We start from the raw sequence: 144,179 nt of genomic DNA on the forward strand, positions 1-144,179 counted from the left end.
ATTTTAAAATCAGCCGGAGTCAGGAATTCAGGTTAGGGGAAAATATTCAATCTTTATTCTCAGTTGAGATGAAGAAAGATCAGAGGTAGAAGGGAATTGGCAATAGCAATGTATGCAGCTGAGTCAAGAAGCTAGCCAGGCCAGAAGCCACGAGACCAGCAGCCACCAGAACAGAACCCAGCCAGCCATCTCTCTCTCCTTCCCTTCCTGCCCCTCTGCCTCCGCCCACCAAAATCGTCATTTTCTATACAACACATCAGGACTTGCACAGAGAGTGGGCAAGGGCCATTCTTTCTCCAAGCATATATATTAAAAGAGACTATTTAGCCTCAAGTGCTTGGGACCTCAGTGCATCAACTCAAGCCCCAGCTCATTACATAAAATGAGCTATTGTAGGTAGAAAGAAAGGTGATTATTTGTGGACTATATGTGTCTTCAGTTCTAAAATCCTTCTACACTAAACAAAAGAGCCTAAAAGTGTTGATACCCCCAAGATATATTGGCTCTGAACAATCTCACAAAACATCAGTAACATTTCTTAGCTCCTTTCCAAAAAGAAAAAGCTGTAGCAACAGAAAATGACAGTCCTAGCACATAATAATATTAACTTGGTGAAGAAATGAATGGCTGTTTTATGGGCAAAGAAGCTACAATAGTGAAAAGGTAGATTAGGTAATAGTACCCACAAACACTCCAGGATCATAGCAAGAACTCTTCAAGAGATGGGACCCATTAGGTTTTGGGACCTCTTATTTTCTCTAGATCAGTGTGAGTTATTTTTAACTCAATAACAAAATATAGCTTGACCATCTATTCAGCCTATGGCCTACCAGTTGGTCAGATGACAATCAACCAGAAATCTATTAAATAGCATTAATTAGGACAGAATGCCAAACTAAACAACAATGGAAAACATAATACTAGTCTCATTTGTGACACTCCTGACCCCAATACTGGAGATGTACAATATATTACAGGCTAGTAGAGATAGAAATTTTTTTTTTTTTGATGGGAAATTTTGTTTTGCTTTTCTTGCATTTTTTTTTTTTTAACCTGGAACCTATTTAAAAATTTTTAAATGTGCCTATTAAATTTTTGTTGTATAATTATTTCAATATGATTGGTTTGTGCATTTCAAAATATTCAAGAGAAAAAAAGGGTTTACCAGACTGACAGAAGGGTCTATGGGTTAAGAACACCTTATTTTATACCAACTAAGATAGCCCATGGCAAATGAGAAATCTACTAATAAATGATTCTTTCTTTATAAAACTGGTTCCAGAAATATGCCATGGTCAATCTTACCCATGCTCAAGATAGCCCTATGTAGAAAGGGCACCATCACTACTTCTTACTGAAATATTGCTTGAATACTGGATAATACTCAACTGTCATTTTCTCCATAAGGCTTTCACATATTATTAAAAGTTTAATCCATTTTGCTGTTCTCTGAACTCTTAGAGAACTTACTATTTGCACAACAAATTTTTGTACCCAATTACATAGAACTTAAAGGGACCTCAAAGATTTTCCAGTCTATTTTATAATAAATAGGATTCTTCTGTACAATATTGTACAAATGAGTCATCTAATATATATGTGAAACTTTCAGTAATGGAGAATCCACCATCTCCTGAGGCAGCCTTTTCTCCTCTTTGTCAGTTGCATTAGGAAATGTTTCATGCTGTTAAAACCATATCTGTCTTTCTGGAGTTTCTAGCTATTATTCCTAATTTATACATTCTATAGGTTAAGCAGGATAAGTCTAATCCCTCTTCCATCCTTAAAAATACATGAAGATAGCTATCTTCCCCACCTCTCTCTCTCTTTCTCCTCTTTGCCAAAGATCTCTTATTTCCTTCAATTAATACTCATGTGGCATACTTAAGGACCTTCACCATTATAGTTGCATTTTTGCTATTTAATTGCTTTCTTATTACAAACCCTACCTCCTAGTTGGATTGTAACTAAACATGGGAACTATATCTTACTTATATTCCTATATGTCTCTCATTTCCCATCATAGTTCTGGATAGATAAGAGATATGAAAAATGCTTATTTAATTGAGTTGTAAACATCTGTCCCTAAAAAAGGACAATTCTGGGAAACTTATGTGTGGTGAGCATGTTTGTTTTATACAGGGCAAAGTGCAGATTGTTTGAAGTGACATGTGCCCATGTGAAACCCCTTTCTGGGTTTAAAAAAGTTTTAATCTCAGAGTTTGGATCTTAGCCTGGCCCACATGTGTTGCTTTCCCTCTTTTTACATGTGGCCCAAAGTCCTTGATTTGACCTTGTGGGAATCTGACCCAGCATCTGCAGGGAATATGTAAATCATGGGATTATGGGGGAGGGAGATAGTTATAGGAGGAGGGGAACCAAATAATGTGTAGAAAACTTTATTTTGAATTCCCTGAATTCAGGATGATTTCTGAGAAGTGGTAAAAGGTGACTTGTCCAGGAGGGGCTCCATGACCCCAATAAAGGCATAGGTTTTGTTGTTGCTATTTTAATGTCAGTGGAACACTGTCATTCTGACAGGAAGTGGGGGAAAGAACAGGGTCATTCACTCCCAGTGCCATCTCTGATGGTCATCAACTTGTTTTCACTTGAGTTTTGAGGAGAGAGAGCCTCTTCTTATAAGGTTGGAACCAGAACTAAAGGATTTCTGGATTGTACTCCATTGCCATTGTAATCCAGTCTTACTCTTTTAAAAAAAAGTTTTATTTTTAATTTATGAAATAAAACAAGCATTTCCAAAATATAGTATAATAATAAAAAAGATGATTGCACATGAGATTTCAAATTTATTATGTACAACTTGCCATTCCTTTTAAATATAATAAAATTATCATGTAAATTTCTATTTTCCTTTTTTTCTTCTTTCCTCCTCTCTCCCTTAGTCCTAGAGTTAGCTACTATTAGACATAATTATACACACATGCACAGACATACATAAATATAAACATATATTCTATATATACACACATACAAACATATATGTGTGGAAATATAAACATACACATATACATAATTCTATACATAGTTCTAGTTATCATTTTTTTCTCTGAATGCAGACAGCATCTGACTCTGAAATGCTACAATTTTGTGATTCTGGAATTCTAATGTCTTGATTTCCACAAAATGTTTTCCTTGAAAAAGTTGTGTACAAATCTCATCTTTCTCTCCTTTCCTCCATCCTGCTTCTCTCTATCTCTCCTCACTCTCTCTCTGCCTAATTGAACTCTATTTAAAAAGCACTGAGATGATTGCTATTTAAAGGAACCCATTTTCTTTTCTTTTTAAAAAAAGAATCAGAAATACAGTGGAAAGAGTATTGACTTTGGCATCAGAAAACCTGGGTTTGAATCCACTGGGCTTGACCACTCTTGTTTTTGAGCAATTTCTTCATGTGAAGAATTTCACAGAAGTTTTCTTCCATATCTAAATCTATGGCTCTACAATTTTTTTTTTTGGTAAAATGAATGACCCCTCTTTAATTCATATTTACAGAATAATAACAAAAGCCTTTGAGGCAGTTGGGCAATGCAGTGGATTCCAGGCTCTGTGCCTGGAATTTGGGTGTCAAATTGGAGTCACATTCAGACACTGGCTGTATGATCCTGGGCAAATAAAAAAACATTTTTTTCCTGTATTCAATATATATAGATTTAGACTCAAAAAATTTCTAATCCTAATTTCTCAGTTTACAGAAGATATTCTTGCCTCAGGACACAGAGGTAGTAAATATAAAAGAAAAGGATCATAGCATTCAGAGGTCTCTGATTAGAATGACTTTAGAGGTTTTTTTATTTTAACATTCTCATTTGATAGATGAAAAAATGAAATCTTACTAGGAAAAACGATTCCTGAGGTCACACAGATAGCAAATGACAGAGATGAGAGATAGATCCACATCTTCAGACTCCACATCTGAACTTCATTCCTTAGTATCCTAGTGTCTCTATCTAATTCTGAATCCAGGACTTTTTTTTTTAAACACCCAAGACTACCTGCCTAAATTCTACAAAGGATGGGAAAGAGCACAGAGGTAAGGATAATTGGAAGTAAAACACATTTTCTTCCTTAGAACGTTTGAAGTCTTGGTCTTAGAAAGGATGACCAAAAAGATGAAAGTTTAACTTTAGGGCATCTATGAACAAGAGCTACTTAAAATCAAGGGCTTCTTGGTGGGAGCTGGGGAATTCTGGGAAATTCTGGGTAGCTACAGCTGTCAGAAATGCTTGTTCTCACTTAATCTTATTTAAGAAAAAAAATCCCAAGAAATCCAAATGCCCCGTTAGGGCCCCATGGGGATGTTTTCACTGTGAACACAAAGAGAAATGCTGTCATTGTTACTGGAATGGCAGTTCCTCATTTATTATTTTTGGATTTACTGCCTGCTTTGCACTGGTGATGTAGATCCACTTATTCATCTGCAAGCAAATAAAGATTCCTACTGTCTTCTTCTTCAAGCTGTTCCAAGCTGTGCCATCTTTTCTGGGGCAATTAGGCCCAGAGAGCATCTTCTTTGGACTCTCAATTCGATTGTGAAAGGAGACGACATAATACATTTTTGTGTCTGGCTGCTCTATAGAAAATGTTTCTTCCTGTTATTACAAGGTTTGGCCCCACAGTTCACAGGGATTCCTAAGTACTCTTCCCCACCAAAAAAAAAAAAAAGGTATCAACTCCTATTTACTGTAATTTTAGCCATTTGAGAAGCAGTGTGAACAACACGTGATGGCATCATTGCAGATATAAACAAACATACACAAACATTCACATATTTGTATACTACAATCATTTTGAAGTTCTATAGGCATCATAAAATCAAGATTTAGATATGGAAGATAACTAAGATGTTATCTAGTCCAATGGTATGAAACAACTAGGAAATGGGGCTTGTAATCCCATCCCTACAAGGAGCATAGTTCTATATTTTACTGTATTTTCATTTTAAAAGTATTTCTCAAATATATTTTTATATGGTTCAGACTATATGTTTGATAACCTTCAGATGAAAAAACTAAAAAAGGTTAAAGTAATCTTTCCAAAGTTATATATATAGTGATTGAGCCAAGATTTGAACTGAAGTCCTCTTATTCCAAATTCAGTGCCCTTCTATTATGCCACTCTGCCCTATCCATACACCTCTTCTATATTTTTATATTTTTTTTCAGGTAAGTCATTTAACCTGTGATTACCTCCATTTTCAACTATAGAATGGAGATAACAGTACTTACTTCCCAGTGTTATTGTGAGGATCAAATGACATGGTGTTTGTAAAGAGCTTAGCATAATACCTGGCAAATAGGGCTTTAAATGTTTCTTTCCTTTCACCCCTGCCTTCCTCTCTCTCTCCTTCGATTTTCCTTTCTTCTTTCCTTCCTCCCTGCCTTCCTCTTTCCCTCCCTCCCTGCTTCCCTCCTTCCCTCCCTCCCTACCGAACTCCTTTCCTTCCCTTCCTACCTCTCTCTTTCCCTACCTCTCTCTTTTTTCCCTTCTTCCCCCCTCCTTTGCTCTCTTCTTTCCTACATCCCTCCCTTTCTCCTCTTTTTCTCCCTTCCTCCCTCTCTTCCCTTCTTTCCTCTCTTTCTCCCTCCCTCTCTCTCTACTTTCTCTCTCCCTTTCTCCTCCCCTTCCTCCTTTCTTCTCTCCTCCCTTTCCTCCTTTCTTCTCTCCTCCCCTCCTCCTTCCCTCCTTCTGTCTCTTCCTCTGTTCTTCCCTTTCTCTCTTCCTCCTCTCTCCCTTCTTTTCTGCCTCCCTCCCTTCTTCCCTCTCTCCCTCCTTCCCTCTCTCCCTTCCTTCCTTCTTTCCTTCCTCCTCCCTTCTTTTCTCCTTCTCTCCCTCCCTGTCTTCCCTGCCTCTTCCTTCCTTCCTTTCTTCCTTCCTTCCTTCCCTCCCTCCCACTTTCTTTATAATGATGCTATGAGTCCTAGAATGCAAAAATGACTGCCTTCCCTCATTTCCAAAATATATAGAGAATTGACTCTAATTTATAAAAAATCAAGCCATTCTCCAATTGATAAATGGTCAAAGGATATGAACGGACAATTCTCAGATGAAGAAATTGAAACTATTTCTAGCCATATGAAAAGATGCTCCAAGTCATTATTAATCAGAGAAATGCAAATTAAGACAACTCTGAGATACCATACATACCTGTCAGACTGGCTAGAATGACAGGGAAAGATAATGAGGAATGTTGGAAGGGATGTGGGAAAACAGGGACACTAAGATAATACATTGTTGGTGGAACTGTGAATACATCCAACCATTCTGGAGAGCAATTTGAACTATGCTCAAAAAATTATCAAACTGTGCATACCCTTTGATCCAGCAGCGTCTCTACTGGGCTTATATCCCAAAGAGATCATAAAGAAGGTGAAGGGACTGGTATGTGCACGAATGTTTGTGGCAGCCCTCTTTGTAGTGGCCAGAAACTGGAAACTGAGTAGATGCCCCTCAATTGGAGGATGGCTGAATAAATTGTGGTATATGAATATTATGGAATATTATTGTTCTGTAAGAAATGACCAGCAGGATGATTTCAGAAAGGCCTGGAGAGACTTACACAAACTGATGCTGAGTGAAACAAGCAGGGCCAGGAGATCATTATATACTTCAACAACAATACTATATGATGACCAATTCTGATGGACCTGGCCATCCTCAGCAATGAGATCAACCAAATCATTTCCAATGGAGCAGTAATGAACTGAACCAGCTACGTCCAGTGAAAGAACTCTGGGAGATGACTAAGAACCATTACATTGAATTCCCAATTCCTATATTTTTGCTCACCTGCATTTTGGATTTCCTTCACAGGCTAATTGTACACTATTTCAGAGTCCGATTCTTTTTTGTACAGCAAAATAACGGTTTGGTCATGTATACTTATTGTGTATCTAATTTATATTTTAATATATTTAACATCTACTGGTCATCCTGCCATCTGGGGGAGGTGCGGGGGGAAGGAGGGGAAAATTGGAACAAGAGGTTTGGCAATTGTCAATGTTGTAAAGTTACCCATACATATAACCTGAAATAAAAGGCTATTAAATAAAAAAAAAAAAATGATTGCCTTCCCCCAACTTTTATAGATGTGGGAATTAAGGCTCATGAAAGTTAAACACTTGCCCAGGGTCTCATAGCTCTTAAGTGGTAGATGTGAGATTCTTTGTCACATCACAACTACTTCCACATGGGGCATATCACAAACTTCTCTTCTTGTTCATTTGCTAAAAGGTCAGGTTAATTCTCATGCTGATGAGAGTACACAGAATGAGGCATCCAAGCCACTCACAGCCCTACTGAAAACCAATGACTTCACCTAAGGACAATACCCCTGGGGGCTCAGCTTAAATAACCTCCTTGAACATGGCTACAGAATGTGCTTTTCCTGTTCATTTAGATGAAGGCAACCAGGATAATTGCAACACTTCTCACCTGGAGACTGGCAAGAGAAATGAACAGAACAAAAAAATCTTATTAACAGAAGAACTTCTGTCTCAGCAGGTAAAATAGTCTGGACTGAGAAAGAAGTAGAAGTTACCTGAGTTATATTTTCTACTTAGCTAGGAATTAGCAAGTGTCAACTATATCCCAAGGACTGCTAGATAGTTTCTCTGAATTTTAATTTTAAGCAGTTTTGAATTGAATTTTCCAAGTCCCTTCTAATCTTGAGATTCTGTGAAATAATAATTCATATTTATATGATGCTTCACATTTTAAACATTACCCTCACAATCTTATGATATAAGTAGTTGAACCTCAATTTTCCAGATGAGGAAACTGAGTCTCAGAGAAATTAAGTGACTTTTTCTGAGTCGCATAAACAGTGAACATTGAAATCAGAATTACAAAGATAATAGAAACCTATTCAATGTCCATTTCCTGATTTCAAGTCCACCATTCTCCCATTGCTACATAACATACTCTTCTGAACATTTTGAGCAGGATGGCATTTTTAGTACATTCCTGATATGCGGTTATTGCATTTTGTTGTTGTCATTTTTCAGTTCTGTTTTGCTCTCCATGACCCTATTTAGTGTTTTCTTGGCAGAGATACTGAAGAAGTTTGCCATTTCAATCTCTAGTTCATTTTACAGATGAGGAAACTGAGGCAAACAGGGTTAAGTGAATTATCCAGGGATATATAGCTAATAAATGTCTTGAGACTATGTTTGAACTCACTAAGATGAGTCTTTCTGGTTCTAAGTCAAGTATTTAATTTATTGCCACCTAGATATTTTTATTATATCTAGACCTTACTTTAAAGTTTTAATGAATTAGCAATGTCATCTATTTGATTATTCCTTCAGATGATTCAGAATGCCCATATTTACCTGCTTAACCTCCACAGAAATTTTACTCAATCTTCTGGGACCTTCCTATACTGCAGTTCTCAAATTTCCTAGATACCCAGAGAACACACAACATTGTCCACTGGGTTATTCCTCACCCTCATGATCACATAATGACTAGATAACTATTATCTTTCTCCTGGTAAACATATTCCCCCTGTAATCCTTCATGCAACATCCATTAAATATTTCTCTTTTGGTAATATATTAACATTGCCCAGGGTCTTATAGCTAATAAGTGGAAAATATGAGATTCTCTATCACCTCATATCTATCTATTTTCACATGCAGCTTGCTATAGCCCACCATGCACCTCTCCATTGCCTTTTGAGTGACCCTCAGTTTTAATTCCTTGAAAACTGTGTTATTCTCTGATTTAAAATTATATAGCATCACAAAAAATATTTATATTAAAAGATTGGATATTTTGTTGTTCTTTTTCTCATGGGCTTTCCCTTTTGTTCTGATTTTTCTTCCCAACATGATTCACATGGAAATATGTAAAAAAAATTGTGTATTTATATTATGTATATATTATATATATGTGTTATATAAAATATATGCAATCTATATCAGCTTGCTTGCTTTCTTGGGAAGGGGGAAAAAACAAGCTAAAAATTTTACAAAAATGAATGTTGAAAACTATATTTACTTGTAATTGAAAAAATACCATTAAAATAAAAAAATTTTAATAAAAAGATGGATATTTATTCCATGGATAAGCAAAATATCAGTAAAATGCCTTGCAAACCACTTCAGTATCTTTGCCAAGAAAACCCCAGTTAGGGTAACTAGGAGTCAGACACGACTGAAATGACTGAACAACACAACAGTAAGCTTCACAAGTTGGTTCTATAAAGTATCCATTCAATGTTATATAATATCAGTGTCTAGACAATAAGTCTTTATCCATTTGTTTTTTTCCTGCATGGATAATTAGATTGAACACTTTTGAGTAATTTTGGATTTCTTTAAATGGTCACAGAAATGTTCTGAAAATTTATGCAATCAAAATATAATCTGCAAACAAGAGCGTCTAAAGGACCTTGCCATCTATAGGAAATTCCATTTCAGTTTACACTTTGTGTAGCAAAGCTATTTTGGAGCCTGAATCTTTTTGGTTCTTATTTCACTTAACATTAATAATCAGATAGTTATCTCTTGCACCTTTTAAGGAATTAAAAAATATTTATTTTATTCTGAACTCAAAACAAGCATATATCATAGTAAAACAGGAGAAAATGATGATTGCACATGAAATTGCCGATTTGTTATATACAACTTGCTACTCCTTTTAAATATATAATAAAGTTATCATGTAACTTTATTTTTCTTTTTTTCCCCATCCTACCTTAGAGATTCTACCATTAGATATAAATGTGTATGTATGTGAAATCATTCTATATCATTTTGACATATGATTTTGCTCTAGAAAACAAAATTATTTTCTAAAATAGTCAATAAACAGGAAGTATGATGAGATCAATATTTTCTATATCTGCTACAAAGTATTTGCAGAAGCCTGCCTTTTTCCTTCTCATAAAGGATACCCTAAATATGCATTTAAAGTAGTCTTCCAAATATTTTATAAAAAGGGAGGTTGAGAATTAAAATAGATATATTAACTTATTCTTATATATATATACACACATATACATGAATGTGTGTGTGTGTGTGTGTGTGTGTGTGTGTGTGTGTGTGTATACACCTAGAGATTGCTGAAGCAATTGGGATTAAGTGACTTACCCGGGGTCACACAGCTAGGGTGTGTTAAATGGAGACTGGATTTGAATTCGAGTCCTCCTGACTTCAGGTCCAGTGCGCTATCCACTGTACCATCTACCTGTCCTAGCATTACTCTGATGTTTTAAAAAATACATGACATCATCCATGGGAACACTTTCTTTACCCAAGATAGACCTTGCAACCTTTAATAAATGGTTTTCATTTCTACAACCAAGGAAATTCATGACCAGACAAATGAGACTGACTCTACTGATGGATAGCTAACTAGGTTACTGATTGCTATAATAGGCATACAGTTAATTAATAATGTGACACTCATATCTTTCCCCACATAATAGGATTGGCTATAGCTGGCATTTTTGATATAATGTTCAAGAGTCTAGTGTTACCTCTATGTTATGATAAAACATCAGAGTATGACCCAAGTAAAAGAAACATGTAAATGTAATTTACAAATTGTCTAATGATTTTCATTAATATGTACAATTCTTTCTCTTTTCTGGTGACAAAGAATTGTAAAACAGTTTATGCCCATGTCCCAAGAAATGGCTAAACAAATTTGTTTTGTGATATTTTACTGAGTTGTAAGAAATGGAAAATATGATGAATATAGAATGAATGGAAAGTTTTACATGGATTGATGCAAAGTGAAATAAGCAGAACCAGGAAAATAATATAAATAATGACTACACTAATATAAAGGGAAAGGACAATATCCAAACCAAGTATAACAAAATAGCAAAGAATAAGCATGAACCCAGCTTTTGTCAGTCTTTCTATTCTGAGCCCATCTTTCATTGTTAGGTTCTCCTAGTTTTGTTTTTTGGAACCAAATAGAACAAGTCTAGTTCCTATTTTCCATGACATTCCTTAATAGATTATAGAAAAATGGAAAAATCTCCCTTTAATTTTCTTTCTCAAGACTAGACATCCCCAGTTCTTTCCAATACTCTTCTTGTGACATGAAATCCAACTCCTTCAACATCCTGACCAACTTCCTTTGAACATGGTCCAGTGAGCCTTTCCCAATCATAGTCCCTAAAACTGTATCTAGATTTTTCCTGACTAGGGCAAAGAACCTATCACCTCCCTTTTTCCAGACATTATAACTCTCAAGATAGCATCAGTACATTTATTTGGCATGTCTTTCTATTGACTCATTTTGAGTTCGTTGCCATTTAAAACTCCTAGATTTCCCCCAGTGAGAACATTTATCTCTGATGATGACTTAAAAAAAAAAAAAAAAAACTTGATTGTAAAATATCAATCCCAATTAAATTTTATTTAATTAGACCTTGTCTATTATCCTAGACTATTGAGATGAATACTTAACATGTTAACTAGTTCTCCCACTTTGATTTCATCTAAAAATCTTGAAAATTTTTACCTAGGTCACTGATAAAAAAGAAAAAAATTGAATTACATAAGACAGAAAGCAGAACCCTGCATTGTTTCCATAGAACTATCTCTCCAAATCAACACACTCCCCTTTATTACTACTTTTTTGACTTATTGGTTCACTAACTTAAAAACCCTTTGAGGTTACTTCTATATTATCTTATCTTGTCCATAGTGATAGGAAAAAAGATTTTATCAATTTTTAAAAAAAACATCTGGATAACTATTCTGTAGCATTCTTCCTATCATAAGAAACATAATCCTTTCTAAAAAAGAATGAAGTTAACTTTGAAATGGATTGTTCTAAAAGTCATGATCCTTGATATTTATTATATGAACATATATGTGTATTAAATGTGTCTATCTATCTATATCTGTATGTCTACATCTATAATTATGTCTTCAGTCTAATATATACTAGAAAGGTTTCATACATATGTTAAAATATTTATAATACTATTTTATTAGTAGTAGCAAATAACAAAATGTATTCATATTAATTATAAGTTAATTATAGTCAAGTTGTGGCATTATTTAATGTATTATTACCCTGCTATAAGTGAATATTAATACTATAAATATAAAGAAGCATGCAAGATTTATATAAACTGTTGCAAAATAAGTAAGAAGAAACAGGAAAACAATCTATAATTCTATAGAATTACAACAATGTAAATAAAAAACAAAAACACCAACACAATTAAAACTGAATACTGTGAAATTATAATGAGTAGGCTTTATCTCAAGGAAGAAAAAAGACAATTCCTTCTGCTTAAGTTTTAACAGAGGCGAATGACTATTATTATGAAACCACATAAAATGTTAGATTTTTATAATGTGATAATTTTACTTAACTCTTTCATTTCCCATTTCTTAATTTGTTATAAGGGATTATTCTCTAGAGCAGGGGTCCTCAAACTTTTTAAATAGGGGGCCAGTTCACTGTCCCTCAGACTGTTGGAGGGCCGGACTATAGTAAAAACAAAAACTTTGTTTTGTGGGCCTTTAAATAAAGAAACTTCATAGCCCTGGGTGAAGGGGTAAACGTCCTCAGCTGCTGCATCTGGCCCGCGGGCCATAGTTTGAGGACCCCTGCTCTAGGGAGATAGTAGTTATACACAGAAAAATAAACTGGATATAAAAGTCAATAAAATTGTTTTTAGAAAATTAATATAAATCAAAATCATTCTAATTTTTTTTTCAGAAATCAAAGTTAAGCTCACTAGCTGACACTATTCTCTTTCATTAAAAAAAATCAGGACATTTATTCTTTTCCAGTGCCTATGACACAAATCCCATTTCCCATGATCTTGAGAAGTTCAAATCTCTTAGCTTTTTTGAATTTCATTTTCCTCATTTGGTAAGATAAAAGGGACAGAAAATCAGCCCATCAATTAATTAGATGGCCTTTAAGATTTTTCCAAGTCTAAGCCTATGATAATCTGTTCCTATTCAGAAACAGTCCAAGACTCTAGACCCCTGGAAAAAAGTCAGACACATATGTTCTCCCTGTTCAATAGGTTGGTATGCTAGGGAACAGATAAACAACCAACCATGTTAGAGGTACTTCCCCTTAATTAACTCTAAGAATACAAATACAAACTATTTGGAAGCTAACTTGGGCCCTGTTCTTACTCTGTGGACAATCCAAATCAAAAGGTGCTAGTCTAATGAAATCTACCAGCCTTGATAACAAGTCTTAATCCTTAACTGAGCCTGATAATACACCTGAATGTGCTACAATAACTTTAAAATACCATGCAGTTGTGAGGGACATGTCGCTGTTCACAACTTTAGTGCTGATCCATTCGGTCATCCTCAGCTCCATCATAACCATAGGATTCAGTGCTAGCAAGAGATCTTAAATTCTCTATGGTTTTCCATTGTTTCTAAATATCTGAGCCCCTCTTTTTCTGTTCAAATTTCTCTTTCATGGTAATTTATAACACATCTCATCTTTATCAATAATAATATCAAAACTTATTTTCATCAACTATTTATCTTTCCATTATTCTCTTCCTCCCTCCTTCCAATTTTGCTTATTCTGATATGTGGTGTTCTATGAAACTCAGTGATATATGAGAAAATATTGATGCTATAGTTATCTTACCACTGGGATATATTAATATTATGGTGTGCACAATAATGTTGTTTAAGAGGATTAATTGAATTCTAATCAAGTTACACTTTAAACATGTTAGCAAAATTTTAAATTAAACTCGGTGGAGAATTCTTTAGTTAAGTAAATGATCATTTTATGATTTTTAAAAATAATTCTTTTGAATAAAGTGAGGGAAATTTCATTAAATTGATTCTTCCCTTCTTTGTATAATATTTTTGGGGAAAGTTGGAGAAAAACATTTCCTTAAAAGTTTTGATTATATAAATTTCTCATTGTATGTTTGTGTCTTTTAAATCTAAATCTTTCCTATTAGTAGTAAATTTGTACTTAATTATCTCTGCATTTTTAATTGTTTCACACTAATAGACTCATAACAGTATAGGGATAGTACTATAATTCCTTTACAGTTACCATTTTCATGCTATATAACTTTTACACAAAATTGGAATTATGTGACAAAGGTCCATTCTGACATTTGTCACATATTATCTCCTATTTTCTGTAAGCATAGATTAGTTTAAAACTATTAAAATTATTGTTTCATGTTAACATACATAGAGACTGAAAAGGTCTTCAGTGAACTTCAGAATTTTTATCAATAACAAAATTACATTTAGTCAGATTGTTGGGTTAGAAAGACAATGCAAACTTTCTCATTGTGTTCCACCTCAATGTTTTCTAATTCTATTGTTATGGGAAGTGGCAAAGGTGTAGATTTGTGGACATGGAGAGAGATTGAAGGAAGGATTATAGTTGGAGAGAGGCAGTGTATCTATTGTGACTTTGGGTGTCTAGGTATCTGCTCTTTTGTTTATCAGTCTGCTTTGACTTTTAGGGGGAAATGACCAAGAGAACAGATGATGTGTTTGTTCTCTTTCAGAGTTCCTTGTGTGCCTGTGCTGAAGTTGATGTATTGCTTCAGAAAGGTTAGTATCATTCAAAAGTGATATATAATGTGTTTTTTTCCTCTCTTCAGCTTAAAGCTATAAACCTTGGAACATGTCCAATAGGAACTTGGATTGAGGTCTCTTAAAAATCTTAGCAAGCGTAGCTAACAATATTTCAAAGACTCATAGAATCTTTGAGTTGTAAAGGATCATAGAATTTAATCTTCACTCAAAACAAAAATTACCTCTAAAACATTTCTATGTGAATTTTAAGGAATTTGTTGTATCATGAGGCAGATCATAGTATAGAAAATAAAGAATTGTAGTGTTATATCTTGATGGAGACACTGGGGAACTTAGAAGAACAAAGATGATAGTTTTAATATAGGAGCCAAGCCAGTCAGTACACAGCCAGTCCTGGGATCTTTGAGAATATCTAAGAATGATATTTTGGAAATAGCACCAAAATTTGTTCTCTTCACAATCAGAATATCCCCAAAGATGTTCTGTTTGGTCAAGCCCAGATGGTTCTGTTTGGACACTACAAAGATAGAAATTATTCTGCTACTGTTAGAAATCTGCCTTCTTAGATATATAATGCAGCAATATTGCTTTTATACTTAGCCCTAGAACATTATAAAGTGATCTTAATGAAATTCATAGTAATTCAAAGAAATTGGTTTAAATATTCACATAGGAAAATAAAGTAGATAAAAGCAAAAATAGTCCAGATTGTCACATAGAGCTGATGACCAATATTTTGAATAATTACAATTGTCAACACAAATGGTTAATGAACTGGAGCAAAAATCTTTAGTATCAAAAGAATATTAGATTAGACAAAATTTTGCAAATTGTAGTGCTCTTGGTGATCACAAAGTAATTTATGCTGTAGAAGCTCACCTCTTTAATACTAACATTCTCTTTTCATCTCTCAAATCTCTTCTTCAATGATGAAGTTTGTCCAGGAGTTTGGCATAAAATAAGAGAATCTCAAAAGGAAAAAAAAATAAGAAACCCAAAAGTCTATTAAAAAATATGGTTAAGCATCAGTATTTGTGCTTTGATACCAGTCTTAGGGTAAACTATAACCTGTATGAGAACTGTCATAAAAGATATCAAGGCTATATATCATTAGAAAAGCAGGAATAACAATAATGTATAAAGAATGAGAAATTAAATACTAATGACTCAAAAGCAAGATTATTGTCTCAAAAGAAAGAAAGAAGGAAAGGAGGAAGAAAGAAAAGAGGGAAGAAAAAGAAAGAAGGAAAGAAAGACATATATACAGACAGAAAAAGGACAAGAAATATATTGGATGAGAAGCTATAAAGGGAATCTACACAATGATATCATAATATTAAGTATCTAAGGATAAATTATGTAAATTTAGGTATACCTTGAATCCTATATTGTTTCAGTTTTGCCAGAGAAATATTTTTGATTTTCTCTTAATCTCCTTTAAGAAGTTTTCATATAAATAATCAATGAAGCTTGAATTGAAGCATCATAAGGAGTAGTAAAAGGACATGTGCAAACAGAAGATGAATAAAATAATGAAATTCCTTTTATTTATTCTCAATGTAATTTTCTGGAAATGTAAAAGGATTGATGACATTGTTCTTTTTTGGATTAAAAAAAATGAAATTGACAAAGAAATTAAATGATTTTTACCACTGTTGTGGCAAACTAATAGGGGGAAAAAAAGTTTGACTCATTTATCCCCAGGATGCCCATCAAACTGTGTAAAAATGAGTAATATGTCAGAGAACAGAATATCTTGTCTTTGTCTTAAGATTTGATACCCATCTTTACAAGGCTGTCATAACCTGAAAACTGGGCGAGGGGAAGAATTTTTTTCTTGTCCAGTGATTTTTTTAAAGTCACTTTCCTGATGATGGCCCCATATGCCAGATTGACTTGATCTCACTTTTCTTTCTGCTTTTTTAAAAAGTAGATTTTATCAACAGCTTTTATTGTTGTATTTCTCTGTTCTTATCCTTCTCCATCAGCCTTCCCTTGCAACAAAAAAAAATTTAAGAAGAAAAAAATTCAGCAAAGCCAATTAAGATACTGAAAAATGTTGACATCATATGCTATGTTTCTATTCCCAACTTCCCTTATCCATACATCTTTGCAAAAGAGTGGATAGGTTTTTACTTATCTTCTCATGTCTCTTCTTTTGGGCCAAGTATAGCTACTATAATTTCACAACATTAATTTTATTTTGCCTTAGTATGGCTGTTATTCTTTCCATTTATATTGTCATGATCTTGGGTATAATGTTTTCCTGGTTCTGCTTATAACACTTTGCATCAATTTATATGTCTTTCTATGCTTCTCCATATTCATCACATGTTATTTCTTATAGATCAGTAATATTCTATTATATTTATGTACCACATTGTCCATTTCTCAATCTATGGGCATGATTTTCAATTCTTTGTCACCACAAAAAGTGCATCAATATTTTGTTGTATATGGAGTCTTTATTTTTCTGACCTCAGTTTATAAGGAAAAATATTTGTCTTGTCTAACATTTCTGCATAACACTACACACACACACACACACACACACAAACACACACACATACACACCCCTCTGTCATGAGGAATATAAAAATGGGAATGCTCAGAGAATCAGGAAAGGAAAGGAGGAGAAGAGGATAGAGAAAAAGGGAAAAGGAGAAGAGAGAAGAAATAGAGAAAAGAGAAGGAAAGAGGGAAAGAAAAAAGGAAAAGCAAAAGGGACACAAAAGGAGAGAATGGCCAACCAATAGCTAATTTAACAATTCCTGATTAGACAGCTTGCTACCATACTGGAAAAAGCATTGACTTAAGCGTTCAAGCACCAGGGTTTAACACACTGCATGTATGACTGTTTAGGCCTCAGTTTCCTCATCTGTAAAATGAGAAATCTGGGCTAGATAGCCTCTTATTTTTTATATTTCTTACTTCCAGATCTAGGATTCTATGATTAAACACAGCTTACTATGAGAAAGACATAAAAAATTAAAGTTTCTTCCTTTAAGACTACCTTCTACTGAAGTAATATAATATATATATATAGCAAATAAAAAAGTAAGAAGTCATTTTTAGAGGAAGAAAGTACTAAAAATAATTGCAGGAGCAGGAAATGCCTATGGAGATTATTGCCCTTTTGCTGTGTTTTGAAAGAGCCCAGGACTCTAAAATCTGGGAGGAAAGGCCTTCCAGACTTGAAGGATAACTTATGCAAAGGCATGGAGGCAAGGGAGGTAATGTCACCAATGAATAACAGCTAGCAAGTCAATTTGGCTGGAATGGGGAATACATGAAAGGGAATAATATGAAGTAAGAATGGAATGGTAAGAGGAAGGCAGACTCTAGAAGGCTTTAAAGGTAAGGTTGATTGAGGTAAGAGAAAGAAAGAAGGATCAGAAAGGAAAGAAAGGAGGGAAGAAAAAGATTAAAAGAAAGGAGAGAAGACAGGGTGGGAAGAAAGAATGGGAAAGAGAAAGGAGTAGGTTGGGAAAGGCAATTCAGTGGACAAGGACAGCTTTAAGGTCTATGTGCTAGGAGAACAGGATAAAAAAAAAAAAAAAAAACACTTCCAATGACCTGTGAGAACCATATTTGTTTCCCCTAGTTAGTTACTTAATTCCTGCTGTGTGTCACAGGTGAAATGCTGGCTTCTATTAAACTTATTAGTATCACATACAGGCCTTTCTCCTTATATTCCACTTGGGAAATATTGAAGAAAGAAGAATTCTTGTTAAAACTTTTCCCTGTTTTGTAGCAATATTTTTTATCACAAAGTTCACTCAGTCCCAGATTGAGAAGAAGCGTCCTTTAGGTTTTTGCTTTTGCAATAGCCCTTGTCACTGCTGGGCACAATCACCTGGCTGGTGTTGCTGGCTGTCTAAGCACCCATGGCTCTTACTGGAAACCTCAGCAGGATAACCAAAGCATCTATTCCTGACAGTTACTTGCTAGGAGACTTTAGTGAAGGGGAGAAAGAAGGGGGAAGGGAAACTGTTGTTTTTATGCAAGGCTCAGTATATGTATTCCTCCAGGTTGTTGGCTAGAGACAGCATCTGAAAAGCCTGGCTGAGCCAAACTTCAATCATACCCAGTAAATGTTTACATCAAAAAAAATCCTGGTCACTGTATTCCACTCAGCACTGGGTGCCAGTAGCCTTTGGCAATGTCTTTGATTGGAAAGAGAATCCAGATTCCAGATTGGGGTGGAGTAAAGAACAACATGTGTTGCAAACTTAAAGAGTCTAGAAGCAAAGGCACAAGGTACAACACTTTTACCCTTTCAGGGTAGGGACATGTCCCTACTCCCAGTCGTACATGGGATTTTAAATGCTTAGCAAGGATTCTTAATACCCTAGATCATAACTGTTATAGAGCTTTGACTTGTCTTATAGATTCAGTTCAATACAACGAGCATTTATTAGGCACATGCTATATTCAAGATATTTTTATAGGTACTAGGTATATATTGGTAAGAGTAACATTGTTTCTGTTTTCAAAGAGCTTATAGTTAAGTCTTGGCTTCAAGTGCAATCAGAGAGAAATTATTTAACCTTTATAAACTTTAGTTTCCTCATAAATAAAATATATTTATAGGATCATTGGAAAGTAAGTTTTGTAAATCTTAAAATGCTACATAAATGCATATTAGTAGTAGTAGAAACAGTTATAATTCTATTCAGAGTAATAGAAGATATATGAAACTACACGAGTAACTATAATACAAATTGAAAATGAATTGGAGAACCCTCATAGAATAGCCTGAATGTTAAGAAAGACTTTATGGATGAAGCTGAGTTTTTAAAAAGTAAAAAATTTGACTTTTTAAAAAAGTTATTTTTAACACTTTAATTTTTTTTTGAGTTCCAAATTCTCTCCCTACTCCATACTCCTTCTTCTCCACTTTTTAAGAAGACAGGTAAGATGCTATATGAAATAATGCAAAACATATTTCCATATTAGTCATTTTCCAAGAAAAAAGGAAGAAAAATAAAGTAAAAGTATTCTTCAATTTGCACTCAGAGTTCATCAGTTCTCTCTTTGGAGGTAAAAACCATTTTTCATTATGTTCTTGTTCAGTCATTTCAGTCCTGTCTGACTCTTGGGATTTTTTTTTGGCAAAGAAACCACTGGTTGTTGTTGTTTTTTAATTTCCCTTTCCAAATGAGAAAACTAAGGCAAACAGGATTAAGTGACTTACCTAGCTAGGGTTACATAGCTACCATCTGTCTGAGGCCAGATTTAAGCTCAGAAAGATGTCTTTCTCACTCAAGGCTTAACACTCTATCCACAATGTCATCTGATTGCCCATTTTTTCATCATGAGTCCTTTGTAATTGTCTTGGATCACTGTATTGAATAGAATAGTTAAATATTTCATAGTTGATTATTATTACAATATTTCTGTTACCATGTAATCTGGTTCTGCTCATTTCACTCTACATCAATTCATATAGGCCTTACCAGATTTTTTTTTCCTGAAACCATTCTGCTCATTACTATTCTATCATAATCATATACCATAACTTGTCTAGCCATTCCTCAATTGATGGGCCTTCTTCCCTCTTTTAGCCAATTCAGATGAGAATGAGGTTTAAGCATTACTTGCTCCTCCATTTTTCCCTCCAACTATAAAAAGTTGTCTTTAGGTGACTCTTATAAAAGATAATTTCCCTATTCTTCCTTTCTCTTTCCTCTCTTCAACTGAGTTGTTGTCTCTCTTTTGCTGTTTTGGTTCCTACAAGGAAGCATTCTAAAAGACAGAGATGTGGACAAAATCTGCCACAGGCATTTGGGTATGGTATGTTAATACACAAGAGGTAACAGAGAGTAGAGTGCAATAAGCAAATACCTTGGCTAGAATATGGAATATGTAAAGGAAAGTAGCATAAAATAAAATAAATATTCAGACATATAAAAGCAAAATATAATATAATATAAAAGCATATATATATAATATTTATTTGCAATATAAAAGCAAAAGACATCAGTAAAAAATGTAAGCTTAAGTAAAAAGACTAAACTAGATTAGAAAGAGTAAAACAATAGAATAAAAGATAGAGTTAAATTAAAACTATATTGTAAATAGAGGACTTGATTCTAGACAAAAGAATTTATATTTTATATTGCAATATAATAGAGAACCACTAAATTTTTTTTTAAGGAGAATTATGTTTAAGATCTTTTTGTCTTTTTATATATTTCTATAATTGGAAGAGACCCAAGGATTCCTGAAAACTGGTAATGACTTTACATCAATCAAATAATACTTTAAAGAGATGGGTGATCATTCTATTGATTAGTAGTGGATCATAAGTATGTTGCTACTTTACTTGGACTAGTTGACCAATGTCATTTCATAAAATAATGAAATTAGAGTTAGAAGGGTTCTTAGACATTTTCTATTTACCAAGGAAGAAACAGAAGCCTAAAGATCAAGTAACTTGCTCAACTTTATGTCTGTGGTCAGTAATAGAACTGGAATTTGAAGCCATGACTTCTGACTTTAAAAATCCTTTGTTCTTTCCACTGCTTAAAGGAGTATCCCATGTAAACTTTTCACCTTTAGTTTTCAAATACTGTAGACATCTATGCCTCTCAAATAAGAAAAGTAAGGTTTTTAATGGAGATGGAGAGAACTAGTTAAACCAGTTATTGATGACTCAAATATTTCATAGAGTTTTTGATAAAAATAACATCACATAGTTGAATCATCTTAGAAAATCTTCATCAATTTTGAAAACACCCAAAACATTCAAAAATAGTATGAGTATTAATATTATCAAGAAAACAAACTTTAGGTATAATAAAAACAAGGTAGAAATGTTGGGAAGCCTTAAAGGGGAGGGGAAAAGGGTAGAGGGAGAGATATAATATTATCCTGCTTTCTAACTTCCTCTTCCAAAGCACCAATCTCTTAGATCTCTTTCTGCTTGAACATTCAAGTAATTTTATGAACTTAATGGAGCTGTTAATGTCACTAATACTGAACAAAACAAAGTAATTAAAGGGGAAAAACAACCATAGGTCACTTTGCTGCTAATACAATTCACCATCCAAACCACTTGAAGGCCTGACCATGTATTGATATGGCCATGTTTTACTGCCACCTAAAGGTTATAATATATATAGCAGGGGTCAGATTTGGGGCAAAAACTGGACTTATCACAGAATAGTAGAACCATTTAAAACTGGAAAGGACCTTTAAGAAAATCTATTCTAAATCCCTTTAAGATTAATAAGCTGACTTCTAGTCAGACTGCACTAATTCTGGAAGACACCTTATATAGTATGTAGCCCAACCCTATAATTTTAAAAATGAGCAAATTAAGGTGTAAAGAGGTAAAGGAATTTACCAAAGATCAGTAAGTGGCAAAGCTAGGATTTGGACTTATGTATGCTGACTACAAGGCTAGCTATCTTTCTAAAACACCTTATTAATAATCAGTCAGACAGTACTTAGTATATAATAGGTATTTTCTACTTCACTTGAGGTTATGAAGGACAGAAGTATTAAACATGGTCTCTACTATCTTGAATATTATACTCTCAATGAAAGAAATAAAATTTGATAAAGAGTAGAATACTGCGTCAAATATAAAAGATGAAATTTATAAGGATGAATATAAAATATTATACTTCAAAGAACTAAGTTCATAAATTTAAGATTGGGGAGATGTGGCTAGAATTACAGAATTATGGATTCAGCAAAGCAAGTGTTCTGAAAATTCATCTAGTCCAACTCACTCATTTGACAGATGAGGAAACTACGGTCCACAAAGGTAAAGAAACTAGCCAAAGGTCACAAATGTAGCAAGTGGTAGATAAAAGATTAGAATTCAGATCTGACAGCAGAGCTAAGATTTAATCCCAACCTAGAGAACAGGTCATATAAAAATGATTTGAAGAAATGAATATGGGAGCTGAATATGAAAGCTCATGTCATTAGAAAAAAGTAGAAGAGAATGAGATACCCTTGGGGAAGCTAGATGGTGCAGTAAATTAGAGTGATGGGTTTAAAGACTCATTTTCATGAGTTCAAATATGACCTCATTCCTATACTAGCTGTGCAACCCTGGAAAAGTAACTTAACCCTATTTGCTTCAGTTTCCTCATGTTTAAGGTGAGCTGGAGAAGGAAATGGCAAACCAATCTAGTATTTTTGCCAAGGAAACCTCAAATGAGGTCACAAAGATTAGGACACGACTGAAACAATTAAACAACAACAATGGGATATCTTTCATAGGGAGAGAAATCTTAACCAAATGAGGAAAGGCATGATCACAAAAAGTAAACTAGATATTTTAGGTACTTGAGATTACCCCCCCCCCCAAAATTGTATAAATAAATAAATCATTGCAGCTAAGGTAAGAAGGGCAAGCTTTGATTGGGATTCCTTTAATCAATTATATCTGATAAAGGTCTGATATCCAAGATATACAAGAGATGAATGCAACTTTCTTTAAGACTAAAAGTCATATACCCACTGAATAAGTAGTCAAAGATTATGAATCAGGAATTCTTAAAACAATCACCAATTTATTAGAAATAATATGGAAATGTAAATCAAAACAACTCTGATGTTTACCTTCATACCCAAAAATTTGATATAAGTAAGAAATGAAAGAAATAATCAGCGCTGGAAAGCCCAGTACACTCTTGGTAGAACTGCGAATTGTTTGATCTTTCTAGGAAATATTTGGAATTATGATAAAAAGTTAATGAAATTTCTATATCCTCATGTTAATCATATATATGTCTAAGAAGATGAAAAGATAATAAACCTACCAAAATATTAATAAAAATATTTTTTTAAGGTAACAAAAACTGGAAATAAATGTGACCATTAATTAGAGAACTGTTGAACAATTTTTTTGAAGAAATAGTGGACTATATAGAGAAAATACTGTCACACATAATTATCTAAATAGTCTATGAGGTCCTTTTCAGATCTTATATTCTAGAATTCTTCAAATGACAAATATGACACAACAATTAAATATAAAATCTAGTATTATTAGTCAAATGTTGAATTGTGTGGTGGAGACTAGACAGAACTATGTAAGAAAAATGAGAAAACTTAGCTATTTCTCAGAGTTATAGGAAAAAGGGTTTATATGCCTTAAAATTCCAAATAAATACATGTGAGTGCTTTAACCTTGCCCACTGTATCCTGGGTCATTCATCGCCAGTTGTCTTGACTTTTATCTTACCAGTGGTCTTTAATAACTATGGAAGAGAGAATGAGATTGACAACTTTGCATAGCTCTGCCTCAATTAAATCCAATTAATTCACAAGTAAAGACATCACCCACCTTAGGATGTTATTAGTCTTTTAAGAATGAAAAACAAACAACAAAAACAACCCTTAACCTCTTTCAATCTCAGTTGCTTATTTGTAAAACAGTGATTACAGTTGCTTTCTGAGAGGATTGTTGTTTTATTCCAACCAAGAAAGTCATAATGCTTTGCAAACTTTACAATGCTACATGAATGAAAGTTATTGTTATTCTTCTTAAACTATAATGCTTTTCAAATTACATGGTATAAGCCTTTATAACAATTTATATAGTTGAAACTTTGTGAATGATGAATGAAAGAAACCAGTATGTATTAAGCACCTAGCTACTATAAATATTATCTCATTTGATTCTCAAAATAACCATAAGAGATAGGTTCTATAATTCATTCCTCTTTGAACAATTGGATAGACTAAGGTAGAGAGAAGTTAAATAATTTGTACAGAGTTATACAACTAATTAAGTGTCTGAAGCCAAATTTTAATTCAGACTTTCCTGACTCCAATCCCAGTGCTTAGTCCTGTACCATCTAGCTAGATTCTAGGGTCTAAAACGTCTTTAGGAAAGAAGATTTTTCTTTTTTTTCTGCTTAATAATGTTTTATTTTTTTCCAATTACATGTAAAGATAGTTTTAAACATTCATTTTTGTAAAATTTTGAGTTCTATTTTTTCTTTCCTTCCTTCCTTCCTTTCTTTCCCCTCGCTTCAAGACAACAAGCAATCTGATATAGGTTATATATGTGCAATCATTTAAAACATATTTCTATATTTATCATGTTGAAAAAAATCAGAACAAAAGGGGAAAACCATGCAAAAGGAAAAACAAAAAAGGTGAAAATAATATGCTTTGATCCACATTCAGTTTATATACTTCTTTCTCTGGATGCAGATAGCAGTTTCCATTACTCATCTATTGAAATTATCTTAGATCACTGTATTGCTAATAAGAATCGAGTCTATTATAGTTAATCATCACATAATACTATTGTTGCTGTGTACAATGTTCTCTTGGTCTGCTCACTTCATTCAGCATCAGTTCATGTAAGTCTTTCAAGGCTTTTCTGAAATCTGCCTGCTTATCATTTCTTATAGAACAATTACAGGACAGTTCCTTTATTAAAGCAATAAACTAAATTCTAGCTGTCAAGTGTTTAGAATTATTTTTGTACAGTCCTTTCAGTTATATCTGACTCTTCATGATCCCTAATTTAGGGTTTTCCTGACTAAGATACTGGAATGGTTTGCCATTTCCTTCTCCAGCTCATTTAACAGATGAGGAAACTAAGGCAAACAGGGGTTAAGTGATTTGCCCAGGGTCTAATAAATGTCTGAGGTCATTTGTACTTAGGTTCTCCAGATACCAGGATCAGCATTCCATCCATTGCATAATCTATTATCCCACACAGAATTCTACTTATTAGCAAATACCATGTCTCATGTTGAGTTATGACTGCACTAGAGTGAAGAAGCATTTACTGAGCCTCCATTTCATGTTTTTTTTTTTGGTAGAAATTCAGGGAGCATTGAGTAGACTTATTTGAGCAGAAGAGGAGTCATGTGAAATAATGACAGAAAGCTAAGCTGACACCATATTGTGGAAGAGGTGGAGGTGATTGCTCAGGTAGAGCTGTTTGCATTTTAATCTAGAAGCAGTAGAGAGCCATTGAAAGGTTCTTGAAAAGAGGACATGGTCAGACCTATGCTTCATGACAATTACTTTGGCTGTAGTATGGAGAATGGATTATAGAAGAGAGAGGCTAGAAGAGAGACTAATTAGGAGAATATGTCAATAATGCAGGCAAGTGATAAGAGACTAAAACAGGAGCATTTCAAAGATAGGGAAACTGAATCTCAAGAAGATTAAATTATCTCTTGAGGGTCACACACTGTCAGAGGCAGGCATTGATCCCATGATCTTCCCAACTAAAAGTTGAATACTTTATGCATTATATGCCAGTCTCATAATCACTACCTTCAACTTCTCCCAAAGATGGCCTTTACTCCACAACACTGGAAACTTGCTATTTCACTACCCTGTTCTTCCCAAGAGTCACTCATAACATTTCACTCAAAGTGAGAGGATTTTTCTACTCCCTGAGTTATGATGGTGCAATACTGGGCCTGGAGTCAGAAACATTCATCTTCCTGAGTTCAAATCTGAGACACTTACAGGATGTGTGACTCTGAGCAAATCACCCCTGTTTACCTCAATTTTCTCATTTGTGAAATGACTGGAAAAGATAATAATAATAAAAAAAACACTCTAGTATCTTTGTCAAGAAAACCCCAAATGGGGTCACAAAGAACCAGATTTGATGGAAAGATGGCTAAACAAGTTATGCTACTTTTTAAATAATTAGAATAAATAATACTGAGTAATTTTTTTCACCTTACAGATTTTAGTCCTGAGAGAGATCTAAAAGATCACCCTTTTCTTCCATTTTATGGATGAAAAAAGATGAGTCCTAGAGTGGTGGAATAATTTGCTGCAAATCACTAAGCAGTAGAGAAGGTATTTGAATCTAGGTCTTCTGATTCCAGATTCAGTTCTTTTCCCAGTACATCAAACTGTCTCTGTAATTTCTTGCTGTTCTGTTTCTGAGCTGTTCCTGTGGCATTTTTTCTGCTATGTTTAACTTGTTTGTTCTACTCTAAACTGGTCATTCTCTTGCTAAGTATCCCATTAGTTCAGAATAATATAGAATGGAACCTCTTTGAGGGGCAGGAACCATTTCATTTTTGTCTTTGGATTCCAAGCTCTTAGCATAGTTAGGAACAAGGTGGCATGGACTTGATAAAGGCTTGTTTGATTGATAGCAAGAGTAAGATTCTGAATCACTTAATTTGAAGTAGTCTCACTTTGTGATTATTTTGCTTCAATAAATATAAATTTTATGGGCAAATTCTGCTAATGGCAAGAAAGGATGTTCCCTTTATTGTCTTTGACTATGACTAAATAGTTATGTTGAATATGTTCATTCTCAGTGATTCAAAGTATAGCTGAAGAAGAAATCTCAAGGGCACCATTGAGTAGTTTTAGTCATACCTGAATCTTCATGTCCCCCTTTTGGATTTTCTTGGTCAAGATACTGGAGTAATTTGCCATTTCCTCCTCCAGCTCATTTTACAGCTAAGGAAACTGAGGCAAGCAGGGTCACATAACTAGTAATATCTAAAGTGATATTTGAACTCAGGTCTTCCTGACTCTGGGTCCAACACTCTATCCATTGGACTATGTAGCTGCCAAAAGAATACCTTATTTACTTTAACACCTAGCTATCTTATATACCTTACTACCCATGTAATCTTTAAGAAAGCAATTAACTTTTCTAGGTCTCAGTTTCTTCATCTATAAAATGGAGAGGGAGGAGAATGTAGAAGAGAATAAATGATTTCTGAGGTCCCTTCCATCTCTATATCCATAATTCTATGATTCTATCAGAACCTTTAAGGTTTCATAGTAGAGAAAGGGCCTCAGAGGCCTTGGGTTCTTGGAAGCAGAAAAGGAGAAGCCAGTGTGGGAAAACACAGAAGAGAAAAGTAATTTTCCAGAGGCTCAGCTTTGATTATCTTCAACCATGCAAATGTACAATAAAACAGAGTTGTGCTGAAATCTCAAGATCTTATGGCATTAGATCAAGAAAGAGTGTAAGATTCTGTATTTAGAGCTGGCTATCCCATTTAACCCATTCATTTTACATAAGAAGAAACTGAGGTCCAGGAAGAAATCACAAGATTCTAGATCTTAGATCCAGAACTGGAAGGGACTGCTGGGTCAATTAGGTACAACCCCACTCCCTCATTTTCCAGATGAGTAAATTAAGGTTAAGAGAGATATAATGGCTTGCTCAAAGTCATGTAGTTAATAAGGTACAAAACTGGGATTTCAGCCCAGGTCATAATAAGATAAAGGACAGAAATGTAATGTTAATTTTCAAATTATTTTCTTCCCAGAAAAAACAACAACCCAATATTTCTTCTAATGTGGTTCCATTGTGCTTAAAAATATTTTAAAAGTTAATCTTCCCGCAGACTAGGAATGGGAAATGATCTTGAACTCCACATGTTTCAGTAGCAGGTTCAAACTTTCATATTTATTAAGGATGGAAATACACAAAGACCAGTCTTGCCAAAGATCAAGAAACCTCCCCCAGCTAGTTAGTTGATTTTACTATGTGGCTTTGTCCAGATGGTTTGATCACTAGATGTCTCCCTCTGCTTGGGGGACACTCCAAGGACCACGGGTCAACATGTGGGAGGGCTAAAAAAACAACAATCAAAGAATGTCCTAATCTCTGGCCACATCTTTCTCAGATGTTTGTCCTCCAGAGGAAGTTTAGCACAGCCGGGATGTCAAAAAAAAGCAAAATTAAATAAAATTAAATAAAACAAAACTACTCAGGATTGGAATCAGATTTCTTTTGTTCTGGGGGAGGTTCTCATCAACAGGAATGAGCCTGTCTGGCATTCTGCACATCATGTTTGGTTTGATTCACTGATCTCATGGACACAGCATTGTTCTTCTCAAGGTCTGTTTGTATTATGTTTCTCCCTTAGTCTGGCTTGTGCAGAAATGCAGCTCCAGGGTGAACTTGAGGACTCTCAGGGGCCTTCCGGAGAGAAAATTCAGCATGCTGGGGAGTTACATTAAAGGGTTGGCTCTTTTATTCAAAGATTCTGGGACTGATCCTACTGAACTTCCCATGTTTCTGAATACTAAGTCTTGGAAAGGACTATGATGTTATTAGGAATATCACATGTCCTTACTCAGTTCCCTCCAACCTTGGACACATTTCATCCATTGCTATGGACAACATTTTTGGGATGAGCTCCTTGGCATTTAGTTAAATTGGCCGGTACATGGTGGCTGGTGCTGGGTCCATTGGACCCCATGCTTGATGCTTTGCCTATTTGATAAGGCCTTCTCATTGCTGGTATATAGTCTCTGAGAGTCCATACCAGAAAGCCCACCTTATTAGATATGGTTGAAGTTTATATAAGTTTGTGTAATGACTTGTCTCTATCCTGAAAGGATCTTATAACTACCTCTTCTTTAGCAAGTTCACATTGCCAATAGGATAAGATAGGATAAGGAGTGGATCAGTGATTTCATCTCTGTCAGGGATAATAGCAACAATAACAATCATTTTTATACCCCTTTAAGGTTTGCAAGCACTTGATATGTTATTTTATTTGATCCTCACAATAGCCCTCTGGGCTAAGTTTTTTAATCTCCATTTTATAGATGAGAAAACTGAGGCTGAGAGAGATTAATTAACTTGCCCAGGATTATACAGCCAATAAATACCTGAAACAGGTTTTTCTTATTCCCAGATCAAGGAATTCCCCCTATCAAGTCAGGTTGACAATCTTTTTGCGTTATAGGGTTACCTATTGAAAGGTAATATACTTTTCCCCATCTGATACAAAATATGAAAGGCAAGATTTGAACCTAACCATCATGACACACTGAATTTCAGAGGGAGATTCTGGAATAAAGTATAAAGTCCTTATGTTGTTACTTTGCATCTTTAAATGAACCACCACATGTTTCACAGTTGCATCCTGCCTTCTCCAATTTCTATGTGTAACATAGACCATTCCCACTCTGGGAATGTATTTCCTCTCCAGGAAGGTATTCCCTTCTCATCTCTGTAGGTTGAAATACACTTTCTTCAAGACCTAGCTTAATCATGACTTCTTCCATAAAATTTCAATTTTCTCCATCTAAGATGTTTCTTGCTTTCCTAAATGCTGCTAGCATACTTTGTCTAGACCTTCCCTTTGTCTTTGTATATGCTTGTCTATGAGTGCAATTTATATAACTTTGTATATAACTTGTTTCTATCCTGAAACAATTTCTTATAAGTACTACTTATTCAGCAGGTTCATATTACCAAAAAAATAAGATTGGGTAGGGAGTAGATAGTGATTTCATCTGTGTCAGTAATAATAGCAACAATAACAATCATTTTTATAGCTCTTTAAGACTTGATCATTTCAGTTGTATCTGGAGTTTTCTTGGAAAAGATATTGGAGTGGGTTTACCATTTCCTTCTCCATTGGGTTTTACAGATGAAGAAACGGAGGCAAACAGATGACTTGCCTATGGTCATACAGCTAATGAATGTTTGAAATTGAAAGCTTTGATTCCCAAAGCCCATTTGCATGGTTAAGATAACTGGTTCCACACCACCTGTATTTGTTTTTGCCTCCTCTTTCATTATTTGACAAGTGCTGAACACCTGTGTTTATCTCTTCACTCAATTGCTAAGATCAAGGAGTCTAACTGTGGTATCTCCTTCTTAACTTGCTGTCATTGGCTAATAAAAGTGCCTGGAGAGATTGATGACTTTTTTCCCCCCCTGTCTATTGAATTGAAAAAAATTTTCCCCAGCTACAACTGTTTCCAAAATCTGACAAATGTTGATTTAAATTTCCTTTTCTTAGTTCTAATCAATGCTAAGTGTAGAGGGAATAGACTCCTGTAGAGTGTGAATGAAAATTCATTTCTTTATCAAGTATTTCAAGCAGGCATACTCTGTTCCAATCAAACTGACCTAACATGTTCCCTGTACATGGCAATATATAAAATGCCGTTTCCTATCTCTGCACTTTTATACAAATGATCCCCCATTCCCAGAATATACACCCTCTTTTTTTCTGCTTGGTAGAATCCTTAGTTGTCCTTTTAAGGCACACCTCAAATGTCCCAGGTAAACAAAGTCTTTTGTGTTCTCTTTATGTTTAAAAGCTCCCTCCCTCTTGAAATTATTTTGTATTTATTTAGTAGAATCCATGCTAGGTCTTCTTAGGAGGTGTATTATTATTATTATGGAATCATAGATTTAGAGCCAGAAAAGATCTTAGAGATAATTGACTCCAAACCTCTCCTTTTATAGACTAGAAACCGAAGCCAAGAGAGATTGAGGAACAACATTCATATTAATAACCTGCATTGATATAATACTTTGGGGGTTGCAAACATTTTATATAAATATCTTATTTTATTTTTATGAGCTATTATTGCTTTTCACATTTGAGAAAACTGAGGCAGATAGAAGTCTTTACAGTGTTCAGATCTACCCAATTAGTAAGCCCAAAAATGAACTTAATCCCACCTTCCTGATTCCTGGGCCTCTATCCATTATACCATGATAAGTGCCATAAGAACAACAACTTTCATTTTTTATCTTCACACAAGCACCTGGGACATAGTATAGGTGCTCCAATGTTTGTGGAATCAAATCCTATCCTAAAATCATCCACAGACTCTACCAATCTTCCCAAATGTCAAATTCTGGTCTTATCACTACATTTTAAGACCTTAGATAAGTTTAGCTATCCTTATCAACTTCTGGCATTTGTCTAACTTTCGTCCAGTCAGGTGAAGTTCCTCCCTGTCATTTATAACATATCCTACTCTCAGTCTTATCTCACATTATTCTTCATGCTTGAAATAGCACTTCCAATCACTGAATATTATTTTCTTAAGAATAGTTAACACAGGTCTTTACTCTCTATCTGCCAAAATATCTCCTGGTATTATTCATACCTCCATAATAAATCATTTTCTAACTAATCTGAATATTTCACAAATGAATGCCTATTTTTTACTTTATGAAAATTATTTCCTTTTTAAAAAAAAGCATGACTGTAAATGTGAGGTTACTCATTACTATCAGCTTGTAGTATCTAAGTAATTTGCATACTAGTTGTGCTTAATTTGACCTTTCCATTTCTAACTATTGGCATATTTAATTAAGTAACATCACTGTCTTTATTAGGATACATTATCACATAAAAATAGTGTTTTCTGAGTTTGAGGTGATAAATTTGCACTCTTTAATTTTCAACATTAGCTTTCCCTTTTTGTTGTTATGCCCTTAATAGAAGACTGAACAATCAATCAAACAAATGAATCATTAACTTGGACATGAGATATCAACAGTGGCACCATTTACTAGTTTGCCGATCAAGAGGCATTAGCTCATAACATATGTACTGGATTTTTTGGCCACATGTAATTGTTCTTGAATCTCCCACAGAGTAGAAAACCAAATTTCTCTCTCTGTTCAATATAAATGGTAATAATGATGGTAAAAATATGTTGTAGTGTCAGAATTAGAGAGTGTCTAAAATGGATAAAACAGAGAAAATATAATTAGATAATTTTGGAAAGACATTACTTTAGCTCAGGACTGAAGCACCAAGGTAGTGGTTGCTATTTATTTGTTTCTTATATTTGAGCATTTTGAATTAGTTTCCCTCTTAAGGAAGTAACCATTGAAAATAAATGGGGAAAAGATAGCATCAATGAGGGAAAAGCCAGATGGCAATGCTCTTCCTAAATGCTTTAAGCAACTATTGCCAGTTTTTAAGTCATGATAGTTATTTATTATCTTCTTGGGGAAAATTGAGATCTTGTCCAAATCCACTTGTGTCTCCCTCTAGGAAATGAGCTGTTGATGGGTGAGCCCTGGGAAATCTATTATAACCTTACAGAACATGTTTCCCATGCTTTTTGATTGAGTGGCAAATCCTTTGGGGTGGCAGGAGGAAGATATTTCCTTTTAAGTTATCCTCCAATCTCCACAATTCTGTACCATGGACCCCTTTGGGGCAGTATAGTGAGGCTTCTGAACCCCTTCTTAAAATGTCTTTAAATGCATAAAATAAAATACACAGTCTCATAAAAGAAATATAATTATATTGAAATATAGTTATCAGAATAAGTTGTTGTTTTTTTTAAGCTCAGGAACTACCAAGTTAAGAATTTCTGTTCTAGCTATTCTTTAAGAGAAGTTATTTTTCATTCATCAGATCTATCAGAGCTGTAAATAGGAATTTCTGCATCTGGCTCATAACAAGCTGCATAATACCCTTCCCTCAGTTGGAGAGTAAAAACTCTGCCCTATGATAAAAAGTAAGAAATAACAGGATACTTGTGCTCTTGGGACCTCACCCTGCCATTGGGGAGCTTATTATTTTTAGCTTATTATCCTTGACTACCAAGTGCTTGAGTTCTATGTTGAAGGTATGGAAATGCTATCAGATATTTCTAAATTTAGTAACATGGGCCACAATCCTGATCACCCTGCTCTGCTTATACCTCTGATTCTTTCTTCTCTTTATACCTGCTAAAATGGAGAATGAAATCAATTTCAAGATGTCCCATGGATATCTTCCGATAAGCCCTAAATGTTGGGGCATATCAGTAGAAACACAGCACTGGGATTCCAAGCTGGTAACCTTTGTGTTCTCCGGGCTCTCAGAAATTTCATTTCTCTTTTCCTGAGTGTTTTCATATATTTTCCTGGGTTGTTCTCCTGACCCCTTGCCTGCTTCTCTTGTCTCATTTTAAAAGTGTCTTGCACATAGTGGGTACTCAGTAAATATTTTGAAAATTTTAATTTGATTTGACTTGATATATTAAGTTCCACTAGTTTGTCTTCTATTTACTGTTTTCTTTCTCCCAGGATCAGTATTGCTGCTGCTTATTCCTGTGACCCTACCCTTTAGCTGGGAACCTCAGCGGTCAGCATGTAGACACAAAGCCAACACAAATAAACCCAAGATGTTAGAAGACTTAATGAGTGACTTTTCTTATTTATTCAGCATTTGTACAGTGCTCAGGACTGAGGGCTAATACAGGCGTTCAGGTTCTATTAAAGAGTAACCAACTTCTATGATGAGGATACCCAGGGAACATATGGAAACAATCCAAATCTTACTGAAATGTAAGGATACACATATTCTGCATAGTAAGTGCTTAATAAATACTTGATTGATTAGTTAGTTGGTTGTTTCCTTGTGTTCATAGTGCACATAGGCCAGCAGAGGAGATGTCTGGAACAAAAAGGCCTTTCTAACCACCCTCTCAAATCCCAATAACATCCTGGAGGTGGCTGCCTACTCATTGATCCCATTCCCATAAGGTCTTCCTTGCCTAGGGCCAGTAGACCAATGCAATATAAATATTATGCATTCAAAACCCAACCTATTTACTGGTTTTTTTTTTTTTAGGCTCCCTCTTTTTTGGGTATGTGTAGAGAGGAGGGAAGTAACCCTGTTTCCTCACGAGGAAATAATGAGGAATTTAATGTAGCAGGCATTAACAGATTTTTTTAGGAGAAAAACAGTATGGGTTCTTAAATGGTTTATTGGTGAGTCATCTGTGAACCAGCAATATACTCTATTTATGGAACAACTTGTGTCCACGGAGAAAATTAATTATAGACTCTTTTTCTTAAATGAGACATTAAAAATAATTTATTTTTTTTATTATAATAACTTTTTATTGACAGAATCCATGCCAGGATAATTTTTTACAACATTATCCCTTGAACCCACTTCTGTTCTGATTTTTCCCCTCTCTCCCTCCACCCCCTCCCCTAGATGGCAAGCAGTCCTATATATGTTGAATATGTCGCAGTATATCCTAGATAACAATATATGTGTACAGAACCAAACAGTTCTCTTATTGCACAGGAAGAATTGGATTCAGAAGGCAAAAATAACCTGGGAAGAAAAACAAAAATGAAAACAGTTTACATTCATAAAAATAATTTTTAAAATTTAAAATATTTGTTCACTTGGATTCAGATAACTATTTTTAACCTCAATGCATTTTATACTAAAATGTGTGCATTTATTAAGTAACTACTACATGCAAGATGCTACAGATAAAACAGGAAGAAATAAAATATTCCTCCTCCTTGAGGAGCTTACATTCTCCTGGGATATTATGACATATATGCAGATAATACCTAGCATTTATATAATACTACAAAATTGGGAAAATGTTTTACATGCAGTATTTCTTTTGAGCCTTATGACAATCCCCAAATGGTCATTTTATTATAGTTGTGTTTTTATTCCCATTTTACAGATGGGACATCTGAGGTTTAGAAGTGAAGAGATTTGCTCAATATCACACTACTAGTAAATGTCAGAGGTGGAGTAAGAACCAAGGCCCACCTGACGCCAAGCTGAGTCCTCAATGTCATGTTGTCTTTTATGTGATTTGAGGTCCCCTTTTACCCAAGGAATCTGAATAAGGGTCTAGCTCTAAAAGGTTTAATTGTTCTTTTTGGTTTGCTGTCCCACCTGGGAATTTAGCTCTAAAGAAATCTCTAAAGGCCTACTCTCCCTAAGGGTCCTTTGCTAAATGTCTTCCATAGTGCTGTTTGTAACTCTTATGAATAAAGTAATTTTAATTCTAGGTTATTTGAGATAATTAAAAAAAAAAAAACCTATGGAGACACATATTCAAAATGGAAATTGAATTCAAAAAGGGGAGGAGAAATAGTATATTCAGATCCCCCAAAGAAATATTAAAGACAAAAATTAATTACAAAACTAGTAGACCTCCATTATTTAGGTTCCTTTCTCTCTTGACTCTCCCAAGCTACTTGAATAATATGAGAGTAATGACTGCTCAAAAATTGTTCATTTGCCTACCAAATAAAGTTTGGACTTCTTAGCTTGACATTCAAGACCCTTCACAAGTTGGCTCCAATTTACATTTCAAAGCTTTATGAGCTCCAGTCTCTAGTCAAATTAAATTACCCATCATTCCCTCAACATGCCTTGTGCCTATCTGTCTCTAGTCCATTCCTTCTGCCATTCCTTGGAATACCTATTCCTCTCTCACTTTTGCATATAAAAATCCTTCATATCCTTCAAGGCTCAGCACACAGCATACCCCTTTCTCTGACCGTGAGGAGTGATCTCTCCCAACTCTCAACTTCTATAGACTTGTTCATACTACTCACAAGGCCTTTAATCACTGCCTCATATTAACTGAATACTTTCATTAATGGGACCTTGGGAACCAAATTTCCTTTAATAAAGCCATGGCTGGTGAAGGAGTAGAGTATAAAATCATTCTACTCTCTTTAAAGTTGTCAGTAGCACTGATGACTGTGGAGGAATTACTGAGAATGGTCTTAGACACAGGCTAACTAAGGTAGATAAGATACTTCATTTTATATATTAGATAATTGTGGAAGTCACTACAACTTTGGGGCATAGGAAATTCATTAATAATGGGGTAGTTAGATAGTACAATGGATAAACTGCTCATCTTCCTGAGTTCAAATCCAACCTTCAGCATGTAGTAGCTGTGGGACCCTGAGCAAATCACTTAGCCCCATTTGTCTCAGTTTCCTCATCTGTAAAAGAAGCTGGAGAAGGAAATGGCAAACTACTCCAGTATCTTTGCCAAAAAAAAAAATCCAAAATAGGGTCATGAAGAGTCAGATTTGACTGAAATGACTAAACTACAACAAAAACTCATTAGGAAAGGGTTTTAGAGGTGCTGTGCTAGGGAGAATGTGATTCTTCATTGTTTCTATCAGAGGACTCTGCAGAAAGAGGAAGAGACTTTTATTAAAGAAGTTAAGCAGGTTTGGCCCAAGATTCTTTGAGAACAAAGAATTTGCCTGATATACTTGTTCTTGGCACATTTAGAATTTTTTTTTTCTCATCAGGTTCCCGTCATAAGTCCCATTAATCAGAGGTGCAGCAGATAGGTGCAAATAAAGTGAGAAGTGAGGTCTAAGGAAGGTCTTTTGGCTGTAAAGAAGGGGAGAATACTTGCCTGGAATGGAGGTGTTCCTTATTGCCCCAAAGTAGTTCAGGTTTTCCCCCTCAGTTCATTTCCTTTTCCCAAGTTCAAAAACCTGCTCTAGCTCTGGGCTACTTCCTCTTTTCAAAAATGATATTGATTCTAAGGGGAGGGAAAAGACTCACAGAGAATTCTTTCTCCCTTCCTTCTCGAAGGGGTGTGTCCTGGTCCTGTCTGCCTGAAACTACATATTAATGCTTCAGGAGCTACAGATAACCCAGCAAGATTATGTGTGCCAGGTAGTTAGTTACATAGTTTAGATCTTTATTATTTTTTTTTTAAATTTCCACTAGAAAAGTATAAGTTGCAACTGCACAAGAGTTATGTTGGAAGCAAGGTTCCCTTTGACTACTTACTGAAAAGAGGCACCCAGAGGTAAGCTAAACCATGCCCAATTGACCCTTTGGTCTCTTGTCCTATGGCAGAGATAGCATCTTATTTAGCATTGTATGTTCCTCTAGTGTTTAGTACAGTGTCTTGTACGTGTTGGGTACTCAACAAATGTTTATTTGATTTGTTGAATGAGTGAGAAAAATGAAGAAGGAAGTTATATTAAACAATCCTGACTCTCTTGGGCTTGGTAGGGGTAGAGCTCAGAAGTGAAAATGTAGTTCTTCTTAGTGAAATTAAAGAATGAAGATACAGGAAATTATTGATGTAAGTCTGAAAAAGAAAAGTAAGAAGATGGAATATGGAGATCAGGGCAAACCTTTATAGCTGGACATAGGCAAACCTTTCTAATGGGCTGTCCTAAATCTGGTTCTTGATCCCCAACTTCTAACCTCGATGAATCTGGTTTAACTTTTACATTTTATGAATGAAGAAATTAGCCCAGAATTGAATATTCAGTTACTAAATGTCAGAGCCAGGATTTAAAGGTAGCTTTTCAGACTCCAAATCCATCATTTTTCCTCACTACGTCTTCTAGGATAATATTTTGATTACATCATGTTATAATATACTATATTATACTATATATATATATATATATACTATATTACATTGTATTATATTAATTGTGTTAAATATACATATATATTTATATATGTTGCTATTAATCTCCTGTTGGGAACACAATATGTAACTTTGCTTTACCTCTGGTAAACCTTTTGGTAGGTAGATCTATGTGTGAGGTCTGGTAGACCTTTTCATCTCTCCTTGAATCACCATCATTTTCTCACAAGAAGAGAAAAGGTCTACTTGCTTAGCTCAGGCATTTGGCTGGGAAACCCATCCATAGCTCTCCAGCAATCTCCTGCTATTGAACCTGAAGTTAAGAAGGCCTTAGTTCAAATATAACTTCATACACTTGCTAGTAATGTGATCCTGGGCAAATCTCTGTTTCAGTTTTTTAAGCTGTAAAATAGAGCTAATAGTAATATCTGTCTCCTAGGATTCTTAGGAGAAAATGACTAAATATTTATAAAGGATTTTCAAAACTTTAAAGTATTAAATAAATGCTATAATTAGCTATTTTATTATTAATCCAGTTGCCTTGGGAGAAGTACTTTCCATAGCAGAAGTTCCTTATGCTTATGAGATCATAGGATTCTGTATGTGTGTAAATATATACATTTTGTTGTTCAGTCCTTTCACTTGTATCTGACTCTTTGTGATAGAATTTGAGGTTTTCTTGGCAAACATATTGGAGTGCTTGGACATTTCTTTCTCCAGTTTTTTTTAGTAGATGAGGAAACTGAGGCAAATAGGGTTAAGTGACTTACCTAGGGTCACACAGCTAATAAGTGTCTAAATCCAGATTTGAACTAAGGAAAATGAGTCTTCTTGACTCCATTTTCAGTGCTCTATCCACTGCTCCATTTAGGTGGCCACATTTATTTATTTTTTGATTTTTTTATTATAGCTTTTTATTTACAAGTTATATGCATGGGTAATTTTTCAGTATTGACAATTGCAAAACCTTTTGTTCCAATTTTTCCCCTCCTTCCCCCTACCCTCTCCCCCAGATGGCAGGTAGACCAATACATGTTAAATATGTTAAGGTATATATTAAATACAATATATATATATACATGTCCATACAGTTATTTTGCTGCACAAGAAGAATCAGACTTTGAAATAGTGTATAATTAGCCAAGGAAATCAAACATGCAGGCAGACAAAAATAGAGGGATTGGGAATTCTATGTAATGGTTCATAGTCATCTCCCAGAATTCTTTCACTGGATGCAGCTTGTTCTCTTCATTATTGAACAAATGAAACTGATTTGTTTCATCTCATTGTTGAAGAGAGCTATGTCCATCAGAATTGATCATCATATAGTCTTGTTGTTGCTGTGTATAATGATCTCCTGGTCCTGCTCATTTCACTCAACATCAGTTCATGTAAGTCTCTCCAGGCCTCTCTTGTGTTTATCCTGCTGGTCATTTCTTACAGAATAATAATATTCCACAACATTCACATACCATAATTTATTCAGCCATTCTCCAATTGATGGGCATCTGATCAATTTCCAGTTTATGGCTACTATAAAAAGAGCTGCCACACACATTCTTGAGGTGGCCAGATTTATATGTATGGGCATACTCTTTTGGTATGTATACTTATATTTTTAATAAATTATTTAGACAAATCCTATGATTTCATTAGTATAGAGAACTTTAGGTCAGTAAGCTTCTTTAATTGATATAAATCAGCACCTTCTCTGAAGTTTAAGTCTCAAAGTTGATTTGCTCACTCAAACAACTAGTATTCATCAGAAGCATCACTTGAACTCAGTTCCTTGACTTTACTCACTACACTAAGGCTAATCTTTCTGCCAAGGTTAATCTTTCTTATTGTTCCCTTGATCCCATTTTCTCTTCTCTGCTCTGGGACTCATTCTTCATTCGCATCTTCTTTTCCCTTCCTTTTCCATTGGTTCTTTCTCCTCTGTCTACTGAGGTTTCCTCTAGTCCCCCTAATCTTCCTTTGTTTGTTGTTGTTGTTGTTGTTGTTTTTTTGGTATTCCTATAAGCCACATGTTCCTTTTCCTTTTACTTACAGATTTCTTAAAAGCATAATTTATATTCTTTCACTATTAATTTGTTCCTCAACCTATATTTATCATTTCTGAAATTGTCACCTCAATGGTAACCAGTGGCACATTCTCCCTCAGACCTCCAGTTGTTTTGATATCCATGGGCCTTTTCTGAACTTTTACCTTTTACCTTCCTTGATTTCTCTGTAGTATTAGAATGTGAGATGAACCCCTATAATCTCTCCTTCCTTGACACTGTGTTATCTATCTTTTCTCCTGCTTTTCTAATATTTCTTAATTTTTCCCCTCCCATTTTTTTAATACTAGAATTTTCCCAAGATCCTTTCTTCTTTTCTCTACATTTTTCTTCCTAGGCAATCTCATGCACACTATTCCAATTCGACATCTTAATCCCAGACTTCTCTCTATAAAGATTCAGGCTTAAATTTATTTTTTTTAAACAGTATTTTATTTTTCCAAATACATGCGAGATAGTTTTCAACATTCACTTTTGCAAACTTTGTGTTCCAGTTTTTTTCTCTCTTTCCTTCCTTCCCACTTCCTCAGGACAGCAAGAAATCCAATATATGTTAAACATGTGCAATTCTTCTAAACACATTTCCATATTTGTTATGTTGTGCAAGATCAAAAGGGAAAATAATACAAGAAATAAAAGTAAAACAAGCAAACAAATAATAATAATTATAAAGGTGACAATACTGTGCTTTGATTCACATTCAGTCTACATAGCTCTCTCTCTGGATGTCTATTGGAATTGCCTTGAATCACCTTATTGTTGAGAAGAGCCAAGTCCATCACAGTTGATCATCACATAATCTCGTAGAATGTTGGTTCTGCTCACTTCATTTTGCATCAGTTCATATAAATCTTTCCAGGCTTTTCTGAAATTAGCTTGCTCATCATTTCTTATAGAACAATTATATTCCATTACATTCATGTACCATAACTTATTTAGCCATTCCCCAGCTGATGGGCATCCAATCATTTTCAGTTCCTTGTCACTAAAAGAAGAATTGCTTGTAAATGTTGTAATGTTGTAAACATTTTTCAGGCTTGAATTTCCAACTGCCACTTACATGATTGACTGATTTTCCCAGGGTCATACAGCTAGGATACATTTGAGGTCATGTCTGAACTCAGGTCTATCTGACTCCAGGTTCAGTACCCTATTCAATGTGCTCCATGGTCATCCACAATATGAACAATGACAATAATAATAATAATAGTATTACATAGTGCTTTAAGGTTTACATAGTACTTGATATATATTATCTCTCATTTGATCTTCACAAGAGCTCTAGGATTTTGGTGCTATTATTATTTCTGTCTCAATTTCTTTCTCTGTAAAATGGGGATCTTAATGTCACCACTTTCTAGGGTTGTTGTGAGGATCAAATGAGATAATGATTATACAGCACTTAGCACTTTTCCTGGCACATAATAAACACCATATAAATGTTACTCAATCTCATTTTTAATTGTGTTCAGCTTTTCGTGATCCCATTTGGGATTTATTAGGTCTTTTATTGTTCAATCTTTTTTTTTTTTTTTTGGACTCTTTGTGAGATTTCCTTGGCATAGATATTGGAGTGGTCTACCATTTCCTTTACCTTTCATTTTGCAGATGATGAAATTGAGGCAAACAAGGTTAAGTGACTTGCCCTGAATCACATAGCTAGGAAATGTCTCAGGCCAATTTTGATCTCAGGAAGATAAGTCTTCTTATCTCTAGGTCTGGGATCCTATCCACTATGCCATCTAGTTCCATAAAAATGTTAGTTCTTATTATTACTGATTATAAATGTATTAATTGATGTGAGGGAATTAGTGTGAAACTTTGCTGATTTCAGGGTATAACTTAGAAGTTGCTTTGGGTCCATTATATCATTAATTTATTTGTCAGCAGATTATAGATATATAGCTGGAAAGGACAGAAGAAGTCATCTAGTCCAACTCTCTTATTGTACAGATAAGTGGAGGTGGAATGGAGATGGAACTCTTGCCTAGGGTCACACAAGTAATAGGGAATTCAATCCATATCCTCTGACCCCAGAACTAGCACTCTGCCTTTCTCATAAAATTTGATTGCAGAAAAGAAAATGCGGTTGTATGAATCACAGAATATTAAAGTTGGGAGATGGGTTAGAGACCACTTTGGCTAAATGCCTTATATTTTTAATATATTATTTAGCTCAGTCCTGTGATTTCATTAGGTAAACAGGATAAAGCCTGGGGAGTGTATCTTGCCCAAGGTCATAGAATCATAAGTAGCAGAGGGAGGAATGCTAATGAGGGCTTCATTTCAAGTTTTCTGTTCTTTCCCTTAAAGTGTACTGAACTTTCTAATTGTCTGGATTATGGATAAGCAAACAGAATTTACTGTAAATATGAGATATGCTTACCCCTACAGGTATCTTTTGCTTAATGGAATTAGTGTTTGCCAGAAAGTGGACTTGTACAAAGCAGATCTTATCTTCCCCTCTGCCTTTTTTTTCCCCCAGAAATGACTACTTTTTTTTTTTGCACTTAATAGTATTTTATTTTATTCTTCCAATTATATGTAAAGATAGTTTTCAACATTTATTTTTCTGAGATTTTGCGTTCCAAGTTTTTCTCTTTCTCTCTTCCTTCCCTAAGATAGCAAGCAATCCAATCTTGTTAAACATATTTCCATATTAGCCTTGTTTGAGAGATAACTCATAACAAAAGGAAAACACTACCAGAAACAAAAATTAAATCTAAAAAGGTAAAAATAGTATGTTTCAATCTGCATTCAGACTTCATAGTTCTTTCTCTAGATATGGGTGACATTTTCCATCATGAGTGTTTTTGGATTGTCTTAGATCATTGTATTGCTGAGAAGAGCAAAGTCTATCAAAGTTGATTATCTGCACATTGCTGCCACTACTCTGTACAATGTTCTCCTGGTTCTGCTCACTTCACTCAGCATCAGTTCATGTAAGTCTTTCTACTTTTTTTCTTAAATCCATCTGCTCATTATTTTTATAGCACAATAATACATTTATATTCTACATTCATTTCTACTACCATTACATTCATATACCACAACTTGTGATTTATTTTTGTTTGTGTCCTAGTCAATGTTATGGTAGTAGGGACTTTCCTATGTGACATTGTAGAAAGATGCCTGCAGTTTAGAATTCTTGGTTTGAGTCCTGATCTAAATATTAGCTTTGTGACCATAACAAAAATAATTTCTCTCTTCTGGACCTTAATTTCCTTTTCTGTAAAATGCAGAGGTTACAACAACTGACCTCTTAGGTTTTTCCTAGTTCAAAATCCAGATGTTTATGAATTTTTGGACAACAGATTAGAAAGTGGGCTAATTGTATAGGGGAACACAGCTTTGTGATAAATTTCTTGATTGTAAACTGTATGCATAAAAATGTATATCTCTATGTGGGTAACTAGGTGATACTGTGAATAGAGTATTGGGCTTGGAATCAAAAAGACTGACCTCCTTGAGTTCAAATCTGGCCTCAGACACTGGTTATGTAACCTATATGTGATCTAGTTATGTGATCACTTTCCACTGTTTGACTCAGTTTTCTCATGTGTTAAATGGACTGGAAAAGGAGATGGCAAATCACTCCAGTGTCTTTGCCAGAAAAACCCCAAGTGGACTTACAAAGAGTCAAACATAACTGAAAACAACTGAACAGCAGTGGTTCTCGGTCTCTATCTATGTCTCTATGTATCAATCATATATCTTTTTACATTGCTGACTCAATAACATGGGAAAGACTATCTTTTTTTTTAGTTTATTTATTTTTAATTCACATTGTTTTATGAATTATGTTGGAAGAAAAAAATCAGAGCAAAAGGGAAAAATCATGGGAAAGATTAAAAAAAAACAGAAAAAAGAAGTGAACTTAGCAAGGCAATTTTTTTATAGAAGAAAGAACAGACAATATGGCAGATCTGTGAGGTTAATATACACTGGACTTAGTAGTACTGAAATCAGTAGCTACTAGTATGGAATAAGTTGACAGAGAGTTTCTTAAAAGCTTAGGTTTGTACTTTATCAGCAGAAGACATAGATATTCATAAAGTATAAAGAGTCTTTTAAAGCTCAATTTGATAGTGGATATTGAACAAGAAAGCTCTTAGACCAGTACAAAAATAAAACAAAAAATGTGGTTCCTATTTGAATATATCTGATAGTAAAGATCATTTTATAAAAGAAACATAGTCTAAAAGTTTCTTGAGGGCAGCAACTGTGTCTTGTAGGTGTTTGTATTTTTGGCACATAGCATGATGCCTTATACACAGTGGTCACTTAATAAATGCTTGCCAAACTGCTAAACTAATCATACAACAGGATGATATCATTGACCCTTCACTAACAAGACACATACTTTTGCTTTACCAGTTGTGATGATGAGTTTGTGCTGATTCCAGGGGTCCTCAAACTAAGGCCGTGGGCCAGATGTGGCAGCTGAGGACGATTATCCCACTCACCCAGGGCTATGAAATTTCTTTATTTAAGGGCCCACAAAGCAAAATTTTTGTTTTTACTATAGTCCGGCTCTCCAACAATCTGAGGGACAGTGAACTGGCCCCCTATTTAAAAAGTCTGAGGACCCTTGATCTACACAATTCTGCCTGGTCCTCTTAATGGTATTGGCAGATGTCCTCAAGACAATTTGTTGACTGAGGAGGAGATGGTTCATGCTTATGATCCTGGTCATCAGGGAGGGTGAGATTGGTGAGTCTCAAGCCAAGGAGTTCTGACCTGCAGTAGGTGACTATGTAGATTGAGTGGCCAAACTATTTGGTATTAATTAAACCTTGGGGTTCTTGGGGGCTATTAGGTTGCCTAAAAAAAAAAAAGCTGTCCAGATCAAAAATGACATAGGCCAAATCTCTAATGACAATAAATAGTGAAAATGGCCTCATGAGTTAGCTTTGCACTCCATCTTAGGTGAGATGAAAATCTGATCTTTAAAAAGAAAAAAAAATGATGGAGTGCCCTGCATGTAGTACCACTCCATAACTGATTAATGAATGAATGAAGATTCATAGTAGCCAGGGAGTTTAAGTGACTAAAACAGAGATAAAACTCATTTAAGTCTGATGATAAAACATCTGTTAATGCACCTGGTAGCTTAAGGGGAGCTCTGAAAATGGTTCTTTCATTCCCTTTCCAGTTTTAATTTGGTAAGAGTTACGGCAGCATTCTAAGGATGAATAGTTGACTATCAGACTACAGGGATAGAGTGGAGAAAGGAGGCATATACAGGTTGATTGAAACAAAGACCTTGAGATAATTGGAAAGAAATCAAACAACCCCTGGTTATTATGAAATAGTTGGAAATACTCAATATTGGAACCTTTGTAGATATACAGTAATTTAGGGCTATATAGTCTGAAAACTACATACATCAAAGGAAATGTGATATGAGAAATTCTGTATTGTCCCTGGAGAGAGGAACTGGATAGTAAATGTATATTGTCCCTGTTCTTATGCTTAAAATGAGTCATCTAGGTCAATAAAGTTCTGTTCATCTTTGAAAGGTTCCATTCCTATGATATGTCATCCTAACTTTCTATCAGATCTAGTAAAGAAAGGCCAGGAGTGGAACATATGATGGTGAGGGTTACAAAGTCAATAGAGTCAGGAGTGTATAATCTCTGATTTGAAAGCATAATTTTTCTTTGAGAAGAAGTGGTAATTGGCTTCTAAGGGCTTGGATGGGTGTCAAACCTATGACTGTGCTTATATTAACACTATCTTCTAATCAACTGAAATGATTATAGGACCTCAGAAGAGACATCAGAAGCCATCTAATTAACTTACTTATTTTTACAGAAGAGAATAGGCCCATGCAGTTCAGTCTAGACACACACACACACACACACACACACACACACACACACACACTTATTCACTCACTCTTACATTTATAAATTTATATAATTACTATATTTATCTACAATGAGCCATTCCATCTATCTGCCCATCACCTTTTCTAATGTACCTTTCACCATTATAACTTCGATACTTTTGTTAGAAAAACAATTCAAAAGGAAGATCAAGTTCTCTGGACTTTGCTCTGACTAAACAAAATCAAATGGGAAAAATGAGAAATAAGCGTGACTTAAAGTTTCTAGGAGTGTCATGTCCTTGTTGCTAAGCTGAAGGCTTGGCTGGGAACAAAAGGCTTGGCATCTTTGCTGAAATGCTATTAATTCTCATTTAAGGGAATCTGCTGTTACTCCAGGCCATACCAAACCACAAGTGAGAAGACAAAAATCTCTGGTAACAGAGGTCTGGAATGAAGCCAGTCTTTAAGTACTGAAGCCAGATTTTTTTTTTTCAAAACTAAATTGGGCTGGGCTTGTCATATGCAGGGGATGAACACCAAGAGGATGCTAGAGCAATTGCTGGGTTGAGAAGGAAGAGGAAATTTTTCTTAAATCAATCAGCAATCATTTATTAAGTACCTACCATTGTGCTGGTGTTAAGCATTGTGCTAGATGTTAAGGAAAGGAATTTTAAAATAAAATAAAAACTGTCTCTACCCTAGAAGATTTATGTCCTATTAGGGAAACAACAGGTACCAACATATAGGATAAATATGTAGTTTGTGTATGTATGTGCATAAAATATGTATCTGGAAAGATTTCATGTAGACTCTGAGCATCTTATGGCTTGCTTCCCAATGATTAGAGGAAGGGCTAGAAAGAGGGAGAGAATTTGTGATTCAAAATCGAAAAGTGAATGTTAATAAATAAAACAATACACATAATTTAGACTATGTGGCTTGAGAGGAGCTTCGAAAGAAACAATTGTATAAAGATCTGAAGTCAGTAGCTAGGAGGTAATAAGACAACAGAGAGAAAGGTTAATGAGATCAGAGTCTTGCTCTTTGTTCTGAGAAACAAGGTAGATCATCAGACTAGAAGGCAGGTTCACAAATGGGCCCTTCAAGTTAATGTCTTCATTTAAATCAATGATGGAATAAACTAGAAAGAGAATCGAGATTAAAGGAATGCTTTGCAAATTATTGATTTTAAGTTTTTATTAATATCTTTTGTGTATCACTTATATTTCCCATTGTCTCACTTTTCGTATCATCTTTCAGAGCCATTTCTTTAAGAAAATTACTGAAAATAAAGAATTTGAGTATATGTACTTGAATACATATACGCATACACTGTATGTAAGTATATATACATTTCTCTCTCCAAATATAACACACACACTCACACACATATATATTTAATATACACTTTTTGTTATTGAATTGTTTGTCGTGTTTGACTCTTCATGACTCCATTTAGGTTTTTCTTAGCAAAGATACTTGAGTAATTTGATACTTCCTTCTCTGCCTCATTTTGCAGATAAAAAATTACTGAGGAAAACAAGATTAAACGACTTACTAAGGATCACACAGTAAATGTCTGAGGCTAGATTTGAACTCAGAGAGATGAGTTTTTCTGACTCCAGGTCTGGCATTCTTATCTATTGCTCCACCTAGCTGCTTCCCCCACACACACACTCACACACATATATGTATGCATATTTATGTATAGCACATATATACATATATTATATGTATACTCATATGTTATATACATACAACTATGAGTATATATATGAATATGAGCATTTTGCTAATATCTACTAAAGCTTAAGTGTAAATACTCAGATAGTAGGGATTATTTCATTTTTTCTTTCAATAATTCATCTTGAGCATATATTAAATATGTACTATGCCAAATGCTGTGCTAAATGCAAGGGATATAAAATCAAAACTAATCATTTTGTCTATTTAACACAGTATCTGACACATAGGCAGATGCGATAAATTTTTGTTGATTGATTAATTAGTTGATTTACAAATTAATAAATTTGTCCATATTTTAGAGAATATAGTGAATAAAGAGAAGGACTTAGATTCAGGAAGATTTGAATTCAGGATCTGCTTCTGATGCATAAGTAATGATAGGCAAACTACTCAACCTCACAATGGAAGAAATTCTAAAACAATGTTAGAAACCTATTGCTGATTAAATTGGTGGAGGGAGTTTTTAAACCTGTAGTCTGCTATATCAAGGGTTTCAAACTCAGATATAAAGGAGACCACTTAACTCCACATAAGCCCTACAGGCTACATATTGACTTAAAAAACCATACAAGTTGACAGATTTCTTTTTATTGTTATTATTAATATATCAGTGTGTTAAAATCATATAGGAATTAGATGTTAAATCAGGTTCAGGTCACACTGAGAGGTGTTGTGGGCTGTATGCAGGCCATGGGCCACATGTTTGACAGCCTCTGCCCTAATAAAATCATAATAAAATGATCTATTTATACTACTTCCTTACTATCTGCCATTTTTGATGCTTTTATTCAAAGAAGGAATGAGAAATTTATTGGTTTCCTTAGGTAAATTTTGAAAATCTTACGACATTAGCAATTGCCTAGTGGAGCCTTCATCTTAATAGATCTTTTTACAAACTAAATACCTTTGCAATGATGGGGAGAACAATTTTTCAAAATTAAGATATGGACTTTAAAAAGTAGTGTTAGAAAACATCCCATCATTGTCCCCTCTGTCATGATGAGCACTTTGCCTAACCTTTACCCCAATTTTACATCTGTTCTTGAACTAGGAGTCTTTTTATTTTTATTTTTCTCAAGTTATAAAGAATTGGGCAACTGACTTGGGTCTGCTTTCTGAAGAAGGCCAGCTTAAATACAAAGAGGTTCATCTCCAGTATACTGCTTACTTGATGATGAAATCTTTGGCCATAGCAACCCATGAAACAAACAATAAAACCAATACCAAATGGCCCTTGATCCAGTGTAACCCCCTTCCACTTCTCTAGTAATGGTTCCAGAGTAACAAAGAGAGAATCAGAGAGTGCTAGGAATCATATGTTTTTTACACTATCTATAAATCATTTAACTTTTGGTATTCTGATGGTACCCAGATCCTTGTCCAGTGACCAATATGTAGAGATACTTACAGAGAAACTGTCTCATATCAGAATTGACATTCTGGCTACATATGTAACTAGGAGAACAAAGTTACAATTAAATGTAAGGATTCCTTGCACATTTTCCTTGGAGAAATTAAAATAGTTGGCACTTTCATCATATGTCTAAAACATCATTTCAGAAGACTGGGTTATTCTCTGTCACAATGCTCTTGGTAAACATTTACCAAAAGATCACCAAGTAAATGATCGTTGTTTATGTACCAATTTCTGTTCCAAGAGATTAGAAAATTATTTAAAACCACTTGCCAAAACCTTTCAAATTAAATTAAAATATACTTTAATAGTTGCTGAATTCAACATAAAGGTGTACATGGAGGATGAGACAGGAAAATATATAGAAAATTATGTCTCAGGATTAAGAAAGAAAAAGTCCAGAAATATATAGTCTATAAAGAAGTTCCATGCCTCTATTTATCATGTATACTTTGTCCAAGAAGAGGATTAGGAGGTTCTGAGGGGTGGAGATCCCTGAGTAATACCACAAAAATGAAACTGATATTATCTTAACAAGCAGGAGGAAGTAACTGGTTACTAATGTCAGAATCGTTTCTAAGTAGCTGTGAAAGTACAATACAACTGGTTGATATTTTAGGATAAAAATTAAAACTAACCACTGTTTGAGGTGATATAGGATTGGCCACACTATAGAAAGAAGAAAAACATTAGAGAAACTAAGAAATTCATAGAAGACAGAACTCAAGAAAGAATCCAGAAATTAAACTCATGTTTTCAAATTCCTATTCATAAATGTACCAAATATAGTTAAGAAGTGAGGTAAACCAGAAATCCTAATTCAAAGAGCAACATTTGATTTCACAAATATCACTACTAATTCATGGCATGAGACCTATTATTGTAATATACTTCTGGAAGAGTCAAGGTTTGGAAGAGAGAGAATTCAGGTCTAAGTTACCACAATCCTAGCACAATAACAAGACATGATAATAGTGATAGTTGTCCAGTCATCTGTCTTCTAAATCTTCCTCTTTGCCAAGAACACAGCAGCTAATATTTTCTTAATTTGCCTTAGTAACAATTTAATTTCTCAAAAAACTGAATCAATAAGGGGAAATTCTCTTTTGCACTTTATTCTCACCAAGGAGAAATTGTCTCAGTGAAAATGACACAAAAGTTGGAGGGAAACTATCACTTAATCTAAATCTAAATTTGTGATATAAATTTTTTTTTATTAAAACTTTAAAAAAAAATTTCAGTTCCAAGTTCTTTCTCTTGGAGAGAAGCAAGAAAAGCAATAGCCATTATACGTATGAAGTCATGCAAAACACATTTCTGCATTAGTCATGTTAAAAAAACAAACAAACCAGGGAAATAAAAGGGGAACTATACTTTGTTCTGCAGTCTCCATTCTGAGATTGTCAGTTTTCTATTTAGATGGGAAAGATTTTGCATCACGAATCCTTTGGATTTGGGTAGATTACTGTGTTGACCAAAGTTATCAAATCTTTTGTAGTTGATCATCTTTACCATATTGTTTTTATTTGGTAGATTGTTCTCTGGATGCTGCTGACTTCACTTTGCATCGGTTTTTCCCAGATTTTTCTTAAACCACGTCTTCATCTTTTCTTACAACACAGTAGTATTCCATGTGAGAGTGATTCCATGACATGAAGATGGATAGAATCAGGGATAGAGCCTAATTTGCACAATGGATTTTGAAAATTTCTTCAAGTACCAGTTATGTTGTCTTCGATAGGAAGCCTTTTCCATTACCTTTTAATTTTAGTTCCTGCTTCTCTTGATTTCTTTTTTATGCTATATATAGTTTCTCTGTACAAGGAATGTTGTCTTCCACCATTAGATTATGAGCTCTTTGAGGGCCGGAACTCTCTTTTGCCTTTCTTTGTTATCTCTAGCTCTTAGCACAGTGCCTAGCATATATAGGCGCCTCTTTACTAATAAGTACAAGATAGAAGTAGCACTATTTTGGAAAAAATATCTGGGAATTTTTTAGCCAGCTTTGCTACTTATTATCTGTGTGACCTTGGATAAGTAATATCCTTATGGATCTCAAATTTTTCATCTGCAAAATGAGATAATTGGTCCAGATCATTTCCAAGATCCCTTCCTGCTCCATATCTATGATCTTATTAAAAAAAAAAAAGAGGAAGCAGGTGTCAAAAGCAAATATTTTCGGCACATTTGTGTAAGAAAAAAACCGATAAGTTGATAATTAAGAAATATTGTATCATAGAAATATAATCATAAATACCCATGAATTTAATCTATAGGATTAAATTCCCATGATTAAATTATGAGAATAATCAAGAAATTAATTTAAATTAAATTATTATTCTTTTAAAAAGTATTCTGAATAGGGTAAGTGGGGAGTGTGAGCAATCCAAACTGAGGATCATTCTGTGATAAAGTGACTAATGTTGATATAAATAAGCAAAGCAACATTGGCCATAAATGCTTTCAGGGAAGGTTATAGAGACAATAGAGAGTCCCTCTCCAAACCCTGAGAAGCAAATCCTAGTGATTGTTCATAGCAAGCTGAAGGATAAGAATTATCAGAAAATTAATTTATCCATATGAATTCAAGGAAATGAGAGAGTCTCTACTATGGTTAATCCTTTAGACCAAGGTTTCTGCCAGTACAGCTGGAGAACATTCCACAGAGAGCCCACAGCTGGTCCAGAGAATAATACTATGTAAATACTCAGCATCCTGATTACAGGAGCTGATGTAGCCTATCACGGAGAGGGAAACAGTTGGTGGATTCCGAGAATATGTAATAAACAGGCCCAGGTGTTCTTAAGCTTTAGTGTGAATGTGTCATGAATCCCTTTGGCAGATAGGAGTCAATTAATAATAATAATAATCTTATTATTCTCAGAATAATAGCTTTAAATGCATAGAATAAAATATATAGGAATATGAAGGAAACAAATTATATTGAAATATAGTAAGTTAACAAAGCATTTTTTAAAAACCAAGTTCAGATATCCAGGTTAAGAACTCCCTTGATTAGAATCAGAAAAGATGCCTAAGGGGATTGTATTTGTTAAGAATATGTATGTGTTACAGGTAAAAATTTTCCCTGCTTCTCCATTTGCTCTTGAAATTAGTTCAATGGATGAAATAGTAACTGCCTTCAAGGGCAACAAGAAAGGTGGGCAGCCCCTTTGTATAACTCTCTATTTTTTTCGTTCTCCATTCAGTGCTAGTCAAGAAAATCAAAGCCACAGTCAAAGCAATGGCAGAAATGATTTTTTTATAAAGAAATTTTAGAGAAAAATCTCAATTGAGCAGAGCAGGGGGGGGGGGGAAACTATATGAAGCTTTGATCTCTCACTTAGAACCAGTGAGTCATAGCAAGCAGATTTTTCATTTGGGGCAACAACTTTGGAATTTGATTCAAAAGACAGTGAATGATAAAATGAATAGTGCATTGGGATTGGAAACAGTACAACATGGGTTTGAATCCTATAACAGACACTATGAGACCCTGATCAAGTCACTTCACTTTGTGCCTTAGCTTCCTCAATTACAAGAAGTTATTAATAATGCTTTTCTCACAGGGTTGTTGTAGAGATCAAATGATAATAAGAAATTCTCCTCTACATAAATAAGCTCTACATAAATGTCAGCTATTGGGGGGAAGAACCAAGATGGGGTAGTAAAGACAAGAACCCCCAGCGCTCTCCTCCAAATCCCTCCAAATACATTTAAATAATGATTCTAAACAAATTCTCGAGTGGCAAAAACCATTTTTTCCATCCCAATTTTCCACCCTAAGACAACTTAGAAGGTCATCAGAAAAGGTCTGTTGTACCAAGGTCAGTGTAGAGTGTAAACCTTGGCAGGTCTTGTAGCAACTAATTAGTGGCAATAGTTGTGATTTCTAGACCTCTTGGCTCACAAATGGTAAGATAATTAATTAGTCAATGGATTGGAAACATATTTACAGGAATCCCTTGCTTGCACCAGGAACATGACTGTTGTATTGCCTATACTTGATTCTGGGTCATAATCCTGGTTCTTAATCCAAGTATGAGAAGGAGCACTAAAATATAAAAACTTGTAGCCACAGGATTCATCATAAAAAGCCTTTGTGGTTGCTCACAAACAAGTGCACAGTACAGGAGAATAGTAAACACATATCTTCCTAAATCATACTATCTTGGAAGAAGCAAAATCTTATAGGTCCCTAGAATTACCTTTGAAAACAGTTACAGAAAAAAGCCTGAAGCTTGGAACAATGCTACCTTCCCTATAGAGGCAGAGTCACATTTTACCATAGCATTAAAAGTCAAGAAATTGGTTGAGCAATTTGAGCAAATGAGCAAATAACAGGAAAAAAAAAAAAAAAAACTCTGACCATAGAAAGTTACTATGGTGACAAGGAAGATTGAAAGACATTAAGAAGAAGATAACAAAGTCAAAGCTCCTGCATTCAAAGCCTTAAAGGAAAATGTGAATTGTTCTCAAGTCATGGAAGAACTCAAAAAGGATTTTAAAAAGTCAAGTAATAGAGGTTGAAGAAAAATTGGGCAAAGAAATGAAAACGATACAAGAAAATCATGATAAAAGAGTCAACAGCTTGTTAAAAGAGACATAAAAAACACTGAACAAAATAACAATTTAAGAACGGAATAGTTCAAATATTGGAAGTAGCACATAAATACAATGAAGAGAAAAGGGCCCTGAAAAGCAGAATTGGTCAAATGGAAAAATATATATAAAAATTCACTGAAGAGAAAAACTCTTTTAAAATTTTTTTCTTATTTATTAATTATTTTCCCCACTTGCATTTAAAACAATTTTTACATTTTTTTTTTTACTGAAGCAATTAGAGTTAAATGACTTGCTCAGGGTCATATAGCAAGGAAGTGTTAAGTGTCTAAGGCCAGATTTGAACTCAGATCTTCCTGACTTAAGGGTTGGTGCTCTATCCACTGCACCATTTAGCTGCCCCCAATTTTTACATTTTTTAAACTTCTGAGTTCCAGATTCTCTTCTTTATCCTCACCCCTAGCCCCAATTAAGAAACTACATGTGAAATTATGCAAAAACATTTCCATACAAGTCATTCTGTGACATAAAATAGGTCTCTTATCCCAACTTAAAAAGCTCTCAAGATAAATAAAGTTTAAAAAAGAGAGACTATTGTTCCATCTGTATTCAGACACAACCAGCTTCTTCTTTGGGTATGGATAGGATTTTTCATCATAAGTCCTTCAGAGTAGTCGTGCCTCATTGTACTGCTGAGAATAACAAAATCATTTACAGCTAGTCATCCTAGAACATTGCTATTACTTTGTATACAATACATTTCATGTATTGCTTGAGTTCATGGAGGACTTTCCAGATTTTTTTCCAAGAGCATTTTGCTCATCGCTTCCCATAGAACAACAATATTCCATGACAATCATGTACCACAAGTTATTCAGCTATTCCTCAATTGATGGGCATCGCCTCAATTTCCAATTCTTTGCCCTGAGAAGAGAGCTGATACAAACATTTTGATTCATTTAAGATCTTTTTTTCCTATTATTCTCCCTTTTAAAACCACTTAGTAATGGTATTGTTTGGTAAAAGCATATGTATGAATTTATAACCCTTGAGAATAGATTATATCTTTTGATAATTTATCAATTGGGACATGGCTCTTATTTTTATGAATCTGACTCAGTTCTCTCTGTGTTTGAGAAATAAAACCTTATCAGAGAAACTTTCTTTAAAATTCTTTGAGAAGAACTCTTAAAAAGTAGAATTGACCAAATGGAAAAAGTTAAAGGATATGAAGAGACAAATTTCATATGAAGAAATTAAAACAATTTCTAGTCATATGAAAAATGCTCTAAATCACTATTGATCAGAGAAATACAAATTAAGACAACTCTGAGATACCACTACATATCTCTCAGATTGGTTAAGATGACAGAAAAAGATGTTAAATGTTGGAGGGGATATGGAAAACTGGGAAACTAATACATTGTTGGTGGAGTTGTGAACTGATTCAATCATTCTGGAGAGCAATTTGGAACTGTGCCCAAAGAGCAATCAAACTGTGCATACCCTTTGATCCAGCAGTGTCTCTACTAGGTCTGTATCCCAAAGAGATAATAAAAAAAGGGAAAAGGGCCCACATGTGCAGAAATGTTTGTAGTAGCCTTTTTGTAGTGTCCAGGAACTGGAAACTGAGTGGATACCCATCAGTTGGAAAATGACTGAATAATTTATGGTACATGAATGTTATAGAATATTACTGTTCTATAAGACACAATCAGCAGGATGATTTCAAAAAGGCCTAGAGGGACTTATACAAACTGATGCCAAGTGAAATGAGCAGAACTAGGAGATCATTGTACAAAGAAATAATAAGATTATGTGATGATCAACTCTGATGGAAGTTGCTCTTTTCAACAGTGAGGTGATTCAAGCCAGTTTTAATAGACTTGTGATAGAGAACTCTATCTGCATCTAGAAAGAGAGGGACCATGAGGACTGAATGTGGATCATAACATAGTATTTTCACCTTTTTATTGTTATTTGCTTCCTTTTTTTCTTTCTTTTTTCCCTTATTAATCTGATTTTTCTTGTGCAGCATGATAAATGTGGAAATACATATTGAAGAATTGCACGTTTAACATATATTGGATTATTTGAAGTCTAGGCGAGGGAGAAAAATTTGGAGTTAATGTTGAAAACTAGTTTTGCATATATTTTGAAAGTAAAAAGCTATTATTTTTTAAAAAGTTTAAATTGAGCAAATGGTAGCTAGTAACTTTATAAGACATCAAGAAATAATCAAACAAAACCAAAAAAATGAGAAAAAATAGAAGAAAATGTGAGATCTCATTAGAAAAAAAAAAAACTGACCTGGAAAATAAAGCCAAAAGAAATAATTTAAGAATTACTGGACTATCTGAAAGTTATGATTTTAAAAAGAGTTTAGACATCTTTCAAAAAATTATCAAAAAAATTACCCTGATATTCTAGAACCAGGGAATAAAATAGAAATTGAAATCACCTCCCTAAAGAGACCACAAAATGAACTTTCAAGAACAGTAGTCAGATCCCAGACCTCCCTAGGTATATAATGTAGCTCGACAGTCAGGACAACACTAGATTTAGCAACTTCTACATTAAAAGATTTGAATGCTTGAGATATTATATTCCAGAGGGCAAAAGAGCTACAATTACAATAAAGAATTGCTTACTCAGAAAAAAAGAGCATAATCCTTCAGAGCAGAAGTGGGCATTCAATAAAAATTCTGATGAAAAGACCAGAACTGAATGAAAAATTTAATTTTCAAATACAAGATGCAAAAGAAGTATAAAAAGATACATAGGAAAGAGAAATCATAATGGATTAGATAAGATTAAACCATTTATATTCCTACCTATGATAATGATATTTATAATTACTAAAAAAACTTTCTAATTATCAAGGCAGTTAGAGGTAGTACTTATAGATAGAAAACTTGGATCTACAGTGAATGTGATAGTATGATTATGTTTAAAAATTAAGCAATGAGAGGAAAGAATGCATTGAGAGAAGTGGAAAGGGAAAAATAGAATGGGATAAATTACCTGACCTAAGAGAGACCTGAAAAAGATTTTCCAGGGGAAGGGAAAATGGGAATTTTCCTCTCATCAGAATTGGCTCAGAGGGAATAATATACTCACAAATTTGGGGATAAAAATCTATCATATCATACAGGAAAGTAGGAAGAGAAGAGAATGGGAGAAGAGGCAGGGAAGCTAATAGAAAGCAGGGAAGTTAGGGGAAGGAAAAGTTAGGAACAAAACACTTTTGAGAATAGACCGGATAAAAAGAGAGACCATGTAGGATAAATGAGAGGCACTAAGATGGAGAGAAACACTAATTGGTAGTCATCATAAAAAAAAAGTTTTTATGGTGAGTTTTCTATAAATTACAATTTCTCAAACAAATAGCCACCAAGTCAAATTTATAGAAAAACAAATAATCAATTATCAATAAGAACATGCAGGTTTCAGACAGAATAATCAAAGCTATCTATAATTATATGACTGTTGATTAGAAAAACTGAAGTTAAAATAATTCTGGGCTACCATCTCACATGTATCAGTTTGGCTAATATGACAGAAAAGGAAAAAGGCAAATGTTGGAGGGGATGTGGGAAAATTAAAATACTAATGTACTATTGGTGAAATTCAATCATTTTAGAGAGGAATTTGGAACTATGTCCAAAGAGTTATAAAACCATGCAACTTCTTTGACCAAGCAGTAGCACTATTAGGTCTATAATCCAAAAAGGTAAAAACACCATAAAAACACAAAGGAAAAGAACTTATGTGTACAAAAATATTGACAGTAGCTCTTTTAGTAGTTGCAAAAAATTGGGGAATGGCTGAACAGGTTGTTGTATATGATTGTGGTGAATACTATTGTGCTTTAAGAAATAATGAGCATGTATATGAATGTTATGGAATATTATTGTTCTGTAAGAAATGACCAGTAGGATGAATACAGAGAGGTTTGGAGAGACTTACATGAACTGATGCTAAGTGAAATGAGAAGAACCAGGAGATCATTATATACTTCCACAACAATACTTGTATGAGGATGTATTCTGATGGAAGTGGATTTCTTTCACAAAGAGAAGATCTAACTCAGTTTCAATTGATCAAGGATGGACAGAAGCAGCTACACCCAAAGAAAGAAGACTAGGAAATGAATGTAAACCATTTGCATTTTTGTTTTTCTTCCCGGGTTATTTTTACCTTCTGAATCAAATTCTTTGATTCAGAACTGTTCGGTTCTGTACACATATATTGTATCTAGGATATACTGTGATATATTTAACATGTATAGGACTGCTTGCCATCTGGGGGAGGGGGTAGACAGAGGGAGGAGGAAAGTCGGAACAGAAGTGAGTGCAAGGGATAATGTTGTAAAAAATTACCCAGGCATGAGTTCTGTCAATAAAAACTTATAATTATGAAAAAAAAAGAATGAGCAAGATGCTCTCAGAAAGACCTGGAAAGACTTAACATGGATTGATCCAAAGTGAAATGAGTAGAATCAGGAGTACATTGCACACAGTAATAGTAATATTATATAATGATCTACTATGAATAACTTAGCTATTCTCAGGATTACAATGATCCAAGACAGTTCTGTAGGATTTATGATAAAAAGTGTTGTCTATCTCCAGAGAAAGAACAGGTAGAGACAATTCAGAGCCAAGATACTTTTTCCCCTTTTAAAAATTTTTTTCTTGTTTTTTTGTTGTTGTTTGTGTTTTCTTTCACAGAATAACTTACATGAATTTTTGTGTTTTGTATGACTACAAATGTATAACATATGTTGAGTTGCTTTCCTTTTTCAACAAGAGGGGAAGGGAACAGGGAGATAAATTGGAACTCAGAATTTGGGTGAAAAAAATGTTAAAATTATTTCCACATGTAATTAGGAAAATAAAATATTAAATAGGAAAATGTCAGCTATCATCAGCATTAATATTGCCATTATTATTGTTATTATTATTTCCTAGGACTAATCATGCTACATGTGTCACTGTCTAGCAAAGCATGGAATTACTATGACAGGAAGGAACTTCTTGCTTCTAATTTCTAGGAATAACCTTGCCCTGATAAGAGGCACTATTTGCTTTAAACTAATTAATTTTATAGTTAGGTAGTCCTGGGTTGGTGGGGAGACCATTAATGGTCATTGGTTTTTAAAATCTACAGGGATATAAAAGATCATTTAATCTAACTTTTTATTTTATAATTTTTATCTTTTTCTTTTACTCTTACCTTCATCAAGATGAGGATAGGAAGAGATAACTATTCTTTCACACTTGACCTTATCCTTATAAAATAAATTTTACATTTGACTTTGCTCTAGGTTTTCATTTAAATTATATTCAAACAAACCTACTGTGCCCGTCTATAAGATCATATGATTCAAAAATTACAGGAGATCTTTTATTTAATGAAGAAATTGATATCAAGAGAATTTTCCCCAAGATACACAGTTGTCAAAATTTGAACTCAGGTTATCCAGTGATATTTGCACTGTGTCAGACTTTTTTTGAGGAGGTTAGAGAAGCTAAGAATGGAATTTTGCTATTAATCTCATGAATTATGGATAATTTATTGTAGTTAGTAAAGCCTCAAAGAAGTAGATTTTCAAGGTTGGTTGGCTCATTTCTTTGTATTATTTATATAATGAAATTAATGAAGCTAAATGATCCAGTGCTTTGGTATTTTAATTTTATCTTCCCTGGGATAATTAAAAAAAAAAACCCTTTCTGTGTAATAAAAAGAGCAGGATGATCAATATTCCTAATCATAAAGAAAAGAGAATCATTTTTTAAAGCTAAGAGCCGGTACATGTACTAAGAAGACTGAAGAGTGGTCTCTTTTTAAGACCACAAAATCACTAAAATCCATTTCTTTCTGCAAAGAAGATTTTAAAGCAGTGCTCCTTTTGGTTAGTATAGAATATAAGTAGATATTTTATCAAGCTATTAGGGGAAATTTGATCAGTGTAGAAATCTCAGTTTACATTGGGCTCAGTAGTGCCCAAGTTTTTTACATAACCCAATAAAAATTATCTTTTGGGCTCAAACCAGATAGTGAGTTGCCTTATCCTTGTAATCTAACTCCAAGCTTCATGCCTTGCTATCTGCTATTTATATTCAGTCTAGGGTACAAAAGAAAAAAGTGAAGATGAAATTTTGGGAGTTCTATTTGGTTACCCTTCTGACTTTGGCTATGGGATCTGAAGACCTGCTGGAGGTGAGTCTATTTACTCTGTCTACTATCCTTTATCACTTCTAATATCTCTCATCTCAACTCTTCCTGGGATTCTTTAAAAGTCAAGAAACTTAAGTTTGGAGCAATTGAACTGGAAGCCACAATACCTCTGTAATAATAGTCCTGGTTCTGATATCAATAAAAAAGTGATTGAATTTCCTGGACTTCAATTTCTTGGTGGTTGAACAGTGGTAATAGTGAGTCAAAGCTCTTACATCTGTGGGGAGGGGAAGAGGATCTCCATGAAGTGACAAAAAGAACTAATAAAGCTCAGGATCAGCTTTGGATCCTGGAAGAGGTCTTTTACTTTCCTTGAGATGACATAGTTTCAGTTGTATTGCCAGGAAACCACCATTTTCATCTGGACCTGAGCTCATGGCTTTAAAGCTGGAAAGGACCTTGGAAATAATTTCCCCTTTTCACAAATTTAAAAATGTGGTCTTTGAATTTAAAGTAATTTCCCCCAAATCTCATAAGCAGTAAACAGCAGCTCGCATTTAAATCCTGGTCCCATGTCTTCAAATCCCATGTTCTTAGAGGCAACTAGGTACTACAGTAAATAGATCATTGAAGTTGGATTTAGAAAGACCTGAGTTCAAAACCTGCCTCATATATCTACTATACCTGTGCAAGTCCTCTGACCATTCTGATGCCCTTATCTGCAAAATGGGGATAATAATATTATAGTTAATTATAAGTAATATTAAAGACTTGTGATTAATATCAATTAGATGATATTAGGTAATGAGAATTACTTTGTATTATTAGTAATTATTGTAATGATTAATTAATAACATTGCATATTTCAGTTGTCATGAGAAAGAAATAGAGAACAAACCTTGTTTCTAAAATACAAACCTTAAAGCATATATAAATTTTCCATGATATGATATGCCTCTGTATAAAAATCAAATCAAGATGCTCTTTGTACCATCTAGAGACCAAGTATACTTCACTCTGCTGAGAAATTGCTGCAAAGGCATGTCTCTGAAGTACAAAATCCTTTCATTTAGTTTTCATTTAGATCTGTTTTCTCCCATAATTCTCCCATAAAGGTCTGGAGGGCCTTTTTCCTGCTTTGTTTATCAATGTCATTTATTTGGAGCCAGCATCTGAAGTCCCGGGCAGCTCAAGACTATATTCCTACAATGCTATGATCTTGGACTGTAAATCAGTAAAGATATAATATTATTTTGTTCACAAAAGAACAGAGTTCTTCAGCAGGTCTCTGCTTTTGTGGAGAGATTCAGAAGCAGGTACTGAGTTGGTTAGCCAGCTCCTGCTACTGCTGTTATTTTTGTATGTTCTTTGTTCTCCAAGAAGACCAAGACATTAGGAAAGTGATGCTATGACATGCAAATGAATTGGATTAGGGAAAGAGGTCAGCAGCTACTCTTGAGTTGTGGCATTTCTTTTGATACTGCTTTTGTTGAGGATTTGAATTTATAATTTCATTTGAGCTCTAGCTCAGAAAATGTAGCAAATTAATTTAAAACACAAATTTTAAAAACTTCTCTTGCTTCCCTTTCAGAGAAACAAGAGTCTCAAAACAAAAAAGGACCTTCCTGTGAGCAAGGAAACACATCCAGGTGAGAGTTTTCAGGTCCCACAGTTAGAGTCACAGAACCATTTTCTCATTTGGGGACAAAAACTCTGTGTGTTTATATGCTTCTGTCTGTGTGTGTGTATGTGTGTGTGTGTGTGTGTGTGTGTGTGTGTGTGTGTGTATTGCATTTCTAATCAGCCAGTTTGGAGAGGAGGTAAATGGATGATCCCTAGAACATTTCCTTAGATATCCACAGAAATGTAATGAGAGATTCTTATACAATATGTATAGGGCTATGGACTGCCACTATTGGAAGTTGTTGGTATAAAGGTGAGGTTCTTAACATAGGGTCCCTGAATTATCATTTAAAAATATATTTGATAGCTAGATTTCAATATAATTGGATTCTTTTATAATCATGTATTATATTTTATGAATTTAACATTTTGAAAAGGAGGCCATAGGCGTCATCAGACTGTCAAATTGACACAAGTAAATGTAAAAAAATCACTGTTATATGGAGCTCCCAGGTGAAGAAACTGCCTCATTCAATACACATACCCCTCTTCTCTGTGATTTAGTCTAGGATTGACTAAAGCACTGAAAGAGTGATTTACCCAGTATTCCTTAGCTAATATGTAAGAGACAAAACTTGAACCCAGGACTTTTCAACTCTAAGGCTATGTCTTACACAATGTCTTATGGCATTAGGAATTCTTTGCCCAGGGTAAAATCAGTTGGATGATGATTTAAACACCCAACAACAATTGGGCTCACTTTCATTTGGGAGTGTTACGACATGACTGCAAGTAACATGATTTTAACCAATCAATGTATATTTATTAAATAACTACTATGTACAAACAGCTAGATGGCAGAGTAGATAAAGTACTGAACCTAAAGTCAGGAAGATTCCTCTTCCTGAGTTCAAATTCAGCCTCAGACATTTCTTAGCTATGTGACTCTGGCAAGTCACTTAACCATGTTTGCTTCAGTTCTTCATCTGTAAAATGAACTGGAGAAGGAAATGGTGAACCACTTTAATATGTTTTCCAAGAAAATCTCAAATAGGATCATGAAGTCAGACTTGACTGTAAAATAACACAATATGTGCAAAACACTCTGACATTAAAGATATGAAGATAAAAATGCCATTAACTCTTATGTTGTACAGGAGCTTCTATAGCAGTGAAAAAAAATACTATCTGTGCTATTAATACACAGTTTCCAGCTAGCAGAGAGCCTACCTCTCATCCTTTCAAACAGATAAAATAGGCAACTCATCAGAATTACTGTACTTCATATTTCCCTTTATATCTCCCAAATACATTTTCTCCAGATTCAAGAAAGGAGGAACACTGGGAGAATGGAAATCCTAAGAAAGAGTTCCTATGGTGATAGTGCCCTGTGGATGGCATATGTGGTAGCTCAAGGGTTATAGGAATGGTGATCTGGGGTTAGTGAAGGACTTTGAGAGTTAGGGATGGCAATAAAAGACAACCCAGGATAGGAAATGCAAGTGTCCCTCCATCCTAGCCAAACTGGGCCAGCTGTACAACTCATTAATTAGTGGGTTAAGTTATCTATCTAGAAAGAATTTTTAACTCCAGGGATCCCTTATAACTTGAGGCTCTTTAATGGTGAAATGTGGAGGTTGAATGAGTAGGACATGGAGGCCCCTTCTAGTTATCAGATTCTGTGGTTCTGAGAATACTGTATCATACTAGAACATCCCTTTGTATCTATGAAATGCTCCATTCTGTTCTAGCAATTTTTCTCATCTCGACTCAAATAAGAGTAAATTTTTTATCTTACCTATTTCTTTCTTTAGGAATGAAACAGAAATATGAGCTGTTGTTTCAGGTAACCTATCAACATTCAGCTGAAAAATGGAAATTTCAGAATTTTCTAAAGGCTCTGAAGCCTCAATACTCCTGGCCAAATGGAACATTGGAAATTATCAGAAAGAAAGCTACTACATGTGAGCCAACACTCTTTTGTTCAGGATTGGTCTGGGGAATAAATCAATATGGATGTGTCAACTATTTAGAGTGGAGTAAAATTACCTGCTATTATGTAGCACAGTAAAGGTTGGAGCTATGAAGACCTGAGTTAAAATCCTGCTTTAGAAACTTAATAAATGTGTTACACTAGATAAGCCATTTATGTTCTCAGATGTTTTCTCATTTATAAAATGAGATTAGCTTTAATGGTTTCTAAGGTCACTCACAGCTCCAAATTTATTATTATACTCTGCCCTTGTCACATTTTAAGATTTACATCTTTACTTTTAGAACCTATCCTATTGTATTTGACTTCTCTGATACAGGATCTTCATATTTTATTCCAGCTTCCCCAGTAATTTCCAAATTTCCTAAGGTCCTGAGCCCTTAAAAACTCTTACTTTTCCAGGTAGTAGCCTTTGTGATTTTTTGATCATCTGGGGGTCCTGCCTCCAAGTTCTGGTTTCTCTTCCATTCTCTTCCCAATTGAAACTTAATACCTTATGTAATTAATGACTGGTAGTCAGTCAACCAATATTAGGATCTTATTATGTGCCAGTTTTAGAGGGCATCAATTCCAATCAAATGTGGAAAATGAGGACTTAGAAGAATTAAAGAGACATCCAAAATCACACAGATACTAAAATAGAGTCAGGATTTGGATTTGAATCCTCTGATTTAAATCTAGTTTTCTTTCCCCTTGACTGAATGACTAAATCCATATAAAGCATTTTTTTCTTAATGATTGAAGATATACATGTTAGACCCAATAAAAAAATTCAACTTTTCTTCTAATGTAATATTATTTGTGAGCACCATTCATAGTAGGTGCTTATTAAACATTTATTCTGGGCTAATATTGGAAGATATTTTGCATGACTTTACATGTATAATTGATATATTGCTTACCTTCTTAAGGGATGGGGGAGGAATGACTGGGAGGGAGAGAATTGGCAACTCAAATTTTTTAAGAATGAATATTAAATTATTTTCACATGTAATTGGGAATTATTTAACTAACAATAACATTTTCTTTAAAAAACACTTATTTTTTTTTAATCTCTTCCTTCTTCTATGCAGATTGTAGCATCCTGAATGGAACCTTAAGATGTGCTTGTGAGGATGGTTACCACTGGTTTCCTTACACTTGCCTGGATCCCAGGAGATGCCATCTTAAAAAGACTGGGACACATCAAAGCTGTGACTGTCAGTCAAACAATCTTCATGACAGCATCAACTTCTGTGAGAGGACAAGTAAGAGCATTGAATAACTATAGAATGCTTGGAGAGGGAAGAATGGGAAAAGCTTTCCTCTAAGCTTGACACATTTTATTTCTCACCCTACCAGTGATCCCTAAGCTACTAATATTTGGGGAATGCAATAGATTTTCAGAGTTAAGAGAGTCACAGATAGGCATCTTGGTTTCTACAAAGTATATTGGATTTAAAGTCAAAGAACATAGGTTCATACTTTAATTATACCTATTTACATGCTGGGCAAGTCATTCTGCCTTTCTGAACTTCACTTTCCTCATCTGTAAAATGAGAGGGTTGGACCCCATGATCTCTAAGGGATCTTTCAATTCTCAATTTATGACTCTATATAGATAGAGCTATACTAGCCAAGTACCTGAACCTTGTTGCTGTATCTCCTGGCATCATCACTCCCATCTCTTCCTACAGACTCTAAAAAGATGGGAGAAAGCAATGAGGAGCATGGAATGAGTGGGTTAAAAGAAAGTTTAAAAATATCAGAGCAAAGCGGAGATTAAGACTGGTGCTAAAAGTCAGAGTTGGCTGAGTTCCCTGCTTTCAGCTCAGTTCTGATTTTTGATAGAGGATGAACTAGGGGGAATATCTTGGACTTTATGTTTTGGGTGACATTATGGAGCTGCTCCATGACCAATCCAGTGAGCTCAAACTACTTTTAACTGCTACTTGCCAGAGTGGGTCAGAGAAAGTGGGAGACTCAGCTCAAGCACCAGTTTCTATATGAAGTCTTTATTAGTCTTCCTAGCTGTTAGTATAATCCTTTCCCAAAATACCTTATATTCATTTGAAAATATTTTGTAATTATTGTACACATATAACCTTTATTAGATTGTTTGCCATTTTGGGGAGGATGGAAGAGAAGGAAGGAGGGAAAAATATGGAATTCAAAATCTTATACAAGTGAGTGTCGAAAACTATCTTTAATGTAATTGGAAAAAATAAAACACTATTTAAAAATAAATAAATAATTATATATGGGCATGCTATCTTCCTTATTAGAATATAAGATTCTTGAGAACAGTAATTGATTCACTTGTTACTATCGATGTGATGCCTGGCAAATAGCAAATGCTTAATAAATGCTTGTTAATTGATTGAGCAAGCAATTAATTAATTCTGAGCTATTCACAGCCTCTCTGAGCTTGAGTTTTCTTAACCATATAATGAAAAGGTTACATCGGATCCTCACTTTGGTGCTAGAAGATTGCTGAGGGGCCATCTAGTCCAATCTCCTCATTTTATTAAATGAAGAAAATAAGATCTAAGGAAATTAAATAATGGATCTTTAATGTCCCTTCTATCTTCTAAGATTCTAAGTTCTATGATCTATATGTAGGGCAGTTATAAGACTGTACTGACTACAATGGAAGGGACAAATTGGAAAAGAGTGAAAGATGAGGTGGAAGGGGGACAGTTAAATGAGAACCTTAAATGCCAAGCATTTTGAAATTGTTCCAAGAGACCATAGGAAAGAAGTCATTATAATTGTTTTTTTAAACTTAAAGAAGTGACATAATGAAACTAGTATTTTATGAAAATTAATCTTGCAAAAATATGTAGATGTATTAGAATAAGCTAGAGACTTGGAGGTGAGAGTTGGGGCAGAGAACAAGAGCAATTAAAGATCTATTTCAGTAATTCATATACTAATTTGGGGTGAGTAGGAAGCTTCTTTAAAGGCTCCAATCCAAGCAATATGGTAAAAAAAAAAGACTATTATAGTGACAAGAGAAGTAGAAATGAAAGAGGGATACTGCTCCCCTTTCTCACTCCCTGGCCCCAATTAAATTGCAGGAATGTCTAAATAAAGCATAGGAGGGAATTTCAATTGATCTTCTTAAACCTATCCCATTTCCCAAAATTTCCCCCAGTGTGGATAAACCTTTGATTGCTTCTCTACTCCTTTGAATCCAACTTTGCTCTAAATTCTATAAAATCTAAAAGCAATCCTTTATGAATACAGCAGAGGTGTTGAATTAAATGTAACCCTCATGTCAAGATGCCTGTGCAATGGAAAGTCCAGAAAATCTTAGATCTTTCACATTTTTCTTGGCTCAAATTCACAACCAGAAACTTTGGGAAAACCCATTAGGCTGTTACAAATTCCCTAATTATCCTGTAAACTCCCCATAATGCATTGAAAAGACTTATTAAAAGAAAAATCAACAAACCATTTCTGCTCATTTAACCAGGTTCAAATAGTCAGAGCTGAAAAAACCTTAGTGACCACTGATTCCAGTACCTACATGAATAAGAATTAATGCCAATACAAAAGACCTGATAAATAGTCATATAACCTTTGACCAAAGATCTCTAATGAGGAAGAATCCACTACCCTACTGGACATAGATTTAGATTGGATGAATAACTTATGGATAGTTCTGTTAGGAAGTCTTTCTTTGTATCAAACTAATTTGTCTCAATGTAAATTCTGTGTTGCTTCCAGTTTTGATATCTCAAGGCAAGAAAACTAAGCTATTTTCTCTCAGATTCGATGGCCCTTCATTTGAATACTTGAAGTCAGCCATTAAGCTTCCCTATTTTTAAGGTTTTTTTTTCTTTTCTGTCTCTATTTCCTTTAAAAAAATTCTTATATAGCATCATTTCAAAGTCCCTTACCACCATGTTGTCATTTTCTGAACATTTTCCAGCTTGTTGATGATTTTTTCCTAAAATGTGGCATCTTTAAAAGAATACAATATTGCAAAGGGCAAAAGAGAGGAAGATTATCCCCTTCTTTATTTCTGGACCCATTGCTTTTCTTAATACAACTTAAGAGGATATTAGTTAATTTAGTAACATCACACTCTTGAGTCACATTGAGCTTCTAGGCCACAAAAATCCTTTGACCTTTTCAAATGATCTAGCTATGTCTTTCCCATCTTTAACTTGAAGAGTTTATTTTTTTTTAACTAAAGTGTACATTTTATCACTATTAAACTTTATCTTTTAGATTTAGTGCAACATTCAAGGCTCTTGAGATATTTTGTTGAATTTTGATATGTTTTTTGTTGTTTATAAATGTGATTGTCTTTATCCTCTTCACTGATATAAAGGACAAAGAGCACGAGACCAAATACAACCTCATAAAACCCTACTAGAAATTCTCTTCTGTAGTGACATTGAACCATTAATACTATTCTTTGGATCTTGCCATTGAATCAGCTCCATATATACCTATTCTCATGTAGCCCACATCTTTTCATGTTGTCCTCAAGAATAGCATACTAGTCAAATGCTTTCCTAAATTTTAGGTAAATTTTATCTACAGAATTTCCCTGACCTACCAAGCTAGTAACTCTTCGAAAATAGGAAATGAAATGGGTGTGACAAAATCTGATTTTAATAAAACTATTTTGTTTTTAGTGATCATTACTTCCTCTTCTAAGTATTTGCTAATTATCCTGTTCAACAATACATTTTGGAATTTTTCTTAGATCAGAGCCAATTTCACTAACCTATAATTTTCATAGACCCCATTCTTTACTTCCTCATCCTTGTTTACTTATTTTAAAATCAGATCGTTATCAGTTCTTCAATCCTACAATGCCTCTCCTGTTCTTTAGGATCTTTTAAAGATATTAAATATCTAAAAATAATAAAACAAGATTTGAACCCCAAATCTAAAGTCAGCTCTTCCCATTGTATCCTCCTAGATACTATCCTCCTGGCAAAGCAAAGAGAAGCAAAATCATAATTCAACACCTTGTTTTTTTGTTATTGTCAAACCATATATCTCAAAAAAATTTTTTTTATCATTTCTTTGATCCTCCTATTTTTCCCAGTATAATTAAAAAGCCAAAATCAAAGCACTATCTCCCTCCTCCACAAAAATCTAACCCTTTATTTTGTACTTAGTGTTCTTCACCAACTTAATTTAAAATTCTAGAGTTGAATTTTTGTTGTTATTGTTGAGATGTTTTCATTTGTGTTCAACTTTTCACAACCCCATTTGGGTTTTCTTCTTGGCAAAGACTGGAATAGTTTACCATTTCCTTCTCCAGCTCATTTTTACAGATGAGGAAACAGAGACAAAGAGGGTTAAGTGACTTGCCCAGAATCACACAGCTAGTAAGTGTCTGAGGCCAGATTTAAACTCAGTATGAAGACCAGGCTCTGCCATAGAGCTACTTACCTCTATATTCATCAACATTTATAAAATCTCATGTTTACTATGTTTGCTGTATTCTCCTTCATTAGTATGTTCCCCTCTCACAATGATGGAGTAGCATTCTGGAAATATGGCTGTGATTCTTCATTATGAAGTTGCAAATTGTGGCTTTTTATAAGTGAGAGTCTTGTAATTTTGACTTTCTGGCCAGTTAGTATTGACTAATAAATAAAGAAGAAAGTACAGCAAGAGAGAAATAAATAGTCCAGTAAGGTATTCATTGAGACAGACAAATCTTGGTAGAAACTTACAAAAAACAGACTTTACAGATATAAATCCCTATTTTTTGGATTTTTCATATTACTGTCAGAAAAGTAAAGATATTCATAGTGTCAGAATCAGAAGGGATTTGTCATGTCTCTCACACAATTCCCAACACTCATCTCAGTTTATTGTTGCTTGTCTTTCATTCTTTGTGTGTGTTTGTGTTTTATTTTTTTTGTAGTATATTTATTTTTACAACACTTGCTTTATGAATCATATTGGGAGAAAAAAAACAAAGCAAAAGGGAAAAATCATGAGAGATTTAAAAACATGAAAAAAGTAAACATAGAATTTGTTGATTTACATTCAGTCTCCTTAGGTCTTTTTCTGGATGCAGATGGCATTTTCTGTCCAAAGTCTATTGGGATTGTTTTGGATCACTGAACCAGTTAGAAGAACCAAGCCTTTCATAGTTGATCATCACACATTCTTGCTGTTACTGTGTACAATGTATTCCTGGTTCTGCGTGTTTTTCTCAGCATCAGTTCTTGTAAATCTTTCCAGACCTTTCTAGTATCAGCTTATTTATCATTTTTATAGGAGAATAATATTCCATTACCTTCATGTATCACAGCTTGTTTAGACACTCCCCAATTGATAGGCAAATACTCCTTTTCCAATTCTTTGCTACCACAAAAAGAGCTGCTACAAACATTTTTGCACATCATCCTTCATTCTTGATTGTTTCTCCAATAGGAAAATGAATAAGCTATCAAATCTATCCAAGGTTGTTATTGTGGTTCAGTTGTTTTCAGTCATGTTCAACTCTTCCCATCCTCATTTGGAGTTTCCTTGACAGAGATATTCAGTGGTTTTCCATTTCCTTCTCCAGCTTATTTTACAGATGAGGAAAGTGAGGCAAACAGGGTTATATGACTTGCCCAGCATCACATAGCAGTTAAGTGTTTGAGGCCAGTTTTGAATTCATGAAGATGAGTCTTCCTGACTTCAAATCCAGGATCTAATGTACATATCCAGTTGCCCTATCAAAGATTAACCTTCCATAAATTTCTTCAAGAGAGGCATGACAAATAAGAAGGGAAGACTAAAATCCAAAATGTTGAATTTAGAATCAGGAAGCACATCCTTAACGTTCTCTTGGTGCTCTTTAACCTCCAGCTCTGGGTTTTCTAATTTTCTTAGATCATATTGATTCAAGACTTTAAAATTCTTTTAAACTATTTCCTACCCAGGACGTCTGAGAAACTGTCAATAACCATAGTTCATAGTCATGTAATACTTAAAGATTTGTAGCGATTTCATCACAATGACCTTGTGATGTAGGCTGTGTAAATAATGTTATTCTTATTTTGGAGTTGGATGGAAGGAGTAAGCATTTATTAAATGTGTTTTATCGCATTTATGTGCTAGTTACCTTACAAACATTATCTTATTTGATCTCCTCAACAATTCTTAGAGGTAGGTGCTATAATTATTATCCCCGTTTGCAGTTGAGGAAGCTGACATTAAGAGTCTCAAAACTAGGAAGTGTCTGAGATCAAATTTGAATTCAAGTCTAACTAACTTTAGACTCAGGATTCTATCTGCTGCATCACCTAGCTGCCTCTATTCTCTTCCTCAGATGAGGAAACTGAGACTAAGTAATTTGGTCAGGACCATAAATGCCTGAAGAGAGATATGAATTCAGAACACTTTGCAATCTGCCAAGTCCTACTGAGGCTATCTCCAGAATATCTATCAAATCCACTTCCTTTTGTCTACTCATACAGTCACCAATCTTCTTCAGATCATCATCATTAACATCATTACCATCACCACCATCATCATTCTCTTCATCACCACCTCCACTACTACCATTACCATCATCACCATCACCATCATCATCATCATCATCATCATCATCATCACCACTATTCTCATCATCACCACCACCACTACTACCTCTATAACCATCATCATCACCATCATTATTTTTCTCTTCAATATAACCACCACCACCATTATTATTACCCTCATCATCATTCTCTTCTTCACCACTTCTACCACTTGCACTACTATCATCATCATCATCATTTTCTTCATCATCACTACCAACACTATCAACATCATCACCACCATCATCATCATTTTCTTTCTCACCATCTCCATTGCTAGCATTACTGTCATACTCATCATCATCATCATTGTTGTCAACATTATTCTCTTCATCACCACTTCCACCACTATCAACATCATCACTACCACCATGATCATTCTCTTCATCACCACTTTCACTACTACCAATATCATAATCATCATCATCACCACTGTTCTCTTCATCAGCTCCACCACTAATATCACCTCTACCACCATCATCATTACCACTTTCATTATTGTTCTTTTCAAAATAACCACCACCACCATCATTATTATTGCCCTCATCATCATTCTCTTCATCATCACCATCACCAAGATCAACATCATCGCCACTACTATCATAGTTCTCTTCATTATCACCACATCACATCATCATCACTAACATTTTTATCATACTTTAAGGTTTACAAAACATTTTACACAGGGTTTCTTATCATTTCTCTCAAAGACAGTTGGCTCTTTACACAGATATCCATCTCTTTGTTATCTAGTAACTGGGAGTTTCAGTGGCGAGAGCACTGGGCTTGTAATCAAGAAGATCTGAATTCAAATACAATCTCAGACATTTACAAGCTGTTTGACTCTAGATAAGTCACTTTATTTCAGTTTCTTCAACTGTCAAATAGAGACAATAGTAGAACCTGCCTCCTAAGGTTGTTATGAGGAACAAATAAGATAATATTTGTAAAAAGTACTTAGCTCAGTTCCTAACATATAGTGGATATCATACAAATATTGATTCCCTTTTCTCCCATCTCCATTTGTTTCCCTCTCTGATTTATGCTCCATACAGATGCCAATATCATCTCCCTAATATTTGCGCCTAGTCATATCACTCATGCATAGAAATCTTCAGTGGTTCTCAATTAGATTAAATATAAACTTAGCTAGTTGTTCCACAGTTAAAGTCTTCCACAATCTAAATCCTACTTATATTTCCAACCTAATTTCACATTACTATCAATAAGATATTTTATACCTCCACCAAACTAGACTGTCAGCTACTCTCTATATTGTTCCATTCCCTATGACCATATGCTTAGCTTATCATCATCCAAACTTGAAACCTACTCCCTCTTCATTTATCTTCACTTATTGAAGTGAAATTTTTCAAAGCCTTCTTGTTGCATTCGCCCTCCCTGTTCTTTATCAAACCAAAATATCCTTTTTTGGCTATAGTTCCATAATTTTTGTTATCCCCTAATATTAGAATGTAAACTCTGAGGAAAAGGACAGTCTCTCTTTTAAATAAGTATACCCAGTACCTCAAGAACTGAAGAAGACTTGAGTTCAACTTTCAACTCTTACATGTATTGCTTGGATGATCCTGTATATTAAAGTCATTTAATTTCTCAGTGCTCCCTGATGGCTCTCTAAAAATAAAAACTGCAAGGGAAGAGTTGCCTACCATTGGTATGGGGAGTTTCTCATCTAGGAGTTCCTTATATAAATAGATTCACAGATCTATTCTCTAGTTTCCTTGTTTTCTCTACTCCACTTCATGCTCCAAATGGAATTTAATTGCCTTGTAGGCAAGTTTGGAGATTTTCCTGCCTTTGCTTCTTTTATACTTACCATAGTTACATGCTATGTTTTACATAGCAGAAATGATAAATGCTCATTGAATTAGATTGAATAGGACCAAATAAACTTGAATAAATTAATGAAGTTATAATGGTAAAATTTCAAATACATGGAAATCCTGATGTGGGAGTTATTTAGTGTCTGCTTCACCAACTATGCTAAAGCCTTTGACTTTGTGGATCATAACAGTATGTGCCAAGTCTCAAAGAGATGGGAGTACCAGATCATTTTACTCATCTCCTGAAGAAACTGTATGTAGTCTAAGGAGCAACCATTAGAACTAAACATGGAACAATTGATTGGTTTAAGTTTGGAAAAAGAGTATGACAAGGCTATATTGTCACTTTATTTATTTAACTTGTATAGAGTGTTCATCATGTAAAATGCCAGGCTAGTTGAATCAAAAGCCAGAAGTAAAGTTTCCAGGAGAAATTAACCTCTTTTTGCAGACTATACCACTCTGATGGCAGAAAGTGAAGAAGAATTTAGAACCTACTTGATGATGGTGAAAGGAAAGAGTATAAAATCTGACCTGAAGCTTAACATAAACAAAAGAAAACAAAACCCTAAGATCATGGTGTGAATCTCCCAAACGTGTGAACTCCAATGAGTACTTAAATATTTCTTGATTATATGAGCTCTCTAAAGTTGTGAACACAAGCATTGTTTCTATCAGTTGTACTTAGTACCTTGTTTCAAGTTCTGGCCCATAACATCTCCTCGTAGGATCAGATCAATCATACTGAACCATGCTAAATTAGATAATTATTGTCTCTATCAACTCTAATGACTTAACAGTTTGTAAAGATTACAACACCATGGCAAGTGGTCCCATTATCTCCTGACAAATAGAAGGAGAAGAAATGGAGAAATGTCAGATTTTATATTCTTGGGTTCAAAGACCCTCGTAGATGGTAATGGAAGCCATGAAATTCAAAGATGTTTGCTCCTTGAAAGAAAAGCTATAACAAATCTGGACAATATGCTAAAAAGCAGAGATGTCATCTTGTCATCAAAGATCCATATAGTCAAACCTATGGCTTTTCCAATAGCGATGTATGGCTGTGGGAGTTGAACTATAAGTAAAGCTGAGTAATAAAGAATCAATACTTTCCAATTATGGTATGAAGGATAAGAAGTAAGATTTAATAAGCCCCTTTTGGGTAGAAGTAGTGGTTGATGATATGGAACTATGAAAGTTGGCTTGACCTTTTGGTCCTGTTTTTTCTTATCAGCATAGATCAATGAGTATGGTAGCAATGTGTTGACCTATTTGTAGACTTGCTAGGGGGTTTAATTTATGGAAAATATGCTAGAAAAGAATTTTGAGAATCCCTTGAATAGCAAAGCAATCAAATCAGACAGTACTTGAAGAAATTAATTCAGCCTTTTTGTGGGAAGTTCACATACTGAAGCTGGAACTTAAATATTTTTAACTGTAGAGTTAGTAGATGGGACTTATTGAAAAAGACCTTAATGTTCAGAAAGATTGAATGCAAAAGTAAAAGGGGACATCAGAAGATGAGATGCATAGATAGTGCCATGGAAGGAATAAACATGGACAAACTTCAGAAGATAGTAGAGGATAGAAGGACCTGTTGTGCTATGGTCCACGGAGTCACAAAGAGTCAGACATTACTGAATGACTGAACAACATTATTTTATAACATTTTCTATTTTTTAAGACTATCCCTAACTCTGTGATTTAAAATTCTAGATAAAAAACTGCCATCCGAATCAGATTGTTGAATTAGATAATATATATGAAAGCATTTTTTAAAACTGTAAAGCAACCTGGAAATCATGGTCATTATGGTTAGAATTAATTTGATTTTAGTACTGTCATCAAAATAATTTGAAATACGGCTTGCAAATGTCAGTAGGCAATGAACAAATGTTTTTAGGAAGCCTACTGCTTCATTTTTTGTGTTAACTCTAAACTCTAGTTAGTAACTTGTATATAAATTTTTATTAAAATTCTCTCTCTCTCTCTCTCTCTCTCTCTCTCTCTCTCTCTCTCTCTCAAATTTCACAGAAATTTTTGGCACTTTTAAAATTCTTGAGAAATTTGAAAAAGATCTCCTGAATTCATCATCTGCACTATACTCCAACTACACAGCGGGCATTGGAATCCAAGTAAACATTTTTCTCATTTGCCAGCAAAAATATTGGAAGGATTCTTGTTTATGTATTGTTTGGATTGAAGTCCGCTTACAATTTTGAGATTTTGTGATTGTCTGTCATTATATAATAATAGATATACATGTTCATAGAGCTCTGCCTGTACATGTTATTATATATTTTTATCTATATTTGTATCTCTCTTATATTTATATTTATGATTACATATTTATATCTATACCTAGAAGTCAGCTCTTTCATAATCATTTTTATAGGTGGGTGTTGCTGTAATTTGTTCCCCAAAAGAACCAAAATGACAATCACTATGTTAAAGTTGACTTACATTATGTCTGTGACTGATCAGACCAATGCAAATTCAGAGTGCTGTGCCACGAGTCAGACACAAATAGTCCCTATGAATATTTGGGGTGATTTCTCTAACTTTGTGCATCTCATCTTTCTTCTGAGCTAATTCAATTCTACTTTGTTCATAGAGCACAGCATTGGTAAGAACAACAGGATTCTAAATATCTTTTTGAGTATTAGGGGCAGGCCTAAGTTAGTAGCCTGTTAATTCAGATTTATTGTTGATAGAAAAAAAAATCATTGAAAAGTTAACAAAAGAAGGCTGATCTTGCCCTGATTCAGTAAGGATATACACAATATACATTCAATGGCAGCTTCTCTGGATGCAGCTCTCCCCTCATTTGAAAATATTAATGGCTCGCTTCAGCAGGGCTGGGTGACTGGCAGTGCTTGAGAAATCATTCAAGTTGTATGTGTTCTGACTCCATGTGGATGGAACTTTTTATGTCCTTAGGTGAAGGCAACGACCAATGAAATCACAGGAATAGCTTTTCCACTTTTTTTTTTTTGAGACATTTCAGTTATATTTAACTTTGTGACTTTGAGGTTTTCTTAGCAAAGATACTAGAATGATTCACCATTTTCATCTCCAGCTCATTTTACAGATGAGGAGCTGAGGCAGAGTTTAGTGACTTGCTCAATTAAGTCCCATAGTTAGTAAGAATCTGAGGTCAGATTTGAATTCAGGTCTTCCTGATTCCAGAATCAATATTTGCTCCAATGAACTACCCAGCTAACCCTTGTTGCTTTTTAGGGAAAACTAATCCTTATTATAAAGAATGGGGAAATCATGGCCAATCATAGTATTATGGATTCCTTTGGCAGTCTGGCGAAACTATTGGGCCCATTCTCAGAATAATGTTTTTAAATAATTGAGAAAAATATTAAAATTTCAAGTAGAGGTTAGTGAAAATAAAGGTCTAAGTTGACAGATCCCCTGAAATTTATCCTTGGACCCATTAAAAATCTATATTCTAGGGGCAGCTAGTTGGTACAGTAGATAGAATACCAGCTTTGAAATCAGGAGGACCTGAGTTCAAATTTAACTTTAGATACTTAACACTTCCTAGCAGTATGACTCTGGGCAAATCACTTAACCCCAACTGCTTCAGCAAATAAATAAAGTTAAAAAATTTTTAAAAATCTATATTCTAGAGATATTTTCTCTGCCCATAAATGTGGCATTCTTCAACTAATGTACTTATATTTCTGAGGCCTCAATTGAGCTCTTCCTTTTTTATGAGAATTTTTAACCTTCAGAATTTTTAATCAAAAATAATTATTTATAGGTTAAAGGTTCAAAAGAATAAACTAATTTAAATTATACTTCCCCCCACTCCTATAATATTTTAGAATCTTGGTACTTATTGTTGAAAATTAATGATTAGCAAAATACAGATAAGAAAACAAATTAAAATGCATTAGCATTTATTTAGTTTAATAGACCAGCTATGAAAGCTCTGGGGTTTTATCCATGACATGGAGGTGACCTTGAATTCTCCGGATATAAAGTGATGTAGTGTAAGTTCCAGTAGGTCCCACAAATTGGAAAGATTTCAAGTATAATCCATGTATTCAAAGTGTCAAATATTTACAAACCATCGCAGCTAAGTTTTGAAAGAGACTTATAAGATTGGTCAGAGAGTAATTACTTATTTAGCAAGGAAGTCATGGAGACTATTAATTAAGACATAGAAAGATTTAGGTATATGTTGATGCAGTATTCACACTGATGGCAACTTTACAGAACTGCAGTTGAATGAAGGTTAATCTCTGTATAGCAGACTGAATTAAGAAGAGCAGAAGGTGGTATTAGAACAGCATCTGGTCCAAGAGTCAGGAGACCAGTATTCTAGTTCTTCTTTTCTTCTGTAAGATCTCAAAACTGTTATTTAAACTTCCTGAACCTCAGTTTCCCCATTTGTAAAATGAGAGAACCAGATAAAATCATTCCCTAAGGTTCCTCCTATCTCTGAAAGTCTATGCTTTTATACAACATAATACTGTCAGGAAACTATTTATGAAGTTTTATAAGTTTTAATTAATTATTGTTTTTATAATAATGATAATGTTATTTTATTACTGAAAGAGGAAAATAAACAAAGGTTTCAAATATCCCTAATATGGAAGCAAATATGCTACAGGAAAAAAAAAAGTTTTCTCACTGCCTGTTTCTTACTATCTAGGCTATAACTTCAGTAAAAGCTTTTTTGGCCAACTGCCATGGTTTTATATTCTCTGTGCTCTCTTTTAGAGAGTAAATATAGTCATTTAATTTGTGTATCTATTTCTAAAGAAAACATACCCACATAATGTCTTTTAAATGTATGACAATGGTTTTCTTTAAAAAAAAAATCTAGTGTCCATCCCTGATATTTTATTAGCCTTTAACACAGTAAGTGCTAGATAAATATTTGTTGATTGTTCCCTTTTTACCACCCAGGTATTTGTATTTTTAAAAATGGCTGATTTTTGTCTATTTTTCATTCATTCATTTATTCATTCATTCAAAAAGCTTAATTGAATACTTACTGGAAGAACTATATAATGTAATATTTATCTTTCAAATACTATACTGAATGCCAGGAGATCAGGGTTCTTGCCCTGACTTTTCTTACTGTGTAATCTTGAACAGCACAGCTTCTTTCTCTGGGACTTAGTTTGCTTACCTAAAAATTGAGGGGATTAGACTAAACACTCCTGCAAGTTGCTTCAGTTCAAAATTTTGTGGTATTTTATGTACAAGGGGAGCTACAATGATAAATACATTTGAATGCCACTAAAGACATCTTCAAATTTTGGGGTATATTTATGGCATTGTTAAATTTTTACTTACTGTAAGATATGATTTTTTATACTTCAAGGAATTGAAGCAGGCTCCAACAAAGATAGGACCTATACATGAAATTGTAAGTGAGACTACATACAATATTTAGCCCAAACTTGGGGTTTACTATTGCACCAAAACATATACTTTGAAACTATTGATTTATAGAAAAGAACTTTTTGTGAGCTTGCTAATAGCTAGTATTAATACAGCACCTACTATGTGCTCGACATTTTACCAAAATTATTTCATTTGATCCTCACAACATCTTGGGAGGTAGATGCTACTACCAGATGCTATTATTCTTACACTTAAGGGAATTGAGGTTAACAGAATGATCTGAGGATCACATAGCTAGTAAGTATCTGAGGAAAGATTTGAGTTCACATTTTCCTGACTCAAGGTTTCTATTCACTGTACCACATAGGTACCTCAACCTATCAAATGGTAAAATTGGAATAAATTTGCAAGAATTCCAGTTCACGAATAGGATAGAGATCATGACATATGAGAGTTGTTTGAAGGAAATGAGAATGTTTAACCTAGAGAAGACTTATGGTAACTGCCTTCATATATTTGAAAGACAATTACATAAAAGGTGATTGTACTTGCCCTGTTTCTCTTCAGTGGACAGTACTAAGAACAATGAAAGGAAGTGGCCTATAGGCAAATTTCTTCTCAATATGAGGAAAAGCTTCCTTACAATTTGTTCTGTCTAAAATTACAACAGGACACTTCAGGAAGTGGTGAGTTCCTCATAAGTCTGAGAGGTTGAATGACCAAGTACTTGTCAGGAATATTGTACAAGGTCTTCTTGTCTCAGGTATGAATCAGCCCACATGGTCTCTGAGGTATTTTCTAACTTTGAGATAATGTGATTTTATACAAAAGACTAGTCCTCAGAGAAAAATTCTAGACCCTAAACTTAAGTACTGAGAAAAATTAAGAGATCCCTCATAGAAGTCTTCAGAAATCACTAGTTGAATTTTCTTCAGATTAGGATGTTTCAGGTATAAGTGATGGCAGTCAGGTTCATCCAAGTTATCTGCCACAGTCTTTTTTTAGAATTTAATTTAATATTAAATAACTAGTATCTCTTTATATTGGGAAAAGGCATTTGGCCTGAATATGTAAGAATACTCACCACCTAAACTAAACGCATCTCCCATCCTACATTGTTATTGGCTCATTCCTTCTGCAATCCTAAAATAAATAGATTTATATACATACATACACACATATATTCATACATATGAACACACATATGTATATACACATATACACATATACATACCCATATACACACATATGTATGTATGTATGTATAAAAGAGCAACTGTTATTTGGCTTGCTTGTTTAATTTTTAGATCATACCCACTGTCTTTTCAGGTCTTTCTTATTAATCTAATTAATTTCCTATTTATCTCCACTGGTTGCTCATATGTCTTTCCAAGGCAAAGGGGATGAGATCAAAGTGTTCCCTCTGTTCTCTTTCCCAGCTTAAGGAAGCCTACAAATGGGTTCCGGGTTTTGATTCTCTTCGTGTCACCCAGTTTCGGTAAGTAGCACAATAATTCCAGAAGGGTAGGCCCCTCGATTGTATAATGCAAAAATGTCTATTGCCATTCTCCAGTGATTTTACAAAACTTGGTAAGAGGTCATTCTTTCAAATATTTATTTTGTCATTTGTATATTCACCCATGTATCCATTCATCTATCCACCATGCCTTTATTCAGTGTCTGCTGTTTATAAAAGCCTGTATAAAGTGTTCAAAAGGTTTCGAAGATATATAAGAACTGAATTCTGCTATTGTGGAACTCATAGTCTTATAGAGAAGAAAAGATATACATAGCAAATATGACATGTAGAATGAAGAGTCCCATAGGAAAGGGATAGGGAAGATAAAGCATAAATTATTCATATGATCACAATATCACAGATTTAAAGTTTCAATAAATCTAGCACTATATTGTCACAGGAATTCAAGCCTAATCTCTGACCTGTAAATTGGAGAGCTAATTGCTCTAAATATTTAAGTTTACAGTCTCCTAGGGGATTTACATTTCATGCTATTTAAAGCATTATCTGTTTACTAATTAGGTGACCTTGTATAAGCAATTTAACTTTTCTATGCCTTGGTTTCCTCATCTATAAAATGAAAAGAGCTGAATTATAAGGCTATTTAGTTCACAGTAGAAAGATATTTCATCAATTTGCTATTCATCTTTACTATAGACATTGGTCTTTGGACATATTCATAAATCCCTCTCCATTTCATTCTTATCATAAGGGATTGTATTCTTTGCATTTAAAGTTCTTTCCAATCTGACTCCAGCTTACATTGTAAGACCTATAATATATTACTTCACTTGACTTACTCTGTTTTCCAGGTAAACAATATACAATTACCCACTTCTATGATTTGTACCAGTTGTCCCCTGTTTCTGGAATTTACCATCTCTTCATATATGCTGGCTCATAGAATTTCTAACTTTGTTTAAAGCTCAAATAAAGTGTTATTTCCTATAGGAAATCTCTTTTTCCTTCCCTTTTTAATAACCATCCCTGGGGAAATGATTTTAGATCTATATCTTATATTAACTTATTTGTGTATGTTACTCAGCAATAGAATGGAAGCTGTTCATTATTGAGGAGTTTTTTTTGTGTATCTCCAGTACCTGGCATATAGTAGGTGCCTTAAATGCTTATTGATTGAATTGTACCTCAAGCTAAAATACCTTAAGATAGAAGCACAGTTGAACAATCTTTGATAAATTATTAAAATAACTTTGAGAACAGTAAACAGATAAAGATATCATATACAGAAGGGAGTCTCTCCATTGGAAGTTAAGAAACTGGGGGTCTAGTGGAACTAAGTGATTTGCTATTCAACTGTAAGTTTTTTAAAAGCAGCAACTGTGTCATATTTTTGTTGTTATTGTTTAAAACTCCTACTATAACAAGGTGAAACAATGGATAGAATATTGGACATAGAATCAGGACAACCTGAGTTCAAATATAATCTCGGATACTTACTAGTGGTATGACTCTGGGCAAGTCACTTAACCCTGTTTTCCTTAGTTTCCTCATCTGAAAAATGAACTAGAGAAGGGAATAGCAAACCATTCCAATATATTTGGGTCCCAAAAAGGTAAACATGGCTGAAATGACTGAATAACAGAAACAATGACATTGTTTATATTAGTACTTTAACAAATAGTTGTTTAGATTAATTGAATTTGAATTGGCCAATATCACAGTTTGTTAATGGCAAAATTGGGACAATAAGCCACATATTCTGATGTCCAACATTTTATTTTTATTTTATTTTTTTAAATTTAATAGCCTTTTATTTACAGGTTATATGCATGGATAACTTTACAGCATTAACAATTGCCAAACCTCTTGTTCCAATTTTTCATCTCTTACCCCCCACCCCCTCCCCTAGATGGCAGGATGACCAGTAGATGTTAAATACATTAAAATATAAATTAGATACACAATAAGTATACATGACCAAAACATTATTTTGCTGTATAAAAAGAATCAGACTCTGAAATATTGTACAATTAGCTTGTGAAGGAAATCAAAAATGCAGGTGGGCATAAATATAGGGATTGGGAATTCAATGTAATGGTTTTTAGTCATCTCCCAAAGTTCTTTCTCTGGGCGTAGTTGGTTCAGTTCATTACTGCTCCATTGGAAATGATTTGGTTGATCTCGTTGTTGAGGATGACCAGGTCCATCAGAACTTGATGTCCAACATTTTAACAACTCTACCAGGTTGCCTTCAAAGATATATTAATCTGGAAGAAAGATTTCTCTGATTATAGAGTTCCTTCCTCAGGGCAGTACAGATACTAAGATAGTGTCAATAGTCACTGAACAGGAAATAAAACTGAGATAACATTATTCATCTCAGTTGGGCAATCCCAGTGACTGTAGATATTGACAGCTCATTCCTTAGGAATCTTGGCACATGGAGCAAGTTTACTGGGGTCAGACAGAGATCTAATGAGATGTCCTATCCTTTTGAGGTAGACTGAAGAAAGAGGGGAGCAGGAAAGGTGAAAAAACTAAGAAATCAGGGTATTCAAAGGAGGTAAACACTAGAATTAAGTGTCAAACCTTTGGAATCCAAAAGTGCATATAGCCAGGCTAAAATGTAATTAGGAAAAATTTAATAAAATAAACAAAATACAATAAAACAGATAACATACATTGTAAAACAGTCAATAGTGGTTTGCAGGCTCCTTATTCATGTATTTGTTGCTATTCGGTGATGTCTGCCACTTTGTAATCCATTTGGAGTTTTCTTTGCAGAGTTTATTAGAATGGTTTGTCATTTCCTTCTCCAGCTCATTTTCCTGACAAGGAAAAGCTAGAAAAGAGTCTGAGCCCAAATTTGAATTCAGGAAGATGACTCTTCCTGACTCCAAAGCCAGCATTCTATCCACTGCAGCATTATTTAGCAATCATGTATGGATTTGTGCTTCTTTTTTTTATATTTGAATTTGATGCCATTGGAAAAGATTGTGAATAAGGTACTGTATAGGATCAGACAGAGTGACTTTTGAGGAAGAAAAGGACTTGTCAGTGATGATGAAAAAAGAAGGTCTGAAAGTAGCAGTAGGGAGCAAGGAATATATCAATTGCATCTTCTGATTTCAAGCATCAGGGTATGTGAGGGCAACAGCAGCCAGCCATAGAGAGAGTCCCTTGGAACTTGGGATCCAAGGGAAGACAGGAGGACAATAGATTTCACAGAGCACCAGAAGATGCAAAGCTGAAGGAAACTTTGTTAGTCATTGAGAAGGGTTCCAAGGGATGTAATGGAAATGAAGAGTAGGGGTAAATGGGGATTGGGAAAGGTTAGGATTGAATTTTTTTATGGGCTTTGGGGTAGGGAGGACTCTTTGGAAGCAGCCAGCATGTGCTGCCTTTAAAGCCAGTCTCACCTGATGATCCCAGTACTTTGTTCACAAGGTGGAACTTACTGAGACATCCTTAAGATCCAGGAGAGGACTAAAATGACCCTTCAGTCTTGGAGAGTGACAGTTCAGGTGGAAGGAGAAGATGGCTGATAAGGCAGCCAATATTCTGCTAGAAGGAATAAAACATCTCCCCTTGGAAAACTCCTTCTCTCTAAATAGCAACACTTGCAACTAATACCTAGCTGCCTTATACTTGTTCCGTCTTGGCTTAATGCTATTCCATTTTTTCTATTTCACATTGGTCCTTTCTGTGTGATTTTTCCAGGGAAGGAAGTATTATTGTTGGATATGAAATCATCGGTTCTAGCAGCACATCTGAGCTTTTGGCTGCTGTTAAACAAGTCTCTGGGAAGGTGAAATCAAACCTTAAAAAGTGCTATATAATAGAAGAAAGCTCTTTCAGAGTGTTTGGAAAAGGTAACTATTACTCAGTCCTCTGTTTTGTAGTTTGTTTTTATATATATTGTTCATGGGAATCAAAGAGCTGGAAGGGACTTTAAAGGCTACACAGTCTCACTCATTCCTTTTATGGATACAGAAATGAAGACCTCATACAAGTTAAATGACTTGTCAAAGGTCACACATCATACCTTTGACATAAAACATATGAGCTCAATGAAACATTGGAAAATAAAAGCTTATAAGTATATAATATTTCTCATTCATTCATTCATTCATTCAACAATATATATTAAAGAACTTCCCTAGAAATGTCCAATCTGATATTCAACATTTCCCCATATGGCTAGGAGTCAGACTAAAATGTATTTGGGAAATATTTGTTAAAATAAATAAAAATACAATAAAACATAGGTAATATTAAATTTTAAAATTAAGTCAATATGTGGCCCACAGATATCCTATCCTACCTCCCCCCTCCATTTCTATTTGACATTTGTATTTGACATCATTGGCCTATGGCAAGTGTGCAATGAGGTCTTTGAGTAAGATGCTACTTTTGATTGGATTAGGATGACTGATACTTTCTATGCTCCACCGACTCATTCAGAGGCTTGCTGCTCACTGATGGAATGTTTTTCTTTCATGCAGAAGATGTATGATATCTTTGGAAGCTGTGGTTGGAATAATTACATAAGAATGACAGTGATATGGTCTCTGAGGAAACTATGTTGAGAATACTTAATTTTCCTTCTTTCCTAGGCAATGATTGAACTAAATTTGAACCCAAACAACTTAGTCTTTTTCCCAGGACCCTTTTCCTCTCAGTCTTTGTCACTTGAACTTAGACCTCTCCAACCTAGATTTGCCTTGTCTTTTCTGTCTCCACTAAAGAAAACATAGAGTTGAATGAGATCTGGGGAAGTAGTGTGGCACAGTGAAAAGAGACTTGGATCTGGAGACAGAAGCTGAGAAATCCCAGCTCTGGCACTCACTATTTGATGTTGAACACATTCTTAATTTTACTTACTAACCTCAGATTTCTCATCTGTAAAATAAGGGGATTGAACTAATTGACCTTGGAGATCTGTTCTACCTCTAAATCTGTGGGCAGCTAAGTGGTGAAGTAGATAGAACACCAAGCTTGGAGTTAGGAAGTTCTGAATTCAAATCTGGTCTCAAAAACTTATTAGCTGTGGGACCCTAAGCATCAATTAATTATATTTACCTCAGTTTCCTCATCTGTAAAATGAGCAGGAGAAGAAAATGTCAAGCCAATATTTTTGCTTTGATCTACATTCAGACTCCATAGTTCTTTCTCTGGATGTGAATGGTATTGTGCATCACAAATCTTTTAGAATTGTCTTGGATCATTCTATGGCTGAAAAGAGCTAAGTTCATCATAGTTCATCATTTAATTGGGAAAAATACTATTAAGTAAAAAAAGGAAAAAAAAACATGCCAAAAACATATAGCCAGAGCTGGCTTTGTGGTAAGTCTAGATAAGATAGTGGATAAAACTTTGAGTCTGAAGTCAGGAAGACTAATCTTTGTGAATTCAAACCTGGCCTCAAACATTTGCTAGATGTATAGCCCTGAACAAGTCACTTAAGCCCATTTGCCTCAGGTTTCTCATCTGTAAAATAAGAATTAAATGAGAAAGATAATTTTTAACATTCATTTTTATAAGATTATGAGTTTCAAATTTTTCTTTCTCCTTCTGTTTTCTTCCCTGTATCCAAGACAGCAAGCAATCTAATATAGATTATACATGTACAATCATGTTAAACATATTTCTATATTATTCAAGTAGTGAACAAAGAATCAGGACAAAAGGGAAAAACGTGAGAAAGAAAAAAAAAACAAAAGAAGTTTTTTAAAAAGGTAAAAATAGTATGCTTTGATTTACATTCAGACTCCATAGTTCTTTCTCTGGATGTGAATGGTATTGTGCATTACAAATCTTTTAGAGTTGTCTTGGATCATTGTAGAGCTGAAAAGGGCTAAGTTTATCATAGTTCATCATCACACAATCTTTGGTTCTGCTCATTTCACTCAGCATCAGTTCATGTAAGTCTTTCCAGGTTTTTCTGAAATCTACCTGCTCATCATTTCTCATAGAATAATAGTATTTCATCATATACCACAACTTGCTCAGCCATTCCCCTATTGATGGGCATTCCCTCAATTGCCAATTTTTTGCCACCATATGTATATTTTTGTACATGAACGTTGTAATGATTTCTTTTGGAAACAGACCTAGTAGTGATAAAGTTAGATCAAAGGGAATGCAGTTTTATAGCCCTTTAGTCATAGTTCCAAATTGGATCAATTCACAATTCCATCAACAATGCAATAGTGACCCAGTTTTTCCACATCCCTTTCAATATTTATCATTTTCTTTTTCTGTCATCTTAGCCAGTTTTACAGATGTGAGATGGTACCTCAGAGTTTTTTCTCTAATTTCTCTAATCAATAATGATTTAGAGCATTTTTTTTTCATATGGCTATAGAAAGCTTTAATTTCATCATCTGAAAACTGCTTATACATATCCTTTGAACATTTATCAACTGGAGAATGACATATAAATTTGACTCACTTCTTTATATATTTTAGAAATGAAGTCTTTATCAGAAACACTTGCTGTAAAAAATGTTTTCTAGCTTTCTGCTTTTTTTTCTAATTTTGGTTGCATTGGCTTTGTGCAAAATCTTTTAAATTTAATGCAGTTGAAATTATTCATTTTGTATTTCATAATGTTCTATTTCTTGTTTGGTCATGCATTCTTCCCTTCTCCAAAGATCTGAGAGGTAAACTATTCCTCGCTCTCCTACTTTGTTTATAGTATCTCCCTATATTTCTAAATCATGTAAATTTTTCAATTTTAGCTTGGTATAGAGTGTGAGGTGTTGGTCTATGCCTAGTTTCTGCCATGACTATATGGTTTTGAAAGCATGAGCAAGCTCTTAGGGGTCTTGCATGAATACAGGGACCAGACATTTTAGCACCAGTTCTCCTCCCACCCTCTCCACCCCTGATTATTTCTGTTTTTTTCCAGCTGAGTGTGACAGCATCATCTTTGGATTTGGTTCTGAGAATGATGAGTATACCCTGCCCTGCAGCGACGGCTATGTGGGAAACATCACTGCCAGATGTCACTCTTCGGGATGGCAACTGGTCAAGGAAACGTGTGTGCCCCCTCAGCTGGAGGAACTGAGGAAGGTCAAGTATTTCCACACAATGGGGTTCATCCCAGCTTTAGGTTTCAGTGAATGTGACAACTCCAGCTGTCCTTGGCAGGGGTCAAAATAATTCAGTTAATTCAAGGAACAATTTTGTACACTGCCTACCAGGTTCCCAGCACTGGATTCAGTGGCAATTGTGAAAATGGTCCTGGTCCTCAAGGAACTTGCATTCTAAGAGACAAGTAAATACATTTCAGAGTCCTACTTGGAGTGGGCTTAGAATCAAGTAACAACTTGATATAGTGTAGCAGAGAGCATAAGGACTAGAGTTAGGAAGATCTGAATTCAAATTCAACCTAAGATACCTTCAACAAACTAAGATATACACTATATGACTCAGGTGAAAACATTTGATCTCTGCTTGTCTCAGTTTATTCAACTGTAAAATGGCCATAATAATAGTATATAGGGTTATACTATGAGGATTACAAGAAACAATATTTGTAAAAAACACTTAGTATAATGACTAGCACATAGTAGGTTCTGTGTAAATACATTCCCTTTCCTTTCCCTTGCCCTTATCCATGCTTAGGGGTGGCAGCCTTAAAGTCATAGTTGGAAGATGGGACTTGGAGTTCCTGAGGTGAGGAAGTCTCAGGTAGATAGGAGATCATCAGCAAAGCAGATAATCAAAAATCCAGAATCATATACCAGCTAAAGGTCAGGGTGAACATTCAATGCTCATGGTACAGTGACAGAGTGGAAATAGCACTATGCCTGGAGCCAGGAAGATCTGGAGCCAGCCTCAGAAACTCACTGGCAGTATGACCCTAAGTAAATCACTTAGCTGCTGTCTGCCTCAGTTTCATCATTTGTACAAAGGGAATAATTTCCTATAGCTAGTAGATGGCACATAGTGGGTGTTTCTTCCCTTCCTCTTCTCCTTCATATTGTTGCCACTCTGCTATGTTGGTGTTGATCATAGTCAGGGACAGAGGGTTTCAGATAACTGCCTTTATTATAGTTGTATCTCTCTCCATGCCCAACAGAAGGTTTTGTACAAAATAAGTGTTCAATAAATGGCTGAACAAATAAATGATTGGGTTGAGGAAATACCCAAGAACCAGGAGACCAACAAAGAATTAAAGGGACAACCAAGGTTTTCTTTTTTCTTCCCTTCTACTTTAGCCCCCTTTCCTACTCCCACCCCCACTGGAAATGATAGAATCAGAAAAGGAAAAAAAAATCCTTGATTCTTGGGGGGGGGGGAGTAATTAAAGTAAATTAAAGGGACAGAGAAAATCCAACATTTAAGGCACAAGGGTTACAGAGACCTTGATAATGAGGCAAACTTTTATTTATGTGAGGTTTCTTTTATAAGTTGACTGAAGTCATTCTTGGGTGAGACCTATAGATACACTCAGAAAAAGGAGTTTACTTCCTGGACTGGAGAAGGTAGAAGGCAGGTGTAAGAAATGACCTTGACACAGTTTAATGTTCAATACTCAATGGGGAATAATGGTTACTGAAAGGGAAGAGGAAACTGAAGAGTGCAGGTTCCTTTGGGTGATTCTAAAGGGAGCACCTTCTCATACCAGCTAACCAAGAAAGCGTGACTCAATAGCCATAGAAATGGACCTTTGGGTAGGAAGCAAATTTGAGAAACCAATGAAATAAAAATAACCTGTCCCAGACCTAACACAGGACTGGAGAAATAAACAGACCCAGATAACAATTTGTTTTGCACCAATTTTCTTATCTGTGTTCCTACTAGACTATGAGCTTTCTGAGAAAAGAGACTATGTATTACCTTTTGTTTCTACTTCTATAATCTAGTTCAATCTTCTGCACATAGTAAGGGCTGAATAAGTGTTTAACAAATTGTTGTATTGAACTCAGTTGAATTGAATTAGGTTATTTAGTTCTCAACAAGAAAATCTAAAAGTGGAATGATAATAGAAATGATGTCATGTTTGTATGGTGCTTGAAAGCATAGAAAACACTGTCTTTTCAATGAAAATAATAGTGTAAGCCACTTGAAGGAAGAAACTACTCCCTAAATATATATGTATGTTTCCATCTCCTGTGACTTGTTCTTAGTAGATGATTATTAAATATTTGTTTAATGGAATTCAGTTTAATTTATTGACAGCAATCAACAAATTTCTTGGACCTTGGATGTTGAGTAAGCATTACCTTATTTTCTAAAATTTTGACTATTCTTTTCTAGAATCTCAGTGCAACTCAAGGTAATATCACTGAAGCAGCTGTATCTACTGTGATGCAAAAACTTTCCACCATCATTCAAAACAGTCCGTCCACTACAGCTGGGAGCTTAGGATCCATGGTCTCAATTCTGAAACATGTTTCGTCTCTATCATTCTCCAGCCACATCCAGTTCTCAGCCCCAACAACAAAGGTATCTGGGCTTGGGTGCTTGGCAATGCTCATCTCAAATATTCATTTAAGTGGGGACAGTTGGGAGCTATTTAACAAAGTTGTAGTAAGTTCCTAACAGAACCATAGCAAGATTAACCACTTTCTTCAATATAGGGAAAGAATTCACGATCTAAACTGATACTTGGAAATAGTTTGAACTAGCTTTAAATTGGCTGTCTATATGACACATAACAAAACTGGAGTTACTATTTCATGTTCAAGCAAGCTTGGTTAAGTTAGAAGAATACTGGGTTCAAATATTGCCTCTAACATTTACTATCTTTGCAACTTTGGACAAATTATTTACTCTCTCTGAGTTTCATTGTACTAATCCAGATGAATGCTTGAAAGATGGGAAGATGATAAAGAAATAAAAATCCATGCCTGTCCCCCCCCCCCCAAATTTACCTAAACTCTAAATCTGTACAACTTAGGTTCACTTCCCAGGATGATATCAAGGAGACTGTGGAAGGTTAAGCCTCCAGAACACTAGGTTCAAAAAAAAAAGCTAGATTAGCAATCTAACAGGCTTGAAAGGATGGGGCAATAGAAGGGTAGAAAGGAGAAGCACATAGAGATTAAAAGAGAGGACACAGAGTTTGTTGAAATCAGATATTTCAACCCAATCCTTTAAGCCCTAGGAAAACCCAAAATGTGCACAGCATGCATTCCCAGTTAGCATGGATTTTTGCTATCTTAACAGCAGTAAACATGGAAACATGAATAAATACAAAATGAAACATTAATAAAAAGATCATGAAATCAGTCTGTCTATTGTTAGTAAAATGAGTGCAATATGGGAAAAAGATTTCAAGACCCACCTTATTCAGCTATGGTCTGAATTATATGGCAGGCAGAGTTATACTGTAACCTCAATTTGATGGGTGCACATGGGTGTCTCTCTCTGTATACATGTTTCTTCTGTATATATGTCCTTTCTTTCATTATCTGCTGAATATCTCATCTCCTCCTAAGCCATGGATGCAATCCTATGAATCTGCTAATGTCAGTCACTTCAAAGTTCTTATTGCACATATTAGGGAAACTAATTTGAGTTGGTAAATTTTGTTATGAATTTTATGACCTATGCAATAGTTCTGGTTTTCTATCACATGACTCTACACATCACAATATCACTAATTTCTCTCTTAGCTGTGCCTTTTTTCTGACCAAGCATTATTGTAAGAAACAAAACTAAGACAGGGCAACCAAGGTTTTTCCCCAGGGTCCCCAATACAGACGATTGTAATAGCACTTAGTCTTTCAGTAGTCATAGAAAGAACAAAATTTAGTACTCAGTTAATAAGAATGCTTAATAAAAGTAGGAAGCTATTAGATAGCAAGTTTGAAGTGAGTTCCTCCCCTACTCTGACCTGCTCTCTCTAACTAGAGCAGTTTCCCCAAAATGGCATCAAATTGGACTCAGTTGGGAAGATGCCTTGTGCATCTTGCCCCAGGCATTATTAGTGGTGCTTGCCATGAACACAAAAATTCCTTGTCATAACTTTGGCAATTCTTAGTTCATTTTTCATGTTCTTTCAGTGGTTCTCCTTGTTCCTTCAAAATACTAATTATTTTCCCACTTTGTATTTCAGAATTTCCTAAATGTAGCTGACCACCTCCTTAATTCTACAGCCATAAGTAATTGGACAGTGTTGCTGCAGGAAGAACAGAATGCCAGCTCACAGCTGCTAAAGACATTGGAAGATATTAGCATTCTAGCTCCTTCCAAAATTATGCCTTTGATGTTTTCAGGACAATTCCTTAATTGGAATGGAACTCTAGCAACAGCAAGCCAGAAACAGGAGGGTTACAATTATAAGATAGAATTCTTTCAGGAAAACAGTTCTGTGCCTATCAGAGGGAAATTGTCAATAGGCAAAGACCAATTCCAGAAATCTCTTCCCCAAACTATCATCACTATGGCCTCGCTAACTCTGGGAAGAATATTACCCAGCACCTCAAAGAGTAATTCTATAGTCAATGGACCAGTGATATCAGCCATTATCCCAAACTATTCGTTAAGTGAACTTGTCCTGCTTTTTACCAAGATAGACTCCAACTTGAGCAAGCCATCCTGTGTGTTTTGGGATTTCAGACAATTGGAATGGAATGAAGCTGGCTGCCAACTGTGGAACGAGACTCATGACACCGTGATGTGTAGATGTACCCACCTGACCTCCTTCTCCATGCTGATGTCTCCTTCTGTCCCTCCTACCATCGTCCCTGTGGTGGAATGGATCACTTATGTTGGTCTCGGTGTCTCCATTGTCAGTTTGATCCTATGCTTGGTGATTGAGGCTATGTTCTGGAAGCAGGTCAAGAAAAACCAGACTTCCCACACCCGCCACATATGCATGGTGAATGTCGCCCTGTCCCTTTTGATAGCTGACATTTGGTTTATCATTGCAGCCGTTTCTAATACTCAGAAAAATGCCTCACAACTTTGTGTTGCTGCTGTTTTTTTCACTCACTTTTTCTACCTTTCCTTATTCTTTTGGATGCTGGCTTTGGGCGTCTTGATGGTCTATCGAATAGTTCTGGTTTTCCATCACATGACTATGCCCACCATGATGGCCATTGGCTACTCCCTTGGTTATGGTTGTCCTCTCCTTATAACCGTCGTCACCATTGCTGTCACACAACCAAGCAACAGCTACCAAAGCAGAGATGTCTGCTGGCTCAACTGGTCAGAGAATGCCAAGCCACTCTTAGCTTTTGTAGTTCCAGCCCTCACCATTGTGTTTGTGAATCTGATGGTTGTGCTGGTGGTCTTACTTAAATTACAGAGACCTATCATCGGAGAAAGGCTGAGCCGGGAAGACAAGGTCACTGCCATCCGAATGGGAAAAACAATAATCATTCTAACACCTTTGCTAGGTCTCACTTGGGGATTTGGCATAGGAACCATGGTTGACAGCCAATCTCTGGCTTGGCATGTTATATTTTCCCTGCTCAATGCATTTCAGGTGAGAATAATAAGAGTATGGTTCATATATAAGAATCTTATTATAATTATGGCTTAATAGAAACCTTAAGGTATAAAGACATGGCGGTAAGAAATATAACTTTAACTGATCACACAGTCCATATTCCTGTATCTTAAACTATCCAGAAAAGTGCTTTTTTGATTGTTTGTTTTTTTGTTTTGCTGAGGCATTTGGGGTTGTGATTTGTCCAGGAAGTGTTAAGTGTCTGAGGCCAGATTTGAACTCAGATCCTCCTGAATTTAGGGCTGTTGCTCTATCCACTGCACCATCCAGCTGCCCCGGTTGTTGTTTTTGATGGTAAAACAAACACAAACAAACAAAAACATGTAAGGCTACCTTTTGCCTTTATTCCAGAATAGGACATTCCATCACTTTCCTCACAAATCCATTTTAAAAACCCCAACATTTTCAAGAGGGTTTATATATTTAGTCTAATTTGTGCCTCCTGATGATTAAGGACACTCCTCTTGATTTGTTTGGGTTTTTTCCTTGTTGAAATAAGATTTTTTTCTTATACGACTTTTCCTTCAGCTTTATCCTTGGTAAGAATAAGGCACACAATTTGACAAGTGAGAGCTAAAGTTAAGAGATCTCCCTCATAAAACTTTGGCCCTAGAAACAAGGCAACAGAAAGGAAATCAAGAATGAATTATGGAATTTAGGGGATTGAAACTTCTGGAGTATTACATAAGATTCTTAGGCTGCCAACTAGATAGATTCTCATGGGTGTGGTATGGATGGAGTCTTGCTTAAGTTAAAGCAATTACTGAGGGAGGGCCCTAACAATTCAATTCAATAATTCAACATTCCTGTAGTGCCTATTATCTGTAAAGTATTATTTCCATCTCCAACAGTCTTCTGTCACTGAAGCTGAACCATAATTAAAAGCAGCAGTTCCTCCCTGTCTTCCTCCCTTTTCTAATATATCAGCATAAATTTGGGCGATGATTGTTGATCTTTAAAACTGTGGCTAGGACAAATGTGGTTGACAAGAAACCCAAAGGGATGGGTATGGGCCAAGGTGTATCAGTAGGATACAGGCTTGTAGAACATGGAGAAAGTAGTTGCAAGATAGTATTTCTGCATGCATTGCTTCCTGGGATGATAACATCAGGATTCTAACACTATATAATTATAAATTACTGAGTAGGTGACCACTTGAATTGATTGAAAGAACTCCTTCATCCTGGTGTTTTCTATATCAATGAAATAACACTCCCACTCAGCCCCATTTAATACTGCACTATGTTCACTATGCTAGGGCCTAAGAGAAATTATAAAGATAATATAAAGTTAAACAAGATAGGATTGGGAAGCTTACAATCTAGCAGGGAAAAATAATGTATACATAAATGATTATAATATAAGACTAATCACTACATGTGCATAAAAAGGAAAGCTAATGGTAAATATATGTAATGAATACAGAGTACTATGTGAGACTCACTCCTCTAACCAAATATAATATCTAGCCAAAAGAAGAAATTTAAGACAGACCCAAGAAAACAGAGGGAAATCAAATCTAGTAAGGTCTTTAAAAGTCTGTTTAGGAAAAGATAAACAAAGGAATTGTGGTTTATCATGTTTTGTTTTGTTTTTTTGTTTCCTAGGGATTTTTCATCTTATGTTTTGGAATGCTTTTTGATAATAAGGTATTTATAACCTTTTCCTCCTCATTTTTATTGTTTTGCCCCATGGTCATTCTATAATCATCCAAAATCACCAGCCTTTTCTAGGTCTCAAGTTCCTCATCTGGGAAGTGATAGAAATCAATTAGATGAGTTCTGGATTCTTCCCAGATTCAATAGTTCTAACATGAGACAATAGATGGTTTCTCTGAGACACAGAAGAGCCCAACAGTAACCATTGATTTCAATTTTTGTGATTGTTGATCAGTCGTTTTTTGTCATGTCCAAAGCTTTGCGACCTGATATGAGGTTTTCTTGGCAGAGATACTAGAGTGGTTTGTCATTTCCTTCCCCAGCTTATTTTACAGATGAGGGAATTGGAAGCAAATGGGGTTAAATGACTGGCCCAGGATCACACAGTTATTAAGTATTTGAGGCCATATTTGAGCTCATGAAAATTAGTCTTCCTGACTTCAGATAAGTCACCTAATCATACAGAGCTATTCATAATGCAATTTTTGAAAATGACCAAATCCAGAGATATTATACAAAATGGCTACAATAATATAAATTGAATAGGCATAAAACAAATCAAAACTAATTATAATAATCAGGTCTGGCTCTCTCAGAAGAAATAAGAATCATAGAAGCATAAATTTACAACAGGAAGAGCCTTATCTGTCTAATTCCCTCATATTACAGATGAGGAAACTGAGATTCAGAAATAGTGACTTTCTCACAGTCAAACAGTAAGTACAATAAAACAGGATTTGAAACCAGGTCTTTCTGATTCTCAATTCATTATTCCTTACCAAAACTACATCTCCCTTCTTTGCATAGATGGGAAACTATAGGTGTACAATTCTGCATAAAATGTGACACTTGATTAATTTATTAAATTATTTAGTTTCCTGAATGGCTTTTTCCCTTCCCCTTCATTTTTGTATTCTTTATATTAAGGGATGGCTCCTTGGAAGGGGAAAGGAGGGATATTTTGAAAAGAAGTGGATAATGAAATAAAAATAAAAGATATCTATAAACATTTACAAAAGATAAGAAAATGATTATCTATAAAGATCAATCTATCTTTACGTGGATAAATTTTCCATAATTCCTTAATCCCAACTCTTATATTTATAATGAAACAAATCACAGCTTCTATGGGCCTCATCTGTAAAATGTGAAAGTTGGATTAAATAGCATCCAAGATTCTTTCCATCTTTAGATCTACAACCCAAAATTTCTGTTAAAAAAACTATGAAAGTAAAGCACCTCCTAAAAAGTACAAAGATAGGTGTGTATTATATCTTAAATATTCTTTGTTGCCTTCCTAGGTTCGCCAACTTCTATTTAAGAAGCTGTTTCCAATAAGCTCATCTTCAATGCAGCCAATGAAGGTAACTTGTGAAAATGATGTCCAATTGCAGTACTTCATGGAGTATAAGAAGAACCTTTCTTATCCAATACAGGAATTGCTTCTGAAGAGGAGTACTTAGTATGAAGTCTTGAAAAGTCATAAGTTTAGCAATTATAACAACTCTTGAATCTTGAATATATATCTTGAATAAGATAACATATGTAAAGTGTTTTGCAAACCCTAAAACACTATAAAATATTATATATCTCTATTTTTATATTAATTTATACTATTTATATTTATTATATTTAATTACATTATAAATGTAAATAATTACTTTTGTTTAGATGTTCCAACTCCTCAAGATTCCCTTTGGGTTTTTCTTGGCAAAGATACTGGAATGGTTTGCTATTTCTTTCTGCAGCTCCTTTTATAGATATGGAAACTGAGGCAAATAGAGTTCAGTGACTTGCTCAGAGTCACACAGTTGCTAAGTGTTTGAGGACAGATTTGAACTCAGAAATACAAGCCTTCCTGACTCAAGTCTGGCACATAGCGACTCCATTATTAAATACTAGTTGTATTTAATTATGTTATAGTAATATAAATAAATATTTTTATTATATAAAACTGAAGCCTAGATATGTTAAGAACCTTGCTGAAGGTCACTAAAATAGTAAATAGAAGATGCAGGATTTGAATTTATGTCTTTTGAGTCTAAATCCAGTGTTCCTTCGTCTATATTTTACTGTCTCTATGGAGGTCAAGGACTATATCCATTCATCTAAAATTCAACTCAAAAATATTTTCTCAATACTATCAAAGAATTTATAGTGAGAAGGGAACTTAGCCCATTCCTCTCATTTTATAGGAAACTGAAGCTTAACTAAAGTGGTTAATTGACTTGAATAGGGTCACTTAGATAGTAAAATAAGAGGCAAAATTGGATGAACCCAAGTTGCATGTCCTTACCTTAAACCATACTACTCCTTAAGATTTAGTAAGAATTTAGGAACTCCTGTCATAACTTCCCTCATCACAACCACTTTCTCTTTTACTGAAAGGCTGTCCCTGCATTTCCACAGTTGCAGTCAGAAACTTTTCCCTCCTCTTCTAGGTAAAAGCCTAAAGGTGGTTGCATCCTCTCCAGAGATGATGTGCTTGAGAAGCCTCTCATTGCCATTTCTTGGCAATTTGGGTAAAAACACTTGCAATTACAGCATGCCTTTTTTGTCCCCAAGGATGGAATTGGAGGCTCCTGAGGCATGGGTTGTGGAAAGCCCCTTTCTCCCCTTTCTGTCTATGCTTAGTTTTCAGTATCTCCTCAGATCATCCCTGATGGAGTTGCTTTCTTTTTTTTATAGGTCGGTTAAAAAAAAAAAAAAAAGATGTCCAATTCAGAGCAGCCTGAGCCAGTTAAATCACATCCCAGAGCCTGGGGTTCACTTACTTAATCTTAATGAAGTACAAATAGATAAGTATGTAGATTGAGATGTCTTTAATTCCCTTAACAAGTGGTTTATAGGTATGTCTACACCTTTCTTTTGGAGTGTGTCCTTATCAAAGCCATAAACAATTGTTCCTTATCCTATAGTGTTACTTAGCTATTTAGGCTCCCTTAATTGAGGCCTATCAAACTTTAAAGTCAATTTATTTTATTTTTTGGTCAGGACCTATAATTTTGTTGGTAGAAGGAAATCTGTTCTATTTTTCTTTCTTTCTTTCTTTCTTTCTTTCTTTCTTTCTTTCTTTCTTTCTTTCTTTCTTTCTTTCTTTTTTTTTAAAATAATTATAACGTTTTATTGACAGAACCCATGCCAGGGTAACTTTTTACAACATTATCCCTTACACTCACTTCTGTTCCGATTTTCCCCTCCCTCCTTCCATCCCTCCCCCAGATGGCAAGCAGTTCTATACATGTTAAATATGTCACAGTATATCCTAGATACAATGTATGTGTGCAGAACCAAACAGTTCTCTTGTTGCACAGGGAGATTTGGATTCAGAAGGTAAAAATAACCCGGGAAGAAAAACAAAAATGCAAACAGTTTACATTCATTTCCCAGTGTTATTTCTTTGGGTGTAGCTGCTTCTGTGCATCATTGATCAGTTGAAACTGAGTTAGATTTTCTCTTTGTCAAAGAAATCCACTTCCATCAGAATACATCCTCATATAGTATCGTTGGAGTATATAATGATCTCTTGGTTCTGCTCATTTCACTTAGCATCAATTCATATAAGTCTCTCAAATTCTCTCTGTATTCATCCTGCTGGTCATTTCTTACAGTACAATAATATTCCATAACATTCATATACCACAATTTACACAACCATTCTTCAATTGATGGGCATCCATTCATTTTCCAGTTTCTAGCCACTACAAACAGGGGTGCCACAAACATTTTGGCACATACAGGTCCCTTTCCCTTCTTTAGTATCTCTTTGGGATATAAGCCCAGTAGTAGCACTGCTGGATCAAAGAGTATGCACAATTTGATAACTTTTGGGGCATAGTTCCAGATTGCTCTCCAGAATGGCTGGGTCCATTCACAACTCCACCAACAATGCATCAGTGTCCCAGTTTTCCTGCATCCCCTCCAACATCTATCATTATTTTTTCCTGTCATCTTAGCTAATATGACAGGTGTGTAGTGGTATCTCAGAGTTGTCTTAATTTGCATTTCTCTGATCATAGTGATTTGGAACACTCATGTGAGTGGAAATAGTTTCAATTTCATCATCTGAAAATTGTCTAGTCATATTCTTTGACTATTTATCAATTGGAGAGTAGCTTGATTTCTTATAAATTAGTCAATTCTCTATTTTGGAAATGAGGCCTTTATCAGAACCTTTAACTGTGAAAATGTTTTCTTAGTTTGTTGCTTCCCTTCTAATCTTGTTTGCATTAGTTTTGTTTGTACAAAGGCTTTTTAATTTGATGTAATCAAAATTTTCTATTTTGTGATCAATATTGGTCTCTAATTCATCTTTGGTCACAAATTTCTTCCTCCTCCACAAGTCTGAGAGATAAACTATCCTATGTTCCTCTAATTTATTTATAATCTCGTTCTTTATGCCTAAAGCATGGACCCATTTTAATCTTATTTTGGTATACGGTGTGAAGTGTGGGTTCATGCTTAATTTTTGCCATACTAATTTCTAGTTATCCCAGAAGTTTTTGTCAGATAATGAATTCTTATCCCAAAAGTTAGGATCTTTGGGTTTGTAAACACTAGATTGCTATAGTTGACTATTTTGTCTTGTGAACCTAACCTAACTTGTGGAAGTGATTCCACTGATCAACTAATCTATTTCTTAGCCAATACCAAATGGTTTTGGTGACTGCTGCTTTATAATATAGTTTTAGATCAGGTACAGCAAGGCCACCTTCATTTGATTTCTTTTTTCATTAATACCCTTGAGATTCTCGACCTTTTGTTCTTCCATATGAATTTTGTTGTTACTTTTTCTAGATCATTAAAATATTTTCTTGGAAGTCTGATTGGCATAGCACTAAAAATAAATTAGTTTAGGGAGTATTGTCATTTTTATTATATTCACTTGGCCTATCCAAGAGCACTTAATATTTTTCCAATTATTTAAATCTGACTTTATTTGTGTGGAAAGTTTTTTGTAATTTTGCTCATATAATTCCTGACTTTCCTTTGGTAGATAGACTCCCAAATATTTTATGCTATCAACAGTTATTTTGAATGGAATTTTTCTTTGTATCTCTTGCTGTTGGATTTTGTTGGTGATGTATAAAAATGCTGAGGATTTATGGGGATTTATTTTGTATCCTGCAACTTTGCTAAAGTTATGAATTATTTCTAATAGCTTTTTAGTAGAATCTCCAGGGTTCTCTAAGTATACCATCATATCATCTGCAAAAAGTGATAGTTTGGTTTCCTCATTGCCTACTTTAATTCCTTTAATCTCTCAACTCTTATTGCCTGAAATATCTCCTATTAATGCAGATTAGAAACCATTGTGTAATTTTTAGTCTTAAAGCTGGGTTTCTGAACTTTGAGTTCAAAAAACTCTTGAGAGCCTATGGGTAGATTTCATGGAATCTATGAACTTGAGGAAAAAAATTCCATCTTTATTTTTGCTATTTAATTGAAATTTGCTATTTTTCAATTCTGAAGGCAGACAATAAACATTTTTCTAAAGAGTCTTTAGGCTTTATCAGGCTACCAAAGGGGCTGTGGCACCAAAATGGTTAAGAATCCCTACTTCAGAGAAAGGCCATGGAATCTAGAGAGTTTAGATGACTTGCCTCATATTGCAAAGCCAATATGTCTCAGTTGTGTAATCTGGGCAAGTTACTAACTTTCTTGGACTCAATTTCCTCATCTGAAATATGGGAATAATAATAATACTTATTACTCATTGTTACTATGAGGTTCAAACGATATATATACATATATATATATATACACACATACATGTGTATGTATATGGACATCAAACATGTATATATGTATGTGTGTATGTACATGTTTCTGTGTCACCAACTATGTGATCTTGACTAAGTTCTTAAGTCTATCTGATCCCCAATTACATCATCTTTTAAATAAAGTGGGTATTAGAGATGATTTACAAGATTCCTTTTAGCTTGAACAAGTTCTTTGGTGGGGTAAATTGTCTTCAATCATAAATACATGTGTGTACACATATGCATACATGTGTATATATATGCACATGTAAAATATACAGCGTACATAAAACATATATATATATACACATTGTGCACATACATGATTGAGAAACATTTTTGCATCTTTCACTTTTTAAAGTTATTTGTTTTTTTTCTTTTTTGAATGTTTAAACAATAGAGCATTTGAATAAAATCAGTGTCATTCATGTTACCAAATAATTTAATACTTTCTTGTCCAGGATTAGGTGTAGATTCTTTTGGTTCTTACCTTGTATCTTCCTTTCTGAATTAATTAATTCTCATTCCCCAGGAAAGTAAGGAGATGGTCTTCACAATCCACTGTCTCCAAGGTTTTCTGATGGGTGCTGGTCCCACTTTACTTCATTTCCAACAGATTTTGTTATTACTGAAGACCAAAAATTTCTTTATAGAAACACAAGGTTCCAATTTCATTCTTTGCCAAAAGAGTGTCAGCTGAACACAATGGTTAGAAACAAACATATTTGTTTTTGGTTTGGGTTTTTTTACTCTGGCTTTGAAATTTGGCCTTGGGGAAGTTAATTAGGACTCATCTCTCCTGTCCTTGAGCCTGATTGCTAAAGTGAAAAATTTCCAGTGTTTCATATAAATCAATCAACTGTATATAAATATACATATAAATCAATTCAACTCTATGGAAACCTACATAAGTCTCTATAACTTTGTTGTTGCTTTTAGAAAAAGTTTTTAAAATTCTTATTCTGCACTTGTTAAATGACAAAACAAAAAAAATACCTCTGACATTAGACATCATTCTCAAATCTCTTATGCTATAATAGGAAGGAGCATGGTGTAACAGAAAGGGCATAGGAATAAGACATAGGGATAATAGATCCATAAATCGAGAGCTAGAAGCTACCTTAGAAGCCATCTAGTCCAACTGGAGTCCAAGCAAGGTAAGTGACTTAGTAAGGTCAGACATGTTAAAAGTGAGATAGCTGAGATTTGAACCCAGGTCTTCAACAGTCCACTATGCTTTCCATTGTACCATTCTGTGTCAAATCCTAGCATTGTCACCAACTATGTGATCTTGGATTAAGTCCCTTTATCTATCTTTTATGATTTCTTTGGGATAAAAAACCAGAGTGGCACTGATGAACCAAAAGGATGTACACAATTTTATAGCCTTTGGGAAATAATTCTGAATTGCTCTCCAAAATGGTTATATCATTTCACAACTCTACCAACAATGCATTAGTAGTCTGGTTTTCTCACAGGGGATGAGATTTTTCAAAGTAGAGTACCATTAGTAAATCAATTTGTGGGGCTTCCTTATAGAAATGAAATATGGTATAGTAGAAAGAATACAGATTTTAAAATCAAAAGACTGGTTTGAATATTACGTGTGGAATACTACTGGGGAACTTACAGGGATTACAGGAGTTTTATTTTTAAATCTCTAGTCATAATAAGGTGGATGTACAACCCTACTTAGTAAATAGTGCACTGATTATTTTATTAATAACAAATACTTAAAATTCATGTAGTGTTTGACAATTGGAGAAAAATTACAACATATAAGGTCAAGATGTTTTCATGATTTCTCTTAATTTGTTTTCATGACAATGTATTTGAAGAGGATACTTTTATCAGCTAATGACAAGTATACAGTCAGTTGACTAGTCTCAGAATTCAAAATGTTAGCTCTAAAAAGTTATCTCTAGAAAATAAAAATAAAATGTCAAAAGTATTGACAAAAGTGCTTTTAAAAAGTACAAAGGTGTCTGAAAACTGTCTTTATATTGTCAAAGTATTCTTAGAATGCAATAAAACAAGGCTTTGCTGCATCATTAATGATATCCTCTAAGGTTTTATAAAACTAAGTAATGTAGGATATACTTTAAAAATAGTCTTACTTATATGAAAACAAACCATAGGAAAGGATAATAATCCTCCCCCCCCAATCTGGTTTTTATCCTTTTTTCTTTGAAGCCTCTTTCTAATGAGTATAAAAAGGACACACTTGGGAAATTATCTTTAGGCATCTAGTGTCTTGAAAAGAAAAAAAATAATGTGCAAGAGAGATGTGGTAGAGTCATTAATTGTTACAAATATTTTGTATATGTAGAATACCATTAATATTAGTATCATTAACAAGTCCCATTTCTCCTTCCCTTCCTTTTCCTTTTTCTCCTCATCTTCCTTCAAAGAAAAAGGAATGGGAAAAAAGGAAGATAAGAAGGAAGATGATGAGGAGAGAAGAATTTGAAAGAGAAGGAAGATAAGAGAAAGAAGGAAATAGTTTTTAAAATGTTGTTTTCTTTTTCTTTTGCAGAGTACATCAGATCTAGCAATGGGACCCAAATTCCTACAGACATTTAACCCATTAAACCAAAAAGGTGAGTTCAAATAATCCCAGGGTTTTTTTTGTGACAAAGGAACGAAATTTTACATGAACTGTCCCAGAATCTCCAGAAACATAGTATTTATGTTGCAAGGACTTTAATGATCATCTTGTCTGACTTATAGTCAAAAGGAATCTCTCCATAATAAAACTGACAAGTGTCCAGAATAACAGGTGTCTAATCCTTATAAAATCAAGAGTACCACAGGTGAAGTTGAATTACTGCCTTCAACATATGATTCAGATGAATGGAGAAATAGAGGCAGAGAGAAAAAATATATATACACAGCACCACATATATGCATGAATCACATAGGTGATTATATGTATACACATACATATGTGTGCATATTGTTGCTCAGCCATTTCCAAGTCTTTGTGACCTCTTTTGGGGTTTTCTTGGAAAAGATACAAGTGTTTTGACATTTCCTTCTCCAGTTCATTTTATAAATGAGGGAGCCAAGGCAAACAGACTCGCCCAGGATCACACAAGGAAGTTTCTGAGGATGGATTTGAACTCTAAATCTTGATTTTATCCATTGTGCCACATAGATGCTTCACATGTGTGTATGTGTACATATATATATATATATATTATATATATAATTACACATATTATATAGATAGATAATAGAAATAGATATAGAAATGATGTTTTTTTTTTATGGCTGAGACAATTGGGATTAAGTGAATTACCCAGGATCACACAGTTAGGAAGTGTTAAGTGTCTAAGATCAGATTTGAACTCAGGTCCTCCTCCAGGACTTCAGGGCTGGTGCTCTAACTACTGTGCTGCCTAGCTGCCCCAAAATGATGGTTTAAAAAAAGCTTTTTGGTGCTTCTATGGATTTCCCTAAGAAATTAGAATAATATTGATATTTTGCTTTCAAAAATAAACTTATTGATATATTTTATTTTTAGAGTGCCTATGTTTTCCAATGTATCCTTTCCTATACTTCCTCCCAGATAATTATCCTTTATAATAAATAAATATTATTGGAAGCACAATTTTATAAAACTAACCAAGACATTAAAATTTTTGACACTGTATGTAATATTTTACACCCTTAGTTCCCTATCTTTATAAAAAAAAGGAGTGGGAATTCTCATGATTCTTCTAGCTTGATTATTATAATTTCACATTATAATTAAATTTAATGACCAAGCTAGAAGACTTACCTGAAATGAATGATTAGCTCCATGACTTACCTGGATATTGAAGATTCTCTTGAAATTCAAGGTTAAGATACTGATCACAAGAACGAACTCTGGCCTAAGTCTCTTCAGTTAGTATTATTGGGAAAAATTAGATTTGTGAAAAATATAAAATCCTTTTTTAAATCTAATCTGCTTGACCTCCTTTGCTGATAAAGCCAGATAAAACTATAATATCTATGGCTATAGATAAATAGGTTATAGATACCTATAAAGATATGTCTTTATACCCAAAAGGGAAGTGCCAAGTACATCAGTATCTATCATTACATGATTGAGCTGATGCCTACTGGCCAAACATTTTATTCATCCCTAGCCTTATTATTGCCCAGAGTTCACCTCCACAGCAATGGAAAAAAATATTGTTGGCTTATCCTGTGCATTTTGGTCCATTGGTTACTCATGTTTGTTTGTACTTTCTTTCAGGTACATATACACTTTCTGGTATAGAAGAGTCGACAAGCGACATTACACTTACTCAGTTTTTATCATCTGAATGATCCCGGGCTACACAAAATCAAATAAGAATCATTCTGTACAACTTAACATTTGCTGCTAAATGTCAGGAAAGAAATTGTCCTTGGGATTAGGTGACATTTATGGGATCATTGTTAGTCTTATTAGATTGTAAGGTTGGAACCAAGACAAGGGGACCACAGATGCTCTGCCAATGTCTCATTTTATCTTCAATCAGGTGGATATTGTTCCTCTCTGGAATCATAGCTAATTGAAAATCATAGCCTAAAAAAAAAGTAGATGGCATTGTGATGATATGATGGGGCAGAGGCTCATATAATTTAGTACTTCCTTTGCCTTGTCAATGTCTTTAAAAATAGAGATCCTGACTTTAAAATTAATCTCATATCACTGGGACTGGCATTAAGGAATGAAAAATAGATAAACAGATGAGTCTGTACTTATTTCCTCTTAGAAAACAATTAAGTTAAATGGCACTCCCCATCACCCACACCCACACACCATGAATATGTTAGCCCCTATTTGAACCAATTTCTATAATTGAGGGTTCATGTAGACAGACAGCCTTTTTCTGTAAGTGCCATATTTTCTTTAGAACAAAGGTAACCTGGATAGAGCATGGATTCAAATGGCACATTTTATTTTTATTTTTTATATTTTTTGCTGAGGCAATTGGGGTTAAGTGACTTGCCCAGGGTCACACAGCTAGGAAGTCTTAAGTGTCTGAGGCCACATTTCAACTCAGGTCCTCCTGACTGAGGGGCTGGTGCATATCCATTGCACCACTTAGCTTCACCCAAGTGACACATTCTAGAGCAGGAGTTCTTACTTTTTGGTTTGTGTGATGATCTCCTTGACAATCTGGTGAAATCTATGGACCCTTTCTTAGAAAAATGTTCTTAAATGTATAAAACAAAAGATATAGAATCACAAAGTAAATCAATTATATTGATTATTTTTTAAAACATCTTTTAAGTTTATAAAATACAGGTTCATAAAACACCTGGACTAGAGACATAATTTGTCTGTATCAGAATGGTGATATTTCCTTGAGATACCAATTCATTAAGAATCTAAGTCTCTGCTGATACCACAGAATGAAAGTAGTATCTATAGATATAGGACACTAGCTATAGGACATCAGCCCCCTAAAAACATACACTCTCTTTCTATCTCTCTAACTCTGTCTCTCTCTTCCTCCTTCCTTTCTTTCTTTGTCTTTGTCTTTGTCTCTCTCTGTTTCTCTGTTTCTGTCTCTCTGTATCTCTCTGTCTCTGTCTCTCTCTCTCTCTCTCTCTCTCTCTCTCTCTCTCACACACACACACACACACACACACACACACACCACTATAGAGCCTTTTCATACACTGGCACCTGCCATGGTCATATGTTTGTGGAGTTAGTTATCACAAACTCAAATAGCTCTCCTCTCTATTGAAGGACTATGTTTTCAATTCCCTAGATGTCTACCCAAAAGGCTATGGGCCTGAGCCTGCAAGACCTCCTATTGATGTTGTGATAGCCCTATAATTTATTCCTAGAAGAAACATAGCTAAATACTGAGGTTTATGGGATCAAAGACATGGAGCTGAGAGGGAACTAAATCACTTAATCTAATACCCTCATGAGGGGTTAAGTTGGACAAGTACCCAAGGTCACACAGATAATAATTAGAACAATTAAGTTTTGAGTTGCCATCTCTGTACTCTTTACCAACTATCCCCTGTTCTCAAAATGTTTGCTTTTCCTTATTTTCCCTATGAAACTTTTCAAACTATAGCTCAAGTGCCACCTTTTAAAGGACTTTTTCCTGATCTTCCCAATTGATAGTACTCTCCCACATTCCCATACCAAAATTACTTAGAATTTATTTTACATATACTTTTATTTACTCTTCCATGTGTTTTATTCCCAGCTGAATGTAAATTACTTAAGGGTAGGCGCTGTCTCATTTTTGTTTTTGTCATACAATACCACATGTACAGTAGATAATAAATGTTGAAATCATGGTATGAAAAAAATGAAAGTGAAGACTGCCCACACTACCCATGTAGCTTCTCCCTACTTGCACCATTCCCTTCTCCCCACTACTTCAAATCCACAGAGTTGTGGCCAGTCTTACATCTCATGTCAGTAGAAATCTTCTTCCTTTCTCTTTATATGTCATGTACCATAGCTAAATACTATCTTTAGCCCTAAAATAGTGGTGCATTTAGTCTTTGCACATCTTGAGTATTCCTCATCTCTGTGGTTCCAGCCACAGTAATCCTTGGATTCTATTACTAGCTCTGTCAATGAATTAGCTGAGTGACCTTAGTCAAGTTATTTTACCTTTATAGCCTGTTTCTCCTTTGAGAAAGAGGAAAAGGACCCATTTGTGCAAAAATGTTTGTAGCAGTTCTTTTTGTAGGGGCAAGGAACTGGAAATTGAGTGGATGCTCCTCAGTTGGGGAATGGCTGAATAAGTTCTGTTAGATGAATATAATGGAATATTGTTCTATAAGAAATGAACAACAGGCTGATTTCAAAAAAGTCTGGAATGACTTACATAAACTGATGCTAAGTGAAGTGAGTGGAACCATAAGAGCATTTTATACAATAACAACAGGAATATGTGATGATCAACTGTGATGGACTTGGCTGTTTTCAGCAATAAGGTAAGATTCAAAGCAATTCCAAAAGACTTGGGAGGGAAAATGACATCTGCATCCAGAAAGAAAACCATGGAGACCGAATGTGATCAAAATATAATTTCCATCTATTTGTTTTTCTTTTTCATAGTTTTTTCCCCCTTTGTCTGATTTTTCTTGTACAACATGACAAATACAGAAATATGTTCAAAAGGATTGTATATATTTAATATAAATCAGATTGCTTGCTGTCTTGAGGAGGAAAATAAAAAACTATTGGGAAAAAAGAGGTGTAGAGCTAAAAGATATCTTAACATTCAATTAACTTTTAGCATCTCATCTAACTTTTCAGATGAAGAAACTAAATCACTTACCCAAAGCTACACAAATAGAAGCAAATGGAAGGGCTGGGCATTGGGATCTGAATTAAATTAAGGTCCTTTGACTGTAATCTGGCATCCTTTTTACTGCACCATAATGCCTCTTCTGTTTCTACTTCACCATATGTAAAAGAATATATGTAGTCATTAGTTTCTACTCTACCATATGTAAAAGGATATGCAATGATTATTAAGGCCTTCGATCTTCTAAATTACAATTTTCAATTCTATGATTTGTCAAATTGTGTATACCCCCTGTCAGGCTATTGGGATTTGGTGAATAAAATCATATACTTTTTATTCATTCTTCCTATGATGTTGGAGAACAAGTGTTCTTAACTTGGGTCCCATAAACTTTTTAAAAAATATTTTGATAATGTGTTTCAAGATATTTGTTTCCTTTGTAATTCTCTGTATTTTACACATTAAAATTATTTTAATAAAGAGTGGGTTGTAATGTCCCAAAGAAGCTCATAATCCCTGAATCACCATGTAAGTCCATCAATAATGGTTCAAAGTCCTTCTGGGGGTGGATGGAGCCAATTCATAAGGAGTCTTGCTTTTTCCCTATCAGCATGAATTAGCACCAGTCCTTAGGAACAGGCTCCTTACTCCTTTCTCCTAATGTCTGACCCTGGTAAATGCAGATAAGAACCCTATAATATCTCCCAGGTTTTACTCTTCTAGGGTGCTCTGTGCTATGGGACTGGCAGTGTCATGCACATAACTCCTACCCAGTCTTCTATAGGGAAGCTGTCCTCTTCTGAAATGCCTTCTTTTAATTGTATATGAAAATCCACTAAACTTGAAAGCATTGGGGAAAAAAACAAAAAACTGGGGAACCAAACTCCAGTTGAGTCCCCCCATCCTTTTTTATCTCCCCTTAATAAAACATTCTTGATTTATTTTCTTTTTGTGTTTAATGTTTTTTCTTGTAGAGAATTTTGGTATTCTAAATCTGTTGCTATTAAAAGAGTCCATAGGCTTCACCAGATTGCCCAAGGGGTCCATAACACAAAAAGGTTAAGAAACATTGTGGGATATGTGTGTGTTATATATGTGTGTGTATGTATGCATATATATGCATATATATATATATACACATTTGTGTATATATTATATGAGAATATATATTTATATATGCACACATATCTATATAGATAGAAAATTTTTTAGTGTCCTTGCTCAATCTTTCCTAAGTTTTGACTGCTTAAGACGATCCTTATGAAGCAGCCCTTCCATGTCCATTATTTTGGCTAGCCTTCTTGAGTCTTGAGATCACAGATTTAGAGTTGGAAAGTCCCCCTGAGGTTACCTTATTCAGTTCGATCACTTTGCAGATGAGGAAACTAAGGCTGTCAGAAATTTAGGGATTTGCCTAGTCATACTAAATTGTTTACATCTTTCCTGATGGACCAGACACTTGGTATTCTTGGAATAAAGCTCTTACCAAAATCTTAGAGAGTATCAAATATTGCTGTTTTTAACTATATAAAAACTAAAAAACTTCATAACTATGAATTTCTCATAAACTGACTTAGCAATGTCTTACCCATAACCGCAGTGCTACTTTCCAGGACCTATGTACCAAAGCTGGATATTAAAGAAACTTTAGGAAGTTTGGAAAGACAACTTTCCAAAACTGTCCACCAGATACTGTTTGGGAAAGACTCATGACAGAATTCCATGTGACTTCATTTATTTATTTATTTTTTAACACTGGCTTTCATTCTTTTTGTTTCTTGTTTATTTTAATCCTCATCCCAGTAGGACAGTCATAGAAAGGGTTTGGGCCATGTGGTTTTTACTCAAATAAAACCACATCAAAGAATAGAAGGGTGGAATAAGAAGTTGCATATAGAAGTTTTCATTATGATGATACAAAAATTAATTTATAGATTTTATTGTTATAATCAATGATACCACTAAGATATTACTTTATAGAACTAGTCAAATAAAAATTGATTTGAAATAAGAAAAAAACTAGAAACTCAGGAAAAAATACATATTTGCAGATCTCAGATCATTATAAAACACTAATAATCAAGACTATGGTGCTAATTTAAAAAAATAGAAAATAAATTGTTATCAAAAGACTCCATGGAATTCAACAGGATTGGGGGGTAAACCCAGGGTGAGCTGCTGCTGTCCATTGCTTCCCCAGTTGCAAGCTAGTCCAGAACTAGTGTTACAAGCAATGCTCTTTTAGAATGAAAGAAGAATCCTTTATTCATCAATTCTCATGAGAAGCTTGTGTGCTCCCAAGTGAGGCACATACCAGATACAGAAGTGAGAACAAGCTTTGCACTGTTAGTTTGCACCTCCCATTCAAAGTTCAGATTGGTCAAATTTACAATCCCTGTTACAATTGATCTGATTTACAATTTGAGTTATAATTCTCCTTAGTGCCCTGTCATTGACACTAGCTAGATTGGGCCAATTTAGACCTGGGACCCGTTTACAGAAACTTAGTTGCTTAGGCAGTTTCTTGATTCACAAGGTGATTGGTTGGAGATATCTTTTTTTGTATGTGTGAAAATAAAAATTTTACTACAAATACTTTTAACATTTCTTCTTTTCCTCAAATGTTACCATAAATGAAGTAGAAAAATTTGAAATAACAAAAAAAAAAAAACAGAAACAATTAAAAGAGTTTGAATCAACAGGAGGAAAATTAAATCACCTATGTTGCTGTATACAGTGTTCTCTTGGTTCTACTCACTTCACTCAGCATCAGTTCATGTATTTCCAGACCTCTCTGAAATCATCCTGCTGATCATTTCTTATAGAAAAATAATATTTCATAACATTTGTGTACCATAATTTATTCAGCCAGTCTCCAACTGATAGACATATGCTCAGTTTCCAGTTTTTTGCCACTACAAAAAGGGCTGCTACAAACATGCAAGTGTGGACCCTCTTCCCTTTTTATGATCTCTTTGGCATACAGACCTAGTAGAGAGACCACTGGATCAAAGGGTATGCATAGTTTGATAGTCCTTTGATTTCCTTATTGCTCTCAAGAATGGTTGCATCAGTTCAAAACTCCACCAACAATGTATTAATATCTCAGTTTTTCCACCTCCCCTCCAACATTTATCATTATTTTTTCCTGTATTTTAGTCAATTTGAGAGGTGTGCAGTGATACCTCAAAGTTGTCTTAATTTGTATTTCTCTAATCAATAGTGATTTAGAGAATTTTTTCATATGACTAGAAATAATTTTAATTTCTTCATTTGAAAATTGACTGTTCATATCCTTTGACAATTTATCAATTGCAGGATGACTTATATTGTTATACATTTGAGTCAATTCTCTATATTTATTTATTTGTTTGTGTGCTGAGGCAATTGGGGTTAAGTGACTTGCCCAGGATCACACAGTTAGGAAGTGTAAAGTATCTGAGATCAAATTTGAACTCAGGTCCTACTAACTTCAGGGCTGGTGCTCCACCCACTGTACTACCTAGCTACCCCTAATTCTCTATATATTTTTAAAATGAGGCATTTATCAGAACCCATGGATGTAAATTGTTTTCCCCAGTTTACTGTTTTGTTTGTAAAAAACCTTTTTTAACTTAATATAATAAAAACTATCCATTTTTTATTCCATAATATACTCCAGTTCTTTGGACACAAATTCTTTCTCCACAGATCTGAAAAGTAGACTATGCTTTGTTATTCTAATGAACCCATTTCAACCTTATCTTGGTATAGATTATTAGATGTGGGCCAATGCCTAGTTTCTGCCATACTAATTTCCAATTTCCCCAGAAATTTTTGTGAAATAGTGAGTTTTTATCCTAGAAGCTAGGGTCATTGTCAGTACCAAATGGTTTTGATGACTGCTGCTTTATAATAAAAAAGACCTAAAACTATGTTGTATTGTATTGTCATTTTTATTATATTAGCTCAACCTACCCATGAGCACTTGATATTTTTCCAACTGATTAGATCTGACTTTATTTGTGAAAAGTGTTTTATAGTTGTGTTCATATAGTTCCTGACTTTATCTTGGCACATAGACTCCTGAATATTTTGTTTGTTTGTTTGTTTGTTTTTTTATTTTTTTATTTTTATTTTTTTTCCTGAATATTTTTTTATCTATAGTTATTCTAAATGGAATTTCTCTTTGTATTTATTACTGCTGGACTTTGTTGGTAACACATAAAGATGCTGATGATTTATGTGAATTTGCTTTGTATCCTGCAACTTTGCTAAAGTTGTGAATAGGGTTCTCTAAGAATACCATTATATTATACCTACTCTAATTCCTTTAATCTCTTCTTCTTTTCTTATTGCCAAAGCTAACATTTCTATTACAATATTAAATAGTAATGGTGATAGTGGGCAAACTTTTTTTTACCCCTGATCTTATTGGTATTGGTTCTAGTTGTTCCCCTTGCATATAATGCTTGCTGATGATTTTAAATAGATGCTACTGATCATTTTAAGGAAAAGTCCATTTATTCCTATACTCTCTAGTGTTTTTAATAGGAATGAGTGTTGTTTTTTATCAAATGCTTTTTCTGCATCTATTGAGATAATCAAATGTTTTTTTCTTAGTTTGGTTATTGATATAGTCAATTATACTAATAGTTTTCCTAATATTGAAGTAGCCCTGTATTCCTGGTATAAATCCTACTTGGTCATAGTGTATTATACTGAGGATGACTTTCTGTAATCTCTTTGCTAATATTTTATTTAAGATTTTTGCATCCATATTCATCAGGGAAATTGGTCTATAATTTGCTTTCTCTGTTTTCACTCCTATTAATTTAGGTATCAGCACTATATATGTGTCATAAAAGGAATTTGGTAGGAGACCTTCTTTCCCTATTTTTCCAAATAGTTTTCATAGTATTGAAATTGATTTTTCTTTAAATGTTTGGTAGAATTCACTTGTAAATCCATCTTGCCCTGGAGAATTTTTCTTAGGGAGTTGATGAATAGCTTGTTCAATTTCTTTTTCAAAAATGGAAATATTTAAAAAATGCATTCCCTCCTCTGTTAATCTGAGCAACCATATTTTCGTATTTATCCACTTCAGTTAGATTATCAGGTTTATTGGCATACAGTTGGGCAAAACAGCTTCTAATTATTTTTCTATTTTCCTCTTCATCGGTGGAAAGTTCACCATTTTCATTTTTGATACTAACAATTTCATTTTCTTCTTTCCCTTTTCTAATCAAATTAACTAAAGGTTTATCTATTTTGTTCTTTTCATAAAACCAATTTTTAATTTTGTTTATTAGTTCAATATTTTTCTTACTTTCAAGTTTATTAATCTTCTCTTTTATTTTCAGGGTTTTAAATTTGCTGTTTAATTGGGAGTTTTTAATTTATTTTTTTCCCTAACTTTTTTAGTTGCATGCCCAATTTCCCGATCTTCTCTTTCTCTATTTTGTGCAAGTAAGCATCTAGAGATATAAAATTTCCCCTAAGAACTGCTTTGGCTGCACCCCATCAATGTTGGTATGTTTTTTCATTATTGTCATTCTCTTGGATGAAATTATTAATTGTGTCTGTGATTTGTTTTACCTACTCATTCTTTAGGATTAGATTATTTAGTTTCCAATTAATTTTTGGTCTATTTTCCCTGTTTCTTTATTACTTGTAGTTTTTAATGCATCATGATCTAAAAAAAATGCATTTACTATTTCTGTCCTTCTGCATTTAATTTTGAGGGTTTTATGCCCTAATATCTGGTTGATTTTTGTGTAGATTCCATGTACCACCATGAAAAAAGTATATTCATTTCCATCTCCAATTTTTTTCAAAGGTCCATCATATTTTTCTAAAATTCTGTTTACCTCCTTCTTATTTATTTTGTGGTTCAATTTATCTAGTTCTGATAGAGCAAGATTGAGATCCCCCCATTTGTATTGTTCTTGCAGTTCTCTTAACATTTCCTCTAGGAACTTGGATGCTATACCACTTGATGTGTATATGTTTAAATTGATATTACTTCATTATCTATGATACTCTTTAGCAAGATGTAGTTTCCTTTTTTATCTCTTTTAGTTAGATTTATTTTTGCTTTTGCTTGATCTGAGATCAGGATTGCTACCTCTGATTTTTTTTTTCCTTCAGATAAAGCATAATAGATTCTGCTCCACCCTTTTACCTTTACTCTATATGTACCACTCTACTTTAAATACACTTCTTGGGAATAACATATTGTAGGATTCTGGCTTTTAATCCAGTCTACTATATGTTTCCATTTCATGGGAGAATTCATTCCAGACACATTCATAGCTAAAATTAATAACTATGTTTCCTGCCATCTTATTTCCCCCCAAGTTATATTTTTCTTTCTTGTCCCTCTTTCCCTCCTCACTAATGTTTTGCTTCTGACCACCATCTTCTTCAATATAATGTCCTTTTTTTATAGCTCCTCCCCCATTTCTTATCCCTTTCCCCTTCTACTTCTGTTCTTTCTTCTATTACATCCCCCTTCTCTTTCCTCTTTTTCCTCCTACTTCCTTATAGAGTGAGATGTTTCTATATTAAACTAAATATGTCTGATCTCTGAGTCAAATCTGATGAGATTAATGTTGATACAATGCTTATTCCCCTCCCTTCTTTCCTCAGCTGTAATAGGTCTTTTTTTGCCTCTTATGTGATATAATTTACCCCATTTTATCTCCCTTTCCCTTTTCTTCCAGGACAATTTCTTTTCTACACATAGTTTCTTTTTTATATCATCACAATAAAGTCAAATTACCCTCTAAGTGTAACCCTAACAAAAATACAGTTCTTAAAAGTTAAACATATCATCTCCTTATATAGGGGTGTAAACATTTAACCTTTAAAAGACATAGTTTTTTTTTTTTTCTTCCCTTTTTATCTTTTTTGCTTCTCTTGAGTTCTGTATTTTAAGATCAAATTTTCTGTTCAGCTCTGGTCTTTTCATCAAAACAAATGAAAATCTCCTATTTCATTGAATGTCTATCTTTTCCCCTAAAAGATAATGCTTCATTTTGTTGGATAGTTAATTCTTGGCTGCATTCCAAGTTCCTTTGCTCTTCAGAATAGTACATTCCATGCTCTTCAGTCCTTTAAAGTGGAAGCTTCCAGATCCTAATTAATGCTGATTGTGGCTCTTTGATATTTTAATTCTTTCTTTCTGGCTACTTATAGTATTTTCTCCTTGATCTGATAATTCAGAAATTTAGCTACAACATTCCTTGGAGTTTTCATTTTCAGGTCTCTTTCAGGAGATGATTGGTGGATTCTTTCAATATCTATGTTGCCCTCTGATTCTAGGATACCGGGGCAGTTTTCCTTGATGATTTCTTGAATGATGTTGTCTAGGTTCTTTATTTCATCATGGTTTTCAAATAGTCCAATAATGCTTAGATTTTTCTCTCCTTGATCTATTTTTCAGGTCAGTTGTTTTTCCTGTGAGGTAATTTACATTTTTTTCTATTTTTTTTTGGTTTTGTTAAAGTGATTATTGATGTCTCATTGAGTCATTTGCTTCCATTTGTTCAATTCTAATTTTCAGTGAATTATTTTCTTTTTTATCTCCTTTTGCATTTGGCCATTTGAACTTTTAAATGAATTTTTTCTTCATTGGATTTTATTTTTCATTTCAGAAATTCTGATTTTCAAGGAATTGTTTTCTTTTTCTATTTCACCAAAACTATTCTTTAAGGAGTGATTTTCTTCAGACAACTTCTGTATTTCCTTTTCCAGAGCTCTCATTTCCTTTTCCCATTTTTCTTCTAACTCTTTTAACATCCTTTTTGAATTCTTCCAAAAAAGCTTTGTTAGATGGAGACCAACTTATATCACTCTTTGAGGCCTCATTTGGAAATGTTTTTGCCTTTAGTTTCCTCAGGGTTTGAGGTCTGTTCTTCCCTTTCATCATAAAAGCTATGCATGGTCAGAGCTCTTTAAGGTGGTTCACAACAAACCTAAATTCTCACTTTTTGTTGTTCTCTTGCATTATGTTTTCTTACTCATTTGCTTTCTTTTTTTTAAATCTAATTTCTCTTGTACAACAAGAGAATTGTATAAATTTGCTTATACATATTGGATTTAATATATATTGTAGCATGTTTAAAATATATTGAATTGTTTGTTATTTAAGGTAGTGAGTAGGGGGAAAAAGGGGAAAATCTGAAACACAAGGCTATACAAGGGTCAATGTTGTCAAATTATCCATGCATATGTTTTAAAAATAAAAAGCTTCATAAGAAAAAATATTTGTGGATTCTGTCACTTCAAAGCCCATTCAGAAACATGAGCTGGTATTGATTTGAGGGAAGCCAGGAAGAGCTCGGATAAAGACCTATCTACTCTCCACCATTTGGCTCCACCCCCTCAAGGTATCTTAACAAAGTATTTCACCCTTCCCTTCATCCCGTTTTGACAATATCCGTGGAAACCTTTCTTTTCATACTCCTCACAATTATAAATGTAATAAATTATATTAACAAGCATCAAAAGCCATTCAACTAAGTAATCCAATATTTGATTAACCCAAGAATACAAATTACTTGGGAAAGGACTCTGTACAACAAGGATTACTAGAAAAACTGAAAAGCAATTTTGAAGAAAATGGATGAGGACTAATAACTTACACTATATACCACAACAAATTCTAAATTGATATATAGCCCAACTCATTTTACATGCCAATGAATACTTCAGTAGAATGGTCACTCCTAGAGAGTAAGAACTGTTTTCTTCATGTGTCCTCAAGAGCTTGATAATACTTATTGAATTGAACTGAATTGAATTGAACAGGGAGTAATTATGGTATAACAGGAGAGTCCTAGAACACTAAGCACTCATTCCTATCTAGGATATTAAAAAGTAAAGGGAAGAGCAAAAACAGTAATATAATGCTTAATATGTGCCAGACCCTGTGCTGAACTCACATCTCTTTTTAAAATACAAATATGATCTCATTTGAACCTCAAAACAACCCTTTGTGCTCTTATCTCAATTTACTCTAGGTACTCTTATTATTTCAGTATAGAGTTGAGGTTTAAACTGAAGCAAAAATAAAAGTCAAATAACTTGCCCAGTATCACACAGATGGTAAGAACCAGAAGCTGAATGTGAACTTGTCTTCCTGACTCCAGACTCAGCACTCTATTCACTGTACCATCAACTGCTCTAAAAGAAGTACTGGTGAAGACACACACACACAGAGCAAATAGATACTTCAGGTATATTAGAAATGAGACAAGATTTTTTTTTTAATTTCACAAAATCAAAATTATAACAGGCAATACAAAAACACAGACAAATAAAGTAATACTCCACAGAAAAGTTTAAGGCATACAGAATAAAAATAACAAGAATTATAAGTTGTTGTTCAATTGTATCTTATTCTTTGTGACACCATGAAGTTTTCGTGGGTTTTTTGGAATTTTCTAGGGTAATTGTATTGATCAGAGTAGCCAAGTCTTTCACAGGTAATCATCACTATCAAATTGCTATTACTGTATACAATATTCCCCTGATTCTGCTCACTTCACTTTGCACCTGTTAATATGTCTTCCCAGATTTTTTTTCTGAATCTATTCCCATCATCATTTCTTGTAGCCCAGATAGTATTCCATTACAGTCATATATCACAGCTTGTTCAGCCATTCCCCAATTGATGGGTATCCCTTCACTTTCCAATTTTAAATTGCTATAGATATATTCATATATATCTTTTTCTTTTTCCTTTGGTCTTTTTGGAATATAGACAAATATACATACTACTCATGAACCTAAGTAAGTAATTAACAAAGTTACAAAAAGTGATAGTATCTTAACAAATGTAGCACTTATGAATATAAAACTGCTATTAATCTTCAAGGGCTGTACAAATTGGAACGAGAAGGAAAAGACGGCATGATTTATATAATTATTGGACTAAATACAGAAAAACTAGATATTTCCCATACTATGTATTTCCCATTTTCTTATATCTTTGTGAGATAGCATCATCATTGTTATTGTTCATATCTGACTATTCATGACCTCATTTTGAAATTTTCTTGTCAAAAATATCAGAGTAGTTGCCATTTATTTCTCCAGATCATTTTATAGATGAAGAAACTGAGGAAAACAGGGTCAAGTGATTTGTCTAGAGTCAAACATCTAGGAAGCCTCTGAAGCCAGATTTAAACTCAGGAAGTTCAGTTTTCCTGACTTTCAGACCAGCATTTTATCCACAGAACCATCTCATTGCTAGAGGACAGCATCAGAATTCATGGAATCCAACCGCCTTAAAGATTTTTTAAAAATTTGAGAGTGAAATAGCTAATCCTTATAATGCTGTATTCAGAACTGTCCCTTGGTTTCTGGTACAGACCATTTCTCTTATTCACCATGCTGCCCCTGAGGAGGAAATCACAATGACAAAATATTAGATAGGAAGGGTCTTAAAGAGATCCAGAAGCTCTCACTTTCCAAATGAAGATTTTAATCTGGGGGAGTTCTGTTGTGATCCTTGGGCATTAAGGAGGTGTTAAGGATAAGAAAAGAAATTATAAAACAGCAAATGTAGAATTCACCAACATCACCAAGTTCGCTTCTTATAGCAAAATGAAAGCTAGTCTAATTCATTTTTCTTAATTGTTCTTGTCATTTTTTTGGCTGTTATCCTGATTTTTATCAACTAGAAATATACTATAGTATGTCTTTCTAATGCCATTCCATATTTTTTTGGGGTACCAATTTTGCTAGAATAGTAGGACCCAGGTTAAAAAAAATCTCCTCTGCAGAGCATCACCTTGGCATGCAGGGAAACTGAAAATATTTTCAACAAAGTTAACATTTCTAGATATGGGAGTGCCTTTGGGGGGAAATTTAATTTTTTTGGAAGTCACTTCCACAGAAGTGAATGACCATGTTTCTGAAGGGCTATGGGTAGATGCAGATTTTGGTCAATGCTGAGGATCACCCAAGTCTCAAGAAAAAATGTTCTTCACAGGAGCACAGAATCATTATTCTGTACTTACCCATCTTACACTACAGGGGGAGAACTCTACCCAAGAAATCAGAGCCTGGGTGGAAAAAGCAGCTGGTTGCTACGGGAGGACTTGGAATCTTTTTTTTAAGCAAGAAAGAATGACTAGTTTGTTAATCCTGCTAATCTAATTAGGAACAACCCAAATTGTTGCCGTTTTGCTCTTTATGATGAGAAGGATTAGGGAGTTGAGAACATAATGACTCCCCTTTCAGAATGGCAAACAGAAGGCTTGATTTACTGAGCTCTTGTCAGAGGCTGCCAGGGAGTGCCAGGAAACAATGCCCTGGAGGTTCCAAGCAAAGCAGGAATGAGACTCTTCTGTCATGAGTTTCCACCTGTCAGGAAAAAAAAACTGTTTTGTTTGATTTTAAGCTGGGCTAAAGGCATCATATATGATTGCAGCAAGTCAATTTTTCCAAACTGTGATCCAAAAAGTGATTTCAAAGATAGTCTGTCTTCAGAACCCATCGCTAGAGTTTTTGCCAAGGGCAACTTGGCCAGGGTGGGCCAGGGTTCATCAAATTAGGGCTGCTGCACTTTGGGGGGAGAACAAACCAATTTCTCAAGCCCTATTCTATGGTCTGGAGTCCTGAAATAAATCAAAAGTAGAAGATAAAACAGAAATTTAGATCCCATTTCTGGATTTTATCAAGGAAAGGACATTTTTTGCCTTTTCATACCAACTCAGTCTGTATCAAGCAAGTCTTGGGTGAAATCTTGGACCTTTATTCCTTATATCTCAGGGTTTGGAAGGCATCAAAAATAGATGTCAGAATATATGGTCCTTGAAGACAAAATCTAGAAAAATTTGTCTATCTAAAAGTATTTCACCAAAGAAGCACATTTGGCATCTGAAATTTTGTCAGTAATAAATAATTATAATATTAACAATGATAGTAGCTAGCATTTAAAGGGAAACTAGAATTCTGGATCAGATCTGGAGTCAGGAAGAATCATCTTCCTGAGATCAAAGCTGACCTCACACACTTGCTAGCTGAGAGATGCTGGGCAAGTAATTTAGCCCTATTTGCATCAGTTTCTCCATGTTTGAAATGTATAAAACTGCAGAAGAATATGGTAAACCACTCCAATATCTTTTCCAAGAAAAACCCAAATAGCATCATGAAGAATTAGACACAACTGAAAAAAACTGAACTGAATGGAATTAGAATTTATATAGCACTTTTGATTGTACATATTTAGCCTATGCCAGCTTGCTTGCTGTTTTGAGGAGAGCAGACTTGAGGGAAGGAGACGAATTTATAATACAAAGTTTTACCAAAATGAATGTTGAAAACTATTTTACATTCATTTGGGATAAATGCTATTGAAAAAAAAGAAAGAAAGTAAAGAATTTATATAGCATTTAGCATTTTAAGATCTGCAAAATGCTTTCCAAATATTATCTCATTTTATTTTCATACCTGGAAGGTAAACATAATTAATGTTCTCATTTTACTGTTGAAGAAACTGAGGCAGGCAAGTGACTTGTCCAGAGTTCACACAGTTATTAAGAATCCGAATTCATATTTGAATTCAGGTCCTTCTGATTCCAAGTTTAGCATTCACTTTGTCATCAAATGGTCAAATAAAGATTCTTATCTTTAGATTAATAATTAGATTGTGTGGTTTCCTTTTAAGATGAAAATATATTAGATGAAAAAGTATTAAACTTTTTATGAATAATATTATTCATGAATAATGAATAAACACATAGGATTTAAAGCTGAAAGGAACCATCATAGCACAACACCCTGATTTTATAGATGAACAAATTGTCCCATTTCCCTACCTGCTTCCCTTCTGAAATTACCTTCATTCTACTCTGCATATACCTTATATTTATCTAGTTATCTATGTCCTGACTGCCTTATGAGGAGGTAAACTCATTGAAGGCAGAGATTTTTTTTTCTTTTCTTTTGGGCCTTTATATCCTCAGTAATTAGTGTTAGATATGTAGTAAGTATTTATTAACTGATTGGTACAATCATGTCAGTGTGAAATTGTCATCTCTATAAAAGTTAGGACTGGTAGCAAATAAGGAAAGATTATGAATAAGGTAAGAATTAAAAAGAAGCTTTCTTGAATCCTTGATCTACTCTCAGTTCAACATAGCATGCTACTTCTGCCTAGATCAGAGGTACAAGCACCCTGCCACTCCTTCCCCCAAAAGGCTGCAGGAATCAGATTAAAATGTAAGTGGGAAATATTTTAGCAAAATAAATATTCAATCTATTGTCATTCATTTGTTTCAGTCTCTTCATAACCCCATTTGGGTCTCTAGAATGGTTTGCCACTTTTTTTTCTTTAGATCATTTTACAAATAAGGAAATTGAGACAGAGTTGCCTAGGATCGAGTAGCTAACAAGTGTCTGAGGATGAATTTGAACTCAGAAAGATGAATTTTCCTAACTCCAGGGCTGGCACTCTATCTACACATCACCTAGCTGCCCTACATTCAATAGAATTCAATAAAATAGATTCAACAGATATGGATTTAATTGAAAGATTCAATAGAACATATAGATAACATTAATGTTGTCTGAATAAATCTGAATACTGTGCTCATGAAGCTCCTAGCACTGTGATTGAGAGTCAACATAAAATGAACATATACAGAAAGCAAATCCCAATTGCCTACTGGCATCATTGGAGCTGTCAATCATGATGTCTGAAAATAGGAGGATGGTTGTAAAATGATATACAATCAGAGAGAACCTGATCCAGGAACACATTTAACCAAGACAATGTATTCTTGGTTAAATCATACTTGGAGCATTATGTTTGGTTCTTGATGCCACATTTTAGGAACTAAATCAGTGGGACTGATTTAGCATCCAGAGAAAGTTTTTACTTAGCTATTCCAGAGACCAAAGGCCATATAAGTGTAAGGTCTTGACAAACTTAGCTCCATGGGAAAAACTAACATAAAAGGGAAAAATGCTTCCTTGTCTGTAGATAGAAAGAGAAAGCAAATGATAGTCATCATGAACCTAAGTACATGGTGTTGGAAACCGACTTCTCAATCAATACCAGCTCTAGAACTATTGGGACAATATGCTAAGTATAGTTTATGCATAATGGGACTTTATTCTAAGATTGCCAACACACATGGAGATTCTCCTCACATGGACTTGTTGTGAGAGCTATGATCTCCAAGGATGTCAGGAAGTCCCATTTTTTGGAACCTGAGAAGAGTAACAGATGATAGCCAGAAGTCAATGATAAAATGGCCATCCTTCTGAAAGCTTTAGGAAGGAGATGGGTAGGAGGCAGGAAGACAGAAGCCAATAAATGAGACTAGAAACAGCACAACGACCCCTCTGTTATGGGATAAGGAAAGTTTCAGGAATGAAGACTATGGAAGATACCAACTTGGAATAGTAAGTGGAAATGCTGACTGATAACTATAAAAAACAAGGAAAGATCATGCATCTCAACTACTTCTGACAGAACCATAACCAGTCATAACAAAGTTAGTCCAGTGGATTGTTCTAAAATATCTGGAGGAGAAAGAAAGTTGTTTGCCGGTAAATATTATCACTTTGCTGAGCTCACATATAAGCTCTTATCTCTTGGCATTAACCTATAAACACAGTTGTTCTTGGGTCAAGCCTTGACAATGTATGTTTTTATAAGGGTAGTTAGTGATGACACTTGGTGGAGAGTGGGGTATCAAAGTTCCAAATTTATAGAATCTAGTGGCCAATTATTCCAATCTGTATTGCTTAAAAAGAATCTTTGCTAAAACATATTCCAACATTACTCATCCAAGACTTCTCCAAGACTTCTAACAAAGGAGAACTCATTATTTTCTTTCTTTCTTTCACAATATGTAGAAAAGTACAATATTTTAAGTAAGTTTTACTTAAATTTTGTCTAAATACATTTTTCTGAAACTCAGCTCATAGCTTTTGATTCCTCCCTTTGGGGCTAAATAGAATATATCTAATACTCCTCTCATATAATGTATTATTTCAAATACTCAAAAGATAAAGGATAAAGAGACAATGAATTAGAGGAGTGAGAGATCTCTGTGTTATACCTGGGCCTTTCAATTAAAAAGAAAACCTCTAACTAGGGTTGACATTAATTTCATTTACTTGGTTAATTCTTTTGGTGGTAATGGAGACTTCATCCTGAAACATGACTTCAGAGAAAAACAGAATAACAACCACACTGCATGGATTTGCTAAGATGCCATCCTGCTTGGCAGGTGTCCTGAAGAAAACTGCCAACAACAACACTTATGACATACAACAAACTGTATGGCAATACCTCCTTTGAGATTTTAACCTGCTGCTTGAAACCAGAGCGGATGACAGCTTCTCTCTGAAGTGTTGCCAAGTGACACATTGGTTCAGTGCAGAAGGTTAACTTGTTCTTTGTCCACAACTGCTTCACTCAACAAGGTGAAACTCAGGCAGCTGTGAATTCTGTGACACATGACTGGGCACTGCCAAGGACAACTGTGGGCTGCATGAAAGGGCTGCCTGGTGTAGGTGATAATGTGACCTTGGATTTTCTCAGGGGGATTTAGAGCAGGCCCTTCCTGTCTGCTATCTCAGCTCATTATGGAAAGTTTGTGCAGAGAAAATAAGAAATTACAATAATATCAGAAAAGAATTATATCTAAGAGACTAATCATTTCTAGACTTCACATTTGGAATTGTTTAAAAACCTGGAGGAAAATAAAATATTTATGGAATACAATTTGCTCTTTCATAAAAAATGATAAGACATAATAAGAGAGTGGTGGGCAGAGGCCAGAAATCATGCCCATTGTTTCTGGGCCACTTACTGAGTTTTCAGCTGCCAAAGCCAATCATTTCTTCTGGATGGCAGACACCTGTGTAAGGGGTGAAAAGATCCTATGATCTTTTATTATTATCTTTTATGATATAAAATAATATATTTTAAATTTTATAATGCAAAATAATATTTTTTGTAATAATATAATATATTATACTATAAAATACTGTATTTATTAATAATTACATTACATTGTGATATAAAATAACATATTTATAACAATATTATAATGTAAAATAATATATTTAATAAAAATTTATGACATTATAGATTAGTATATTATCTTGTAACCTTTATAATTGCATGGTTTTATTAGGACTGGAAAAATGTTAAATCACTCGAGTTGTTTTTTTTTTTTTTTTTTTTTATTTTGCCTTCAAGTCTCTACAATAACCTAAAAAAAAAATATTAGTGAACACAATTCACTAATTCACTGACATTTAAGAAAAAGATTGGAACTCTTTCAAAAGATTTCAAAGAAAAGATAATGCAGGCAAAAGATAGATTCTTGCTTTAACAATATTATTCTTTAACTTGTTCAATTCACAGAGAAGCCATATGATACAACAGAAGTGTCAGTAGTTTCTGGCTTCAAGCCCTGCCCTGACTTAGCTGGCTATGTTACCATATTTAAATCACTTACCCTTTCAATAGCCCCTAGCAACTCTAATGCTATAAGTTACTGAGCTGCACATCTGCATGATATACCTCCAAATGTGAGTATAGTCAGAAAATTGTTATGAAAATAATAATTTGTCTTTTAACAAGATTATACTATTTCAATGTTCACCTAAAACCATGCAAAATATACTTAAATCCACAAATTCTAATCTTGCTAGATGGCAAAGTAGCTAGAGTACTGAGTTTGAGTCAAGAAGACTCATCTGGTTTCACATGTCAGCTATATGTCCCTAAGCATGTCATTGAACCCTATTTGCCTCAATTTACTTATATGTAAAATGAGTTGAAAAAGGAAATGGCAAACTACTCCATTTTTTTTTTTTGGCCAAGAAAAACTTCAAATGAAGTCACAAAGAGTTGGACATGACTGAAATGACTGAACAAAAATTTTAAAAAAAATCATCACACGATTTTTGAGTCTCATTTCTCTTATCCCCCTTCTAAATTGGAAAAGGAAGGACATGAAATAAGTTTTCCTCCATCTTTTTCTTGTCTTTTCTCTGTTTGGAGCATGTCTTCCGATTTTGATTCCATTTTAAATTGAAAAGCACATAAATATGCATTTAACAAATTAAGCAAATGAAAATTGGTTATAAAGTAATAAAAATGATATTTTTTAAACAAAAACGATTATTACTCTATCCAAATGCTATCCAAATGAATGTTGTCCCTTTCAAAGTTGCCTCCTGTGGAGTCCTTATTCTAATTCCAACCATGTTGTCAATTTTCAAAACATTCTTGGAGGTTTTATTTGGGAACTGCCCTTCTTAGACTTAATTTATCAGCAACTGACTGCACATGAAATTCAGTCCGATTACTTCATAGACTTACTTCATGTTTCTTTGATTGGTTATTTGTTTTCAAGTAAAATAGAATTTTCAGTCTGGTAACCTCTCTTTTTCACCAAACTTGGCTTCCAATGACTTTTTACTATTTCTAAAATTCCAATCCATCTTCAAAGAATGAAGATTTGTAGTTAATGGTAATATTCAAAAAATTACTCTGGGATCTAAAGGCAGTTCTAAGGGGAAAGTTTCCAAAATGTCTTCAACAATGACAGCTTCTTTGGAATAAGTATGTTTTACCATTGGGTATTATTTTAAAGAACATAATATGATAACATTCATGAGGATATGTAAGTTGTTATTTATCTATTTAAAAAAACCAAGTCTTCCTGGATAATCTGACTTCATATATATTATTTAATATACACTATGTAACAACAAGTACAAATATCCATGTGGAATGGGGCACAGTGAGTAGAATACCTGGCCTGGAGTCAGAAAGATTCATCTTTCTGAGTTCAAATCCTTCCTCAGATACTTGCTAGCTGTGTGATCTTGAGTAAGTCATTAACTCTATTTGCCTCAATTTCCTCATCTGAAAAATGAGTTAGAGAAGGAAATGGCAATCCATCCTAGTATCTTAGCCAAGAAAATCCCAAATGGGGTCACTAAACATTTGGTACAACTGAACAATAAATGTCTCAAGTACCTTCTTTATGTAAAATTGTGTACTTTGTTTTCTAAATAAGTGACAGAACTTTGTGGATGATGGTGCTAGCATATTTAACAAGTGCTTGTTTCTATGGGATTTTCAAACAGACTTTGTAAATGACATGTCAGAGTTAGGATGTGGCTTTTTCCAGGACAAATGACAGATTAACTAGAACAGCTTTCCATTAATGGAAAATAAAACAGTTTATAAACCAGAACCCATTGTGGAGAATCATATATAATCAAGTAGAAAGATGTTTACCATGTGCTTAAGAAACAGTAATTACACTTGTTAGCCAGGAAAGCAACTAATTAATCTCTTTTATATTAGAATAAAGATGCAAACGTTATTCCACTTTTTGATTGGCAATTTTACCATGTCACCCATTGACCACTTTGATATTGATAATTCCCCTTTTTATAATGTTTAAGGTTAACAAAGTACTTTCCCAACAATCTAATGAAAAGTAAGAAGCATAAATATTATTTTACCCATTTTACAGAAAAAGAAAAAAAACCCCAGCATCCCTGAAACTTAGGGGATGCTGAGTTTTTTTCCAATCTGTAAAACTGGTAAGATAATATTAAAGAGATTTTTTTGTGATCATTCAGGTCAGTCAAGATTCATACTCAAGTATCTTGACTTCATATTCATTGTCTATCACTTCCAAAAGGCTTCTCGTTATAACACTTTTCCTCAGTATCTCTATGGTTTTCTATATGTGCGGTTGCTAGTTGGGTCCTTCAATTTTTGTGAACAATAATACAAGAAAAATTATTATTAAATAACAAATTATTGGGGAGATATCTGCCCTTGCAGAAAAATTTACATAATATAAATAAATATAATAACTAAGAGCTTACATGATTGCCTACAATTAATTCTGCTGAGTGGATTGAAAAGGAGTTCTGACTACTCTATAGTTAAGTCATGAGAGTATTATACAGCACAAATGTTTTGTTTGGATGGATATGTAAAGATAGTTATTCCTTTAAGAGGAACCCTAGAAACCTTTTCTTCAAAAATCCATTGCCAATTATATAATAGTTGGGTTATCTTTAATGGAGACCTGGGTGTAAAATTTGGAGTTGTGGACAATAAAATTTGCCACTCTGGCATGGTTTCACAACAAATATTAATTTGTGCATTAGTATAAAAGGTATATATCTTGTCAGAATTTATCCCAGATAATTGTACTACTCTCTTAATGGCCTTTAATAAAATTCTAGCCACAAGCACTGGAAAAGGAGTAAGGCTTTGTTCTGGTTCTGCTGGGAGGTTCACCCACTCTATCACACTGTCTCCTTGATGGACTGCTATGGATGTTTCTTGTGTAGTAAAAACAGATATTTCCAAGGGTTTTTGAGTGACTCTTTCAACCACATTGGATAAAGCCAGTTCAACCTCTCTCAAAGCCTCTTGAGCTTCTTTTGTAAGCTGGCGTGGTGAGTTTAAAGCACTGTCTCCTCTTAAAATATTATATAATGGTTGTAATTGAAGGTAATTAAGCCAAACACTGGATGCATCCATTGGATATCTCCTATCAGTTTCTGAAAGTCATTTAAGGTGTTCAGCTTCTCTGTTGTTAAAGAAAGTTTTTCTATTGTAAGCACCTCAGGATATACTTCATATCCTAAATATTGAAAAGTAGCGTGCCTTTGAATTTTTTTGGGAGCTATATAGAATTTGTATTTCTTTAGTGTTTCTATGGTCTTTTGTAGACATGCTTCTAACATTTATTCCTCAGGTGCACACCCCAAGATATCATCCATGTAATGTAACAACATAATTTTTGGAAATGTTTTTCTTACTGGAGTAAGAGCAGCAGCCACATACATTTGACACATAGTAGGGCTGTTTTTCATTCCCTGTGGCAAAACTGTCCATTCATATCTTTTATAAGACTCAGCTATGTTAACGCTGGACACTGACAAGGCAAATCTTTTCATATCCTCTTTATCCAGAGAGATAGAATAGAAACAATCCTTAAGGTCTATAGCCCAAAAAAGAAATTTATAAGATTTCTTATAAATAAAAGGCAATTTTAAACTCCAAATCTTTGCTGAAGTCTGAATTGAGTAGGAGATGGAAGTCCAGACTAAAGAGTTCCCATAGTTTTCATCTGTTCATTTATTTTTCTTAAATCAGTCAACATCCTCCATTTTCCAGATTTCTTTTTTTTTTTAAACAAATATAGGGGAATTCCAAGGACTTAGAGAAGGTTGTGAGTGTCCTTGGTCAAGTTGTTCCTGTACTATATCTAATAAAGCCTGAATTTTTTCACTTGTTAGGGGCTACTCTTCCACCCACACTGGTGTATCAGTTTTCCATTGAATAGGAACAAATGAGAGGGCTTCAACAGCAGCCCTACCTAAAAAGCTGAAGTATTTAATTGTAATCCTAACTGTTCTAAGATGTCTCTTCCCCATAGATTGATGGGGATTTTTTCAACTACAAAAGGAGTAAAAACTCCTGTTTCACCTTGATATAGCCATCTCAAAGAGGTAGCACTAATTTCACCTGCTATTGATCCTCCTATGCCAGACATGTAAGTATCTGCCTTAATTTTTGGCCATTGACTGGGCCAATTGTCACCTCCAATGACTGTACGATCTGCACCCATATCTATCAATCCTTCCAATGATATGCCATTTACAGAGATAGTGAGCATAGGATGTTCAGCTGTAACACCTTAAGTCCAGAATATTCCTGGATTCTGTTGTTGGGAGCCAAAATCTGGATAAATATCACCAGATTGCCTATTAGGAGGTAAACCTGATGCTACTACTTCTCCTGGGTGATGTCCCATATTATCTACCTGTTTTAGTGACTGAGATATAAGCTACACATTTCCCAGTTTCCAAAATCAGTATATGGATGGACCCTGTTTTGTAAGCACTCTCAGGAGGTGAAATGGTCAAGCTTACTGTGTGTGGAGGCAAGGGATCTATAGGTTGGACAGAGACAGATTTCACCTCTTCAGGGGATATCTCAGTAGTCCCAGCGGCATACAATTCTAACATTGAAGTAATCTCATTCGATTGGAACCCCAGTCTCAGATTTCTTATAAATAAAAGGCAATTTTAAACTCCAAATCTTTGCAGAAGTCTGAAGTAGGAATTATACTTTACCAAGAGACCTCTCTTCTTGGCACAGCTGCCTACAAGAACTCTTGTCTGCTGTGAAGAGACCTTCTCAGTGATAACCTTTTGTTATTTCTCTGCCAGGACCTCTTGTCACTAAGATGCCTGTCTTCCTAGCAAAGCTGGCTTCTCAGCCAACAATGAAGTTCCCTTTTGTCATTCAGACTTTTCAAGTTCATGAATTCTTTCATGTTGGACCTACGGCTGCTACAAACATTTTTACACATATGAGTGTTTTTCCCTTTTTTATGATCTCTTTGGGATATAGACCCAGTAGAGACACTGCTGGATCAAAGGGTATGCACAGTTTAATAACCCTTTAGGTATAGCCCCAAATTGCTCTACAAAATGGTTGAATAAGTTTTCCCTGTCAGCATTTATCAGTATCCTTCCCTGGCATGTTAACCAATCTGAAAGGTGTCTCAGTTCTTGAACCCAAGAATTTGAACACAGAATTTTAATCCAAATCTTCTTGAATCAAAGCCCAGAACTCTGTCTACAACATATCATCTTTTGTATGTATCATTTAACTTTGCATGTAGTTTTTCTTCTGCTAGGTGATTCCAAACTCAGTCCCACTTATGCATGGAATATTTTAATCATTACTAATACCTCTCTCTACCCCCACTTCTAGACTTCATCTGTTTTGCTCTAACATTTTCAAGGGAGTTGTGTATATACATGGTGAGATACTACTGGTGAGAATCCAGGAAAGAAACATTCTCAAACAAGCAATATTTGACATACATTGTTCAAATGCAAGCAAGGCTCTTTATCTGTTCATTATCTACTCTCAGCTCTCCAAAAGGGGGCTGGTGGGGGGGGAAGCTCCTAGAGCTGCCAAACATATCTGCAAAAGAGAATTAGGAAATCAAAGAAAAATAAGGGACATATATTCTTTGTTCCAGTTGACTCCTGGATAATCAGGCAGAGGGACACAGTGGAAAGAGCACTTTGTTTGAAGTTTATGAACTTTGGTTCAAATCTTCCCTGTTCTACTTACTCTCTATATGTCCCTGAATAAACTACATCTCTTTGTACCTCAGTTTCCTGATCTGTAGAGTTAGAGTTAGACTATTTGGCCTCTGAAATCTTTTACAGCAACAGATCTATGATTCTATCATCTCCTTTTCTTCTGTCATTTAGGAGGTAAGAACTTTTCTTATTTCCTACTAACATTCCTTCTAATGCAATAGTCTAGGTCCTGACTAGGTGGGTAGATATAATAGACTGGCTCGTACAAGGTTATCCCTGTAGAATGGAGTTGCACAATCATACATTATATTTCTGCACCTAATCCCATATTTCTCCACCTATGTACATAGCTATTAGAAAAATCAATAATTTCACCAGTACATGTATTACTTCCATCAAAGCAGAGCAAGAACCCTCCTCTGGTTCTGGTGTTTGGCAAATAGCAACGTGATTGTGACCATAAGAATTTCCTTTATCCCTTCTACATTGCAACTTTCCTCATTATGGTTTTTATATATTGGGCTGACTACTCTCCAAAGATCAAAAGAGCAGAACTGAAAGTAACAAATAAGAAATGTATGTTTCTCTATTCCTCTAGTTAGAGGGAGGAGAGACAGGGTTTTGCTAGACTAGTAGAAGATGTGCCTCCCTTGGATCTGTTCTTATCATTCAAGCCTTGTAGGCTTTTGGCTCTGGACTCTCCTGCTATAACATAGGATCTGTATAGATATTCTGATCAGATATGACGGATTTTCTCTTGGCAAGCTCTCAGTTCTTTTCTTTTTGTTTTTCTGGGTTTCAGTTTCATCTTCCCATAATTTTTTTTCCTCAAAGGCATTGTTAAATCTTGGAATCTCCAAGTATCTCTGCCTCAAAGAGTACATTGTAAGAGATTTTTGTTAAATGATTCACTTGGCAGGGGAGGGAATATATTTTGAAATGAAAGTGATAGAAGAAACACAAAAATATGAGGAATACAGAGAATCACAGAAATGCTTACATGAACTTATGCAAAATGAAGTAACTAGGGAAATAATGACTTTCAGGTTTCATCTGAGATAAGAAGCAGGACTAGAGCTAAGCAAAACCAGAAAATTGACCAAAAATGTCCTTTGTACCTCGTGGTATTACCTCTTCTCACAAAGTCTTGTTTTTAACTAGTAGATACCACTGGAAAGCAAATGGACAAATTAATTCTGAGCTGTTGAGAAATGTGAGACTATAAATTGCTTCTACCTATTCACTGGTAGGTGTATTTGCATTAAAATAGAAGGCTCTGGAATTATAAAGGCTTGAGGAACAGGTCAAGACTAATGATGGGATCAGTGTTGGTGGGAAGAAGAGTGTTCTGGCATGAAGGATTCATTTTGGTGCCCCTCAAATCATACCATACATCTTCACTTCTATCTTTTCATAAAGGCAATTATGGTGAAAAATGGGTTCATCTAGCAGCTGACATACAGGGTTAAGAAATGAGGGACTTACTGACTGCTGTGTCTACTCTGATTTTCAACAAGTTGCTTAATTTTACTACGTCTCATTTATTCAGCTCTGTCTCCATAATTTCCTCTGGTTTCATCTAACATAAAATCACCCCAAATTTTTTTTAAAAGGCAAAGACTCTTGGAAGTGTTGCATGACATCCACAAAGTAAAACAATCAAATTCTCATAATGATCAGAGAACTGGGCAATATTTTCAGCTGTGGAAAAACTACTACTGTTTTTCCCTGCAGTATGAATATACAAAAAGTCAGATAATTACAAAGTCCACTAGGAAAATATCCAATTAAACCCTAGGGTCATCTTCAGTACTGAGGAAAGGATAAGATAGTCTAAAGCAGTGGATACTTATCAAATATTAAATGATGATGAAGAAAGTGAAGAATGAGAAAAGAGATTACAATATTGCTGATGAAATCGCTGTGAATACATGTAAACCATGTATTAGATTTCTAAGCAGACAAGTGCTCTGAAAATATAGAGTATGAATTCTGAGATTGATAATTACAGGGCATTATTATTAGTAGTAGGATTAGATGTGAATTCTTTGGTATAGATAACTCTTATAGAAATTTTCTTCTAAAAGTACATATCAGCAATTGTTGGACAATTTATTTTTGAGAGAAATTAATATTATGCTAGTAATAACCAATTGTCAATTGTAATCTTTTTTTTCCTTCTATTTTCTGCAAAGGCCCAACTCCTATTAACATCAGTCAATTTCTGAAGGGCATGGCTGATTGATGAGATTGCTTCTAACCCTAAAGAAACAGGCTTGTCAATTTGGAGAACTAAATTTCTGTTTAGGGTGTAAACAGAATCCAGTCAGGATGATTCCTTACCTCCAGAAAGAAATAAATTGATTCTCAAAGTATGGGGAGCCATCAGAGTTAATTAAGGAAAACTATGTTAATATTCAGGAAAATCACTTTGGCAGCTTTATGGAAAAAGCCTTAATAGAGTATTTACCTACCTTAATTGGGCAGCTAAATGGCAAGCACTCTATTGAGTACTAGGCATCAAGACAACTTCCTAAGTTCAAATCAGGCCTCAGACACTTACTAGCTGTGCGATCCCGAGTAATCCTATTTGCCTCAGTATATATCTATAAAATTACCAGGAGAAGAAAATTGCAAATTACCCTAATTTTTTCCAAGAAAACTCCAAAGGGGGTCATAAAGAGTCAGACAAGACTGAAATGATTCATTAACAATACCTACTTTAACAATAAGAAATAGTATTTATCTAGTATATTAAGATTTACAAAACACTTTTTGCCAGGAGCAGAAAATATATACCATTTGATCCCCACATCAACTCTTGGAGGTAGATGCTATTATATTATTATATCAGTATAATAATACTGAACTACAAAGGTGAAATAACTTTACCATAATTATAAGTCAATTACTATCAATACCAACCCAGATTGAAACACAAATTCCCATCACTAGATCTAATATCTTTCTATTACACTATGCTATCCCTGTTGTCTTTTCCTGAAGAGCTCATGGGATCAAACAGGTATCTGCACAAACCCAAAGGAACTCAAAGCTGATGTGAGGATTCTTTGGTTTATTTGATCAATATTTTTCAAAGAAAAAAGATGACATGGGAAAAGTAAAAAAGAATGGCAGGAAGATGTGTTTGTCCCCATTAATAAGACACAGAATGTCATGGCTAATCTTGACTTTAGTATAAAGAATTTTATAGGGTTCCAGTCAATTTCATGCTATTAAATCACCATCTCCTCCCATTTCCACTTTGCCTTAATTCAGACACTCTAGCTTATGAGCCTATGCTTCCTGACAATTGACAAGGTCGCTCAGATCTTGGTCCAAGTCCTACCTTCTTCACAGACTATTGAAATGAAGCTAGTATATTTAGCCTTGCCAGAAACTCAACTCAACTCCCTTCCACCTCACATACTCAACCCTGGGAGTTCACCTCTGTCAGAAGGCAGCAAAGCAGAGATTCTGACAGCTTTTAAAGGACTAAACAGTTTTATGACCTTTATGAACATTTGTAGTCATGCTAACCTTGGAATGAACAATCAAACAGTATGGCTCATAGATTTAAGGAGGAAATAAATGAGTTCAGGGAGAGACATTTTACCCCTAAGGACACAATCACCCAACTGGCAGAGAATGGCATGGTAGTGAAAGGTCACACTAAAGGCCAAAGTCTTGGAAACTAATTTCTAAGTTAAAGTACCAAGGGCCTGACCTATTCCACAAAGTATTTTCCCTTCCCCTCTTACCTCACAGAACTCCAAAAGTAGCTCTGAGCAAAGATTGAGGATGTGAGATCATTTGGAATTGGAACAAAGCTGCGATATTGCAGTTATGAATTCCCCTCTTCTACCCTCCAATCCCCAGTATTGGTGAGAGATTTTGACATTGTGATAAAGAAGGCAAGAAAACTCCTTTAGGCACCAGGAGATCTGAATTCTAATCTCAGATCAGTCCTTGACTGGGTGACTTTGGAAATATCAGTTAAACTTTCTGATCCTCCATTTTCTTTTCTATAGAATAAAGTGCTATAACTTCTGTATAATTTGTAGCATTTAAAATTTTATAAAGCTTTACAACCTTTATAAAAGGAGGATCCTTCCTAAAGGAGGTACTATTATTCATCCTCTTCCTCTTCATTCTCTTCCTCCTCTCCTGCTCCTGCTCCTATTACTACTGATACTGCTATTACCACTGCTATTGCTACTATTGCTGCTGCTGCTGCTCCTGCTGCTGCTGCTACTGCTACTACTATTACTACTACTCCGGCTCTTGCTCCTGCTAGTATTACCACTGCTACTGCTATTATCATTGCTATTGCTACTATTATTACTGCTGCTGTTGCTACTGCTACTACTATTGCTGCTGCTGCTGCTACTAATACTACTATTGCTCTATCCACTGAGCCACCCAACTTCCTATCATGCCCTTTAGGTAATGAACAAATATTGTGGTAAGAACTCAACAAAGTTTGACTGGTAGATCATTTAATAGTTATTAAACTATTGTTTAACAAGTTGTTGTTAACAACTTGTATGTTAACAAGTTGTATGAGTGTTTAGATTCCTTTTTCTAATTGCTCATTTGAGGTCTAGAGGAGATCTAGTAATTTAAATAAAACGCATAATAGAGACTTAGCATTCTTTCTTTTTGTCTCTAAAATTTAGATGCATTTATGGGGGGAAAGAGCTGAAAAAAGGTTTTTGACATAGATTCACATTCTACCTTTAGCCAAAAGATGGAATAATGGATTTTTTTGTTTGTTTGGTTTAGTTTTTTGTTAACTTATTTGTTTGTTTCTTTGTTGAGTTTATGTCATTTTTGCTTTGGTTTAGAGGGCTTGTAAAATCTTTTAAGGTTGTATCTGTATGAAAGCCACCATCTGGATGAATGGCTAAAAAACTGTTACCCATCCAGATAACCTGCCTAAAATGCTTTAAACAGCCAGAAGGTTGGATTTTTCAGTTTTCAAAGGTATATTGAATGTCCCAAATGCTAACCAAGCCATTCAAAAACTAATTCTCATAATAATATTCAACATTTGTGTGTCACTTTAAAGTTACAAAGCATTTTATGAATATTATTTCAATTCATTCTGAGAATAACATTGAGAACAGGCCTTAAGGACAATTATTATCCTCATTTTACAGATGAAGAAGCTCATCCAGACAAAGATTCTATTCTTTTCCAAAGATCACACAAATGGTACAATTTGAACTCAGATCTTTACTCCAAATTCAGCATGCCTTCCACTATACCACTAAGCTGCCTTACATAGCTTGTGGCCTATGCCATGAGAATATCACAGATATCATAGATATGCTAGTTTTAAAGGCAGTTCATTTATTAAATAACTTTTTTTAAAAATAGGCATTTATTAAAAAGTGTTGGTGTGCCAGATACTGTGCTATATTCTAGTGAGAAAAATGATTATTTCTCTTTTATATTAATAACCAATTATTTAATTAGAACTAATGTTTTTCCCCTTTTCTACTTTCTCATTCAGAAACCAGCCCATGTAGGTTATTCAAGTAATCTGTAATCTTTTGACTGAAAATGAGAGGGAAAATTCAAATCTGTTCAAAATGTACAGGAATTTTAGTTCAGGTGAATAGATGGATTTTTGTCAGATAGGTCTGGACAAAAATGTTTTCTCACTTTTGTCCAGATTACCCTAGATGGAATGATATGGATATTAAAAAGTCTCTTTAACCAAGATTGAGTGATCATTAGATCCCAGATCCTTATTAGAATAAGCCCACCTTTCATTATAATATTCATTTTCTCATTACTTAATGACCAATCAGAATTGATTGCCATTCTCAGGAACATCCATTCTTTCAAGGGCATGTAAGTATTGAGTGGATTATATAAGCAATCTTTGGTATTAGAGAGTGCCACTGACCCTTCTATTAGTTATATTCTAGCATGATTAAAAATTCTTCAATTACCCAGAAATTTTGTCTCTTAAACTTTTTATATGTCACACTGACAGCACAAAGACAAAAATGAAACAATTTTATCTGGTATATATGTATTATGTACACTAGTGACTAAATGCAAAGCATCTTCAAAATGAAACAAAAGAATTTCAAAATAGAGAAAGAACTGACAAGCAGGGATGTTAGGAAGGAACTCCTAATGAATGGCATTTGAGCTATGCTTTAAAGGAAGTTAAAAATGCTAAGGGGCAATGAGGTGACAAAATGAATAGAGTGCTAGGCCTGCAGTCAGGAAGATTCATATCCCAGAATTCAAATCCAATCTCAGTTGCTTAGTGTCTGTCTGTCTCTCTCTCTCTCTCTCTCTCTCTCTCTCTATATATATATATATATATATATATATATAATGAATATATATCAGTTCTTTATTTGGAGGTGGATAACATTTTTTTCATAAATTCTTTGAGATTGTCTTGGATCATTGTATTGCTGAGAATATCTAGGCTTAAGTTTTAACCAACACTTAAATCAGCTTTTAGATTTGGGTAAATTATTTCTCTTTCATGGGTTTCTCAGTTTCTTCATTTGTAAAGTGGATATAATATTTCTACTGCCTATTTCAGAAGTGTTGTGAGAAAAGCATTTTATTTATCTTATTATACTATAGAAATGAAGGTAATTATTAATATCTTGCCTAAGTCTATCCCAAACACAATTACAAATTTGTTAGTTTGAATGTTACACATCTTTATATTAAAGCCTGAGTACAGCCTAAATAATTTTAAAATAAAATAAGAAAAAAGTTTACAAAATAAATAAAAAAATACATAGATAAGGCTAATTTGTGGTTTCTAAGTAAATAATATGTGGTCTGTAGAGATCCAGTTGTACTTGAGTTTGATACTTTCCATATAAAGGATAAAATGTTTGGACTTTGAGTCAAGAAGACAAAGATTCAAATTCTACCTTTGATGCAAAAGTAGTTTTTTTGTATGTTGGTTTGGTTTGGGTTTTTGTTTGTTTGGTATGTTTTGTTGTTGTTGCTGAGTTTATGAGAAAGGGCAAGTACATTAATATATATTGAGAGGAGAGCAGCGAATTGATCTAACCACTCTGGAAACCATTTTGGACCTATACTCCAAACTGAATGATTTTTGCATATTCTTTCACCCAGTGACACCAGTAGCAGTCATATTTCCTAAAAAATATCAAGCACAGAAGGAAGGGATATATATACACACACACACACACACACACACACACACACACACACACACCCCATTAATTAGCACTTCTTGGTGTTGCAGAGAATGACTGAACAAATTGTGGTATGTGAATGTAAGAGAATATTATTATGTCATGGAGAAATGGCAAATGTGAAGATTTAGAGAAAATTTGGAAGATTTGCACATTCCGATTCAGAGTAAAATGGGCAGAACCAGAAAAACAATTTATAGAATGAACAAAAGAAATGAAAGGAATACAACTCTGAAAAACTTCAGAACTGATCAGCACAGAGACCAATCATAGCTTTAGAAGACAATTAACAATGCACACCAGTAGGCTTCCTAGTAGAGCTGCTGGGCTAGAGGTTCAGAATGAGATAGACATTTGTAGACATCCAATGTGTGGGTTTATATTACATGATTGTATTTAAAAGTTATAAGGGAGATCTTCTAGGTTGTGTGGAGGGAAAGGGGAGAGTTAAAGAAAAAGTAAGTGGGTAATAGTGGAGGTGTTCCTCATATGTCTCCCTCTATCCCCCCAAAAAAGAAATAAGTAAACAGTTTAAACATGTAGAAGAAAACAAAAAATTCAAGAGAAAATACAAACAAGGTAATTTTGTTACCAACTTGTTAAATTTAATATGTATTCTTTAAGCAGATACATGGATAGCGGATACATTGTTGGTCCTGGAGTCAGGAAGACTGCATTCAATTTAGCTTCAGATCCTGGACCAGTCACTTAATCCAATTTGCTTCAGTTTTTTTCATCTGTGAAATGAGGCAGATTATACCTTGTAGGATTTTTTGAGTTTCAAATAAAAATAACTATAAAGCATCTAGTACATAATTGTTATGTAAGCATAAACTAGTGTTATTATTAGTAATAATTATTATTACTATTATTGTTAGTTTTATTATTAGTAGTAGGTATTACGTATTGAATATAATACTAGTAGTAGTACCTAGTATCAGTAGTAGTTATAAACTACATAGAATAAAAGTTCATGCTGAACTATGTACTTCTCCTTTCTTGTTCTTTGTGTGCTGAAATACTTGAATTTACTGATGATTGCTAAGTTCATAATCAAAAAGAAAATTTATAAAAAAATTTCACTTCTTGGCAAAGATAATGGACTGATTTGGCATTTCATTCTCCAGGTCATTTTATAAATGAAGAAACTGAGGAAAACAGCTTGAAGTGACTTGCCCAGGGTTATACAACTATAAATATCTGATGAAGGATTTAAACTCAGGAAGCTGTCTTCCTGACTTAAGATCAAGTACTCTATCCACTGTACCACCTAATAGACATATTAACAATTCCTGGACAAATTACTTAACCATTATATGCTTCAACTAACTCCCTGAGATTTAGCTAAATCATTGGAGTTGTATCTTCATTGATTTAGTTCCTCAGGTTGAGAAAATCACAAATATTTTCTATAGTCATTTATTTATACTACTTCTATTCAAGTGGACTAAGAATTAAATTATAAAAATGCAGGATGATGTGGTAAAAACAACATTGAACAGAAAACCCAGTTTCCTATCCCAGTTCTCCTTTAGATTTTGGGAAAGTCACATAATTCAACATACATTTATTTTGATAAGTACCTTGGTACATTGTACTTTGTACAAAGTACTGCATTAGATCTAGAAAGAAAAAAAGACTTTTTACTCTATTTCTTTTGGAAGAGTGTGAACATTTTTAAAATAAGCTTTAAAATTCACAAAATACTTTTTTGATTATTATTATCTCATTTGATTCTTAAAATGACCATCACTGACCTCTCCTGGCTCTTTTTTTCTCATCTATAAATTTTGAAGTCTTTTCCTGCTCTAAATTCTATGATCATAAATTCCTATGTGTTCATGTCTCTAAGTGATATGCCTACTTTACCCAGTTTATCTTGGGATTTGGGATAAAGAGCTTATCACCTGGCAAAGCTATAGCTAGGAATTTTTCTCTTGGGGAAAGGGCTATAAACCACACCCAGGAAAAGTTTCATTAATGTTGGGTTAGGCCACTCTGTTGGGAAACAGAGATCTGAGTACACCAGAGAAATCCACTGGGAGGGCGACTAGAGTGGCAGAGAAGAAAACAGAGTAGATTGGGGGAGGGTGAGTTTCACTAATGTGGAACCAAGTTGTTTCCTATTGTTGTTATTATTCAATTGTTTGAGTTGTTTCCAACTCTTTGTGACCCTATTTGGCGTTTTCATGGCAACGATATTGGAATGATTTACCATTTTCTTCTCCAGCTCATTTTACAGATGAGAAAATTGAGGAAACAAGGTTAAGGGACTTGCCCAGGGTCACTTGGCTAGTAAGTGTCTGAGGCTAGATTTAAACTCTTATTTTTTTTTTTAACTGAGGCAATTGGGGTTAAATAACTTGCCCAGGGTCACACAGGTAGGAAGTGTTAAGTATCTGAGACTCAGGTCCTCCTGACTTCAGGGCTGATATTCTATCCACTGTGCCACCTAGCTGTCTCCATAAACTCAGGTCTTCTTGAGTCCAGACCACTAGCCACTTCTAGCCACTACCACCACTTAGTTGCCTCCTGTTACTTAGAAAATGCTAAATGTTTGCTGTTCTTTAGAATAGACTTCTGACTTTATCACTTTGGGAAAAGACCAATTGATCTACCCTTGTTATGGCTTTGTCTTCTGGTTGCCTTCAATTCTATCACCATTCTTCCAAATTTATGGTTTTATTAGTGAACTTGGAAAAAATTTAATATGAGGAGAGGAGAAAAGAGAGTTGGATGCATTAGGGGAAAGAGGCATATGAGAAGATGAAAGGAAAGTCTATTTATTTTGTGTAGCTTTTAAAACCTTCTCATATATACCATTACCCAAAACTCTGCATGTATCTTTTTTTTTTCCTTCTTTAACACCAGATGAATGCTTTTAAGTACATTTCAAGTATTTTTCCACCCATTGTTTGTATTGCTCTTGTGGAACAGGGAAAACAAAATGCCTTTCTCTCCGAGTTGCTGTTTGGGCTGTCTAGTTGGCTGACAGTCAACATTTCCACCCATACTGTTGTGCTCTGAATGGAGTACAAAATATGAAAAAGAATTTTGTTTTTAGGTTAGTTATCCCAATGCTGACTTTAATAGTGCAAAAGGGAATGCCCACATCTCCACCAAATACAGCTTTTCTGTGATCTGAATCTAGTAGCAAGGGGAGATGAAGTTAGAGACAATTTTCTAGGGATTCTAGGAGGGCGTATTCTTGGAGAATATAAAAAGACATCTTATTTGTATGGCAGAGTACAAAAAATTGCCAGTCCTGGGGTCAGGAAGATGAGTTCAAATCTAGCCCCAGATATTCCTACCTTTGTGAGCCTGAACAAATGACTTAATCCTATCTGCCTCAGTTTCCCCATCTATAAAATGAGCTGAATAAGGAAATGGCAAACTACTCCAGTATCTCTGCCAAGAAAACCCCACACCCAAAGAGTTGGACATGACTGGAAACAACTGAACAAAAAAAATATTATGGATATAGCAAGAAAAGGAGCAGAAAGAATGTCCCCACAGATTTGTATATTCTCTCTCCACTCCAATGGAAGGATTTATAAATGAATTCTCTTATTCCTCTTCTAATTGCGTAGAAGGCTAACATGGACTAGGAGATAGAAATGAAGAAGAAGCCAGAAATTCATGTCAGTGGTTTCTCTCCTGCTTTAGAGGAAAGTTTTGGTTTGAAGAGATTGGATCTTGGCTCCGGGTAGTTGTTGTTGTTGTTTTACTAGACCTTTAATTTAATTGCAACTTTGGAAATTCCTTCTATTGATAAAGTCCAGAAGGAATTTCCTTATTGTTGTTCAAACCTGTCCAACTCTTCATGATCTCATGGACCATACTACTCCAATACTGTCCATGGGTTTTTCTTAGCAAAGATAATATAGTTATTTACCATTTCCTTCTCCAGTAGATTAAGGCAAACTGATGTTAAATGATTTGCCCAGTGTCATACAGCTAGGAAGTTTCTGAAGTTGAATTTGAACTCTGGTCTTGACTTGAGGTCCAGTGTTCTATCCATTAAGCCTCTTAGTTGCCTTGTATCAATGCTTGTTGTCAGTCCATTCAATGTTTCTACCAATGCATTACTGTCAAAGACAGCCTCTGTCTTCCTGTCTGAGTACTTCTTCTTCCCTCCCTCCCTCCCTCCCTCCCTCCCTCCCTCCATTTATCTTTGTTTTCCCCTCTCACAATCTCTCTCTGTCTCTGTCTTTCTTTTCTCTCTGTTTCTCTGTGTCTATTTCTGTTTCTGTCAGTATGTCTTTTCTCTGCTTTGTGTTTCTGTCCCTTTCTCTGTGTCTCTATTTCTGTCTTTGTCTTTCTATCTGTCTCTCTCTCTCTTTCTTTGTCTGTCTCTTGCTATCTCTCTATCTCTCTGTTCCTGCCTGTCTCTGTCTGTCTGTCTGCCCGTCTCTCTCCCTCACTGAACTACAAGTTTCTGCCTGAAAATTCTGTTTTCTTTTTATCAACCCCTCATCCTGAGTTCTTTCTCCTTCTGCTTCTATTTGAGAAGGGGGTAAGTAATATACTGGTTGTCATGAAGAGCTAAAGCACATTTTATAAGATGCTCACTCCTGATGGGAAACAACTGTCTTAAAGTAAACATTGAACCAGATTCTTCATTTTAGGGAGAATTCTTAATATACTCTCCTAGACTGCAGGGAGCCTATTTGCCACAACACAAAATGCTATTTATTTGGGTTATAAGAGACTAGATGAATAATTCCTTTTCTTTGTTACTGTGTTGCATTCAGACCCATTTTTTTCAGGATCATGTAGTTTGACTCCTGTTCATAAGTGGTTGTGATACTTTCAAATTATTTTATCTTTGGAGGCCCATTCCCCCAAATTTCTGAGGTCAATGTCTCTTACTTAACTGTATCCATCAAACTTGGTAGCACAATCCTGAGCACATAGTAGATGTTTTTTGTTTGAAGTTTGTTGTTGTTGTTGTTTCACGTTTTTGTTTATTTGCTTTTAGTTTAGTTTTTTTTTTTTTAAGGAAAAACAGTCTAACTTGCATGGGTGTAGGGATTAAGATATTCCTCCTACACCAAAAGTACATTTTGTGAAGCTTGCTCTAGGAATCAAAATTGCTAGTTAAGGCTCTGGCTATGCTAAAGTTCCATGCCAGAACATGATTCTCAGCAAAGATTTCAGGTCTATGCTTCCTTTCCATAAAAATATTGTCTTTTCACATCACCTACATACTCATCTCATTTATTCTCATCACTTCTTTGTAATGTTCCTTTTATTACCAATGTCTGTTTATTTTTGTTGTCTATTTTACTTTTTTTAAAGTTTAATTTCCTTTGAATTTTCTGTTCAACATATTAGGTGACCCAGCCATCCTAGATGCCCAGATACTTTACTGACCTAGTTCTTTTAAGTAACTAGCTCCAAGTCTATACTAGAGAATAAAATGGTCTGTTTTTACCTGCATTTGACTACTCCTGAAATACAGGTCTCCTTTTCTTTAAATCTTCCTGTCATTCCAAATCTCCTTTAGAAAAGATACAGGTCTTTGAAACATCAACACTCTTAAAGTTTTTTCATTTAGTAGGACATTTGGCTGATGAACTGTGGAAGTCTTTTGTTATGTCTCATTTAAAAACACTTTCCCTATAACTACTTATTCCTGGGAGACCTACTTCTGGATGCTTTGAAGCAGTTTAAATGAACCAATTTCAATCTCAAAGTGACATGGCCTTCTTTCTAATCATGACTCTACTGCAAGACATAATAAGCCATATGCCTATTTCTGTTAAGGTTGGAGGGCAGGAGAGGAGGTTCACAAAGTATTTTCAATGAAACATTGGGGGGGGGTCACAATCTTTGCAATGAATTTTTAAAATCTGACATTTTGTTGTATTTTCCTTCTTCCTCTAGGTTGTGAAGCAGGGATTCTAATCAGTGCTTGAACTTGGCCAACGTTGAATGGAAGGAGAAAATGAGAGTGGGAGGTGGATCAAGATGCCTTCCCACTTTTTTTTATTAAAACTTTTTATTTTCAAAATTTATGGATAGATAATTTTTCATCATTGACCCTTGCATAGCCTTGTTTTCCAAATTTTCCCCTCCTTCCTCCCATCCCTTCCCCTAGATGGCAAGCAATCCAATATATATTATACATGTTAAAATATATGTTAAATCCAATGTATGTAAAAATTTATACAATGATCTTGCTGTATAAGAAAAATCAGATCAAAAAGGAAAGAAAATGAATAAGAAAACAAAATGCAAGCAAACAACAACAAAAAGAGTGAGAATGCTATGTTGTGATCCACACTCGGTTCCCACAGTCCTGTCTCTGGGTGTAGATGGCTCTTTTCATCACAAGATCATTGGAACTGGCCTCAATTGCCTCATTATTGAAAAGAGTCACGGCCATCAGAATTAATTGTCCTATAATATTGCTGTTGCAATGTAAAATGATTTCCTAGTTGTGCTCATTTCACTTAGCATCAGTTCATGTATGTCTCTCCAGGCCTCTCTAAAATCATTTTGCTGATTATTTTTTATAGAACAATAATATTCCATAACATTCATAAATCATACCTTATTTAGCCATTCTCCAATTGATGGGCATCCACTCAGTTTCCAGTTTCTTGCCACTACAAAGATGGCTGTCACAAACATTTTTGCACATGTGAGTCCCCTTCTCTCCTTTAAGATCTCTTTGGGATATAGCCTCAGTAGAAACACTACTGGATCAAAGGTAGGTACAGTTTGATAACTTTTGAGGATAGTTCCAAATTGCTCTCCAGAATGGCTGGATCCATTCAAATTCCACCAATAATGTATTGGTGAGCCAGTTTTCACAGTCCCCTCCAACATTCATCTTTTCCTGTCATCTTAGTCAATCTGAGAGATGTGTAGTCGTTTCTCAGAGTTGTCTTCATTTGCATTCCTCTGATCAACAGTGATTTAGAGTCCCTTTTCATATGACTAAAATGATTTTAATTTCTTCACCTGAAAATTTTCTGCTCATATCTTTTGGTCATTTATCAATTGGAGAATGGCTTGAATTCTTATAAATTTGAGTCAATTCTCTATATATTTTAGAAATGAAGTCTTCATCAGAACTCTTAAATGTAAAAATGTTTCGCCAATTTATTGCTTCCCTTCTAATTTTGTCTGCATTAATTTTGTTTGTATAAAAATTTTTTAACTTAATATAATCAAAATTACCTATTTGGTGTTCAGTTATGAGTTCCAGTTCTTCTTTGGTCACAAATTCCTTTGTTCTCTACAGAACTGAGAGATAAACTATCCTATGTTCTTCTAATTTGCTTATAATATAACTCTTTATGTTTAACTCATGAACCCATTTTGACCTTATTTTGGCATATGGTGTTAGGTTGATATCAGTGCCTAGTTTCTGCCATTCTAGTTTTGAATTTTCCCAGCAGTTTTGCTCAAACAGTGAGTTCTTATCCCAAAAGCTGGGGTCTTTGGGTTTGTCCAAACACTAGATTGCTATAGTCATTGACTATTTTGTCCTGTGAACCTAACCTATTTCACTGATCGAATACTCTATTTCTTAGTCAGTACCAAATGGTTTTGATGACTACTGCTTTATAATATAATTTTAGGTCCGGCACAGCTAGGCCATCTTCATTGGCATTTTTTTTTTCATTAATTCCCTTGAAATTCTTGACCTTTTGTTCTTCCAGTTGAACTTTGTTTTTATTTTTTCTAGCTCTGTAAAATAATTCCTTGGGAGTTTGATTGGTATGGCACTAAATAAGTAAATTATTTTACCTAAATTAATTTAGGTAGTATTATCATTTTTATTTTATTCACTCAACCTACCCATGAGCACTTGATATTTTTCCAACTTATTAGATCAGACTTTATTTTTGTGGTAAGTGTTTTGCAAATGTGTTCATATAGTTCCTGACTTTGTCTTGGCAGATAAACTCCCAAATATTTTTATATTATCTGCAGTTATTCTAAATGTATTTGAAAATCAAATTTCCTATTTAGCTGTGATCTTTTCTTTTCTTTTCTTTTTCTCTCTGAGGCAATTGGGGTTAATTGGCTTGTCCAGGGTCACACAGCTAGGAAGTCTTAAGTGTCTGACACCAGATTTGAACTCAAGCTCTCCTCACTTCAGAGCTGGTACTCTATCTACTATATCACCTAGCTGCCCTTCAGCTCTGGTCTTTTCTTCATGAATACTTGAAAGTCTTCTATTTCACTGAATATCTATTTTTTCCTCTGAAGGATTATACTGTTTTTCTGCAAAGGTAATTCTTGGTTGTAATCCTAGCTCCACTGCTTTCCAGAATATCATGCTCCAAGTCCTCCAATATAATAATGTAGACATTGCTAAATCTTGTTATCCTGAATGTGGCCCCCCTATACTTGAATTGCTTCTTTTTGGATGCTTGCACTATTTTATCCTTTGCCTGGGAGTTCCAGAATTTGGCTACGATATCCACAAGAATTTTCATTTTGGTATATCATTCAGGAGGTAATTGGTGGATTCTTTCAATTTTTATTTTACCCTTTGATTCTAGGATATCAGGACAGTTTTTTGTTGAAAGATAATGTCTACAGTTCTGATGGACCTGACCATCCTCAGCAACAAG

General features: G+C 34.6%; 1 protein-coding gene across 1 annotated transcript; it reads left to right on the forward strand.

The window, feature by feature from the left end:
* The first annotated feature begins 59,177 nt into the window (after nt 1–59,177).
* ADGRF1 (adhesion G protein-coupled receptor F1) lies at nt 59,178–103,951 on the forward strand. Its single transcript, XM_012549104.3, has 14 exons — nt 59,178–59,271; nt 60,821–60,878; nt 62,667–62,816; nt 63,919–64,092; nt 74,262–74,362; nt 79,040–79,098; nt 82,801–82,952; nt 85,994–86,157; nt 88,351–88,539; nt 90,155–91,528; nt 93,160–93,201; nt 94,512–94,574; nt 101,509–101,572; nt 103,219–103,951. The coding sequence occupies exons 1-14, from the start codon at nt 59,203–59,205 to the stop codon at nt 103,290–103,292; spliced, it is 2,733 nt and encodes a 910-aa protein (XP_012404558.1). The 5' UTR covers nt 59,178–59,202; the 3' UTR covers nt 103,293–103,951.
* The last annotated feature ends 40,228 nt before the right edge of the window (nt 103,952–144,179 follow it).

Source organism: Sarcophilus harrisii, chromosome 4, assembly GCF_902635505.1.
Source record: "Sarcophilus harrisii chromosome 4, mSarHar1.11, whole genome shotgun sequence".
Taxonomy (NCBI): Eukaryota; Metazoa; Chordata; class Mammalia; order Dasyuromorphia; family Dasyuridae; genus Sarcophilus; species Sarcophilus harrisii.

Coding starts and splice junctions, on each gene's coding strand:
- ADGRF1 (XM_012549104.3), top strand. CDS start 59,203: ATGAAATTTTGGGAGTTCTATTTGGTTACCCTTCTGACTTTGGCTATG. Junction 86,158..88,350: donor AGCTGGAGGAACTGAGGAAG/GTCAAGTATTTC, acceptor ATTCTTTTCTAG/AATCTCAGTGCAACTCAAGG. Junction 91,529..93,159: donor CCCTGCTCAATGCATTTCAG/GTGAGAATAATA, acceptor TTTGTTTCCTAG/GGATTTTTCATCTTATGTTT.